General features: G+C 33.0%; 9 protein-coding genes across 13 annotated transcripts; 6 read left to right on the plus strand and 3 right to left on the minus strand.

The window, feature by feature from the left end:
* Nucleotides 1-9,521: 9,521 nt before the first annotated feature.
* Nucleotides 9,522-15,705, minus strand: LOC126777882 (WD repeat-containing protein 5). The gene is made up of 8 exons (XM_050501173.1): nt 15,349-15,705; nt 15,127-15,223; nt 14,087-14,232; nt 12,930-13,074; nt 11,585-11,687; nt 10,710-10,941; nt 10,127-10,325; nt 9,522-9,850 (listed from the first exon to the last, which is right to left on the minus strand). Exons 1-7 carry the CDS (start codon nt 15,475-15,477, stop codon nt 10,137-10,139), a joined length of 1,041 nt encoding a protein of 346 aa, XP_050357130.1. The 5' UTR covers nt 15,478-15,705; the 3' UTR covers nt 9,522-9,850; nt 10,127-10,136.
* Nucleotides 15,706-16,128: 423 nt separating this feature from the next.
* Nucleotides 16,129-21,880, plus strand: LOC126776989 (phosphoglycerate kinase). The gene is made up of 10 exons (XM_050499832.1): nt 16,129-16,303; nt 16,383-16,586; nt 16,899-17,125; nt 17,319-17,436; nt 17,759-17,897; nt 18,575-18,709; nt 19,229-19,350; nt 20,207-20,307; nt 20,626-20,724; nt 21,420-21,880. The coding sequence occupies exons 1-10, from the start codon at nt 16,242-16,244 to the stop codon at nt 21,458-21,460; spliced, it is 1,248 nt and encodes a 415-aa protein (XP_050355789.1). The 5' UTR covers nt 16,129-16,241; the 3' UTR covers nt 21,461-21,880.
* Nucleotides 21,881-23,127: 1,247 nt separating this feature from the next.
* Nucleotides 23,128-41,682, plus strand: LOC126775845 (PDZ domain-containing protein 8). The gene is made up of 15 exons (XM_050497981.1): nt 23,128-23,283; nt 26,068-26,238; nt 30,319-30,501; nt 31,004-31,196; nt 32,177-32,387; nt 32,529-32,694; nt 33,174-33,374; nt 33,926-34,123; nt 34,238-34,869; nt 35,232-35,469; nt 36,013-36,121; nt 38,884-39,012; nt 40,716-40,839; nt 41,241-41,430; nt 41,505-41,682. Exons 2-15 carry the CDS (start codon nt 26,086-26,088, stop codon nt 41,655-41,657), a joined length of 2,880 nt encoding a protein of 959 aa, XP_050353938.1. The 5' UTR covers nt 23,128-23,283; nt 26,068-26,085; the 3' UTR covers nt 41,658-41,682.
* A 3,660-nt stretch (nt 41,683-45,342) lies between these two features.
* LOC126777875 (leucine-rich repeat-containing protein 40) lies at nt 45,343-53,162 on the plus strand. Of its 2 annotated transcripts, none has more exons than XM_050501150.1 (4): nt 45,343-45,681; nt 51,311-51,454; nt 51,668-51,835; nt 52,135-53,162. In XM_050501150.1, the coding sequence occupies exons 1-4, from the start codon at nt 45,522-45,524 to the stop codon at nt 52,299-52,301; spliced, it is 639 nt and encodes a 212-aa protein (XP_050357107.1). In that variant the 5' UTR covers nt 45,343-45,521; the 3' UTR covers nt 52,302-53,162. The 2 variants fall into 2 exon arrangements, with proteins under 2 accessions (XP_050357107.1, XP_050357117.1); XM_050501160.1 differs by lacking the exon at nt 45,343-45,681 and adding an exon at nt 50,695-51,040.
* A 2,895-nt stretch (nt 53,163-56,057) lies between these two features.
* LOC126774004 (probable E3 ubiquitin-protein ligase HERC2) lies at nt 56,058-103,085 on the minus strand. 2 transcript variants are annotated; one of them, XM_050495293.1, is made up of 89 exons: nt 102,694-103,085; nt 102,432-102,606; nt 102,052-102,196; nt 101,752-101,913; nt 101,080-101,349; nt 100,834-100,989; nt 100,549-100,677; nt 100,002-100,122; nt 99,514-99,682; nt 98,961-99,171; nt 95,872-96,020; nt 95,620-95,779; nt 95,434-95,531; nt 95,199-95,354; nt 94,883-94,988; nt 94,706-94,811; nt 94,092-94,314; nt 93,588-93,732; nt 93,414-93,496; nt 92,699-92,778; nt 92,481-92,623; nt 90,981-91,177; nt 90,526-90,742; nt 90,184-90,421; nt 89,536-89,706; nt 89,086-89,319; nt 88,433-88,595; nt 88,232-88,350; nt 87,945-88,117; nt 87,237-87,823; nt 86,865-86,989; nt 86,418-86,785; nt 86,174-86,340; nt 85,947-86,086; nt 85,689-85,872; nt 85,361-85,588; nt 85,140-85,258; nt 84,765-84,963; nt 84,186-84,337; nt 83,609-83,702; nt 83,329-83,480; nt 82,908-83,049; nt 82,444-82,569; nt 82,123-82,287; nt 81,861-81,962; nt 81,667-81,768; nt 81,291-81,523; nt 81,139-81,207; nt 80,832-81,003; nt 80,455-80,550; nt 80,214-80,368; nt 79,831-80,058; nt 79,643-79,762; nt 79,456-79,557; nt 79,166-79,321; nt 78,631-78,792; nt 78,293-78,523; nt 74,854-74,983; nt 74,653-74,771; nt 74,326-74,481; nt 73,751-73,985; nt 73,171-73,310; nt 72,649-72,801; nt 72,210-72,329; nt 71,671-71,806; nt 71,360-71,512; nt 70,598-70,765; nt 69,788-69,885; nt 69,544-69,700; nt 69,156-69,361; nt 68,677-68,966; nt 68,168-68,388; nt 67,409-67,503; nt 67,077-67,183; nt 66,463-66,640; nt 65,867-65,990; nt 65,442-65,571; nt 64,954-65,060; nt 64,739-64,866; nt 64,433-64,582; nt 63,977-64,099; nt 63,547-63,757; nt 62,740-62,934; nt 61,978-62,150; nt 61,131-61,261; nt 59,400-59,563; nt 58,639-58,793; nt 58,384-58,496; nt 56,058-58,295 (listed from the first exon to the last, which is right to left on the minus strand). In XM_050495293.1, the coding sequence occupies exons 1-89, from the start codon at nt 102,928-102,930 to the stop codon at nt 58,112-58,114; spliced, it is 14,562 nt and encodes a 4,853-aa protein (XP_050351250.1). In that variant the 5' UTR covers nt 102,931-103,085; the 3' UTR covers nt 56,058-58,111. The 2 variants fall into 2 exon arrangements, with proteins under 2 accessions (XP_050351250.1, XP_050351259.1); XM_050495302.1 differs by having other exon boundaries at nt 74,860-74,983; nt 101,752-101,909; nt 102,048-102,196.
* Nucleotides 103,086-103,386: 301 nt separating this feature from the next.
* Nucleotides 103,387-110,794, plus strand: LOC126774096 (cyclic AMP-dependent transcription factor ATF-6 alpha). Of its 3 annotated transcripts, none has more exons than XM_050495420.1 (13): nt 103,387-103,535; nt 103,839-104,022; nt 104,375-104,493; nt 105,173-105,267; nt 105,344-105,401; nt 105,502-105,764; nt 105,919-106,091; nt 106,208-106,358; nt 106,793-106,890; nt 106,969-107,066; nt 107,851-108,051; nt 108,394-108,783; nt 109,004-110,794. In XM_050495420.1, exons 1-13 carry the CDS (start codon nt 103,493-103,495, stop codon nt 109,381-109,383), a joined length of 2,253 nt encoding a protein of 750 aa, XP_050351377.1. In that variant the 5' UTR covers nt 103,387-103,492; the 3' UTR covers nt 109,384-110,794. The 3 variants fall into 3 exon arrangements, with proteins under 3 accessions (XP_050351377.1, XP_050351386.1, XP_050351394.1); XM_050495429.1 differs by having other exon boundaries at nt 106,969-107,063; XM_050495437.1 differs by having other exon boundaries at nt 105,565-105,764.
* Nucleotides 110,795-111,917: 1,123 nt separating this feature from the next.
* Nucleotides 111,918-112,789, plus strand: LOC126774202 (uncharacterized). The gene has a single exon (XM_050495615.1). The coding sequence runs from the start codon at nt 112,065-112,067 to the stop codon at nt 112,695-112,697; it is 633 nt and encodes a 210-aa protein (XP_050351572.1). The 5' UTR covers nt 111,918-112,064; the 3' UTR covers nt 112,698-112,789.
* LOC126774218 (39S ribosomal protein L30, mitochondrial) lies at nt 112,772-114,344 on the minus strand. Its single transcript, XM_050495640.1, has 3 exons — nt 114,106-114,344; nt 113,407-113,533; nt 112,772-113,124 (listed from the first exon to the last, which is right to left on the minus strand). Exons 1-3 carry the CDS (start codon nt 114,216-114,218, stop codon nt 112,828-112,830), a joined length of 537 nt encoding a protein of 178 aa, XP_050351597.1. The 5' UTR covers nt 114,219-114,344; the 3' UTR covers nt 112,772-112,827.
* Nucleotides 114,345-115,119: 775 nt separating this feature from the next.
* On the plus strand, nt 115,120-118,930 carry LOC126774114 (uncharacterized). The gene is made up of 5 exons (XM_050495448.1): nt 115,120-116,817; nt 116,917-116,977; nt 117,058-117,182; nt 117,664-117,872; nt 118,347-118,930. Exons 1-5 carry the CDS (start codon nt 115,232-115,234, stop codon nt 118,436-118,438), a joined length of 2,073 nt encoding a protein of 690 aa, XP_050351405.1. The 5' UTR covers nt 115,120-115,231; the 3' UTR covers nt 118,439-118,930.
* Nucleotides 118,931-122,769: the final 3,839 nt, after the last annotated feature.

Here is a 122,769-nt window from a genome sequence, read left to right on the forward strand (position 1 = left end):
AATATTAGTTCGAAGCACGACTGCTTTTAATTATTTTGTACTAAATTTCCTATTCTATTACAAATATATTTTGAAGTTGAGCTTACTTCAATTACCAATACAAAGTAAATGTCCTGTAAATTACCCACTGCTGGGCTAATGCCTGGTCTACATATAAGGATAAAGTTAAGCGGAGCTTATTCTACCACGCTGCTCCAATGCGGGTAGGTGTACAATGTTTTTCTTCGGTTAACTCAATTGCCACGGTCTAAACGCTTTATTATACAAATTATCCCTATAGTGATATACTCCTTTAGATTATTACTCATAAAAACAACAATAAAAAAACTTCTTTTCGAAAATAGAATGAACGCTATCTTTTTCTATATATCACCTATACATATATATTACACAAAAAAAGCTTGTAAATAACAGTGTTATTTTATATCTTTATAATAGTAAATTAATATTATTAAATAAGGGTCTATTTAATTTCTTATTAAACACCATAAAATCAAAATATCAGAATTTATGGATTATATTATGAAAATTAATAAATATTCCTTTTAAAATTACGTTCTTAGTTATATGAAGCTATTAATTCTCACAGGATAACGAGGTATGTACTGAAGCCTCCATAAAGCGAAGACATAATGAACTTAATTAACCAGTTGGGTGAGGCGAAGTACTGATATAAATAAAACTGCCTTATAACAATTATGTCACCTTAATTATATAAGGAAATCTTCTGAATATCAGATCTCATGTACCGTTTTGTAACCATTTGAGATTGAATTAAATTAAAATATGTTGTAATGCTAATTAATATAATTTATATTTATATGATATTATTTTTATGATTTACATAATTATTTTATTATTTATTTTAACATAAAATAATATTATTTGTTACACACAAGTAAAAATATAAAATCTAAAAGTAGCGAAGGATCAGAAAGACCTCTGGACGGAAGCACAAATTCCTTAATCCGAAATATGTAGGTATTCGGTAGTATCCAAGTGTTGGACCATCGACAACAGAGGTTATAAATTTTTTGGCTCGGGGCCGAACCTATGTGTCAGTTTAATACGACCTTAAAAAAATCGTAACTTTTTAGTATTAATTATAAACGAAAGGGAATCATAAAATTCTAAGCGTATAATAAAGTTTTTTTAATGATTATCACATATTTTGGACAAAAAAATGGAAAAATATCGTTTATCGCCTTCGAATTAACAAAATATTATGAAATGAAATGATAATATATATAAAATAAAACTTTTTTTTTTTTTATAGAATAGGAAGGCGGACGAGCATATGGGCCACCTGATGGTAAGTGGTCACCAACGCTCTTAGACATTAGCATTGTAAGAAATGTCAACCATCGCTTACATATCCAATGCGCCACCAACCTTGGGAACTAAGATTTTATGTCCCTTGTGCCTGTAATTACACTGGCTCACTCACCCTTCAAACCGGAACACAACAATATCAAGTATTGCTGTTTTGCGGTAGAATATCTGATGCGTGGGTGGTACCTACCCAGACGAGCTTGCACAAAGCCCTACCACCAGTAAATTCTGCTAGCTTAGTTAAAAACAATTTCAACAACTTTTTTTGTATATACGTAATTCTAATGATATCATCATTTTAACGACACAAAGTCACAAACCATTATTGCAGTAAGACACTTGTGAATGGTTTGACAGACGCGCCAAAACGCCCATTTTGAAGTGACAGTCAATTCATCAAATCCATTTTAATCTTTTCCTGTTATCGACAATATTTTTTAATTCCGATAAATTGATACTTCCGCAATAAATATATTTATAGCGAAGTATAAAATTTTACCGGCAAGCGGGCCGTGCTTTACAAATCCCTGATCCATATTAGATGAAGTCCCGCCGGACAAATCTGAAGGTATTTGCGGTAAATATCTCCACTGGAAATACTATTATTGCTCGGATCATTTTGGATTTTGTTATATTGCAACGTACATGAACGTGTAAACTAAATCCTGGAAATCTAAATTCAAAATTATCACAAATCTTTTATCGAGTTGAGGATTTCGGTAATGTAATCCACCGTTAGTGTAGTGTTTCGGATAAAAATATGTCACGTATGTATCCACCGTATAGAGTAGCGTCGTGGAAAAAGCTTGAAAATATATAGTCAAAAAGGGGATGGTTAACCCAATAGTGGGACATATAGGTGCTGTTACTTTATACCATTAAACATTTGTTAGCAACATATATCAATAATTTCTTATTAAAAGGATTCCTATTAAAATATACATAGTGATCCGTCTAATAAATCACTTATATATTTTATAAATGTAATTATTTTTGGTACAAATGCATGACATCGACACGCTTCTAATTATATTTATTTACATAAACACAGTACACGATAATAATCAATATAAAATGTGGAAAGACATAAATTAGCATGTCATTTAGGAAGGAAAAGTCCGGTCGAGGTAACAAAATAATTTTGAAAGCAAATATTATCGAAGTAAAATAATATCTCCAACATATCTGTTAATAGATCTTTATACAACCCCTACTAGGTGTCACCCGCTTGGAGTAGTGTCTAATGCATCCATATATCTAATTATCGTACATCACTATCATCATTCAAACAACATAGCATCTCTATTACAGGCGGTAATCAATTGGAAACACGTCAAGCTCTCATATCATGTTTCAACCTGTTTCAGTAATAATTTCGTAATGAGCTTTCAGCGATTCGTGCAGTTGATATGAATTAATTAATCATAATACATCACAGCGTCAGATATCCTACATTAAAATTGTTTTTCTCAAAACGCTTTACTACACGCACTGATTAATTTATTCCAAGCCATTCAATTTGAGTTCAATTAATATGCCAAGTATAATATCATAACATCAACAACCAAAACAAATTACAAGCAGCAGAGTAAAAGTACCAAATTGACTTAGTCATATTTAAATGGAGTGATGAGTGAGTCTTAAACATAATTATGTCTGACTTATTTATATAACTATGACGTCATTAACACTAATTTAGTGTTTTGTGATTTTTTTTAACATCTACAAGTAAAATAAGAGCCTGTGAATGTCCCATTGGCAAACCAAAGCAGTGAGTATAAGACCAATATTCAAAGATTGATCGAGAAATCTTTTTCAATCGTATTAGAATAAATTACCTCCTTACTATTTTTAAGTATGTATTTACAAAAGAAAAGTAGTATATGTAGTATATAAGTTGTCTGGTTTCCATAGCACAAACTTTGTACAAGCTTAATTTGGGATCAGATGACCGTGTGTGAAAATGTCCCAGGATATTATTATTATTATATAATTAATGTGGATAATGTGGAGCCGTGGAGTACCGGCTTAGAATAGTAGTCCCCCAATCTCATCTCGTAGGTGTCGTAAGAGGCGACTGAGGGACGGGGAAAAGGGGGGATGGGCAGCAGCATCCCCCCCACATAAACAACTTACACCCCTACTGCGCTCGCCAACACGTCTGCCCAGTGCGGCGAGTATGGGCAAACCCTCCTTAATGGCAGATGCGCCCAAAAAAAGGCCCCCAGTTACCGGCAAGCCCGCTAGGCCCGACCAAGGTAGCGGTCGCGGTATTGGCAGGGCAGGGGGTGCTAAGAATCACCGGTTCACGGCAGGCTACCGTATAAAACGACTGAACATGGCAACGTATAATGGACGCTCGATGAGGCTGGACCATCACCTCGCCGAATTAGAAGTAGAGTTAAGTCATATAAACTGGCATATACTGGGGTTATCTGAAGTCCGAAGACAGGGGTAGGACACGATAACTCTAGAGTCCGGTAGCTTACTCTACTTCCGCGAAGGTGATAACCTCTCCCAGGGTGGTGTCGGTTTTCTAGTCAAAAAGGATCTCATTAGCAGCATTGTGGAAATCAGTAGTGTGTCGAACCGGGTAGCGTACCTTGCCCTAAAACTTTCCGACAGGTACTCCCTGAAGGTCGTTCAGGTATATGCGCCAACTTCGACATACTCTGATGATGTGGTCGAAGCGATGTACGAGGACATCGCAAAGGCCCTCAACGATACCTCGAAGGCCCACTATAATGTTGTTATGGGAAACTTTAATGCTAAAGTGGGAGTACAAGATAGCTTTGAATCGAAAGTCGGACCTTACGGCTTGGACTGCAAAAATCACAGGGGGCAAATGCTGGTAAACTTTCTCGAAGCGCAAGGGCTCTTTTTGATGAATTCTTTCTTTCAAAAGAAGCCTCAGAGGAGGTGAACCTGGCGAAGCCCCGATAACGTGACAAGGAACGAGATAGACTTTATCATTTCGAATAAAAGGCACATATTTAGAGACGTTTCAGTGATCAACAGGTTTAATACCGAAAGTGATCACCGCTTGGTTCGAGGCACTCTAAATATCGACTTCAAAGCCGAAAGATCGAGAATGATGAGGTCTACTCTCCGACCTACCATGCTCCAAGCTGCTCAAGGCTCCGAAAAGTTCCAAATGGAACTTCAAAATCAATTCACCGCGTTGGAAACCGTAAGCAGCATTGATGAGAAAACCGACACGCTGGTCAAAATACTGCAAAACACTTCCCGCAAGTGTTTTCTACCACAGAGAAGAGACAACGCACCAAAACTCTCTGCTGAGACACTCGAGTTCATGAGAAAACGACGAGAACTACCATCGTTTTTGTCAGATAAGGCCTTAAATCGAACAATAAAAACGCTGACGCGACGCGATCTCCGACGCTCCAATACCCGTGCCATCAAGGCTGCGATTGAGCAAAATCGGGGATCGAAAGTGTTCGCTCGCAAGTTTGGGAGGCCGCGTCTGACAAAACTTAAAACTGAAAATGGTGGGGTCGTTACCTCTAGGCCTGAGATTGTCGGAAAGTAGAGAGGTTTTATGGGCATTTGTTCTCTTCTAGAACGGATAAACCCGTGGGAATCAGTATTGATGATCAGCGCGTCCCTCTTATGCGCCATTACTCCGAGGAGCTCCTGGTCGTTGACCAAGGCGAGATTAGGGCGGCTCTAGAACAGCTTAAAAACAACAAAGCTCCGGGAGAGGACGGAATCACAACAGAGTTGCTTAAGGCAGGCGGGACTCCGGTCCTGAAAGAGCTAGCAAGCCTCTTTAATTCCGTTATCCAACATGGCAAGACCCCGGAAACGTGGAGCGGGAGTGAGGTGGTACTGTTTTTCAAGAAAGGTGATAAAACCCTCTTGAAAAACTACAGACCAATCTCCCTCCTGAGTCACGTATATAAGCTGTTCTCAAGAGTCGTCACGAACCGTCTCGCCAGACGACATGACGAGTTCCAGCCCCCAGAGCAAGCCGGCTTTCGATCAGGCTACAGCACCGTAGACCACGTCCATACTGTTTGGCAGATTGTGCAGAAGACCGAAGAGTACAATCAGCCGCTGTGTATGGCATTTGTGGACTACGAGAAAGCCTTCGACTCCATCGAAACCTGGGCAGTGCTCCACTCATTGCAGAGATGTCATATCGGCTGGAGATATATCGAGGTACTGAGATGACTGTACAACGCCGCTACAATGACTGTCCACATCCAAGACTGTAAGACGAAGGTGATCCAACTGCGCAGGGGGATGAGACAGCGGGATATAATATCCCCGAAACTGTTCACCAACGCGTTGGAAGACGTTTTCAAGACGCTGGATTGGACTGGGTATGGAGTCAATGTAAACGGCGAGTACATCTCACACCTTAGATTTGCCGACGATATCGTCATCATAGCAGAGTCGCTGGAACAACTCACCGAAATGCTGCGTAGCCTAGACGTGTCTTCCCGGTGTGTCGGTCTCGGTATAAACTTAGACAAGACCAAGGTCATGTTCAATAGGCATGTCGTGCCGGGACCGATATACGTCGAGGGAAAACCTCTCGAAGTTGTTAGTGAATATACCTACCTAGGACAGATAATACAAGTCGGTAGGAACAACTTCGAGAAAGAAGCCGATCGAAGAATTCGCTTGGGATGAGCAGCATTTGGCAAACTTCGTCAAGTCCTCAAGTCGTCTATACCGCAATGTTTGAAGACGAAAGTCTTCAACCAATGCGTCTTACCTACCATGACATACGTTGCCGAAACGTGGACACTAACTGCGGGACTAGTCCACAAATTCAAAGTCGCTCAGCGTGCTATGGAGCGAGCTATGCTCGGAGTATCTTTGAAGGATAAGATCAGAAATGAGATTATCTGGAAAAGAACCGGAGTCACCGACATAGCTTGCAAAATTAGCAGGCTGAAGTGGCAGTGGGCTGGTCACGTATGTCGTAGGACCGATGGCCGTTGGAGCAGACGAGTCCTAGAGTGGAGACCGCGAATTGGCAAGCGCAGCGTAGGGCGCCCTCCAGCCAGGTTGACCGACGACCTTAAGAAGGTGGCGGGCACCAACTGGATGCGGAAGGCGGAGGACAGGGAGCTTTGGCGCACCTTGGGAGAGGCCTATGTTCAGCAGTGGACAACGATTGGCTGTTGATTGATTGATTGATAATTAATTGTATCATATTAGAACTAGATGCAAATACAGAATGCAAAAATATAAAAAGAATAACATTCGGTAATAACGATATTTGTTTGTGCTTCTCGCTGATCATCTATCTATATATTTGATTATTTATCAAATTATTTGTATTTAAAAAAAAGTGTATACAACAATTTATTTTTCGAGTTCAATTAAATAAAACTAACATTAAATATTACTTTATTGTGTCCAACATTACGATTTAAATAGTTAAGCAAAGAACAATGTAGTTACTATGTTGTCAATAAATTTCTAAATAATATAATATTGTTGATGTTGTAAAGTTCTTTACAAGACAGACTTATCCCAAGATCTTATAATAATTAAGAGTCCAGCTAATATTTGATTTGGATTAAAATTATTTCTTAATGAATAATATAACGTTATATTAAAATATTTAGTTATCTACGAGAAACAGCGTCTCTTTTTGTTTCTAATCTCTTCGATCTGAAGTCATACTCAACTAAGGGGTAGGTCCCCAAGATTTGCATCGGCTTGGGACCCGGGGAATAGCTAAATCCGGGCCGGATTATACAGCCCTGAAAGTCTCGGTGCTACACGATTTACTTTTTAATTTTGTATTAATTCGTAACACTAAAGTATTATTTTAAACTAAATTTTTCATAACTTTGAAAAAAACAACAAATGTTTTTTCCTTTTAATGTTTTTATGATTCATTGTCAATATAACAACTTTATTATTATCTAAACACTTGACGATGTTATCTATGCGAGTAGACAAGATGAAGCGTTCCTTTAAAAATCCCAAGAGTTTACTGACCTAATTTTTCTCGCTTTATCTCCAGTAATAGGGCTTGTATAAAATTATTGTCGGCAAATAGCTTAATACCCATGCGAGTACCTCTTTTTCACTATGATTACTTCTTTTGCTAACCGTACTTACCTACTTTTTGTTTCTTCGTTTTAAATTCAAAGTTTAGTATATTATTATTATATTTTATTGTGAATGTAATTATTTAAAAAAGAATCTACTTTATACAGATACAACATTTATTTTCCTACCACTAGATAATACGTAGTAAGTAGTAACTAGATTTTATCTAATAAAAGTAATAATACAACATGGCTGTTTTTAAAGGATTGCATATTAGGTACATGTTAATTATAGTTGGAATTTGCTGTTTAAATTTGACAGCAATCAGTGATCATTTTTAATAGAATGTTTAAGATAGATATTTATCGCTACATAATAACCGTGTAACTATAGATACTTAAAAATGTAAATAAAACAAAACGTTTAAACTCGAACGCGATGCTTTTATAGAGAAGAATAAATATTTTGACGTACTCGTCAATTTGTATATGATATGGAGCTGCAATGCCAAAATCAAAGTATATAAATTGGCGTATTGTTAGTGAAAGAAATAGGAACGAATTCTTTTGTAACTTTAAACTTCAATTGGGATAAAAGTTATACAAAGATTTTATATGAATAGAATTAGGATTTTAGAGAAGGTTATTGTGAATATTATTACGGGACCTACCCCATATTATTATTCTTTATTTTCTATGGTACAGATATTTTTATGTTCTTAAACATTTACTTTTTATCGACTTCTCATGGTTCTTTTTCTGCTTAGTTACTAATTTCAGGAGTGTGTTAAAAGAGGATAAAGGAAAATTATCCGCTGCTTTAAATACAATGTAAATGATATAAGTATTCGCGTTATTGAAAAAGAAATTTCCAAAAAATATATATTTTTTTATATTTACAGAAGAAAATGCTTTGAAAAAAATTCACACCTGAATTAAATTTGGCTCCAACCTACCATTGGGTCCGAATTTGATTTGAGCGTAGTCTTAAAATAACAATTATAAAAAAATATATTTATGAGACTGATAACCACCCAGGATCAGAGGTACCAGGCTGTGGGAGTATACACACACAAGCACACACACACGTGCACACGCTGTGTATGCACACATAATATAAAATAAAAGAAATAAAATGGCAAAATTCTGAAATAAAAAACTATCTTAATAAAATCTGTTTTAAGCGACATTAGTATTTGATTTTAATAAAAAAGGTAAAGCGCTGCACACGCGCTTAAACACACTCGCACGCACAGAAACTAAGTTCTGACTATTTTTCAGAAAAAAATACCCGATCAAACCTATTCTGTAATTCGAGCGCCAAGATCTTTGTCGTACTGTAGTAGCGAAGTAGGCGAATGCTGAGCGTAACAGTTACACATTTGCGTCGCGATTCGCCTCACAACTAATGTATGTAATGTAAATGCGGTATATCTTGTTCCCTTCACCCGTATATTCCAAGTATTCTATTTTAGCTCACCTACAGCTCGTATTATTACTTTTTGGCTTAATTAGAAGCAGGCGAGTGCTCTGAGGAATTATTCTCTCTAATTCCTGCTTCCCCCTTCCTTCTTAAGTCAACGCGAGCTGGTTCTCGATGTCACCGCCTAACTGTGACATCAATTCCATCGCGAACAAAGAAATTTGGCAACTCCTTTCTTTGTCGCACTTCCAAAAAATGGAATTCCTTACCAGCTCACGTATTCCCCTCCTCTTACAACCCGGGTTCCTTCAAACGAGGCGTGAAGAGGCATCTTGCGGGCCGCCAAGGCGAAGGCGGCTAGTACAGAACGTTTTTCCCGTCTGTACTGGCCGTCGTCGCGTTTGGACTCTACTACCACTTACCATCAGGTGGAGTAGTCATTTGCCCTCCCGGCGATATAAAAAAAAAAAAAATATTATTGTTATTTTTTATTGCACAGTAATATTTTAAAAAGCTATATCAGATTTTGTAGTGTAGCCAGTGAGTATATGGGATAAATAGATATATTATTAACCACAATATTTATGGGATAGTTGGTTTACTTCTTTCTTTGCTCTTACTAAGTATGGTGTAAATTATAATTTATTATTTAAGATCAAGATGACATTTATTAATATTTACACATTATTTATTAAATACCTTAAACTAAGAGGTAATAAAACACAATGTAACTACTAAATTTTTAATTGCATCCAACAAGTTATTATTAAGCAAGATCCTTAATAACTCATTATAAACTAAAACATAATGGCTAAAACATTTCAATCATCTTTCATTTGCACTTTAGATACAAAAATATGTAATATCTTATGACAAATGAAAAGTCATACATTCATCTGTGTTTTGACTATGTGTATAGAAATGAAATACGCTCCAAATCTGATTGTCCGTAACTCCATAAACTAGTAAAACCTTATTCATATAAAACTATTCACAAGCCAAAGGCCAGGCTCTCAATATGAAGCCACAATTTATAAGTCGCTGTCTGTGCGTTTTCCTGAAACAAATATTAAAATTAATGTACATTTCTCATACAATAAATATTGTCAATACAACTTAATAATCAATTAAAAGTAACAAATTACAAGTAATAAGTAGTAAGTAAAAAATTACAAGTAACTTAATGTAAATAATGTTGTAATCACGAAATTGTAATTACAATAAGTAGATATAATATCTGTATAAAATTTAGTTCAGTTGATTGTAACGTCGCCGAAAATATCAACGTAATTAATTTTATTATGCCATTGCTTCAGTTTATTAAAAAACTTACCAATTAAAAATTACGTGTCGCTCTTCCAAAGCTTTATGGTTTTGTCATTTTCTAGTGCAGCAGATGCGATGATGTTCTCGGTGGGATGACACGCCGTGCACAGCACTGTGTCGGTGTGTCCCGACAGCCGCTGAACTATCTCTTTGGACTGCAAGTTCCATATGTACACCAGGTTGTCTTCTGATCCTGATACTATCCACTGTTGTAAAACAAATCATTTTTATATTTGTTTCTTTATTTCTTTAACTGTATGTAATAAATTAAATTCTTTGAAAATTATTGCTTACATAAAAAATTCGTGTTCTTGGTGGGAAATCATGACCATTTTAAGGTAAATATATATCTAATTTTTATGTAGCTGTATTGTCAATATTACCTTCTCTTTAGAGATCAGGGCTTGGTAGTATTCACTTATTGGATTACGATTATATTGTAAAATACATTAATGAAACAAATGAATCATATTCTATTTTGTTGCAATAAAACTTAAAGTTAAAAAGTTTAAAAATTAAAATACAGTTTTTCTAGAACTTAAGAAAGTAATAAAAACAAATTTATACAAAGCGTATTTTTATAAACTTACCTTTCCACCAGTAACGCTAAAGTTTGCAAAAATACAGTACTTTTCATTCTTGTGGCCAGTATATGTTTTCAAACATTTCCCTCTACTGTAATCCCAGAGCTTCAGTGTGTTATCGAGTGTCGCTGCCAAAATGTATTTACCGTTGGGTGAAAATTTAACAAAGGAAACTGGCGGATTGTCGTCGTCTATAAGAGTTTTAAGGCACTGACCGGACGCCGTATCCCAGATTCGACTGAAATTAATAACAATAAAATTGATCACTCTATACATTATATGCCATAAATTACGTTATATATTCATAAATGAGAAACTTTTAAAAGAAATATTTACATACAAAATAATACATAAATGAATTTTGATACTAGAATAGAATAGTTTTAAATAAACACAAAGCCTTATGTTAACTTCTTATATTTCTTAAATAACATATATTTCTTAATCGAACAGTTATTCCTGATGTACATACAATGTATACAATTGGTTCATTGACATTTGAATAAAAAGGGAATTATAAATAAAACATCATATGTAAGTGCGATGTAGACAGTTCTTACGCAATAGAAGTACAAAGAAATATTACGTCATATTACATGACTTTGAGTTGAGACTTATATAGACGTAATAAAACACGGCAGTAACTATTAACGTCGTAAAAATATACTTGTTTAAGTTAAGTAACATATTGATTGAATGCTAATTTTATTTATGACTGCCAATACGAAAACGATAATATAACAGTAACGAATACACAAAACATTTAAATAAGTTTAAAATTAAGTTTATTAAATTGCTATACATCCATATTACAAATAATGATATAATATATGAATCATAATATACTTTAAATGTAAGCTGTTACGGCATAAATTACTCACCATAAACCATCATAACTTGACGAGACAATAAGGCTTCCGTCTCTATTAAAATGCACCGCTGAGACTGGATCTGAATGCGCTGGTAACGTCTTTAAACATTTACCTAAAAACACATTATGCCAGGTATAGAAAAAAAAATTGTCAGTTTAAATAGAAAAGTTCAGTGTTACTCAAACGAGGTTGTTTATATATTTTTAAATTATTTTACGCCAGCATTGAAGTAATAAATTCACACATACATAATTATATGTCGTTGAGAATAATATTTACGTTAATGCTTATATGGTTTGGAATTATAGGACCAGTACTCGAATACCGAATTAATTCGCTGCCCGGAATAAAGGTGTTCCTTTCTCAAAGCAGCATGTAAATTCGTGGATCCTACACCTGATCTCTTCCTAGTCGTCCCGATTTGCCGTTCTACTCGACTATTAGAGTAAGAGTAATATAGAGGAGAGTGTAATAGTTTTGAGTAGTGTTCAATATCTCTCTTTCTTCTATAGAGGCCACCGTGGCCGACATAATGTTACAAGGATGTTTTTGATTACAACCATATTCCAATCAAAGAATAAATAGTAATAAACAAACCTTAGATTTACATATTCCATGGGATATTAAATGTAGTATTGATTCTTGGATAAAACATCTAGTTAATTTGGCTTGTAATATGGATGGAATGCTATTCCATCTTAGAAAATATTTAAAGGACATAGGGGTTGACTCCAAATTAACTTTACTGAGTCATATCTATCTGCTTGCCTCGACAATCATTTAGGCGATTAGAATTTGTATTGCGCACCACTTGTGATTTTATAAACTCGCTCAAGGTCTTATAAAACTTAAAAGTTACAAATGTAATTGAAATCCAGCTCTGCTTCTCGATTAGGTACACACTTATACAAATGTCTCTGATGATATTATCTGTATCTTTATACCACCTACTGACCTCAGCACGTAAAAATACTGCACAAACACAACAAACCACAACAAACGCCCTATATTTGTCCCTAACTGCCACAATTTTTTGCCATCCCAATTGTTGCAACTGGATCTACTTTACCTAACAGATTGTTTACGCACAGGAATGAAAAATATTTGTAAAGACAATACTTGCAGTTTGGAGAAGTACTGTGATGATGAATCTTTGTTTATACTATATGACTATATACGATATAAATTAATGAATTTTGTTTTAGTGAAAGTGAAATATTTTGTTCAATCTAATTCATTAAATAAATGAATAGGGTACATGATTTAATAGATTAATATTTTATAAAATGTTAATCAAAAAAGAAAATTAATGCAAACATCTAAAAGTTTTGAAATTTAGAAATAAATTTCTCACCTGTTCTTACATCCCATATTCTCACACTTTCATCAAAACTTCCAGAAACAATAAGATTACTCTGTGGGTTGAAATTACAACAAAACACATAATTGCTGTGTCCCTTTAATGTTTTTAAACATTTCCCAGAACTCAGTTCCCAGACCTGAAAAATTATATTAAGTTAAAATATATTTTTATTGTAATAGTTTCAATTTTTTTACACAATTTTTTTCAACAACATCAGCCAAATGAAATTATATATTTAGAAGTCCTCATTAAAACATAAAAAAATGACAATTGATGTTAAAAATTCAATCAGAAGAAAAAACATAGAGGCCAGTTATTTTAATTAACTAGCTGTGTGTGTATAATAAAAATAACTTAACTTATCAAATTTTTTAAATAACTTTTAAAAAATATTATGTAACAAATCTGTTAATAAAAATATAATATACATTATCAAAATGCCTCTCACAAATTTTTACACAGAAAATAAAGATAAAAAATCTAAAAGTAAATTTTTTTGAATAATGTTATGTACTAAATATGTGTCACATAAGCATCTCTAGTCTGAGGTTTAAGTTATCATTTGAAGTTATCACATTCTGTTTAGCATGTAAACATTCTAATCGGAGAATGGGTATAAATTATCTCTATTGGAGATAAAGAGTTCAATTACCGTGAGAAAATTTAGATCAAATGAGATAAATTAATCTATAAATAAAATTTTACTTTCAATATTTATTGATACATCTGTGGAACTTTTTGTTTAATGAATTATTTATTAGTCTATTTTTTTGTTATTATTATATATCTCCTATTAAATATTTATGTTATGTTGTTTAAAGTTTTTTAGAAAATGTCTCACAATTTGTATTATATTATACAAATAACATAAAATTATTTTCATTTTAAAATACACGATAATACAAGTATTTGCTGTATTCAAAATTAATTTAAATGTATTTAAATGTGTTATAGTGTTGTTCATATAACTAACACTATAACAGCAGTAGTTCACTATGGATGTTTGTTAAGTCACAGTCATGCTTATCAAACCATTTGCATACCACAATCTATAAAAAAAAGATGAATTACAAATGTTATACTACTTCATCATCTTGTTCATCATGTAAGAGTATAGCTAGGTAGTCAATATAGATAAGTTGTTTCACCTTTAAAGTTTTATCATCACTAGCACTGACAATCAGCCTGCTGTCTGACGACCATGCTACATCACTAATGCCCATTTTGTGTCCAGATATCGTCTTCTCAAATTTGCCATCATAAGCTCCCCACACTTTTATCAGTTTGTCAGCAGCTGTAACATAAATTATTCATATAATTATGTGAAACATATAAACATATAGATATAAATTATGTAATAATTATTGTAATTAACAATATTTTATCTTTAGTTTAATGTCTATACAATAATGTCTACTTTTAAAGCTTTTGTTCACTTAGTTCTAGTATTTGTCAAAAATATTTCAGCTTAATTACAAATCATATTCTTTAAATAATTACAAAGTAGTGATTTTTTTTTTCATAAAAATTTAAAATAACTCAGTTAAAAATAAACATAATTTTTTTTATATAAAATATTTGTACAACACTTTTCTCATATTGGCTTAGCAACAAACTTTACGAACTGGCCTATTATCACTTCACATTGTGTCAAAAAAGATGACCCAGTAAATGTGTAAGTTTACATAGAAAATAAGCAAATACCTGTTAAATATAGAAAGTGGATGAGAACAATTTAACTACTATATATAAAAACATTTAATTTGATAAAAATATATCTATAATATTATTAGTTTGTTTTAGCATGATAATAATACATATGTAATAGTAAGTAATTTCCTTATAAAAAAACTTATGTATGAACTTTCCCTGTAAATTTAGTTTAGTAATTAGAATACATTTTTATTAGTAAAAGAATGAACCTCGTTTTTTTTTTACAATTAAAAATATAAGTTAGTGGATCATATTGGAAATCGTTAGTTATGTAAATAATGTAAATTAAAACTCCAACAATTATGTCATGGATTACTTTATATTTAAGCTCTTATGGTCGAACGATAGGATCACCAAAGTGACCTTGTATTAATTCCCACCAAAATTATATGAAATCTTTAATTTTGTTCATATACTATTAAAAAAAAACAATAAATAAGCGTTTATGTGATTATGTTATCTTATTGATACTTACAGGAACTTGCCAGCCATTCGCCATTGGGACTAAATTTAACAGACGACACCGCCTTTGTATGTCCAGCTAGAGTAAATTTAAGTGTGTAATTCGGCTTCTGAAAACCATTATTAAAATTAGCGCCAAATCGCACGTGCTCAAACTAGAAGTTACATAAACATGTGCGAGCCGCCAGATTGATGCAAATCCGTTTAACATTAGGCAATGTTTCAAAATACTTACCGCTACTGAAGACTTATTTGACTGCGAGGAACTTTGTGATAGCGAATTTGGACCGGATAGATTAGTTGATGGCCCGCCGTGTGTTTGGTGTGCGGTAGGATGGCCTGGCCCGGGTCCTAGCGGCACCATGTTTCAACTTTCGACGCACTACTCTTAACTTTGTTGGTCAACCAAAACAGTCACTAATACACACTGAACAATAACTTAAATGTAACTTATGAACACAGTGACCACAAAACTTAACATTCACTAACGAAGTTTCATTTAATTCAACGTAGATTTTCAAAGAACATTCTAAATCCGAGCGTCCCAATGCGTGCATTTCGCGAAGAACGAGCAATAATACCAACATACAGTTAACTAAAAATACCTCCCGCGTTCTCCTAACTACCTCCGCCTACCAACGTTACGTCATCGAAGTTTTTTATTAGTGGACTGTCTTTGTGGTTGTCCTATATTTGGATAAGTTACATAGTCTAAATTAAATTATTTTACTGTCGAAAAAGATTTTTTTTATTTGAATAATATAATGAACACTTTCTTAATAAATAAACAACGTACTTACTGATAAAGTATATAATTATATATTTTTTTGTTTTTGGATCTGTTTGTCTTACTTTCTGACTAATATATATTTACTAATAATAATCATTATTATTGTTAAGTAAATTTACAAAATTTACAGTATGTTTCTTATTTTATCAATATCTATTACCAGATTTGCATCACGATATTAATTTCTTACTGATTAATATTTCTTATGGCAAGAAAGTTTGACCCTTTTGACATAGACAAGGTCAAATTTGTCTAAAATTTATTTTAGAAAATTATCTTTCGCGGCTTCTACATTTACACTTAATTTAAGATACATTTTATAATATAAAATAGTAAAAATGACTCTTAACAAACTAAGTATTGATGCCCTAAGTCTGGGTGGTAAAAGAGTACTGATGAGGTGCGTACTAAAATATATTTTAAATATTGTAAATAGTATAGCTAAATCACTTAAAAATCTAACTTTATTTTTATCTAAGGGTGGATTTCAATGTACCATTAAAAGAAGGAGTAATCACCAATAATCAGCGCATTGTAGCTGCTCTGGATTCCGTCAAATACGCCCTAGAAAAGGGTGCTAAATCTGTAGTTCTTATGTCACATCTCGGGCGACCTGATGGACAAGCAAACTTGAAATACACACTAAAACCCGTTGCAGAAGAACTTAAGAAGCTATTGAATAGGTTGGTATCACACTGTTACTTCAAGGTCATACAGTCAATGTTTAAATAAATATTTATAATTTTGTGTAAGAGCTCAATATTTTTTCGGACTTAATTATGTATAATTAAAATATATAAAAATAGTATTTGGCCGAATATCGAATACTAAATTACTATCTAGTATTACACAAGAAATTGGTTGCATCATTTTTATAAAATGTGAATACAGATGAAATATGGAATAATAATCGATTATTTATTACAACTTTACAAAATAGAAAAAAATATGTCTATTGGTAGGGTGAGCTTTTAATATTATGTGTTGTATTACAGAGATATAACATTCCTTCCTGATTGCGTTGGATCAGAAGTAGAAGCCGCCTGTGCTGATCCCCCTGTAGGATCAGTTATACTTCTTGAAAATCTTCGTTTCCATATTGAAGAAGAAGGAAAAGGTGTCGATGCCAGTGGAGCTAAAGTAAAAGCCGATGCTGAAAAAGTGAAGGCATTTAGAGCAAGTCTCAGAAAACTTGGTGATATCTACATAAATGATGCCTTTGGTTAGCAAATATTTAATTTATTTATACAATCAAAATGCACATTATTCAAGAAAGTTCTTATTCCACTTTTGAAAAGTCCTTCTATGTAAAGTTATATATATATATAAAATTGTTATAATATAAACTTTTAAGGGATATAATTTCTATGAATCTTTTTCTATATTTTTAAATAATATAAAAAGATGTATTTTAGGCACTGCACACAGAGCTCACAGCTCCATGATGGGAGAAGGCTTTGAGCAGAGAGCTAGTGGATTTTTACTGAAAAAGGAACTTCAATATTTTGCCAAGGCTCTCCATGAACCAGAAAGGTAATATATCATTGTTAAGAGTTTATATATTCTTATTTTTATTATGCATGACTGTTATTTATGAATAGAAAGAAACTTTTTTGTTTATCAATATCTGGAATAAAGGTAGATTTACTGACCTGTCTAAAAATTGAATGCCTATTGAATGCTCATTTGGTTCCTATGACCAATCAACATTCAGATTAAAGTAAAATTAGTTAAACTAACTGTGATTAGCATTTCAGAAAGTGGAAGTTTATTAAATAACCGAAACAGAAAAAAAAACTTTAAATGTAAAAAGTATTGCCGATACACATAACAAAATATAGATTCTTTATTGCAGGCCATTCCTTGCAATTCTCGGTGGTGCTAAAGTAGCAGATAAAATTCTACTCATTGAAAACTTGCTGGACAAAGTTAATGAGATGATCATTGGAGGAGGAATGGCTTTCACCTTCCTTAAAGAAACCAAGGGCATGGCTGTGAGTATTGACAAACCAATTGCTGATCAACTGAATATAAGAATAATTAAAAAATATTAACTTAGGTTATAATAACAGTCTTGCTATAGACATTAGAGTATATTACAATTTTTTTTGTATATTACATAAAAATGTTTTGCTTATATAATCCATTATATATAAGTTTTGCAAATTTTTTTAATAATTGAATGCTTCTTTTTGAGTAAATGGACCACCTGATATTAACTGTTCACCTATTCTTATAGACTGGCACGTCAAGCCATGTATCTCTTTACATAAGCTACACAATGTGATATAAGGTGTTATTCTTCTATGTCCCTTGTCTGTAATAGAACTGGCTCACTCACCCTAAAAACCAGTAATACAGAATATTGTTGTTTGAAGGTAGAATTATTGAGGGGTATGTGGTACTCAGATAGACCAGTACAATTTATTACTATTGGTATAATGTTTGTAACACTGTTCCAATGTATATTAGCAGATATTCAATTATGATTATTTTTCTAACTTCTATGACAATATTCTCATTAAAAAAATTAAATGATCTGGCAACTCTACTGTTTACACTATTTTTTTAATCTTAGCCATGTAGTAAAGCAACCATCATTCTGATTTCATTGATCGAGTTCAATAACAAAAAAAATATATATTTCCATTAAATGTTTAATTTATTACAGATTGGAAATTCCTTATATGATGCGGAGGGTGCCAAAATTGTAACAAAGTTGTTGGAGAAAGCAGCTAAAAACAATGTTAAGGTTCACCTGCCGGTGGACTTTGTGACTGCAGACAAATTTGGTGAAGATGCTCAGGTACTACATATAAATATGAAATTAACCTGATTTTTTGAGTAGAGAACATTAAAAGTAATACAAATAAATTATAAAATTACTTTAATAATAAACTACTTTAAATTTCATTCACAATAAGTAATCCATGCATATGATTACCATACATACAATCAACAATATATACAATCATAAGCACTGTTTACTTATTGTCACTAAAAATTGTATAAAAGTGTTGTATAATGAAATAAAATGAACTAAAACATATTAAATTGCACTGACTTTCGAAAAACAACTGCTTATTCAAATATAGCTTTGCAATGTACAAGGTGTTTTCATGAAAACTATTTTCTTACACAGTAAAAATAACATAAAAGACAAATTTAAGCTTAAGATTTGTAATCAATTAGTTAAAATTTATTTATTGTTCCAAATTAACATTTGATTGACAAATATAAGATAATAACCCTGCGACACATACATAAATTTTTTCAAACTCATCTCATATATCATGATATGAAATAATTCTTTACTTTTATTCAGGCTGGATTAGCAGATGTTGAATCTGGTATCCCCGATGGTTGGCTCGGACTTGATGTTGGACCCAAGACTCAGGCACTATTTGCTGAACCTATTGCAAGAGCTAAAGTTATCGTTTGGAACGGGTGACTTATCTATGGATTTATAATATAATATTAAGTACATTCACACTATAATTTTAAGTACATTCACACAGGCAATTTTATGCGGAGATATCTTTTTTTTTTAATAACTACTTTTAAAATAGATAGAGATTGCTATTGGGATAAAGATAAATCAGCTTGAAGATGTTTTTTTACATGTAGTTTTGTAATATATACAGTGATAAAAATCGAAATAAACCAGTTTGCTCAACTATCATATGCCTCGAATTGTCACACAAATAGTGATACAAGTGTCATTTTGTTTATTATTAAATTTGTCACAGTTATATATACTATAAAGACATTATAGTAATCATTTAAGGAAACATTTAAGTCAATAACTGTAGAGAAAAAATGTGTTTGCCTAAGACATATCAGAACAAATTATCATCGAACTTAATTATTATACATCAAATTGTATAAAGTATCTATAAAAATAAAAAGTATATGTTTATTTAATATTCTGCTGACAGTGCACTACAGCAATCGCAAAAACGTCTCCAAGCTGATTTGGCTTTAGTGTGTTGATGATGCAGACATGACGTGGGTCTGGATACATTCCCATAGCAAGTCATAAGTTTGTTTGTAGAAGTGAAAATCAAGTGATCCAAGGTTGACTAATGGAAAATATCGACAATTGCTTAGTTTTAGGCCATTAATAATGTAATAAAAAGTAATATTTTTGCTTTCTAAATTTGCACTCTTTAAATTATCTTCAAAAATTGTAATTTTATGTCGGCGATTTTTATGAGATTTTAACATTGGTTTGAGTTTTCTCATTATTTTTTGTCGTTGTGTGTCGTTGTGTGTGTATACTTAGTTTTGTCTGTCCTTATAGGCCACCCGGTGTGTTTGAGTTCGAGAAGTTCGCGGGAGGCACCAAGGCTCTCATGGACGGTGTCGTGAAGGCTACCGCTAACGGAACCGTCACTATTATTGGTAAATTGTTACATAAATATTATAATTTTAAAGGAACCTATTGAATATTATCAAAACATATATATATATCCAGATATTATTTTAATAATAAAGCATAACACATAAATAACTTAAAATAATTTAAAACTAATGTTAGGTCACATTTTTTACTATTACAACAAATTTTTAATATAATTTTTCTCAGCACTCTGTTTTGAAGTTACAATCATTTATTTCGACATTAAAAATTGAAATATTTCGATATGAAATGCCGGTCTGGCCGTGTAATTTATTTAATTGTATATTATTTATTATCTACAAAGTAATGTTAAATCCCAGGTGGTGGTGATACCGCTACCTGCTGCGCTAAGTGGGGCACAGAGGACAAAGTGTCACACGTGTCTACCGGCGGTGGAGCCTCGCTTGAACTGTTGGAAGGTAAAAATAAAGACAAAAATTGGTGTCTTATAACTTTCTCAAAGCCCTATCAGGCTCTGTCCAACCGGACCTAACTAAGACAACTAAGGACGGACTAAGCAACCGCTTATCGTGACAAAACTTTAATTTTTAAACCAACTTTTAAATATTTATTTTTATATTAACATTGATTTAGAATATAATGCTGCATGACGAATTGGTGGACATAGTTAATTATCGCGATTTAAATTATATACACACTGCTAAGCTATCCTAAGCTTCCTGCTAAGGAATCCTCTCCTTTTTGAGGAGAAGGTTTTGAGCTTATACCACGCTACTCCAATGCGGGTTGAAGATGGAATCCACGTGTTCGACTAGGTTCTTATTTACTACAAGGGGTTAAGTGTCGGAGAAAGACTTAAAAACAATTCCACTAATTGTAATTCGAATTCGAAAGCTTCACTGTTTTATGTAAATAGTTGCAATTAAGCAACACAATGACACAACGTGAATTAAGCAAAATATATTTCGTTATTAACATTTTCGTGGATTCGGTTTCTCGCTTTTAATTATATATATAAGCGAAATACCACTTATCACGAGATCTCGAGAGATTAACTTAAAATTTGTCGCAATGACTTCTTCCCCGACATAGACAATAGTTTAACAAGATTAAACTGTAATTGCTTCTTAATATTTTTTTTATTATATTTCAGGAAAAGTCCTTCCCGGTGTAGCAGCTTTATCCGACGCCTGAATATTAAGAGCAAAAGTTAACTAATTACAGTAGAAATAATAATAATAATAATATAACATCTTATTGTTTATTCGCTTATTTTAGTTCCTAGAAAATATTTTGATAATTTATAATTCAATACGGTGAATATATATTTTTAATTATTCAAATAATAAAAAAAAAAATCATCTTGACAATATTGTTTATAATTTACATTTAGTATTGCACTGAATAACTTATAATACAAAAAGAAGTGCTATCGAATATATTATATACTAGAAATTGTTATCATACATTCAATCGAATAAGTTTAAATGTTTGAAACATTTAAAACGAAATATTGTAAAATTATGTTATTTTTAATTTATATATAAAAGTGGAAAAACAATGTCATGTGAAAAGCGTATTTATTGAGTGTTAAGAATAAATATTGATACATATTTTGACGTATTTTTTATTATCACGAAATAATTTCTACCAAATTTTAAAACATCATTTTAATGTTGACGGGCCTGTTGTCGTGGTTGGTAGATACCTTTCACGCCGAAGGTTGTGGGTTCGATTCGCACCCAGGGCAGACATTTGTGTGCATGAACATGTCTGTTTGTCCTGAGTCTGGGTGTAATTATCTATATAAGTATGTATTTAGAAAAGTAAAATATTATATGTAGTGTATCAGTTGCCTGGTTTCCAAAGTACAAGTTCTGCTTAGTTGCTTAGTTTTGGATCAGATGGTGTGTGAATAATGTCCCAGGATATTATTACTATTAATGTGATGAAATGTTCGACTCTTGTCATATAATTATGTATTAATAAATCACCCAAATGTGTTTTATCAGCATACTTGCTGCGTATCACGGTTTATCCGCCTTATATATCATACATAATGGATTATATATTTACAGGACCTGACCAGAAGTGTACATAACCAATTGAATGTCATTTATATATATATAATTACAACAACAATTTGCCAGTTTTATCTCTACTACATAGGGTCGTAACTTATACAGAATATGTATAAATAATATTTCTTAATATACGGGATATACAGCGCATAATACTTTTTCGAACCGGAAAATCAAATCGAGACAGTTTTTAAGATTAGCGCGTCCCAATTTCATAATGTTAGTAAGTTTGGTTTTTTTTATTTGTATTAATATATCAAATATTCTACCGTTAATAATGTTTAAAACGAAGCTTTCGATTTGTAATTGACTGAGTCTCCCCGCCGTTGTAGTTATTGAACCTTGACTCACTACCGAACACCTCGAATGTCCCTTTGCGCCCTACCTGTTACCTACATTCGTATTGTATAACATGGCGTTTATCGATCTGACCTTCGCGCAAGCGTCCCTGTCTATCTGGCCTGTATAATATGCCAAAATCGGAAATTAAATTACCTTCATATGACATACTTATTACGCCTAATTTAATAGAAATATTCTTCTACTATTATTTTCTATTTAATATTAACCGTAAAATAAATTAAGGAATAGTAACGTTAGCCTCATTAGTAAACAAAGCATGTGCATCGCACCGATATCAGATCGTAGTGGGACCAATACCTTGCATGAACTTTGGTCCAATTGGCCAATAATGGCGCATGCTCTGTTAGTTTCTTCGTAAAATATTTTCCCAGCAAAGTGTCAGTGACGCAAAAGATCTTGCTTGCTGCCGGTTTACCGGCAGGCGGTATAATGCATTCTTTATTATTATCCAAATAGCGCGTTCTCGTTAGATACAAATTTATATAAGATAAATAAAGATATATATTTCATGTCAATTGTTGTTTAGTGCATATGAATTTAATAAAGGACTAGTTGTTTTAGGTAAATCTTAAGGTGAGTTCTGTAACAGGCACTTGTTATTTTCTTTTACCATACGCTTTGTAGAATGCACAATTTTCATTAACTTAGAAGATATTACCTCAGTTATAATAGGTAAGCTTTAATTGCCTTGACGGTATATACGGGTTACTTTATAAGGGTACGAAGTGCATACGAATGTGAACCATCATAACGGTTTTCTATGTCACTGAACCTTGAAGTAAATTAAGTATTTAATTAATTCCCTTAAAATTATTCTACTCTAAATATACAATCACATTTTTCAAGTATAGATGTAATGACATTGATTATTATTTTGTCCTTTATTCGTACAAAACAATATGTTACTCGAATATACTTCTAGATAACTATTAATAGAAATCCAGCTCAATATGATTTGTTCTAGTAATCAATTAATTTATAAACACATCTTATTAAAAATACATTTATCTGTGTTTTATTTTATTTCATCTTAAAATATTTTTATAACTAGACTAAAGCTAAGAATAATAAAATAAAATCTTACAATCTGTATCTATAACGATCTATATACGCGACGCGAAAATGGATAAAATTCCGATAAAACTCGTTCTAATTAAACTTTATTCCCCCGGGGAAGTAACAAAGAAGGAAGAAAGGAAATTATAGTTGAAACGTCGTAAATAACTCCAGCCTCAAGCCGCACGAAATCGCAATTGAAATTAGTATATCTTTAATCTTATTACATTCATTTATCGTTAATTTTCGTTCTCAGGTTAACGACTAATCCTAATCCCTAATAGTTTGGACACCATAAATTTAACACCTAAACAGTTGGTAAATAAAAAATATTTTGTACAGTTAAAATAAAAATCTTAGGTAAATTCAAAAACTTTTAATGCAGTTAAGTTTTATATTCGTAGATTGTGATTTATCGTCGTTACGAACAAGAATTAATATATCTTTGTATTTTATCGCTTCAAATGTACTAATTACATTTGTATTTTTATAATACTAAGCCTCTTGTCTCGGATATATATTAATATTCTCTATAAATATTTTAAGGACATCCCACATAAACCTTTCAAAAATAAAAGACTATTTTATAATACTTAAATATTAAGATAATTCCATAGACAATTATTACGTTTAATAATTAATGAGGCATATTCCTAACAGCATCGAATAAAATTATATAATCGAGGAATTTCCTCGAACAATATTCAAAATGTTTGATATTATGAACAAAGACCCTAAGAATTCTAACGTCATCAAAATATTGATACATATGTATGACCCGCGCATGTACCTTTTGCAAAATTAAACATAAATAAATTCGCGTTTAAAAAGTAATTTTGGTTGACCAAATGATTAAGATGTTTGTTTACTAATCGTTAAACATTACATTATGCGAAGTATCGATAATAATACTATAATGATGAAATAAAAACACGATCAATGTAATTTAGTTTTTCGTATAACTAACTTCTAGCGTTCCACTAATTGAATATGACCGTGAACACGAATAGTTTAATTATACTAAGAATAAATTATAATATACCCCTGCGATAGCAATTTAATTTTTAATAAAAAGTTTTTAAATATCATTTGAGTATTCCTTATAATAATGGGTAATATAGAATCACATAATTAGATTTTTATTTAAAACATAAAAATACAATATATTAACTTTATAAATACACGTATAGTTATTAAGTATAAACATAGGTACCTACTCAGGTATTCCAATATAAGTTATGAATAAAGGACAATATAAAATGATTAGAATAGGAAGGAATCTTTCATAATTTATTAGAAAATATGTATAGCTGCATTGAACATATTTATAAATTCCCTTATATGAGCCGAAATAAAATGTATATAGCGGCTGTTATAGGTACCTATTAATATGTTAGTAAGCTCATTTAAATCCACTAAACATAGCACCCATTTCTCAATACATATAACTTATAAATATATGATACCTAGACAGAAACATTTTAGTTTTTAATCATAGAAGCCTAAATAATGGAATGAAATGTATCTGACGTCGATTCTTTCTAGCTCATTGATTCGTAAAATACTGATCACGACACACTTGCCTCAGATCACGTTGATATGAACCTAAAACTATGTTGACTTCTTTTATCGTATATCTGTTGCTGCTTATGATATTTTTAATGTAAATATTAAAGGTGTTTTAAGAATACTGTTCCAAGAGGTTTTATAAATACTGGTACAAAAATATATCTACAAGAAAATGCACTTTTAACTCTTTCCTAGCTTGTATACCTTTTCTATTCATTTTAATTTCTTTGTTTTTATGCAAAATAATTCACACTCTGCGCTGGTGACATATTTTAGAGGTCGTTGTGCTTATTGCACTTTTTTAAAGAACAGTTCAAGATTTCGTAGTTTTCATTCTAAAATAGTTTTAAATATTTTTTATTACTTTTTGTAATTAAACAAGAAAACTTGAGAATTGTCCATATTATGCTGCACGGTCTTCTACAACTTCGTCAATTTCTAGCAGTAAATATTAACACTTAGGTATACTTAAATGAAAATTAATCATATGCCTACATTATTTTATCTGTTTATAAACAGTCCTATAATTATGATTGGGTTTAATCTTCGGGTCGCGCTAATTATGACAGTAAGGGAATAAACAAATAGTTATAAACCTGTGTTTGTGCACTCACTTGGGCTCTATAATAGTTGATTATTCTCCTTTGAGTTTGGCCGCCATGACCAAAATCGGTCAGGAGAATCCTAATCCTGTAATATACTGTTTTACTAATTAGAACAAAATGTTGGCAGCTAATCAATTTAGAAACGATGCCAGACTGGACGTGGCTGCTGATGGCGGCGCTCTTCGGAGCAGCATCCGCACTCACCGTGCCATTAGCGCTGCTGCTGTACTATATTCGCCCTTTTGAAAAGAAACCACTTGTTGAAGAGGAATTCAGTGTACCAGTTACCTTGCCTGCGGTAAGCGCACTATAACAACTTGTTTTTACTATTGGTACAAAATTAAAAAAAATAAAAGCTATCGGTTCATACACTCGTACTTCACTAGATGAAATCTTTAAGTATGTGTAAGGGTGGCGTCCGCAGCGGACTAAAGAGAATTTATTCAGTTTTTCTAATCAGTCGGAAAACAACATAATGTAGAATAAAATCTACTAGATACTGCAACGGAATTTAAAAATATAATAACGATGTAAAAAAATAATAAAAACACGAATACCATACCATAAAACTAAGTAAAAAATAAAATAAATATAGCCCGTGTCACTCGGGATGTTTTATGGATTCTAATGGTACACCATACATCCATTTTCAACGAGCACAAATGATTTAAACGTCTGTAACAGATAGTCTTTATTTTTTACACCCTTATAACGTATAACTGTGCTTAGAAAGAAGAAACTTATACCTACTGCTAATAAATCTATTTTCTTAAAAAGTAATTTAGACCAAAATCGTTTGAATTAACAGTTTCAAATGAATTAAAGCAATCAAGTCTCCATTGTTAAATCTAAAACTTAAATTCGTATTCTTCGCCAATGTCCATTTAAATAATTGACGCGAGATTGTCTATTCTCTAGAAATAGTAAAAATATTCCGGTGCTTGCACGTAAGGAAACTCTATTGGATTCTAGTTTTTATAGTCTCTAACTTTATATTCTTCCACATAAAATGAACATAAAACAGAATAATTTATTTTCCCGATCAGTACGATAACTTGCATTATAATCTAAATAGCGAGCTCCGTTAACATAGCACAGCACTTAAGTAAGTGCTGTGTTATACATACTTATTGATGTTTTTATAAGTAACATACAGCTGCAGATCTAAAGATCTTTGGTTAGAGAGTAAACATGTGCTCGCGTATATACTAGTGCACTATATTAGGCATCTCCTTCGTTAATGGCTAATCTCTGAGATTGACTGCCGTAACCGAGGACATTACATTATTGCTGATAACGATTTAAATATATATGTCAATAAACTTAATTTTGCTATATATGTTATAATTATAGACTTCTAAATTCTTTGTCCTGCTTCTTCCTTCTATTTCTGTCCTCACGATTGAAACCCATGACAAGCCAGTGAACCGCAAAAAAATGTCGCTACAAGAACTTCAAAGGATACAAAATTAGTATGTATAAAAATATCTTATAAAGAATGAATATCTGAAGCAATCACAACTCAACCATGGTTTGAAAATATGGACAAATCCTAGTGCTCAGGACTATACAATTTTATTTTTCGGATTTATAAAAAATCGCGGAAAACGACAACTTCAAAATTAGAATTTAATATTTTTATTTTACATCAACAATATGTTGCGTTAACGTGCCTATGTTATTAACGTCGACGACAAATTAGGGGACAGCAAAAGGGGCTGAAGGGCCACCTGAGTGTAGGCTGCCTCTATGTGTTTTTGATTTCCTTACAAAGAAAAAATATGTTTTATATTTATTTTCACTTACCGACTACATAGATTTGAATTTATTAAAAAAAGCAAAAATATATTAAACTTATGCTTAAAATATTAATGTTATTTTCTTTTCTAAAATATTAATTGAAATCTAAAAAACAATTTATACCTACAATTGTAAATGACCTCGCCTTGAAACATTTATGTTCATTATTTCCGACTTTATTCCCAGTTATATCGTATGTTACTTTAGTTTTATGAATTATAAAATATGATTTAGGAATAAAGTATATAATTAAAATAATTTACTATTTAACTATTACTGTAACTATAATATCTGCGGCATTCATGTAATATGTTATTTCAACTTAAAATAAAATTTAGAAAATAATGACATCATACCACATACGAATAATTGAATTTAAGCACGTCGGGTAACTGAAAGATAAAATAAAACCCACCTTTTATATTTGAATATAAAAATACATAGTTTAAATTTGTGCCAATTTTCAAATCGATTCTAAAAGGTTATAAGTTTTCTTTTATCATAAATATGTATTACGTACCTTCTATATGTAATATTCTCTTAAGAAATATAGCTAAAGTATTTTAGTTAAAACGAAAGGAAATATTTACGCATGGAGGGAAGTTTCGTTTTAAAAACTATAGTCATTTTACGTACTGTTTCATGTATTAACACTATCCAAACTGCAGTCATTGCGGAATGACTGCAGGCAATGGCGTGTCGTTTGCACCAATAAAGCTTAAATAAAGCGAGGTTAACCTTTACCAAAACTAGTCATCTGAACTGTTTTCCTTCAGATGATTTCATGAATTATTTTTTTAAATTCACTTGATAGTATGTGGCTTAAATCTTGTAAATTACTTTAAATCAGTTTTAATCAATCCCATGCAACTGAATCTTTTCACACACAGTGCTAGTGGGAAAATAACCTAGTAAGCTTAATTTTATTCGTTTTAATCCATATATAATCAATTAGAAGCTTTCTTTTGATAATATTGTATTAACTTGTTAGGTAACTTAGGTAAAGGTTCTTCGTATTAAGAACAATATCGATATTACAGCAATAACAATATAGTAAAAGATTGTTTAAGGGTCCTTAATTAAAGTAAATTAATTAAAATAAACTCGGTGATTTCTAATATCAGCCCGCTAAAAAAGCAAAATTGATAAATAACTAGTTTAATATTATGTGCTTTTCTGTAAAGACTTAAGAGCAAATACTAAAACGTTTTTCTCCTAAAAAGGTGGCAAAAATAATAAAGAAAAATATAGAAATAATATATTAATATGGGTTTTAATTAGGTATTTCATAAAATATTTATTCATACTAAGCATTTTATAGCTGAACTCGGTTTAAAAGTAGAAACAACGCTGACGGCTTACAAATGCTTGTAATATATATACCCTTTATTCGTTTATTGCTACGATAATTCGTTCCATCATGTTCCTATAAAACTCTAGGGTTATAACGTTTTTCTAACACAATTAATCAATTTGTTAGGGATTGATTTTATTAATATTAAATAATAGAGGACGTTTTAATTAAAACTATTGCCGTGACAAATAAGCTAGTCATTCCAAACAGAAATAATTTCCAATAACAAAATTTGGTTTATTAGTATGTATTTGTATCTATAAATGTCTTTCCTTTTATTTCTTTAACCTAGTCGCCTAAATCTTGGCGATATTTTTTCCTTTATACTTTTTTATTTACGTAATATAAATACCGAAAGAATATTTTCCCTTTAACACTAAAAATAGGTTTCTCTATTATTTACTAATATTTAGAATCTTCAATAAGACTTAAAGTTTAAAGCAATTCAAACAAGAACGTTTGAAACAAGAAACGTTTAAGAGACTTTTAAGAAATCTTTTGATTCGTCAAAATTACGTGTAAATGTGGTAAACATTTGACAACCCTAATAGCGCCCTTTATTTAACGCTACCCTAATTTCGTGTTAACAGAAACAAATGTTCGTTTGTTGTTTATAAAAAAGTAATTTAAGTAATTCGCTGTTATTACTTTGTGACTGATGTGTTTGTTTGCTAAATTAAAGCGAAGAAATTCTTAGTCGTTTCAAAAGAAGCAGTTAATAGACAAATATTTACTGTCTTTTATATACCATAAGAAATTACGTTTTAATAATATATAAAATGAGTAAATATGGTAAAAAGAGTAAAAATGAGTATATAAATATATATTTAAAAAATTTGTGTACAATGCCTAAATATAATAATATGTCGTTTTATTCTCATATGTATAATTAAATAAGATAAGCAATATAGGACAATTTAGGCTCCAAGAATTGTGATGTTTGAGAAATAATGTTTGCATAGGTCTTCAATTCTAATAATAATTGGTAAACATACATATACAATACAACAAAGTGCGTATATGTTTGTTTGTAAACAGATATCCCTAGCTAAAATTAGGTAGTAAATTTCCAAAACTACCTTAATTCTTCAGTGGAAGCTGTTTTTGAGTACGTCTTGTATAGATGTAATAACATACTTAAATAAGGTTCTATATAAATACATCAAAGTAAGACAATGCACTTAGCATTTCATTTCAACTATATTAACATCGTTCTTTATATAGGAAATACTTAACGAGCTAACTCGAGGCGCTGGAAGCACGCCCGAGGGGGCCCTTAACGCGATGCTGCAGTTCATCTTTCAGCAAAGTACAGCAGACACTCGTTGGTTGCGCAGGCGCATGGCTAACGAACTAGCTGAATTACTAGCGAAGACTTCTTCGGGAAAGATTTTTGAATCTCTGACGGTATTTAAGAAACATTGAAATCTCTTATTACATTTTGCTTATATACCTTTAATATAAAGTAATAAATAAATTATAAGTAAAGCCCAAAACCTATAGTTTAATGTGAACAATTTTAACTTTTAATTAAAGTTAACAGTGATCAAAAATAGGTAATTGATTTGATATTCATAGTCCGTGACCGGTTGCATTCACAAAAGAAATTATTTGACTTCTGTATGTATATTATATATTAATTTATTCTATGCGGTAGTTTTTTTTTTATATTTGCCAGATCAAAATGGGGCAGATGAAAAAGGCTGCGGGTTCTAAACCAAAGAAATACTGCTGGGTATTAGGTGCTTAATTTGTAATTTACTTTTGCTCGGCGGTAAACAAAATATCGTAAGGAAACCTAGTATAGTTTCCATTATATTCTGCTTCAAGAGTATAAAAACCCTTAAGGCATTTTCCCAGCCGTGAACACATACGGAATGTTACTTTACTTTTTAATTTATTTTGGCAGCTCCGTTCGCTGGAAGTAGGCACCGAGTTCCCCAGCATCACTAACCTTCGTCTGGTTAATGGAGATTTAGAAGAGGATGGGGCGAGACTCCACTCCCTAGATTTAAAATTCGATCTCACTTACGACGGCAGTTTCAGAATAGAAGTTGATGCTGTTATGCTGTTGGGAAAAATTGCCAATATATCCATTACTGGTATGATTATTTCATATTTAAAAAAACACCATAGTTTTACAGTTATCTTATTTGTAGTATATCATATTTTCCTCTTCGAAAATGACGAACCATTTTGTCTTGAAGGAATAAGATGATTGTCTAATTCCTATATTGCACTTTCTATTTTTGAGCCGAGATGGCCCAGTGGCGTGAACAGTGAACAGAACGCGTGAATCTTAACCGATGATCGTGGGTTCAAACCCGGGCAAGCACCACTGAATGTTCATGTGCTTAATTTGTGATTATAATTCATCTCGTGCTTTACGGTGAAGGAAAATATCGTGAGGAAACCTGCATGTATCTAATTTCATTGAAATTCTGTCACATGTGTATTCCACCAACCCCCATTGGAGCAGCGTGGTGGGATAAGCTCCAAACCTTCTCCTCAAAAAGAGGAAAGGAGGCCTTAGCCCAGAAGTGAGGCATTAACAGGCTGTTACTGTTATTGTACTAACTATAAATAATAAAGTCTTAATCATCTAACCCTTAATATTTTCATTTAAAATGTTGTTTATGTCTTTAAAGACGTATCACTTAAGAGTATCTGTTTAAGTTGTTATGTCAATAAATAAACAAACAAACTTTATAATCAATATATCAATATATCTCAAATGAATCGAACTATACAATAAGTAAACCTCCAACTTTTGTTTTCCGACATACTTATAACAAGGAAATCAATCAATACTTAAATCCAAATAAGTAATAAGTTATCTATATTGTATTCATCACAATTGCTACTTGATCTTTGCAATTCACAATATAAGGTTCCCAGGATGTGTATAGATTTAAGAGCAATTTATTCATCTAAAAAAACATGCTTACGAGATAGTTTAAAGCTAACCATATATAGATTGAAATAGCGACTATCGAACATTGGTATGGTATAAAACGGTATTTTGTCAATTCAACATACTCATAAATATGTAAAAATCTTACTGTGCCATTTCCTTTTTCAGTGGAAAGTATAAGTGGTAACGTGCGCGTAATGTTCCGGCGTACGCCTTATACGCACTGGGCGCTCGCCTTCGAGGCGCCACCTCGCTTGGAGCTGCGAGTACGAGGTCGTTTCCAAGGGAGACAACTTAAGCCGAGGCTAGCTGCATTAGTCGCTGCACACATACGACGAGCCGTGGCTCAAAGACATACATTGCCAAATTATAAAATTCGGTAAGAAATTTGACCGAAAATATAAATTAACTTAAAATTGCCAGTAAATATTATTAACAAACTACAAACAAAAGCTGATAAATACCTTTATAATTATACTAAAAAACGTTTGTGTTAAATTTACGATTTTTTTTATTCCAGGTATAAGCCCTTTTTTCCAAAATCAGAACCAGGCAGTACGGACGGAGAAGATGGGCCTACACCACATGGTCGACTGACTGTGAGACTAGTTGAAGTCACTCGCTTACACTGGTCTGGGAGTGTTGGAAGCGTACGCGCAGCTTTAGCTGTTGACTCACATGGATGGGTAACTAACTTAATACGATAAGACTTACTATGTGAAGCCTTTTTCTTTCAGATTAAAAGAAAAATTCATATAAAATCTTCTAAATAAATCCACCAAAATGAATTCATCAAGAATTATTAATTTTTTAGCTTATTTATTTTAATTTAATTGTTTTTAAATCTTTAAAAGGCACACTGCCTTCCATCAAACACCAACACCAAATTCACTAATTACCTAAATTTAAAATAGTTTATTATATAAACTATAAATCCTTACTTACTAAGCAGCTGAACGCTTAGGAAGTAAGAAAGGCTAATATGTTCTAAGTGACTAGAGACTAGAGTATTACAATCGTGATTTGATATATCCTGCCCTAATAATGCTCGTAGGTACATAGAGGAGAGGCCATTTTTATGGCCTATTTACTCGTTAGCCCGTTTGTTTACTTGTCTTTGATATGAGATTGTTGTTATAAATCAAAATAAAAATCTTTTTCGCAGGTATCACTTCGACGGGGAATATTAGTTCTAGACGTAGTACTGCCTGCGGTGTCCGGTCCACTAGGCCTTGTATGTTGCCAAGGAGTAGGAGCAGTATTAGTAGACACGGTGGTACCAATGTCGCCCGCGTACAGGGCTGATCTACGACGTGATGATGTTGTATTGGCTATTGACAATAAACCAGTAAACAATGTTGCGCAGGTACTAACCATATTTTTAATCTAAAATTATAATATATTTCCTGTCTTAAAAAAGAGAGTTGTTTTAAGTACAACAGGTTATTGAGGAGAATTACAAATACAATAGATGGGCATGCTAAGTCGCGAACTCTTCCATATTGGACCGTATACCGATACTACACGTATTGCCCTATGAACAGAGGATATTTAATTGTAAAAAATATAGTGAAAAGAACATAATAATCATTTATAATTAAAAGTAATTATTTAACTTTATACGTATAAAAATCTAAATGGATGGATCAGTTATCGTAACATCAATACTTTGTATTCTTATATTCCGATTTATAAGCTAGGTGAACCAACATACTTAAAGACACCACGGATATAGCATCTTAAAGCCGATATTTGGAGATGCTGTATTGAATGGTTTGTATTTCGTGATAAGTATGCATCACCGCCCAGAATCTTTGGCACTGTAAGAAATATTAACCATACCTTACGTCGTTAATGCACAATCGAGGCACAGCAGCTATTACAATATCCTCATATGTTCTGTTTATATCCTGACAGGTTGGCAAACTTTTGCGCAGTGTTGAACGACGTGCGGTAACTGTGCGTGTGAGAAGAGGAGGTTCTGGAGGTTCAGCGCGCAGGGAAGATGAGCCTCGTAGATTGCGCACCAACTTTTCCTTTCGACGTGTCTCAGAGGTCATGGAAGGAGTTCGTCTTCAGGGCATGCGTTCAGCTGCCTCTAAGACTAATTTAACTGTATGAATATTATTTTTATGTTGTGGAATTTATATTTTTAATTATGAGTACATATAACGCGTTTTTATACAATTGTCTTAGTTGTTATTGTTAAAAAATCTGGTTTTTTTATAGGAGACGGATTCACCATTAAAGTCACCTGAACAACAAAACGACGCCGACACGACTGTTAAACAGAAAACTGAATCTGCACGCCAAATACCTAAATCAGCAGAAGTTGGACCCGCAAACTTTGCTCTCCGAAAACGCAGATGTTCTGTTGAAAACAAATCTTCTGATAGTTCTGCTGGAAGCACACCTCCCGCTTCTGGTGCCAGCACGCCACTACGACAAGCTACCACTAACAAAACTGTGAAACACCCAGATATTCCCATAATCAAAATGGATTCATCAGAGTGCAAGGTATCAGAAAAGATAGATAGTACATTAGAAGAAGAAGTAATATTCGAAACTGGTGGGCCGAGGCAATGTGAGCATGTAGAGATATGTCAAATGTTTTGGACGAAGATCGTATCGATCAAGCCTATAATACGATTTGACGAAGAAACTGAATTTAAGCTGAATGAAAATCACAAGTACCTGAATATAAACGTTTGGGCGACGATGCCCGGCGAGAAAGATGAAGTTTTACTAGGATATCTAAACATACCCTTAGCGGCATTGCTTAGCGAGTGCCAAGATTCAACAGTTCCTCATCATATGAAGCGATATCAATTTTTACCACCAGACGTAGACATAAAGTTCAGGTAATATCATACAACTAATTCGTTAAAAATATTCATGTTTAATATTTCTTCTTGGGACGGGTAAAGTAACAACATTGGAGTATTTTAATATAAATAAATTACTTTTTACGCTCAATCTAAAGAAAAATTGATCAATTTAATAATAATTAATACATATTTGCAAATGCATATTAGACGGTTGGCTCTACAATCTATGTTAAGCATAGATTACACTTAATGGAAATAATTACTTATATTATTCATAAAAATGCCTGTAAAAATTAATATTTCGGTAAAGATCAAATTTGAAGTTATTAAATTGAAGAGGTTTTACGCAGAAAAAAAAACATGCTATAACATGACATATTATAATATATTTTAAGCAAGAGCCACAAGTTGGCTTCACACGCCGGCTTCGAACCGTGCCTATGTTTCGGAGACGCACTGGTATGGTGGGAGTGGGAGGACGCAGGACCGCGCGCTCCACGCGCCCCTACCCGCGGCCCCACGCCTCCTCGGCCCGCGCAAGCCGCACAACCCGCACACTCCGCCCGCACAGTACACGACTTTGTGCGCACACACTTTCATAGGTCCACCCAGTGCGATTTCTGCAATAAAAAGGTTCGAACTGTTAAATTAGAAGAAATCTTATATTATATAAGAGAATCGACTTATATTTTTGGAGCTGGCTGTAGCCTCAAAAATATGTCTACGACGAACTAAAATGATAGCATCAAATTTTATCATGTCTACCATTGATTAAAATGGTTTAATCAAAACGCAACGCGAATCGAATCTCAGTTTCAAATTGTTTTTAATGCCAGTTGCTGTAAGGTTTCAGCTAAGAAGACAAGAGCTACCAACCAAATCGGCTTTTGATACCGTAATGTGCTCTAAAGTTTATATGATTTTTTTAAGTAGTAGGTACTTACTTTTGTGATAATATTTTATCATCTTTGAAAATATAACACATATATTATAGTATCTATATTAAATATTTGAAAAAGCTGTGGCTGGTGGGTATATATATTAAGGACAAACAAAACACAATAAGTTAAAATCGCAATTTAGAAAAAGTAATTGCTTTTCATAAGAACACAAGCACGTTAACTTCAACTTTTCCTTATGTATAAATGTGTTTAATATGGTTATCTATTTCCCTAGATATGGCTAAAAGATGCAATGCAGTGTCGAAATTGTGGATTATGTTGTCACAAGAAATGCGTCACCAAGTGTCAAGAAACTTCTCCTTGTGTCCCGAAGCAAGACCGAGGTAGATATAGTTTAAAAAAATTGTTATAGCTTAGTTACCTAACTTACATTTCGGAGATATACGACGGATAAGATTTCCTAATACTTAATATAAATAATTTGTAGTTAGGGTACGTGAAGTACGTACGTATATATATTATGTAACATACTTATTCAAATACGTACGTATATTCGTAAAGGTTTTGTTGAACATTTCTTTGTCTATGATAAAGAAATATAGACAGGGAATGTCCTGACTGACAAAGGACATCCTGAACTATGAATATAGTTTAAACATAGATGGAATTTTCGTAGACATATTTGTTTTGTAATGTAGAGGTACACTAAGAATTGATTTTTAAAATTTGAAGGTAACGCTGCACGTCCTCAAATGAATAGAATAGCCAACTTCATTCAATCGACCCGTATCTGTTTATTGACAGACATTCGTTTTAGCACACCAAGACAAATAGACATAGTCATATGCGCTTTTCTGATTATATGAACGTATCGTGTTGAAAACACTCTCATATATTATTAGTTAATTTAATAAATAATTGATGCATATATACATATTATTTATTCAAAAAAAAACACAAAAGTGCATCCCCAGAAAAACACTAAACAAAATGAACGACATAACGAAATTAACATATCATTTGCTATATTTAAAAATATCATAATGTAAATAATGAAATTAAATTATTGCTTTAATAAATACACGATGAAATTTTTATAAAAATGATTTTCAGGCAGAAGATTAATGATCAACCTGTCAACAGACTGTTCCACAATCGTCACTTAGTAATTACTTTCAAAATATGCTTTAAACGGCAGAAAAGTCTACTTTTGTGCCGTTACATATTAAACAAAGATATTTTTAATTTTTAAATAAAAACAACAAGCTATTTCATTGGTAAAAACCTATGGGTAAAAAGAAGTAATTAAAGTGTCAACATAAAAATGTCCTGCTTTATTATCCTAATACAGGCGACTAGTTCCGTGTGCCATTACATATTTTTGGTAATGTTATAAAGATAAAAATATAATTATCATGATTTTTACTCGTGTCACACTTGTGAATCTATGACACTCGGTTAAGAATGTATTTTAATAGTAACTTATATATAAACAACATTAAATAACAACCCTTTATATAGGTTACAAAATTGGCGATAACATGCGCAAAGAATTTACTTGCCCTATAATTTTAGTAGTAAATCTAAGAATGTTTTTTTTAATACAATTGAAAATGGTTAAGAAATTTCTATGACTACATTTTCTATATCACTATTTTTTTTATTTAACTCAGGCAAGTGTACTTGAACTTTTAAATAATTCCTGTAAACAAAAACAAAATTAATTTAACGACATGAGAATAAAGAATAGGTACTTCTTGGCCTTATTACGTTTTTAAATACCACAGTTGACATTTCGCCAAAAGTATCAAACGAGAAGAAAGACGCAAAAATGCGGCCAATGACCTTATCCTTTCTTTCTTTTATATATTACGTTTCAAAATGTACACACATTTTAAGTAAACAACAGAATAAAATATATTTTACGTAATTACTAATAAACGTATTTTTAACCTTTCGATTATTCTCGCATATAATATGTTCTTAATATCATTATATCAATTACACATTTTTATATTTGGGGTAAAAATATGTATTATTTATTTTAATAACAAAGTAGAAACATGTTGATATGCTATAAAATTCATTAATGTTAGATTAAGAAAATATTTTGTGTAATAGACTTTGTAAGAGCTATTACATGAAGTTTAATAATTGCATTTCGATGTGTCACGCATAAAATAAAAGTTAAGACGATTGCGTGAATATTACGTGCGAGATGCTAGCAACGCGGATGCGATGTTTCCTTATGTGCCACTATTCCGAATTGTAGCATTACTCATGTTAAAATAAAATCGGTGCAACAAACACTAATTACAAGCCAATTATCGCCAAATTAAAATGGAATAAATTCCATTTTAATAGAATTTACAAACGAATTTAAAATTGTAAAAACTCTAAATTTTCATATAAATATTTTTTTAATTACACAACGCTTATGAGTTTCCCATTAGAAGATTGGTGTACCTATCCCACACAATGATTGCATTATAATATTTACCTATTTATATTAAAAAAAAGGGAATCAAAATAAAATCCGGGAAAACAAAATACAATATTATTGTACCCACCGAACTGGTGGTAGAGCTTTGTGCAAGCTCGTCTGGGTAGGCTGGTACCCACTCATCAGATGTTCTACCGCAAAACAGCAGTACTTGGTATTGTTGTGTTCCGGTTTAAAGGGTGAGTGAGTCTGTGTTATGACAGGCACAAGGGACATAACATCCTAGTTCCCAACTTGGTAGCGCATTGCTGATGTAAGCGATGGTTAACATTTCTTACAATGCCAATGTCTATGAGCGTTGGTGACCACTTACCATTAGGTGGCCCAAATGCTCGTCTGCCTTCCTATCCTTTAAAAAAATCCTAGCGTATAACTAGTGTTTTTATTTATAGTTGTAAATGCGAGGTTATTCCGACGTTTCTTTGTTGATACTTCGTCTTGTGTTTGCCTACTTGCTGAATGTAAATTGCAATGTATCTTAAAAGAATAAAAGTATGTTATATATACTATGGAGTACATAATATCCAAGGACACCTTGTTTTATTATTGAATAGAAATAACCTGAATAGCCCATCATCAAAGTCCTTTTATTGAATAAGAATGTATGCGGTATTTAAAATGTAATTAAGAGTATTTTTTCAGATCAAAATGCAGGTGGAAATTGTCCACCACCAGAGTTGATTATGACTGAACCAGATATCGTTATAGATCCTGATTCCGACGAAGACGATAAATCCGAAATAAAGGACTCTTTGGATGTCCAAGAAGAAGGTAACAACTGGTGTAATATTTTCATGTAGACGGTAATTAGATGAGGCGCTCTTTGCTCTTTCTGAATCGTAATACGTAATACACTTCCAGAACACAAACATTTTGTAAATGAAATTAATCGATTTTAATGTTGAAATATAAATTATTGAATTAGAGTTTAAAATAACTTAGATAGTTACGCTAATGCTAAATGTTTTATAGATGTGCTTTCATTCTTCATTAAAGTAATTTGATAATTTGAATAATCAATAATATCGAAAAATATTCCCAAAGACTTGAATGTTTCTGAATAATCTTATCAGGAAACATTTGATTTTAAATATAATTTCTCTTTATACAGACGAGCTTCTTGAATGCTGACGAAAACATTATTAACTCACCCGGATTCTTCTGACACGTTCCAACACAAATATGTTCAGGTTTTTCTCACTGTCAGTGTTTGCCCCAGATCTTTGTGATTTTACAAAAGTTCTGAGAAACATTAGTTTGTGTTAAATGCCTTTTAACGAATAATTTATCCCTTTAATCATCATGCTAGATAGATGCCTTAATAGTTCACCGTTTAGTAATATATTAGTCCCAATCAGAATGTTACGGTTTATGGCTTAATGTAAATGGTAAATGTTTTTATTTTTGCATTAATCTTTATTTTAATTTTTGTCGTCTAATAATTTGTGGTTTCTTGAGTTAAGCATATTCATAATTATATTTTAAAAATTATCTTAAAGGCTGAAAAGTAAATGGAAACACAAATTATACACCTATTTATATCATATTTAGCAAATTGAGATCAAAGGAAACAGCATGTCTATAGAATTAGACGCTTATCGCTGAACGGGAAACTAGGAATGATTATTTGCTGCGAACGAAATATAAATAATAGATTTTTTCGTGCCTTTATAATATTATTAGGAAATAAAGCGAAATAACTACGAAATAATATTACCCGTAGTTGCTTGATTTATCGAGCGCATCCAATTAAAAATCCCTCTCTAGCGAACCATTCTAGACACCTTCAAGTGCGACCATTTTACTCAACATTGTATTTTGTGCAATCAGAAGTTTTTCCAAATTTTTAACAAATTAAGAAATTTTAGTATTACAATCATAGAATGTACGGTCTGGTTTAATTTATTTTCAAGGATAATGACTCACGTTGAGTAATTGAAAGACAATGCAACATAGTTCTTGTGTGTTATCTACAATCTTGCTTAAGTTACTAAGATCCCTGATGAGCTAACCAATTAATCATAACTTCACGTGAAAATGGTTTTTAAATGTAGTCTGCATATGATTTATAATGCAATGAGATGTTTTTCAATGATTAGACTGGGGAATGAGTATACATTTCCTACGTCTACGATATATCAATTCAAAATTGTGTTTATAAAATTATTTAACATAATAAAAAAAAGAAATTCAGTATTTTTGTTAATTGGTCAAACAATATGAACACAATTATATTAAATTGCTAATCGTCTGACACAAGGAAAAGAAATGTATTATTTTCAATTTAATTACGCATTGAAATAAAGGAAATGTGCGTAATTGCCTAAAACATAAATTGTCGTGCTCTTGACAACCCGTACGAAAATAAAATATTACGAAATGTATAAAATATAAAAGTTATAGTTTGTGTCATTTTAGAAAAAAGTACCAATATTTTTCAAAGTTTTTATCATCTTATTTTGTATTTATAAAAGGCGGGGGTGCAATGAGTGCGTTGATGGCGGGATTACGACGCGCTGGCTCTGCGCACTCCCTGTCTGCCCCCAAGAGCAACGCGTCCTCCCGGTCCTTGCCACCCTCACCCAGCCATACTCCTAGGTACAAAATGATTTTTTTATATATATATATATCTGCCAGGATGGCAAATGACTCTACTCCTGCTTACCTGACGGTAAGTGGTAGTAGAGTCCAAACGCAACATCGGCCATTTTCCAAGTACATTTTCTATTCTTTTTACCTTTAGGTACCAATTTAATATTGAATAATTGTGCCGTTTTAATGTCTGTCTGTCTTTTTTTTAAGTTGTTACAACTCATTGTAACGTGACCTTGTAAAATGTTGTCATCCTTAATTATTTGTTCTTTTTGAAAGGCTCGACTTATTTGACGTTAGTCTAACAATAACCAAAGGTTTATGATTAATATAAAAAACCTATTAGTAAAACCGATTCGTTGATAGATTTTTATCGCATAAAAATATAAATATATACGGTCAACTAGGAAACAATCACTAGAATCGATCAATCCGTTCGGCGGATGCGGCGCAACTTGGCTAGCTCAAGGCGGCGTCGCAGCAATGCTGCAACCAGCGCTCCGCAGTGCGCTGCCGCCCGATGCGCTACTCGCCGCTGCACGCGACTCTGCGCCCGACCTCGCCGGCAAGCTCACCCCTACACAGATCCATGAAATGGTACAAACATACCCTAGGAGTTTTACAAGTCCTTATAATTTTTTTCCTAAACAAACCGTAATTCATAATGGCAGCTTCAAGCGGTTCGCGAGGAGTTATCGTCAGTGGACGCGGGCGGCGATGAGGGCGCCGAGGGGCGCGCGTGCGCATTGACTGCACTCATGCTGCACTGCTGCGCCGCAGCACAGCTCGCGCAGCAACGTGCCGCCGACGGCCTCAACACTTGATACCATTAAATGTATTGTTCATTATGATTTGTGACTTTTATTGTATTTTTAACGATTTCTTCTATTAATTGCTAAATTGTTTTTGATTATCCCTTATAATATCCTTTAAAGTCTTTAGACATAGACTGGTGTATAAGCTATCGTCACCATACCGAATATATTTAAAGTTTATAACGACTGTTTTCACGCCAATTGTTTTCGCCGCCGTCACTCATACATAATCGTCGTAGAGAATTATTAAAAAAATTCCAAAAATCAGTGTTGCACGAGTTTAATCCTGCCCTTGATTCTACATGTTCTATATCCATTGAAATATTTCCGCTGAATATATAAAAGTTTTATTATTTTGTTCCTACTAAACAACAAAACAAATTTACAACGTAAAACTTTAAAAACATTTTATATTTTTCACGATAAAAACAAACTAATATTTAGTTTAGTTAATTTAGGCAGAGCTAATAATCCCATCTGGATATTATTCGAAAACAAAGAAAATTCGTAGATTTATATTCGATTAATTTACGTATTACTAATTTAATATCTGTTACAAGCGCATACAAGCTATTTTCCTGTATCACTGTTACAGAGCAAAGACCCTCGCGCATATTGAACTGCGTCGAATGTCCGTTTAGAGTGAGAATTGGCTCATTTCCAGTTTTTCCTGAAATAGCACAAAGGATCGACCTCAACATTTTGCGATGAAAAAACTTCTGCGAAATGTCAGCGGTCGTTTATGGCGGAAAATTTGGTGCGTCACCCTCATAAGTGTATAGCTATAATACACGCTGACTCTCACAACGTGCGTAGTCATAGTTACTACTGGCATGTGACGAATCTTGTTATAGATACTAATAATGTACCTATATGATAAAATAAGAATAAAATATACAGAGTCGACTCTTCACAATGTTTATCAACATTTAAATAATAAGTTTTTTTTTATTTCCAATGTATTAACACAGATAACATAATTTTATTTAAAATCAAATATTTCTATTATATATAATATAAATCACATATTGGTATCATTACACTTTATAATTACTTTTTATAATTGAGAACTATAATATTAATTTCGATGGATTAATTTTACAAATGTAGAGATCAGTGCAATAAAAAACATTTTGAAATGTACCATTTCAATCAAAAGGTCTATATTTCATTCCGTATAATTTAGCGTAATTTGTAATATCTGACATTCCAAGTATAAATTATCTAATGCGGAAATTTCAACATGAAGTATTCCTCTTCGCTCTGCTTTTTGCAGTGGCGAAACAATTTCGCCGCGATGTACATATTTATGTTCTTGATAAATAAACACTCGTCTCGAACTAGGTCGTAAGAGGAGGAAGCTACTTTCATAAATACGAGGTTACAAGTTCTGAAAACTTTACATTTTAATGTTACAATATATTAGTATATTTAACAGAAGTGATTTGCATTTATTTTAATTCAATGGATAACACTTTACACATAGCTATAAACTAACTTCTAGACCATAGACACTGCAAACATCGATTAATAAATACCACTATTATGGAAAAGATAATAAAAACACATCTTGCAACCCGGTAGAAACGTATAAATCAACAAGAATGTTGTATTCTATGAAATCTTAAATAAAAATTATATCTTAGTACCTAACCATAAAATTACAAGAATGCTTTAGATATAAAATGCTTAGCAATTATAAGTATATTGTAATGTTATTATTTGTAACTCTTGTGGTAATACTGAATATAAGCCTAATTAAATGTTACAATAAAAATATTAATTATTATCAAGCCAGTTTCAATAAGACTAAATGCATAGGTATTAGTTTGTAGGTCAATTTTATGGTACAAAAATAACAAATAGCGTTTCCTTGTTTACTTTCACGAAAAATAAATAGAATCAGATTTTAATCGAAGCACGGGACTCGGGTATACAGTTTTGGCATCGATTCAAGGTTGCCAAAGTTAAAATTTTGCGTCTCTGTTTGGCCAAGACATGAAAACAGTGCGTTGAACGGACGCCGGTACGACGTCAGACTTCGAACTGACGCAAATAAATAAGTTTAGATGTTAAATATGTCTAAAACAAAAGGAATACGTTTTATATATAAAGATTAAATGTATGTATTGTTTTAATAATTTGACGAGCCGGTTGGCGTGGTTGGTGGATTGCCTTGCCTTTCACGCCGAAGTTTGTGGGTTCGATTCCCACCCAGGACAGACATTTGTGTGCATGAACATGTCTGATTGTCCTGAGTCTGGGTGTAATTATCTATATAAGTATGTATTTACAAAAGAAAAGTAGTATATGTTTATATCAGTTGTCTGGTTTCCATAGCACAAGCTTTGTACAAGCTTAATTTGGGATCAGATGGCCGTGTGTGAAAAATGTCCCAGGATATTATTATTATTATATTTAACCTAGCATTTTAATCGTAACGCATGGAAATATGTTAAATTACTTCAAGTCAATATTTTTAGGAAAGCGGTCAATAGAATGGACCATAGAATGGACACGAATGGTCAAGGACCTCGATCAGAAGATACTAAACTATTAGCTCCTAGTGATAAAATTGATCTTTCATCATTCCTTTATAAATACCAAACCTAAGTACTGTATACGGATAGGGTTCTTTAATCACATTCTATGACACTTAATAAATCAAGGTCTTTAGTAATTAATTAATTACGTTTGTTTTCATATTGCTTTTGTAAGTTATTATGTTAATATGACAATTTATTTATTAGAGGTATATTTACCTACTTTTATAATATAGTGAATCATATATAAAGTGAAATTACAGCAATCAAGTTCTGCAATTATTGAGTTACAACAATGTTCGCTATGCACATGCACAGAGAACTAGGCTGGAAACTTTTATTCGAACGAGCCCGTATTCTTTCACATTGAACTCATGACGATTGCATACAATCGACAATTACGTTAATACAAAGGCCATTTTATTACTGAGGTTTTGAGATCACAATACAATCATGAACGTGACAAACAAAGGAAACTATAAATAATAACTACATATTTCGATAATATACTAGCTTATATATACTAGCCCCCAAATTTTACCTGATTATTTAAATATTAACGTTTAAGCGACATAAGCCCAAGCTTCATGAAATGATTACTTACGATGACATCGATGATTTGAAATTTACTTTCACCGTCATTACGACCACTAGGTTATTAAAATAAAAAGCAGGAAAACCACACTATCCTTTACGCTTTCATTGTTATGAAAAACTATCTAATAAATAATATAATAATAAGTAGTAACGATTCTTTACCTGTATGACAAATACTTTATTGTAATATTATTAATGCTTACGATACCTTCTACAATCAAGATAAAAGAGAAAATTAAGTAGTAATGTTTAATTTATAAATATCTGTAATTAATCGCTAGAAGTTTTATGTATCGTTACAAAGTTGTTTTGAGGATAAACGTAGGATTAAGGATTTATTTGACATTTACGCAGAAAAGGAAGAACAGTCTCCTTTGTTTATAGGGTCCGATTATTTATAAATCCCTTCTCCCATACATTTTCCACGTGCTTCCGCGAGGAAAGCGAACTTGCGTCAACTGCGCAAACAGTGGAAGGGAGATAGGCATTTGTTGTTGTTGCTATCTAGCTCACGCGCCACACTTCTTTGTTTTTGCGACGATATAAAGGCTGGACGAACGCTTCGCTCGAATTTACAAGTGTTGCCGTTCACCCAGGCGCTTTTGCGTTTCGGAGCGGTGTATAAAGAAAATATAAATACATGTTATTTCTCCCACTTGGATCTCGTCAGGCGTTTGTGACATTTTATCAGTGATCACTGAAACTGAGGAGTGCAGTGTTTTCAAGTGCAGTGATGAGGCCCCCTACAGACTACGATGGTACGACGTTGCCCGCGGAGGCGGAAGAGGGAGACCCGAGAGCACCAGCGATGATGATATGCGCGCGATTAGCTGGACGAGCTATCATCAGAGTTGTAGGCAGATGTGAGGATGCGCAAGAGAATAGTCAATTAGGTCAGTAATTCTTTGTTTGCTTACATTGTTTTGATTTTTCTGCCTTATAACCACCAAAAACTATATTATTATATAATTTTTTTCCAACCATTAATATATAATTTTTATCTAGCCTACTATAAAAAAAATACAAAAGTCATAATTAAGTAAATGATTTCGGATAAACTACAAATATATATATATATATATATATATATATTTAGTCTTACTAATTGTTATTTCTTTTATATAAAATTTATTTAAAATAAATAGTTGATTTTCCTTTTTTAATTATCTTCAACCTAACTATAAGAAATAACTCTACATTTAATTTAATGTTTTATAGAGGTATTCTTTGTTCCATTAGTATAATTAAACATACATACATATATTATATGTACTAGTATAACTACTGACATAGAGAACATATATAATCGATAATACACTCAGTTAATACTTTAAAAAAACTGTATATGACGTAGTTTGTAAAAATAAAATAAAAGACAATAACAAAAAAAAACAATAAATCGACACAAAAACATCTATTGATAAGGTTCATTAAACCATCCCAAAAACACAATTTACGATTTGCCTAATCGCTTTGTTCACCTACTTGCCTACTTGCATACGTATAAGAATATTATCTTATCTTGGCAACTACGTTGTATAAAACTCAGAATCAAATCATATACCACTAGAAAGAAACTCACCGTTATTGAACTAGGTTACGTATTGTGGGTCGAATCATTAAGCAATATCTTGTCAATGAACTGATCGTGAACGACCTTGACCCACTATCTATTATCAAACTCAGTCTAGTATACTAATCTACTAAAGATTATTAATTACATTTTTAAAATAAGAACCTGTGATTAAATCTTTCGAATATATAGTACCTCTATTTTTTAAATACAGTCAGTCATATGAGCTCTAAACCTCCGCGGAAACGAGAAATAGCTTTAGCACATTAACAGGATGTTACTACTAAACTAAACTTACTATGTTGAATAAGCTAAGATTACTTTGTTACAATAAAATGTAGTTTTTATTTTAGTTGCTTTGTTAAGATGGAGTCATCTTTTTAGACGATTTAAAAATTATCACAATCAAGATAATTTTAATAAAATTTTCTTTGCTGCGAATCCACTAATTAACCATCATTTTTATTTATCGTCATGTTAACTCGTGCTCAGTGTAGGCTTCAATGTAGAGTTGAAGATAAATGACTAGATAAATAATGAAAAACTGCTTAAAAAAAGGTTATCTGCGGTAGACATTCTAGCCTGTTTAATATATGTGAAAAAACTCATAGGAATCTTAGATGGAAGACAAATATAGCAAAATTGTTTCATGATAAAACGTCACGATTTGTTTCAATGAAACAGTCTCGATTATGTACTACAGATTTTTAAGTTTAACTAATTTAGTAAGACTTAGAAATATTGGTAACTTCCTTTTTTAGTAATATTAAAAAGGATAAAAACCTTTTAGACTTGTAAAATTAGATTACGTCCAACATAAGACCCACAAACGCAACTTATACTCTCTTTATTGAATACAAATATATTGAATATTTCAAATTTAACATTTTATTACGTGTTGTAACATTGTTACATTATTTCTTAAAATTTAGTAACATTTTTTTAATTATAACTCAACACAAAATCCGTATAACCATGCAAGTCATTAATTGTGATGTAATCAGTTTGTTTGGATCAAAATTAAAATTTTGACCCAGATTCTAGTTAAACATAACGTCTTTTATGTAAATATAATGCAAAAATACTGCCATATTTATTATTTTCTAAGTGATCTTTTAGGCTTACTTATATACATATTTACTATAAATAAAAATGATAACATAGTTATTGAAAGAATCCCTATTACCGTAATAATTAACTTATTTAATAAAGATAATTTTATTGTTAAGAATTCATTATACCTACTTAGGTTATATTATTTATGGAGAAAGAATAGACTAGTTTAAATGATTAGATACCATATTAATTCCATCGACAATTTTTAATTATTATGGTGCGGACGAAACCAACAGATTTCGTAGTAAAATAGCAAATTCAGGTCATATATTTATTTGTATCACTTTAGTAAATTGTGATAAAACTCCCCCATGAATAAACATTAGACAATGTACCGTATTTTGCGTCATAATAACTCTTAACTATATTAGTGATCGCGTAACGGCTTTCCACGAGCGGCACTTTTTATCGGATGTTTAATACGTTAAAAAACCACGAGAAAACCATGTTGAAATTGAATGAATTGGACTTTCGATTTTACATAATATTTAAGTCAAACATAAATCAATGTCATTATATAAAAATTATATATTTCATATAACACACAAAATGAATATGACCAAATTACAAATACAATTCTTTGTTTATAGGTTATATCATCATCGTCAATTAAAAAAGAATATGATGTTAGCTTAATGTTTCTCTTTAACCTACATTTCATAAAACAAATATGGCGCAAACATTTTGTAACTTTCGAGGTCGACATGACGATCTTTTTAATGTTAGCAAGTATTTCAGTCATAATTAATAATTACTTATTTTACTGTTTAAATTATAAAATTTTCTTTTATCAAATATGACTCACAATGTTTTATTATCGTATAGTAGTTATAAATTTTGTTAAAATACATAATTACTACATTAGACATTAGAGCCATACTCCGAGTTATTAGGTTAATTCCTAAAAAATACAGATATTCCTTCAGCATTGTTAAAAAAAGATATAGTTCAAAGTTAATAATACAGAAGTTTTCAGCCAACCGTAAACTTTCCTTATTTATTATATATGACATGACGTGGTGATGAAAAAAAAAATTAAATAAAAATGAAACCAAATTATTTGGCAGCTTTCGTAGACGTTCATAATCTCTATTATTAGTGTATAGAGAGTCTAGTGCGCAATAGGGCGTAAGTATGCGTGCGTTCCTTGACAGCCACGCGACCCGCCGGTCGCGAAGGTTTGCTTGCGTGTGCCTAATCACAAACCGTGGTATTCATCCTTGACTTCAGTGTGTTTTGTTTTTGATTAAAATAACAATCATATTAAAAATAACTCGTTACCTTAAAAAAATAAATTGATTGATTCAGTTATTACGTTTTAGGAACATCTTAAATCTAAGATAGCCTTATAGCATTACAGGAAATTCTTGTTAGATGATTATTGAAACGATTCAAAATGTCGCAATCCTACAACTAATTGTTATATCGAAATGGATTTACACGCTCACCTAGATTCATTAAATGTAATCTAAGCGAATAGTGTTTTTTTAGTTTTTCCTCATTCTATACAACATCCATATCAACTCCCGGAAGACAAAGCGAATGAGCACAATGAATGTTCTAACATGCGGAAGGCGCGCGTCACATGGATTTATTGCGTGTTCCATACGAATATGTCTTAGCACTTGTCTACAGTCTACACATACATACATGTGAATTGATCGATTTAGAACATCCTCGGACGAGTACACGATAACTTATAAACACGAACTCTAGCAAAGAACGTGTTGGCCTTAGTTAAACAATTTTTGCCATATATAGCCGAACTGGCAACTTGAGGTCTCTGCTCGTTAAATATACTTCCGTGTTGGATAATCGTGTATGGTATGATTCAATGAAACATAAAAAGTCTTTTCACAATTTTTATAGGCCAATAATAAGATACGGAAACGACGATACGATACGATTCCATATTTAAAATCCTACATAGTTATTAAAGTAGAAGAAGATTTGAAGGTATTAAAAAACTCATAAGAGGTAAATGACAAATATAATAAACAGTAACCTTTTAAATATTTTTATTGTTATTTACACTTTCTGGGTAATTAATACCCATAACAATTACTTAACTACTGTTTTTAGTGTTATTTTTTGCCTTAAAATAATATTCATACATGTCTTAACACATTAACCAGACATTGATTAAACATATTGTTCAATAATAATTATATCGAAATATACAGTTGTATATTATATATAGTCATAGTTTCATTCAAGTAGCAAACCCAACCCCTTTTGGGTATATAAAAACATTAAATAAAATAACATACTACCGATTCAGTTTGCTGATTTTACTGAGAAGACCCAGAAAAAACCGTGAAATACTTTATAATTATGGGTAAATTCATTATCTATATTGTTATCCCGAGTAATATGTCGAAATAAATAATACTATAAAGATACCCAAAATCGGCTCGTAGAAAAGTTAGACATCGGACTGGTTCAATACCAGTCCGATGTCTAACTTCTATTTCTAAACGCATATCCTGTGAAGCTGATTCTTCCTGTAAGGTTGATTAAAGAACATTTCAAATCTAAAGAAAATTACTAAAATCACTGCTTTATATTGAGTACGCATTTAGGTATAAAAATATTTTTTATTATATTAAGGTTGTATAATTGATAATGCATGAATTATGTCATATTTAGTCTTTTCCCTGTCAAGCTTAAAAAGTAATGAAAAATTATGTACTTTAAAATAGACCAATGGCCAAAAATGTGTCCCTGTGGAACCCATGTCACACAGTATAGCAAATGTAATAAAAAAGTAGATGAGCGAGACAAGTGACACACAGAATCAATTATCTTAATTAAATTATTTATAATAATTATATATAATATTAAATAAAAGGTAATCTGTAATCGTGATTCATGATTACACGTTTTAACCGTAATTTTTAATAATTGATCTGATTAAATTTTGCTCAATTCTGAAACATACAATACCAAAATAAAAAAAAAGAAATAGCCTTAGCTGTATAATTTCGATCTTATAAAGTTAGTATTGCATTTTTACAATTTTCTGAACCGTATTACGTTGTAATTGTAATTTTTGAAGTATTATATGGTATTCGTTATTACTTGTCAATTTCACATGTCAATCGTCAAAATAAAAAATAGTTATAAAAAAAACTATATGTGATAACTATATTATGTAAATATATTGTGAATATAAATAGCAATTAAATATCTCAGAAATAGTATATAACGTGTGTTGCAAATAATATTTCAGTATCAAAAGTACTCCTATAAAAACATACAATTAAAACATTAAATACTCGAGGTTTAGACAAGAAGGTAAAACACAAGTAACATTCGCATTTCGTAAACACTTATAAATAGAATTTCGAGACTACAAGCTCGTATCGTAAGAGTAAAGCGTTAAAAATACTCATTCGCTCGTTCCTTTTTGAATATATCTGATATTAGAATATTTAATAGGTCAAGTATCAGCAAAAAGCCATATTTTCAGTGTTCTTAATTAATATAATCATAAACAATGGCACTAGCTGTCACAAGAGTGATTTTGAGATGTGAAAATGCACAAGAAACACAGGAATTAGGTAACCTCATTTCTAAATTAATAGCAATAAGCCAAATATAAATCTACAAATACTGCTTAAAATATATTATTATTTAACAAAATAAATTTATTTAGTTATAAAGGCTTAATAAAAGTGTTTATCGTATAAGTAAAATTATCGGTACTCATTTAATGATGATGAAACTGAATTGACATACTTATGATGCCTTTTTACTCATATGATTACAAATAACAAAAAATAATGTGCACAAACTTATTTAAACTGAATCCTTTTTTTTAATTGTTACAGATCTGTCAGAATGTCAGCTAATGCAAGTACCTGATGCAGTATACCACCTCATGCGACACACGGAGCTCAAGAGCTGCGATCTCAGTGGGAATGTTATTACAAAGATTCCACCAAAGTTTACTGTTAAATTTAGTTTAATCACAGGTAAGATGATATTAAATTTATAGACATTATTTTAATAATAATTTGTGATATTAATTGCTCCTAATTCATATTTGGTATATTTTTATTGTATACACAATGTTTATATGTGAGCCACTAGATTATATGAGTTTTACCAACTTTTTAAACAAAAAATGTTTTACAGCAAATTTATTAGAAAGAAAGATATTTAATAATTTTTTTTATATTTTTCAGATCTAAACCTATCAAATAATCAAATAGCCAAACTACCGGATGAACTCTGCACATTGGCGTGTCTGCAGCGTCTGGACATCTCACACAACACATTTGTGGCTCTACCAACAATTGCCTGCCAGTGCCCAAGTCTACACACATTATTAGCACACCATAATCAAATCATAGGTGCCTAAATTTATTTATCTTTTTATTATATGAAGGTAAATTTTAAAGATATTTGTTTAGTTCATCACTGAAAAAATATGTTAATCTTATAAAAATCACATCATAGCTTATTGCATTTATTATTATAACTGCATTTATTTGTAACTTTTTCAATTAAATATTTATTAAAACTTGTTTCTCTTAGGTGAATGATAGTTTTTATTGTATTGAACTTTTTTTTTAATTTGTATTAGTTATGGCTAAAAAAGGTATTTTCTATATTTTTAACTTATTTACAATATTTTTTTTTACAATTACAGAAGTGGATGTGGACAGATTAGCAAGATCTCGAGCCCTTGAATATGTAGACCTAAGTGACAATCCTATTCCACCCCGGACATATGAGGAATTGAAGCAGTTGAGCCGACCTTCGATATCTATTTCAGAAAGAGAAAAAGAAGACTGGGAAGAAGATCTCATTATGTAAAAATTTTACTTCCTGTGTACAAGACTTACATTCATCTTAATAGATAGGCGAAGTGTAGGGACTGGTGCAATAAGGCATCAACGAGATGGGTATGATAACCTGGTCCTAACTCAACTGTGATTTAGCCTTGCGCTAAGAGAACTTTATTAAGTTTCTTAAGCATGTAGTTAAATAAGTGTAACAAAATGATGTTTAAATGATTTTCTATTTAGGATAGATTAAAAAATATAAATGTCACACTATATGCTCAAGAATTTTGTACTCAGTAAAACTATAATAAGAGAGACGACATAGACATGTATGTACATCATATTTACGATTATTCATATTTTTATATAATTTTTTTTATTAAAAATTGTGATTATTTTATATTTTGATATTAAAATAACTTTTAATAAATGTAATTAGATCAACTTTGAGTTGATCTCTTTCTTTTTATTGAATGCTAGTCGTTTATAATAATTAGATAAGTATTAATGATTTGTATTATTCTAACAATTTACTATTATATATGTTAGAGAATTTACAATATGAAAAAATTTAATCTTACTTTATTTTTAAAATAATGCATTGGTACTTAAAACCAGAGTATTGTGCTAAAATTTATTTAAAATAAAAAAAAAATGGTTGTTAAACTACCTAGCCGCAAATAGTGCTAGTTTTTGTATTTTTCAGTTACTTTTAGATATAAATTTACTTTTTCACTTATATACACTTTCAATTTTTATAAGCATTCATTAAAAATAGTGAAAAATGTATTGTTTAATGCCTTGATTATTTTTAAATTGTGGATTATTGTATTACAACAGTCCATTACACTGTTATGCACTTTACAAAAGCAATAAAAGCTTCTAATATTTTTTTTTGGTGTTTTAATGATTTCCATATTTATCGGTGGCAGGTTTGTTTAGTATTTTAATATTTTCAATAAAACTTATTAGCCTTATCAAATAGTAATACAAATAGTATTTAAAAAAAACTTTCGGTTTAGGGACATTATTCGAGATTATAATATATAAATTAGCCAATTTCATTATATATGTCACTAAAGGATCTGTATAACTCTAAATGGCTTTGTTTGATACTGCATAACAATGTACAGTAAAGTTGGGAGTTTGATTGATACCAACGCTTAAATGTCGTGAATACCCGATTCCTAAAAAAATTCTCGATAGAAAAAGATGATTGTTTTTTGATATAATAAACTTTTATGAATTATCGTACCTTAATTTGTATACAGATAGTTAGTTTTCAAAAAGTGTGCTTAATAGAGCCTATGGCACTACGTAAATTGGTACAAGAAGCCCTGCGAAGGTACAAAAGGTCGCGCGAATACGGAGTAGAAAGACGATTATTTTACGATTACTATAAAATATTTTTATATAAAAAGTTCGAATATTATCCAAAAAAAACTTAAATTTGGAAAAAATATTCTGTCAGTGTCATATATTATGATAACTCAATCGATATTTAATAGGTATTCACCTATTGTATAGATTTATCTCAATAACGTATTATAATATAATAATAATGGCAGGACCAGAAGATGACCCAAATTTAAAAGGCTTTACACGATATTTTAATAGTCAGACTAATAGGGGAAGAGCAAATGTAAGCAAATCAATTATATAGTTTTTGATCCACTAGCCTAGTTGACTGCGCTTAGTTTGTATAGCACCTTAACAATTCAGATTTTATGTTTTTATTATTTATTGTAAATATATAATAAGTAAATTAAGTTTTGTTATTGTATACATTGCAACGACACCTTTATTAAAGATGCTATAATGCGTTTACACATACAGTAATTAAGTTAAAAAATATATTTTTTGTTAGGTATTTACTTAGGCGCTTAGCTTTTTATCTGTTGCAGTCATTACTATAAGTTTACCGAATATCGACAGTTTGCCAGATCAAGTTCATAAATCTTACTATAACTATTAGCTATGATTTTAATATCGTCACTAGTCTGTAATCATTCTACACAAAACAATGAAATCTTCATTGGCCGAATTCGAATCGGTTGTAGCTTTACATTAATTTAATGTAGTTTATAAAATTAAGATTCAAAGGTTCTAGAAACTACTACCTGAATAAAATGTATTTGAATATTATTCATTCATTTGAATTAACTATTAATAAAAATGAAGAAAAATTATTTTAAATTATGATTATGAGTATCTTAATATCTGTTTTCGTTGCAAATTGTAATCAAGGGTCTGATGTCTTTAAATATATTTATTAATGATTTTTAAATTAATTATACTGAATTAATACCTTGTCTTTTTTAAATACTTATAATTTTTTTGCAGGTTTCAAAAGTAACAATGGGCAGTGTAGCATTATATTATATTTATCATAAATTTTACAAGACTAAAAAGAAGCCAAAACTTGATTAATATATATTTTACATATTAGTATTTTTTAAATTGAAATTCTTATATGTAAAAACGATTATTGGATATAAAAGATTTAGTGAAAGCAAAAAACTAAATATAAAATTACATCAGAATTAAAATAATGCTTAAAACGAAACGTATTTTCATTTTTCTGACAATCAGCCGATAGCCCGCTACGACTTGGTTTTCTTTGGAGGTTGTAATTACGTAAGGAAAGAATTTCACAGACAGGTACATTTTTATAATTTCAGACGTGCTTAATTTATTATTAGTATAACCCGAAAATTGCGGTTGTTACCTTAATAGTGTATAATTGTGTTGTTATAATTCTAGAATGGCTGGAGATTCCGTTGATGAATCCCAATTCAAGGGCTTTTCAAAATATTTTAACAGTATGACAAATCGCGGCAGGGCTAATGTAAGTAATAATATTAATATTAAAGGATATTGGGCTTTTATTATTCTTTATATTTCGTGATGTCTCTATTAGATTTTTTTTTATTAGTCCTATTAGATTTTTCCAATAAATTATTAATTCAATTTATCCTATAATACTATGTAACATAGCAGTTTCCTGTCACTTGCCCTGATAAATCAAGTTGGAGAAAATCATTGTTTATGAATTGTCAAATATTTTGTTTCAAAATTACCTGTTAATAAAAAGTTGGTATTGTATTTGAAATTCACATATCGAATTTGGGGTTGAGAAGGGTTGTTTTATATAGGGGTTGGTTGCCCCTTTCAAACGACACCCCCTCGCCCCGCGTAAAAGTGTAGTTTTTTTATATGAGTTAAAAGTTACGAACGGAACATTATTTTGCATTTACAAGTGCATGGTTAAAGTCCTAGAACAACTTATAAAATAAAATAATTGTATTCTATGATTCATTAGAGTACCCCAAATGGAGTTTTGGATTTAACTTAGTAGAAATAAAAAATATATAATTAGTTATTATTAACAAGGAATTATTATAAAACAACAATAAATTTTTATTAAATAAAATAATCATATTCTAGGACTTTAAAAATGTACATAAAAACACAAAATATTATTCTGGTAACTTCAAACTCATAAAAAATAATGCATCTCTGCGGGGTGTCGTTTGAAAGGGGCAACCAACCCTTATAGCAAACAACCCTTATCATGCCCAAATTTGAGATGCGATTTTCAAATGCCAATCCAAAAAGTTTCCAAAAGCAAAAGAACTTCAATGTAGTTGTAATATGTAAGCTAATTCATTGCACTGTGACTTAATAAATGTTTTCTTTTTCAGACGGCAAAGGCTACATATGCCTTCTTTGGTGTAGTTATATTATATTTCACACTCAAGCCAAAATCAAAAGCAAAGTAAAAATAAATTACACTTTGGTTTCCTGTTTAATTTAAGTTAAGCTTTGGTTCCATCAGAAGAATTTTTAATAATTTAGTGCAAGTAATAAATCATGTAAAATGTAATAGTTTTTTATTTTATTTATTTATTAGGCTTAGTCAAATAAAAGTGCTTCTTTCATAAATAATACTTTTATTTAAATTAATAGGTATAGATAATAAAGTAGCATAAAACATAATATTTGCAGATCCTCTACTGTAAGTCTTAATGAGGCTTGATTGTACAATGTTTTTTTATGAACATAATCATTTGAGTCATTTTTTTATATTATTAATAAACTACAGTTGTGATTTGTATAATGATTTGTGCTTACTGAGAATTTGATGTAAAAATTATGATGCTAAATGGAAGCTCTAGCACCAACCTATTTGGATACTCAAAACACTATAGTTACACAAAGGAAATATCAAATATGTGTTTAAAACAAGTCATTAATATTGTTGAAAAGCATATTTTAAGCTGATAATACTGCAAGTAATAAAAAATATTAATAATATGATTAAAAATATCAAGCCCATTTCTAACCATGACTAGCTTAGTTTGCTCTACAAAATGCACCATCCTTAATAATTCCTAACTATCAATACTCCCATACAGTCTCTCATCTTCGAATATTATCAATTGTTAAACCATTAACCATTAAAAATAAACTTGTTGGTTGTTAACTATTTAAAATAAACTTGTCGTTGTTTTGTTTGATATTTCTTCAACAATCAATTTTCCATCATCACATTATCAAAAGCTCTGACATATAAAATTCCTTAATGAATACATTAATTTATAAAGAGGTTTTGGGAAAAAACCTATATAATTTATCATTCAGCTTTCCATGTGTCACCAAACACAATTGAAAAGACTAATTTTTCATAACTTTTATAAAAAAAAGCTAAAAGAGATGTAGAGGAAAAAATTTTTGTGATTAGAAAATGCATACTTATAAAATTATATATTTGATAACAGGTTTATTAAAATAGATTCCACTATTTATTTATAATTAAAACAAGACAGGATAAAAATATAAAGCTTAATGAGATTGTAATTTTAGGATAGAAGGGAAAGATCAGACATTACTTTGTCTTTGTTGATACTAATTAAATAAGAAAGCGTATACTAGAATCATAAGGCTACTTCAGTGTCACTCAACTCAAACATCAATTTTCTTATATTTTATGGATGGAATGCTTATATAAGAAAAAGCATGATTACTCGTCTAACTTTTACACATTTGTCATATACTCCCAAGAACATTACAAAATGAGACATCACCATTTAACATTTCATTGTGTGTAAGCAAAGTCTACATAATGTTTTATTAATGGTAAATACTAGTAATGTACATGTACAGTTCATCATAAAAATAATTGGTAAAAATCAATAATATGACTAATATTTGTCATTTACTGCATCATATTCTTAAATCTATTATAAATATCATTTTTTTTAATGAGTATTTAAAACTTTTTTGATACAATAGTAATATTTTTAACAAAGAAAAGTTTTAAATAAGCTTAAAAAAGCACAAGCCATTCTATATGTGTATAAATTTCAAATATACTTAAGTGCAAAGTATCATTACTACCATAATGCTAAATTGATCTTTATAATAAGGGAAATTAGTTAAAATGTTGCAGTATATTAAATCGTTTGAACAGTTTTCTATATTTAGATCTAAGAATTATTTTGTTAAAAATTTTGACGTTTTCTTAAAATATATTCGTTCAAATATTTTCCAGTCAACTTACAAAAAGACTGCCAACAAATATTTTCGCTGGCAGCCTCTGAGCGTCAAATTGTTCGTTATTTTATTACGTTTAAGTTTTTTCCATTGGATTAGGTCTTGTTTGTTGAAACGGTCGCGTCACGTAACTTTGCCACTCTGAAACCAGGCGTTTGGTAAAGCAGCGCAGGTCGTTTAAAAATGTCGAAAATAAAAATTTTGTATAAATACTACGATTATTAAAATAATTAATTATTTTAAGAAAAGCAAAGTTACGTGACGTTGTGTTCGTTACGTAAGTGGCTAGAGCCACATGGGCGCACTGGTGAGCGTGTAGATCATGAGGGGGCGCGCGGCGGCGGGGGCGGGGACGGGCGCGCCGTCGCCCTCGGAGTCGGACTCCTCGGACGACACGCGCTCGGCCGCGCTCAGCGCCACGCGCGCGTACTCGTCCGTGTCGATACTCTTGCAGAAGTGGATGGCGTACCTTCGAGGGAATTCAGTTCATAGTTATATTGAGTAATCCTCATATATTATATAAATGTACGAATATTTTGCGTATTATTATATTATACCTGAGTTTTTCTCGTAGTACAGCTTTGCAGGAATATCTCGGCATTTTGAGTAGGAAGAAACATGTGTAACTTTCTGGTAAGAAATGATCTGGAGGTTGGTACTTGTCGAGTACCTGTTTGAAAATAGAAAATAAAAGTTATTAGGAGAAAGTTACAGGAATATAGTTATAAGAACTAAGTTATTATGGTTAGAGGAGCATTTATGGTGTAAGGAATAGAATTGAATTAGAATTAAAAGCTGTCAGCGAATGAGACCTGCAACACGAAGTCCCTCTGTCGCGGGTCCTGCGGCGCACGCGGCAGCCTCGTGCGTCCCCACACGAAACGCAGGAAGAGCGCGCGCTCGCCACCCGACAGCTCCTCCATCACTTCCCAGAACCACTGCACGAGTGGTGCGTTCGGTTCTACGCCTGAATTTAAAATGTATAAAGTTGTAGTATATTTTGAAATAGGGTTTTATTTCAAATAAAATACATAGAAAACTGCCTTTTTTTCGCAATATGAAAGTAACTGAAAAAAATTTATCCCTTGTAGTTTCCATATAAATATCTATCTACATTTAACATAACAACCTTATTAGACCGTGCCATTAAGGAGAAGATTAATAAATCAGCCGCCAATAGGGCGAAAAAGCTCGCAAACTCGAATCACCTAGGTATGCCAGTTTTAAATTGTTTCTTTTGTTAATTTTTATTATTAATATTTCATAATAATGAAAGCAAAATTAAGTGGAGTTATAAAGAAGAGAAAATGTGAATTAGTATATATTTTATTACGAAACTTCTTTTATTTACTTTAAATTTTACAGGCCCAAATTTTCTTTTTACTTATTAAATATAACATGATGTTAAATTAAATAGTAAATTTATCTATTATGTATAATATTAATGTATTTAATACATATATATTTTTTTTACATATTTAACTCATACCTTTATAACGATATCAGCAAAATTTTGAGAATATTTGTGTTTAAAATATTATATTTGTGTTATCCCAAAATGACAAACGTTTACCTTTATAAGTAGCAGAGGCCCGTAAAGCGTGAACTGGAATGTCGGGAGAGCCGCACACTAAAGTCTCTAGCTCTGAAGCGTTGAACAACGCGAGCAGGGGCGCGGGAACCACACGTGACATTCCGTCTCTCACTGCTCGTACTTGCTCGTCGAACTCATGAAGCCTATGAAAATAATTTAAAAAATTACATTTAAAGGAAAATGTCTATAACGTCTTCGTCGTCGCTCATTAAAGAGGAGTTAAGCATTTATTTTATAATAAAGTCATTTAAAATAATAAATCCACAACGACAATTTTCCACATGTATGCACAGAAGTCTTCTCTCCAAGCTACCGGCATATGGTCTGCCTGCTCAGCTATGCACCTGGATTGCCAGCTTCCTACACAAGCGTAGCCTTCGTGTTTTAGTAGATGGTTGCGCTTCACAATTCTATGTAGTGAATGCTGGGGTCCTCCAGGGATCTGTGCTATCTCCCACACTCTTTCTTTTGCATATCAATGATATGCTCTCCCTTGGGAACATACATTGCTATGCAGATGATAGTACAGTGCATGGTGGATACCACGGACGCGCAGTGGCTGGGCGGGCGGAAACTGAGGAGAGGCGGGAGAATCTTGTCATTGAACTCGATAGGACGTTAGAGCTCATCGCCAAATGGGGCTCTGATAATCTTGTTGAGTTTAATGCCAAGAAAACACAGGTATGCGCTCTCACGGCGAAAAAGTCAACATTTTCCCCTCTTCCCTCCCTCTGTGGTACTCCGCTGTTGATGCAAAGCAAAATCGCCATGCTGGGGATGGACGTTCGCTGCGACCTTAGTCCAAGGGATTACATCGAGGCTGTTATAAAAACAGCTTCACGGAAACTCGGAGTTCTGAACAAGGTGCGGCGCTTTTTCACGCCACAACAACTGTGCCTGCTGTACAAAACACAGGTACGGTCTTGCGTGGAATATTGCTCGCACCTTTGGGATGGCTCCGCTAAGTACCTACTTGAGGCCTTGGACCGGTTGCAGCGACGTGCCGTACGCATTATTGGCGACGTAAAGGTCACAAACACCCTTGAACCTTTACAATTGCGTCGTGAGATAGCAGCACTGAGCGCTTTCTATCGACTGTATCACGGCGAGTGCTCTGAGGAATTATTCTCTCTAATTCCTGCTTCCCCCTTCCTTCTTAAGTCCACGCGAGCTGGTTCTCGATGTCACCGCCTAACTGTGACATCAATTCCATCGCGAACAAAGAAATTTGGCAACTCCTTTCTTTGTCGCACTTCCAAAAAATGGAATTCCTTACCAGCTCACGTGTTCCCCTCCTCTTACAACCCGGGTTCCTTCAAACGAGGCGTGAAGAGGCATCTTGCGGGCCGGCAAGGCGAAGGCGGCTAGTGCAGAACGTTTTTCCCGTCTGTACTGGCCGTCGTCGCGTTTGGACTCTACTACCACTTACCATCAGGTGGAGTAGAGTCATTTGCCCTCCCGGCGAATATAAAAAAAAAAAAAAAAACATGTCTCAATTACTACTATTAAAGGGAGAGGTCTTACAACAATGTGTTTTGAGTATTAACGATGTAAAAAAAGGGGACACGAAAATATTATTTAGAAAAAGTAGTAGTAGTAACTACTCTTACATTAATAGCGATTGAATTGATTTGAATTCACAAATCTCAGATGTTATCACCATTTTGTATAAAACCTTTTTTAAATATAAGTTGAAAATATATGTATAACCTGTAATGAAGTGCTAATTGAACGTATTCGTCCTTATTATCAGGCGTCACCCTCTTGTGTCGCGTGGACAGCGGCACCTCGTGTCCAGCCGCCGACGGTATTGAAAAGGGAAGTTCGAGGTTTTGAAGTTCCTAAATAGAAGTGCGAACAAAAATGTTAAATTAATATTGCAAAATTGTCATAGCTTTACAAATAAATTTTACTTGTTAAAATTTTATTAGAATATTTTCGTAATCTGACCAGAAAAACAACAAAACATGCTGAGAATTTCTGTACAGGAAAACACAAAAACATTTTGGTGGCCCGAGCCAAGTGCTGAATGAAAACGTGCAAGTAGGCACAAAGGCACTTTTGTATCTTCAAGTGACAGTAGAATGTAAGGATTAATGTAGAGGGCACGGCAGTCGCGCCGACACCACGTCGCGAGACCATGTAGACTACGTCACCTCATTACTACAGCACTACACCCGCTTGATTTTACAATATAACTGTCCAGTTTTAGCAATACATCCCTAACCAGTATCCACAAATATCAAACGTTTCGCACGATGAAAATGTCACGGTGCGTTGTCGGTTCGACTGCTGGCTAGAGCAATGAGACAGTTTTGTTGTGTTGTACAACCTGTGTACCTCTAAACTAAACTTATTTAACAGACTAAAAATACCTCTTTATTTACACTCCTCAAGAATATGTAATTTTTTTTTAGATTTAAAGTTTGCGTACAACTTTGGCAACTTGGCAATTGGCTAATTGGCGACATGTATCAGACTTAAATAGAATATGACCGAGTGTAATAATAGTAAGTCATTGAATTAATTTTTTTAAAATAAACGTAACAAAGCTAACCTTATTGTTCGGCGTCATATCTCGTATACACAATAATGCCGGTAGGAAGTCCTTGTCCACCTCAGCCAAGTCCTGAGGTCGGAGCGGTTGTCCCGCCAACTGTCGCCACACTCCTTCCGCCAGTGAAAGCGATAGTGGCGAGCCAGTTCTGATCGCGATCCCCATTAACACTCCTAACAATGTAATTTAAATAATTAAAAATATCTATATTGAATCACCCTAAAATAAGTATTAAAAAAAACGAAATGTTCTAGGCAAAATTTTCGCCTTTGATTCTTAGGAACGTAGCAGTAATTACTCGCGGAACTAGACAGTCACCTAATATTGCGGTTGTCGATTTCGTTTGTAGAAAAATGTTTGGAAATAAAATTTGTAATTGATTTTTTATTTTATTTTATAGAATAGGAAGGCGGACGAGCATGTGGGCCACCTGATGGTAAGTGGTCACCAAACGCCCTTAGACATTGGCATTGTAAGAAATGTTAACCATCGCTTACATCACCAATGCGCTACCAACCTTGGGAACTAAGATGTTATGTCCCTTGTGCCTGTAATTACACTGGCTCACTGGCTATTAAATTGATTCATTAAGACGAAAGCGAATTTTAATATCACTTCAACAATAATAATTATTATTATTGTCTAATGATCTGTGTTTACAAGACGAACACAAAACTTGATTTGTGGTCTTCATGTTTTGCTTGAATGTTTTGTCGATTATAATTTAACTTTATATCTTAAATATAAGACTAGTTATGTTACCTAAAAATCGGAAGCAGTTTAGATGGAGCGGCGTGTTCGCTGTTGGGTTGAGGAGGAAGGCGTCTCTGGATGCGCCGGCGTCTCCGCGACCGTTGGGGGTCGCCATCAGCAGCGGCAGAGATCCATTCTGGAGCTCGTCGCACATCTCCGCGATAGACTCGCTGTAGCCGCCACCGCAGTCGTCTACGCTCTCACCTGCATTAACGAATAAAATCATAAATAATAATAATGTCTTCCAGATCGATTTCGGCCACCGATTTGGCCGAGGTTAGTTCGCAGGAGATATTATAGTGCACAAGTGTGTTCGCAGACACAGGTGCACTCTCTCTTCCCTAGCTCTCATAATCCGATGGTACGGCAATCCGACAAGACCGGAAAGAGTTTAGGCGCAGGGCCAACGGCTTTGCGTGCTTTCCGAGACACCTGCGTGTACACACTTACAACATCTAGACTACGGGCTGCTACTGAGAATCTTCTGACAGAAAAACCCAATAACTTTTTATTGGCCCAACCTGGGAATTGAACCCTAGACCTCCGGGTCTGCGGCCTTACATCAAGCCACTAGACCAACGAGGCAGTCGAAAAAATTATAAATATATATGTAAAATAGAACCAATGGTTCCTACAATTATTTTTAAAATTATAATTTAGTCAGTAAACAACTAAATATTTCGAAAAAGTAGTCAGCGCCCGCTTTAATTATCTTAGATCGAGCAGATCACAGATGACCAAATGAATTGATCTCGAACTATTCATTAGATTAATACAACAATGGTGCGTAGTATCCCGGCGGGGTCGGGCACTCACCCACAAACTTGACCTTCCAGACGCGGTGCGGCAGGGCCAGCGCGTCCTGCGTGAGCACGGGCAGGCGCGCCACCATCTGGCCGAACACGGAGCGCATGCCGGCCGGGCCCGCCAGCCCGCCGCCGCCGCGCCGCGCGCGCCGCGCCGCCCCGCGCGACAGCTCCACCACGGGCCCGTGCTGCCGCTCGCGCACCATCGTCGCCATTATCGCCTGACCATATATAACAAAGGATGAGCATTGCATTTGACATAGCGATGTGGAAGCACCTTAAAATAGTAATCGAGTGATATTGTCATTTTATATACAGATTATTATATGTATATATTTTTAATAATTTAGTGAGAGTTGCATGTTGCAAGTTTTTATTATGTCTTACCGCTCTTATAATTTTCGTTAAATGCACTAAGCTAAGTTAAGATACCGACTTACCTTTCTAAAAGCCGCCTCTTTCACGCTATAAAACAGTAAGCTCCTCAATTGATCCATAGGTTCGTCTAAGACGAGCAACGGGAGATTCGGACAAACCAATTCAGAAAATTGGTGTAGAAGCACCTGAAACGAGGATGATGTATTTTAAGTATAAAGTCAGGTTTAATCAAATATATACAATATTTGACAAATATAACAAAAAGCTAATGTCGAAGGTAGCATATACTTCGTTTTTAAAACCATTTTTACTATCGTATAATATACAACTATTCGTAAATAAGTTAACGGTACCGCAGTTGTATAGCGGAGCTGATAAGCAGCAGTAGTTAGAAATACACTAGTAATTTAAATTAAAAGAACGTATAAACGTTCTTTAAATTATATAAATAATACGTTGTGTTAAGACTTGTTGCTGTAATCCTCATATTAAATAAGATGAGCGCGTAGTATACCGACCAGCCGGTTGCAAATGAGATGCGCGGAGAGGTCGCGCAGCAGGTGGCACTCGAGCGGCGCGGCGGGCGGCGGGCGCGGCGCGGGCGGCGCCTCCACGCACAGCGCCACCGTGTGCGCGCTGCCGCACGCCACGCGCGTCACGCGCTTGCCCTGCCGCCGACCAACAAGCAGTAAGCTCGAGCTCTAAACTCTCCTCGTTGTTAATTTACCGATAAACGAACTTTTACACGAATTAACATTGCACTATAAAAATATTACAGCAATTTAAAAATATATATATAAATAATAGGTACAAAAATGTTTCACCTGTAATGCCATAAGTAACCTCGGCCTCTGTGCTGCTAGTGTTGTCCCGTCACCCAACTGGCCTTCATCATTATCACCCCACGTGTACACCTCGCCGGTATCCGTACAGGCCACACAGTGTAGACTGCCTTATAATTAAGATTTTTATTGATAACGACTAAATATGAATTTAATCTACGATATTTTCTTATGTAATGTAATTCTATAACATTTACCTGTTGCGATGGAGACTATCATCTTTCCCTGCATGCCCGTGACCCGCATCGGACGACGCACATGTTCGTAGCTACCGTGACCGAGTCTATGGTAATCGCCTTTACCCCTGCAAAGTATTTTAATTAAAATATAGTCGGTTTTAACAAAACTAAAATAACTAATTGCATAGAATTCCACATTATGTAAATAAATATTGCAGCATGATATTGCAATGGCAATGTCGTGCCGTAATATATAGGCATTGATTATGGAAATACTAGTTTTACGTAGTAAATATAATTTATATTCAGCCATTAGTTTTAATGCTGGAATCTTCGAAAAGTTCCATATTTAATTAGTCAATTTTTTCTGTCTTTACAATAGCGCCAATTGGCCAATGAAATTCGATTTATACTTTCCTTCGATAAAACGGTTTCTTTACATTGTTTGCATTTTCTATTTTGTATATCAGTCGTAAATAATTAGTGTTAATTATATGACAGCTTACCAAGTATAAACACTGCCGCATTGGCACAATGCAACCGAGAACTGAGAACCGCATTCCACTTTAATAACGCGTAGACCTTTCAAACAATCAATTCTCATCGGTAATTTGCAGCCTTCTGACCCTCCGCGTCCTAAAAATAATAATATGAATAATGAAAAAGAAAACAGTTATTTTATATCGGTATAATAATTTTATATATATGGGTCTGATTATGTGATTCCCGAATTTTGACAATTTTCCACGTTTCAAGGTCGCTAGAGTCCATTGCTAAAGTTTTTAAGAGGATGTATGTGTACGCGTTCGGAATTTTTTTTTTCATCGCGATTATCTCGAGAACAAAAAATTATATCGAAATGGGACCAATTGTCTCAACATTGTCCTATCAATTTTTTTTTAATTTTATTTTCATAATGCAAATGTTGTACCTAATTTTCCATAATCGCCGTCGCCCCAAGACCATACATTGTCATCGTCCGTGATGCAAAGGGTCTGGGCGTCGCCCGATCCGCAAGCAATATCTATGACTTTGTACGAAGAAAGCGCCTCAACCTACACGACAATAATATTTATCACCATTAACATTGTTGCATACTTTTTAACACAAAATATTGAAAATAATGAAGTAGCATTCGTTAGTATTAAATTGTTAAAAAAAAGTAACCAGAAGGGGGTTTATTTAGGTGAATTAATATTATTAATTCGCTCATAAGCACGTAGGTATCGTTAAATTCAACTAACAAAAAAAAGTTAAGCGCTTCCATCACCATATAGTACTTCGATAAGCTCGTATGGTGGCATGACAACACCTAACCTTAAAACTATTTGCAAGAAAGGTTGAACAACAGTAAAAGTCATCTTTTTCTGGAAGGTCATGTAAAACACAGTACCAAGTATCAAGATTCCAAGTATACCATATGTATAATATAGATATACCATATGTTATTTATGTATATAAATGTATAATAAGTTTGTTTTAATTGAAGAGACAATCAGAGGTAGACGTAGTAATGAGATCAGTGACCAGTTTGGGCACGAGCTGGTCCTCGGAGTCGCCGTGGCCCAGGCGGCCGTAGCGGCCCTTGCCCCACGTGTAGACGCGGCCGCGCGCCGTGAGGCAGGCGGAGTGCGCGCCGCCGCACGCGATGGCCACCACCTCCAGCCCCGACAGCGCCGTTATCAACTTGGGCCGGTCGTAGCTCCTGTTGGTGTCGACGAATCGGAAATCGAATTACCGATACACGATTGCTTGGGTTATATTTAACATACGTTATAACTTATATGACCTTTTTATCGTTAGAAAACCACCTTGTCCACTACTTTTCTAAAGATTTAGTAGAACGCTATTGATTAATTTATATATATATATATATTATAATTCTGCATCAAAAGATTTTTGGTTTAACTTTCGTTAACTTTTCTTCACAGTATTGGCATTCGACAGACAAACAAGCAAAAAAAATCGTAATCTCAGGATTCGCATGAAAAAAAACCCTTAATTGTTAGATCGACAATACCAAAACCGTAAACTTCCATTTTGATTTTAATACAGACAAATTTATTAATCGCCATTTGTAAAAAACTTCTTGCATTTACATATTTTTCTAACGGTGTCATTTTGTTATATATTTTACTTACACTCTGTTACCGTGACCAAGTTTGCCGTCCTCCCCTTCGCCCCAGCTATACACTTCACCATCAGCAGATAAAGCTAAGCAGTGTTTACCGCCAGAATTGCATGCTACCTACAATTGAAATAATATAATTGTACAAAAGTTTTAAGCCTTGCTGGTCTGGGAAACACGTGATACTAAAGAAATTTTATGTTTTTGTTTTCTGAAACATTACAATACATGAACAATAACTTGTAGTGGAACATCACGGAGGAGTAAACTCCAAATAGTTCTCCTTAAAGAGATTTGCCCAATATGGGTAATGTTACGTTTATTTTTATGATATAATTTCGGTACCTTTGTAATGGTCACGTGCTGTATTGACGCTAATAAAGTGGGTTGGGAGACAGAATCGATTCCGCCTATACCTAAGCGGCCTCCAGCTCCATAACCTAAAATAATATAACAATCGTTACCAACAAAAGTTTTAGAGGCATTCCTGTCTTAGGAAACTCTTATTATTAATTAATGGAATACAGAATTTACATGCGTAAAAAGTATTTACTTTATTCAATTTGTTTAATAAGCAAATTTGGTGTAAAATGTAGCAATGCGATAAGACATTATGTTATGTAAAATGACATGGAAATACATTAAATATATTTTTCTTATCAATACTGGTGGTAGGTCTTTGTGCAAGCTCGTCTGGGTAGGTACCATCCACTCATCGGATATTTTACCGCAAAACAGCAATACTTGGTGTTGTTGTGTTTCGGTTTAAAGGGTGAGTGAGCCAGTGTAATTACAGGCTCAAGGGACATAACATCTTAGTTCCCAAGGTTGGTGGCACATTGGCGATGTAAGCAATGGCTAACATTTCTAACAATGCCAATGTCTATGGATTTGGTGACCACTTACCATCAGGTGGCCAATATGCTCGTCCGCCTACCTACACTTTAAAAAAAATCTCCTTTAAGAAATTTTCCATAATATAACCGACTCATATGCTTTTTTTATTAGAATGATTTACTAAACATCCGGACACACACGTCTCAAGTCTCATATCTATATGAATAGCAAGGTTATAGTGGCCACGGTGAGGCAGGCGACCCTCACCACTGGCGTAGACCTTCCCGTCGGGCGTGACGGCGAAGAGCGTCTGCTCGCCGCCCACGAGCTGCAGCGGGTTGAGCGCGGCGAGCCCGTGGCACGGCGTGGGCGTGCGCACCTTGGCGCCCTCCACGCCGCCCAGCTGCCCGCGGTGGTTGTGTCCCCAGCCGTACACCACGCACCCGAGCGAGCCGCAGTTCCACCAGCCCGTCCAGTCCTCGGGACGCCTTTCAATAAATATTCCTTTCTTATTTCTGACATGAAAAATTTATTGAAAGATGCTGTAAATGAATTGTAACCACCGTGTACATCGCATTCGTTGGATATAAAGGTCACTTTTGTTTATACACGTTCTTCTTTTGAGCATATAACTGACAAGCGAACACTGTGACTCTTCAATAAATGTAAAACATTGTTCCTTCGTAAAGGAGGTCAGGTCAAAAATATCAGGTTTGTAAATATTTCGTGTCATTTGATAGGGTGCAATTATATTTTACTAATTATTTAGTACTCACTTATTCACCCAATGTAGCAACTGCTCGTCGTGCTGCCTTGTAAATTTGGTATTATCTTCCCAAGGATTCTGTATATCCGACGAGACCTCGTCTGCGTTGTAAACGCCAAGATCGATGAGCCTCTTGCGCACATCGGATAGGAAGGGCGTCGGTAGCGGCGTACGGCGTATGAGCGCGTCTGCGGTGCGCATGCACAGGCAGTAACGCTTAAACCAAGCCCAGCGCCCTGAGTCCGGACCGCTGCACACACGGGAGTCTACGCGGAGTGCGCAGGCTAACCATGCGAGCTCCTGTATCGGAAAATAAAAAGACATTATAATGTAATTAGGATAAAACTACACAATATTAAATAAAAAAACTGGATAAATTAATAAAAGTAGTATTTTTAAAGCTTGCTTTGCGATCTATCTATTATCTACAAGTTAATGAGACACTAAGGGATACGACATGTTGGTACAAACACATAATGAACGTAATACCTTGAGATAGTGCGTATGCAGCAAATGCGTGCCAGTTCGCAGCGCTGGCTCCTCGTGGTCGTACTGCGCGTGCAGCAGCTGCGGCAGCGCTTGCAGCGCAGTCGGTGGAGCCACGCCCTCGCCCGCACTGGCGCCCAAGCCGCCCCCCGCGGCGCCGCACACCACGCCGCGGAGACGACGCACGCACCATACGCGACCGCGCCACGCTATAATGGACATATTTAAGTTAAGTATAAACATATCACAAAAATATTTCTTGATTAATCAAGAGGTAAAAGAAAAAGTCATGACTATAATATATTTACAAAAAGTCTTTAAAAGTTTAGCATTTATAAAAACGTATTTTAATCGAACATTATTAGGTGAATATTTAACGAAAATCACTTACAAAGCGTCGGCATTTGCGCACAAATAGCGAGAGCTTGTGCTAATCGAGGTGCCAGCTGGTGATCGTTGGATATCGCTTTCAGTAATGGCCCATCTAGCAACCTCCACGCTAATTCCACAGACGGACACGACAACACGTATCTATCTGTACCGCTTTCCTACATTAAACAAAATTATAAATGCATATTATATACATTTTATCAAGTGGATTTGTAGATAAAATACTATATAATAAATACACTTACCACTTGGCAGTGTGACGGTAGAATGGGATGAGCTGTAAACCGCCATCCCCAACCGTTCACGGAACTATCACTTGTGAACCTCCAGCGTAATTCGTCGCCTTAAAAATTGTAAATATAATATTCCTTATCTGTACCAGAAATTGTAATAGTTCAATTTGCAAAGTTCTTTGTAGACCATGCTATAAAATATTATTTAAAAAGAAACTAAATTTCGTATTTCAAAAGGTTAATGTAAGTATATTAACCTCACTCATATCTGCAATATTTTCGGTTAACATTTAAATTTTATGTACTAGCGCAATCGGTTGCGTCAGAGTTGAAATATTGTATTTTTGACACATTGTGTTCTTAGAGTAGCTAAAACAACAACATATACACACACACACACATATGTATATATATATATATATATATACATATGTGTGTGTATATATATATATAGCTATGAGATCGATTTAATACGATCTTTAGAAAGTTTAACAGAATTTGTTTTGTCATTAACCTATTACTTATGTATGTATAAAATCAAAGTATACTAATTTCGAGCTTTATTATCATCTGTGTACAGAATGTTTATATGCAAGGTCAAGGACTAGATATATATATATATATATTATTGTTATTTTTTCTTAGACTGAATTAGCTTTGTTGTAAAGTCGATGAGATATGAATTTTAATTTTTATATAAGATTGTAATATTTTTTTTACGGTAATTGTTATTTACAGCTTTAAAGATGTATAAAGAGTAAAGTATATTTAAATTTAAACCAAAAACTTATATCTTTTGTATTCATATATACATATATTTACCATGAACAACAATTTCCTGTGACCAATCAGCAGGTTCTCTGCCAGACCGTGTCGCTAGGACCCTTCCAGCGCTATCCGATATCGTTAACGGATCATTTCTTCTTTCGGTGGAACAGCCTTGTTCGAACGATACTCGAAGGGACGCAGCTCCCGGGATCTTTACTACGCCTGTCAATTAAGGGTAGGTTTTGTTTAATTAATATTTTAACCAATAAATCAAGTAGTGTCAAACGTAAAATTTTAAATAATACATATATATTTTTCATATTTGTAAAGGAAGTGTGAAGTTAAGAGACGATTATTATTCTACCGCTAAACAGCAATACATAATATTGTTACGTTTCGGTTTGAAGGGTGACTGAGCAAGTGTAAGTACAGGCACGAGGGACGCAACTTCGTTCCCAAGGTTGGTAGCGCATTGGCGATGTAAAGAGTGGTTAATATTTCTTACATCGCCAATGTATATGGGGGGTGGTGACCACTCAACTTTAGGTCATTTACCAATATTTACCAGTGCGCCTACAAATACAAAAAAAAACAAACTTTAGGCAATCGGCTATACATCTGTTTGGCTTAAATTCAGTAATGTGCTAATTAAAATTAAAAGTAACGAGTTGAAATTATATTTTTAATTTTATATTATTTTTATAATGCTGACGTCTAGCGTTAACAATTTATCATGACAATCATTAGCATTTTTGCTTTACTATTTAAACACACAACTTAAATCATTTTCCTCTAAAGTGGTTTAACTCAAGTTACCAGATATATCCGTGTCATCAGCGTATGGATGCGGACTGTCCACGGTGACGGGGTGGGGGGGCGCGCGAGTCCCTCCGGCGGCCGCCTCCTCTAACTCGCACACGCACACTTCTACAACCATATCAGCTACCGCCGGCTTACTCGCACAAAGAGCTGCAGAGATAGCCATATAATTTATTTTTGAAAATTCGACCTAGATGAACGAATTTGTGTGAAACATTGAACAAAGTTAATTTTCTATTTTAGTACATTTTTTTAAATATATTTAGTCATATTAAAAAATATGTGTACATTATTTGTTTTTATCTTACCCATCAGAACGTCTGTGATAACTCTAACAGCATTATTAGAATCAGGAACGCGGCCTGCTGCAGCAAGTTTTAAAAGGTCAACAAGTGCTCTTGCGTCGGATTCACCCAACTGAGACGTGAAATCATCCAGTGCCAACTGTAAAAATGTCAAGTAAGATATATTAAAAAGGTAAAATAATGTAATGAAAATTACATTAATATTAAATAAGTTTAATTTTTATTACAATTCCTAATAATTTAACGTGAAAAACATAACATATCTTGAAAATCCTGTTTAAAAAAAGTCATTTTTATAAGAATTAATAATGTAATAATTTGTGTGTGTGTTGTTAATATATCCTAGAAAAACATATATGAATTAGCATGTTTTAGACTTTTCTTTCAACTCTTATTCCCATTGATTAACTTGTAACAATAAAGCTCGTCAATGACAACCAAAAATAGAAAAAAAATATCGGTTCACAAATTAAGGGCAAAAATGTACTGAACCGTTTTGTCTTTGGATATTTATTTATGATGATGAGATGATCGAGAATTACCTTCGGCGCCTCAGCTTGCTGTACAGTCATAGTCGCAGCAGCCACAGACACCGCGCTGGAGGACATTACAGCAGAGTGACGGGATGATATTGATCCGCTGAGGGGACTGCTAGCACCACTCTGTGTTATAATTATTGTTTATAAAACAATAAATTTTTTATATGTCGACAAGAAAGTATTTTTTGGTTCTTTATGCACCTTCAAAGAAATTCTATATTAAGAACTAAAAAATATTTTTTATATAATGTCATGAATTACTTTACTAAATAGTTTTTGAGTGGTTATTGTCTGAACATTGGAACACCGCATTAATATTTTATAAACTAAAAACAAAAAATCATGTATCTAAAAAAAAGTGCGCATAGATACAAGCGACACATCGGCCTTCCTTTTTTGAAATCGGTTAAATAGATCTTAATTATCGCCTACTATACGGTACCGGTAAAGTAGCTCTATCGGCCGGCGCCTCCCCTCCGCCGGTGCGCGCGTCCGCCTCCACGTCGTCGTCCTCGGAGTCCAGCCCGACCACCACCGGCGGCGCAGTCGAGCACGCCTCGTGGGCTCGAAGAGCTTCTACGAGAAGACATCGCGCCTAAACAAAAATTATTTCGATTAAATAACGTAAGAATGAAGATAATAGTTTACCGAAACCACATTTTTATTATACAATTATTTAATGTAATTTATTGTAAATTTAAAAAGTTCAAGAAATTTACTAATCAAACACCATTAGAAGCTTCGTATATTTTGAACATAAATAACGACATTTTTTTTAGAAATAATTTATGATTACAATACATCTACTGAAAATTATTATATATATCAAGATTCCGATAAAGTCAGTAATTCATAATCATATAAATACATATACTTTATACCATAAATTCTGCTATTACAGCGTTAATCAAAACCAAGAGATAAAGACTACAAGATACCTGTAGAAATAATATTTTCATTTTACCTGTGTGATGTGTAGAGCCAACAGTATTAGAGACAGCGCGTGTTGCACGGCCACCGGCGGCTCCAGCGACAGTGCAGCCGCCGCCAGGGAGGGGCGCTGGCCTTGGGGCTCCTCTACTACTATTTCGTCTGAGTAGAGACCTAAACGGTACGGATGATTTAAAGATTTAAAATTCTGTAACACTTTATTAACACGCTAAGCCATTGAATTAGAACTTAAACGAGCAAATAAAAATATGGGTAGTCCAGAAATATATTCATAGGGTTATAGTGTGTACGTGTACCAAAAAAAAATTATGGTTAGTTTCTTTTAAACTCCATGACGATAATTCCTGATAGTTTTAAAATATTAACTTCATCAATTATGATCGTATCGTATCCGATTATTTAAAAATATAATAATAATATTGAAAATGTATTATATTGAAAAAAAAATTTCATATCCTTACTTAGTACTTTAAATTTTAAATGAGTTTAAAATTTTCCTCGTGAATTTTGTTATAAGATGGATGGATTGGATGTAAAATATAAGTATTTAAATATAATGAGCCCTACCTATAATAAATTAAAATGTTAGTTACCCAGGCTATGCGCACCCAGCGGGTCTTTGAGCGTGGGGAATGGCAGCGGGGCGACGTGCGGCGCGGGCACGTCGGGCTGCAGCGCGGCGGGGCGCAGCGCCCAGGCGGCCGAGTGCGACGAGCCGGCGGCGGCGCGCTGCACGCCCTCCACGCCCGCCACGGGCGCCGGCCGCCGGTTCACGCACGTCGTGCCGTTGCCTTGCTGCCCGTGATCGTTGTCCCCCCACGCCCACACCTACGATCAAGAGAGATAAAGTAATCAGTTTACACTTCCGTTTTTTTTTCGGATATTATTTACTTTCGATCAATGAAATTAAAGATTAGAAGATTTGACTGTATATACTATGCAAATAGCTTAAATTTAATGTTAGCTGTTAAACCGTTTAAGTTACTCTTTGTTTTAGAATTAATGAAATCAATCATTTTTATATTATCATAATAATCATATTATAATTTCAATTGCATTTATTCATTATCCGGGTGATAAAGAATTATAAATCCACACTATTTTATTGCGTATAAATATATTATTTACATTAAAATCGATTTACGCGTTTTTAAAATCGTAAAGTCACCTGATTGTCACTGGTAACGGCGAGACAGTGCAAGGCTCCCACCGCGACATGTATAACGCGGCGGTCACGCAGCGCTTCTACGATAGTCGGACGACGCACGTGCGAGTCACAACCGTGACCTAGTCGGAAATAATCACCTTTGCCCCATGTCCAGACCTAGAAAAATGATTATAAATGTATGAGTAAATAGAATTATTAAGATCATTTATATAGATAGTATATACGTAACAAAAACAATTGCACTATCAAAATTACAGCAAAATCTATTCATTTATTTAATTTATTGCTATTTTCATGTTATTTATAAATTGTTTACTGGTTATTTACCTCTCCATCTCTGGTCAACGCTAAACTAAACTGAGCACCGCATTCAACTTGTACCACACCGAGTGTATTCAATCTCTCAATGTTCATTGGAACTGCACAACCGTCCGATCCTCCTCGTCCTAAAATATAATTAAATAATTATTAAAAAATTTACAATTTTTAGTTATTTAAAAGTGATTAATTAATGTTCTAGAAAAGTACCTTTACCTAATTTACCAAAGTCACCGTCACCCCAAGAAAATACTTTCCCGCAAGCAGTAAGGGCCAATGTTTGGGCATCGCGGGATCCACACGCCACCTGAATTACTCGGAAGCTGGCTAAAGCTTCAATCTATGCAAAAATAAATATATTTTTTTAATAATATTTTACTTTAGTTAGAATTCAATTAAGAATAATGTTTAAAATTAGAAGTAAGAGTGCAAACTCAATAAAGTTATCAAATATATAAATGTATCATATCTAAAAAACTTTTGGTTCAACATATAACCTCATCCATTAATTAACCCTTCGTATGCCGCATCACACACCATGAGAAATGCTGTATCTGCCGCCGTTTTATCGGATGAAAGAGAAAGAACATACCTAAGAAAGAGATAGATTTTTTTCTCTCTTTCATAGGTCGCACGCTATAATTTGGAATAGCCGGGCGTGAACTTTATTTTGACAATATTATCGAAAGTTATTGTATACTTTTTTTAGCTCTCATATCCAGTTTCTTTTTTAATATTTGTTGAATAAAAGTCTCAGTGTTTTACTCATTTATTGATTGTTTTTAGTTTTTTACAACACAATTTTAATAACGTTGATTGTATTAGATTTAACACAAAGTGAAAATATCATAGAACCATAGAATAATCTAGATTTTACGAATAGGGTTAATGACGTAAAAAAAATATTGTATGGGATTATGTTATCGCAGACTGAAAGATTTTTCACGATTATTCTCGGCTATGAACGTATAATTGGTAAAAAACATTTTATATATATAAAACAATTCTCCGTTAAACCCTTGTATTTAAATCTTGCATTGGCTGCATTGAACATATACTATGTCTGCCCAATTTGGCAGGAAACTTCCTTAAAGCTGAAATAGTATTTTTTATTTAATATATAAACGCAAAACATTGGCAAGAATAAGGTAACATCATCGTATAAGGTACTTGTATATAGAGCAGCCTTGTCAAAAATTGTCCTCAAACCTATGATAATGTTCTTAATTAAGAGCAAAGTTGCTAATCTTTAACTTTATTTTGCAGAAGGTGAATCCAGTTCATGGTGAAAAATAAAATATTGTATGTATAACTACATTACTGAGACTTTTTCAATTTAGTGGTGGTAGGGCTTTGTGCAAGCTCGTCTGGGTAGGTAACACCCACTCATCAGATATTCTACCGCAAAACAGCAATACTTGATATTGTTGTGTTCCGGTTTGAAGGGTGAGTGAGCTAGTGTAATTACAGGCACAAGGGACATAACATCTTAGTTCCCAAGGTTGGTGGCGCATTGGCTATGCAAGCGATGGCTGACATTTCTTACAATGCCAATGTCTAAGGGCGTTTGGTGACCACTTACCATCAGGTGGCCCAAATGCTCGTCCAAATTCCTATTCTATAAAAAAAAATTATAACTTAAAGGGTCTATCAATGATTATAAACATTAAATGAATATTTTTATCGATAAAAAAACACGAAGTGACCCATGATATTTATTAAATGCTTTAGTTTATTGAGACCAAAGCTGGAGGATTGATTGAATTTACTCATAATCTAGGGTTGACATTAGAGTATTTTTGTTACATATATTATAAAGAAAGGTTTTGGCGCTTTACATTGTCTTTTCTTATTCCAATATTCATCATTGCGACGGCGTTTTCCTAATTAAAATTTATACTGTTGCGCTACTGTAACTTCATAGCAATCCTGAAGACGAGATTCGAGAGGAATCCCTTAAACCAAATTCATTGGTATGAGGATTTTTTTTTTTCCATTATGCTTTTATCTACTAAAGGAATTGGGTAAATAAGTTTTCTTTTTCCATAAAATATTAAAAATCTATTCATATAAGGTTTTCTCAGTCCGATATGGTCCACGGATCGTCTACGCCTTTTCATCATTTATATCACCGCTTTCTCCCCGTAAAATCCTATGAAGGTCTGGTTCGAATATATTAATGATACTATATTACTGTTACGAGAGAATATTACGAGACGGTTGTAAAATAATGAGATTATTTGATATTTCTGTTACGTTGCTCTCATATCGTCATTTTATTAATTAGGAAACATTATATAAAAATATTTTCTTATTGCTGACATAAAAATAGTGTTACAAAAAATATATAAATTATAGGCAAACTTAACATTCAATTAAATTTTTTTTTCTATTTTTAGAATTTATTAACTAAAACATTAATTCAAGTGAATATGTATATGTAAGAGGTATTTTTTTTAATTCATAAAAAGTTTACTTTAAAAGGTGTTATAAATTATAACTAATATGAATAAGATTATTATATCCACAAATTCAAGTACCTACTATCAATACTTACAATAGAGTCTCTTGGACGAATCTACTCTGATTTCGTTGTTAGTATAAAAAAAAACTTAAGCCTTAGGCTGTCGATTTCAGATCTTTGCACGTCGACCTGATCAATGTTTTGTATGATATGCAACATTTCTCTAGGTGATTCCGGAAAAGGCAAAATATTATCCTAGATTGATCCGTTTCAATTCCATCTAAACAATAAATCTTTGTTTCGTAATTAACAACACCATTTTACCTATATTTATCTTATATTAGTAGTGAAATTAAAATGTATTTAATGTGTAAATAAAAAATATGACTGTTAATTTAAAATAACAAAATCTGTTAAAAATGAAAAGTATATTTAAATTTCGCTAAAGTGTGTCTATGAAATTTTTTATGTATTTTATTTATTTTCTTGTATATGAAGTATTGAAAATGAGTTCATAAATAGTAAGAGCCGAACTCAACCTGACACTGACACCTCTCTTATTGATACAAAAAATGTTTTTAAAATGATTGATGAATACCTACGTATGAAATTAATTTAATATGATAACTGTATTTACATAATTAAAATATAAATGATGAATATTATAATTGAATGATACGTTTAAAAAAATAATATTATTATGTTTATTTAGGGTAAACTAAAATCTTTGCGGAAGAAGTACAAAAAGCTATTTTATATTTAGAATATACAATTATATTCAACGCTTACCCGAGAACCTTTGTTAACATGAATAAAATCACTTTACTGTTGTTAATTATATTCGAAAAACATTTTGCATTTTACGAAATTTTCACAAATATGGCCGCGAGCATTCGAAAAAATGATGTTGGCGCGCGAATTTGCGACATGAATTTCGTCGGCGCTGATTGGTCGAAATGATAATCTAATAAAAGAGAGAGAGGGAGACAAATATATATTAATTACTATGGATAAAAAAGAACTAGGTATATGTTTCTCTAGTGTAGTGTAAAACAAAAAAATTTGAACTATGAGATAACGTTCGAGCGCATATCTACGCTCCGGCATACGAAAGATTAACCACTAAAATGTATACGATATTTACAACTATTAATTATATTATGATAGGGTTTTTTTTTAACTTACCATTTTTGGTAACAATTGTGTAGTGTCATCTCCGTGTCCCAATCTTCCATACTCCCCTAGACCCCAAGTATATAAGTGCCCGCGCGCGGTCACGCACGCACTATGAGCGGACCCGCATGCGATACCCACCACCCTCTCGCCCGCTAGTGACTCTATGAGGCGAGGTGCTTCAAGTGTGATCCGGTTTCCGTGACCCAATTTACCATCTTCCCCTTCTCCCCAAGAATAAACCTACAAAAATTAAAAGTGGGTTTTGAATCTTTGAAACGCAAGCAAATAATTTTCAGAAGATTCCCTTACAGTTTTCACGAGTTACTAATGAATATAAATAAATTTACCTTTCCATCGGCCGTGAGTGCTAAAGCATGTTTCCCACCAGAGTGCACGGCGACGCGACGCACCAGGACGTGGGAAAGGTAAGGATTAGCTCTTGGCGTCGACACATTGTTACTGTGTCCGAGACCAAGGCGGCCATTTGTACCTTCACCACATACGTAGAGCTAAAACATTGAATTCATCGGACGTAAGACAAACTAGCATGGGTCTCTTTGTGATTAAACTTTTATTATAAGATAATATATACACTTTTGGTTGTTAAATCGTTTAATGAACTTAGAAAATTATTTATGACAAACAGACATAAATAAAAATAACCATTGTTTTGATCTTGGAAACGAATATCCAAAGTAAATTTGAAAAAGGCAGATGTTTTGAAAGCACAGATAGATACTTAAATTTTATTTGTATGGAGAGAACATTTGTAATAATATAAATGTTAAAAATTTAAATCTGTGTCTTTCGTACACGTTAAATGCGGTACGTTTATAAAAAATAGGTGGTCGATTAAAATATTTGTATAAATATTGAAGGTACCTTGCCATCATGTGATACAATAAATAGTGTCTTTGAACCGCCGGCAATATGAAGTGGTCGCAACGCACTTAAAACTGGAGAGAAAACTGGAACTTTTACTTTAGATCCTTTTACTCCGCCGAGTTGATCTTTATCGTTTAAACCCCACACGTACACCTGCATGGAATAAATACGACGTTAACAATTTAAATCGTTTTTTTTTTTAAGTTTTACTTATATTTCTAAACTAAGAGTGTACTCAACGTATGTACATTTAAGACTTTAGGGATGCTCATTTGTTGTGTTTTTACCTTAGGGCAGTCGTTTGGAAGCGCTGGAAGGTTGTTATCAGAAGTAACCGCAGTCGCGGGGTTATCTTTTTCCATCCAATCTTCAGCTACGAAATTCATACTCTAAAAAAATTATATTCGATCAGCTTCAACAAGTATTACTTTCGTTAAATAAGTAAACGACGACGTTAAATAAATAACGACTTACCGCTAATATCTCTGTATACATTGGGTTCGGGCGGAATCCTGTTATGTACAGACCGTGTACTCGACAATCAGCGTTCACATTACGATTTTGTTTTATTCCGATTTCTATACACGGATGATACTGTAAGAAATTACGATAATTAAAATTTATATGAAACATATGTAACAGTAAATAAAAAAAGAACATACCACTTTACAATCCGAAAGTAGCTGTATCTGCGCAAGGTGCGTCGGCGGGCGGTCCCTCGAGGGCGGTGCGGGGGTGTACGGCACGGCAGCGAGCGGCGCCAGGGCGGAGTCCTCGAAGCTGGCCCCCACGCGCACGGACAGCGCGGCCGGCCCGTGGGTGCCGCTCGCCACGCCCAGCCCGAGCCGACGGATGCGTATACCGCAGCGCATTTCGACACGGATCCAATGCTGAAATAGGAAATCGTCACAAACATAATAATAACACGCTTACTTTAAAAAAATATTAAACATATTACTGTTAAAAGAGACAATCGAAAAGGTTTATCTATAATAATAATATCAATAACGTAATGTTAACGATGTTCTTTTGCAACAGATTATACCTGGCCGGTGCCACTGGAGCTCTGCCAGTACGTGTGCGGCTGCGAGTCCAGCAGCCGGCGCGCGCCGGCGCCGGGCCGGCACGACGACACGCGCACGGCGCGCACGGCGCCGCGCCAGCCCACCGCGCAGCCGCCCGCCGTCTCGCCCCACTCCGCTGGCAGGTTATAGCGCACGTTAAGCTTGCTGTTATGTATAATCGGACGAACATTGGCGTCGAGTCGATGTTAGACTGACACGTACACTGATCGGTCACTAGTTCCATTTCGCTGACTTGTCCAGTCCAGCCGGGCTGCTGGGGGAAGTCGACTGTCAAATCTCGACCGTTGCTCGATATCGCTGCAAATTTAGTGTAATGTAAGTGTGTTACTGTTTTTTTTCATATTAACAAAATAGAATTACATATAGTTTTTTTTTTAAAACGTTTACATTTCTGACTTTTTTTGTTACCGCGGAACACAAATTGAGAAGTAAATACTCATCACTGGTTTATCCTGACGTGAACCCACATTCTTGGATTACACGTTGTTCCACCGGCCTTTCTCGGCCCTATTGTATGTTGCGTGTATATTTAATTGTATTTATCTAAAAGCACTTTCAAATTTTGGATCGACAAATACCAGTGACGGTCCCGACGCTGGTGTGGTCGATGCAGCCCCACTTGTAGCGCGGCTGCGTGACGGCGGCGCGCACGCGCACGCGGTCACCGGGCGCGAAGGGCGGCGCGCCCGACACCACCTCGGCGTGCAGCGCGCGTATGCCCGCCACGCGACTCAGCCCGCGCCACTCCACCTTGCGACGAGCAGAGAGTTCACTCTATTAATACTTGAATATAAAATCCTACCAAACCAAGTTAATATAAATAATTTAAATTATACAAAACGACTACTTATAATGCAACAAATTATTAAGTGCAGAAACACATACATGCAAAAAAACATTTTGTTTGATATCACGTTCAACTTTCTGAACTTGTCCAACGTCTCCCAATGCAATCTACAATTAAAAAAATAAAAACAATTAAATTATATTGTGAAAAATTAGAAGATCAAGCTCAAGAAGTTCAAATATACCCTTACATTGTCATAAGCCTTGCAGCATCTTACAGTCATACCAGGTGTTATAATATCAGATAAATACTGAGCGTATTCGTCTTCTGACGCAAAGCAACTTCGCCAGCGGTACGGTATCTGTTTCTTCTCCTGCTTCGATGTTGTGGGTTTAATCTCGAATACCGTATCATCCATCCCTTGTAGTGGCAACTCTAATAAATATGCCACCAGGGATTCCACTGACGGTATACTCGTGCCACCTTAAAAAATATATGAGATTTCGTTTGTTCTGTTAAAAGTGCTTATATATTTTAAATATAAAAAATATATTTATATATAAATAATTATAATTAAAAAGGCCTCAATTTAAGTACACATAACACATCTTTTTATAAAAACATACCTAAGGACTGTATAGCTGCATATATAGCGTGTCTAGAAAATCCCATTTCTATCACTTGTTGAACTTGAGCTGAGTTTGCCCAAGTGTTGAGATCTTTTCGAGCTGTATGAATATTTAAAAGTAAGATATGAGAGGTTTCATTATTATATCAAAACTAGATGTCTTGGACATGATAACGAAACGTTGTTACTTACAAAGTGACGCTGTACTTGTTGAAGGTCCCATTGACACTTGCATAACGTTACTCTTATCTATGATAGGTATTTCTGGTGGAGAGTCGTAATCTTTATCATCTCCTGTCATTACCAAATCCCAAAATTAAAAATAAATAGATACAAGTCAAGTTAATATAAATCGTAAGGAGTGTTATATATAAATATCTTGAAGTCATATTAAGGGTCATAATTAAGTGCCGTAATTACTATTTTTATTGTGTAGAATATATTTTTAGTTTACCTGCAACATGGGCCGCTAACTGCTGGACGATTGTCAACGCAGCAGCCGCGAGGTCCTTTGGAGAATGAGTCGCAGCCAGAGGACTTGGTCGAGTAGCGAGTGCGAGTAAACGTCTAAGTAACGTGCCTTCTGTTCCTATCACGTTTGAACCTCTATCTAACGATCCTGCAATCATTAACAACAAATTGTTTAAGGTACTTTTTTTTCATCAAGAAGAAATAAATTTATATGAAACACTACAAATGATAAAATTACCAAAATAAAAAGTTTGCTACGAATATATTATTTGTTTTTATATTATATACTATGTATAACATTAACCTCCGTTATCTGGCGGTTGCATTAAAACTTTGCGTAGACGAGTCCTTGTTGTTAGCAGCCCTCTTACAGCACATAACGTCAGTAACTCCATCTGTTGACGTCTAAGACCATAGACATCTATTTCAGCTAAAAAAAATATATTTATAAAATATTAGTTAACTAATTTGGCTAAAAAAAAATTATTTTTATTTTTATTTATATATTTATTTTTAAATTTAATATTGAAAAAGCCTTATCTTGCGATTTTATTGTGTGGTGTTCACATTTTCAGTTTTCCGTATTAAATGTTTCAGTATAATACACATAAAACCTGAGTTAATACAAAAGGTATTTTTTATAACTAAATTTAATTGTGGACAATAATATTACTATACCAAAAAAATACCACATTATTTATGTTCCTGAATTTTACCTTCCTCTTTTTAACGATTATACTATAATAAAATAATTATAAGAATGAATACCAGGCAAATGATGTGGATGCATTGGCGAAGCTTGCGGGCCCGCTCCGAGCAAGGCTGCGCACACGCGTAGTGCGCTCTCACCGCCACCGAGCGGTTGAGCTAGACGCTCACATTCCACGCTTTGGATGCTGTTCAGATCACACTATAAAAATAATTTTAGATAAAGACATTTTACATTATGAAAAAAATATATTGCATTAGCTACCAATATAAAATAATCCTATCCGTAATTATATTTTAAAATATAATAGTAACGGTATGATTTCAAGGTAATTTATGATGCTAGCTTTAGAAGTAAGTTTAAAATAAGTTATAAAAGCTTAAGTTACGTGCAGTCACTTTCATCGTGTCATCATATGTAAGTTATTCTTAACAATATTCATTCATATTTCGTGCTTATAAATCATGATAACAGGCAGACCTTGGTGGTAGTATTATCATCGTGGGTCAAAGTAATCTTCGCTCGACGCGACAGCTGAGTGACTACGGCGTTTCGCGCCGGAGAACCCGCACATACTCGCTGGCCCAGTCTAATTCGCCATTCCATACCGCCTATGACTCCTAGACATCCGGCTGAAAACGTATTGTATATGCATATTAAATTATAATACAAATAGACTTTTTACTAATTTACTAAAAACAATGTCATAATGTGCGAAAACATTTTTTAGAAGACTATATTACTTTTAATGCGCACTTACCTATTAAACAATTATTTAGAGATGGTTGTGATGGTTTAATAGTTTGTGTTAAATCTTGACTGGTATGTGGCCACCAATGCCAATCATTTGTAATCTGTAAGAAAAGCATGGATACTTATTAGGAAACCGTATTCAGAAATAAATCATCACATAGTATTAAATACCCCTATAATTAAATTATTTAATATAACAAATAAATAGTTTTAAAATAAAAGAGAAACACATACAATACATGTATTGTCTCAAACGTGCACATACGTATGTGCACAATTAATAAAAACGAAAGTACGCGCACTCGTACCACGCAGCAGCAACTACATAGTTATTCTATCTTGTTTAAATTAAATTATTATTACTTACTCAATTTTATAAATAGCATTTTGTATAATATTTAATACAAAGAGTATTGAAGAAACGTATACTATAGATTACATAATATACTCCGTACACTTATTTCGTTTAGATTCGAAGAGTAAGTGAACATTTTACTTTCGCATTAATATTTTTTAGAGTGGTGGTGGGGATTTATTTTACCGTCAGCCTTCTTATAAATAATAATAATGTAACATGTCTTTACCATCTGTGCCGCTAGTTGTAATTTTTCAAGCAAGAGCGCTGTGATTGGTCCGTTCCACTGCGGCGCGGAGTGCAACTGTCTGACGAGGTTGATGATGGCGGCACAAGTTGCTCCCGTATAGCTCGCCGTGGCCGGGGCACGCCATCTATTATCTAAACGTATTTAAATTTTTAGTAGTGTCTAGAATGTAATGATTCACAATATTAACTTAAAAGCAACAAACATTTCGGTTTGAGAAACATTATTTGCTCATTGTAACAGTCATTAACATGAGAATTTGTAGCTATAATAAAAATAGAACAATTGTTCAACAAAACATTTGGCAATGTCAAAAAGTTATATTGCCAAAGAGTAATCAAGCTAAAGTAACCATAAAAGTTAGACTTATAATTTTAAATGTTTGTATTTTTTATTTATTTCGAAAAATTATTATAGTTTTACATTTACATAGATGATTAAAAAATATTTAAAACTGGTTAATATAATATTATCAATATCATTAATATGAAAGTTTCGATGTTGAAGTCAACACTTAACGAATTCAACATGTTGCCTTAAAATGTACTGTTCAATACATACCCACTTCCTCTTCGTCATTAGACGCCGGAGAGCCGATTGTCAAAGCATGTGCGCTAGCTCTCAAGGCTGGATCAGCTGCGTGGGTTTCAAGCCACAATCTTCCGGCTAATGCTATAAGTTGCGCGGTCACAGTACGACGCCACTCTGCGGGACCGGTATGCTCGGTCAATACTCGACGTAAAAGCCACATTGCCTGAATCTGAAAATAAGTATGAAATATTCAATTTAACAGTTTTTTAATGACCCCTCGTATGAGATAAAATAATATGAACTTAATACACCGTGGACTTCACTCGCGGTATTTTTTATTGCTGAGCATGGAAGGAGTTGTCGAATGAAATTAGAAATATTAATAACGAAAAAATGAAACCAAACCTGTAAGTATACGAGATCCTGTGAAATAGGTCTATCCGTAGAAGAGATGATGCTATAACAGAGCTCGAACCATGAATCTGTACACAGCGAAGTCCGTATTTCAGGGCTCTGGGCACTCGCTGTAACATTAAAGAAGTAGTTCTCAGGTAAAGAAAATAAAAAAATCTAAATATCAATCAAAGGTGTTCATATTTGAATGTAAAATGTGTGTAACAAAATACCTCTCAAGAGCGCAAGTGCCGTATGTGTGTGCGCGGCGAAGGCCGTGGGCGGCGGGTAGACGTGCGCGTGCGCGAGCGCCAGCAGCCTGCGCTGCAGCGCCGCCACGTTGCGCCGCGCGGCCGCGCCCGGCGCCGGCGCGCGCCCCGCTCCCGCGCACAGCGCGCGCACCGCGCTCGTGCACGACGAGCGAACCTCGCTCACTGGCCACCACTCCACGGTGGGCTCCACTGATGTGGTGACAAAATTGAAACAGTAACGAAAGCCTATACATTTATAATTATAAAATAGTGGCATATAACGCGGAAAATAGTGTAAATTAACTGGTACCATTTCCTTGCACGGTTTCATCGACGGATGGCGGGGGTGACGGAGTGCGCGCCAGCTTGAGATCGTACTTGCCCTCCTTGCCCATGCGGTACGAGTTAGTTCCTCCTGCGTCCCACGCGACGCGCACCCAGCCGTCTTCTCCGAGTTCCCCAATAACACGACCCTCACCCCCAGGTACTCCGTCCTAATAAAATTCAAATGAATAATATTTTACTTTGTATTAGAAAGCTCCTGATTAACGTTGGGTAGAATTTTCACCTGGTCTCCCCATTTCCAGTCTTTTCCGCGAACTACTCGAACACCTATTTTCATAAGAGAAGCGAGTTCTGGGCCCGATAACGATGCTCCTCTGGCTCTAGCCCCAAGTCTTTCATCCTCATAGATGATTAAACAATCCGCTTAATACAAAAATAATATTATATAATTTTTGAATTGTATATTTAAAATTATTACAATATTATATCTCCAAAATATTTCATACTTACATTTGGATTTAAGACCGTTACAAATAAGAGAAGAATGTTGAGAGGTATCTCCTCCAATCTGTTTAAGAAGAGTCAAACAAGAACTCAAAGCCCCACCATTAATTAGTTGTTCTAATTCTGGCCCCTGACATCCTTCAATGAGCAATGACAGAAGTGCTATTAAAAACCTAAAACGAAAAAAATAAATATAGAACGTGTTAAGATAATATAAATTTTCTTATCAAAAATATTTTCGGTCACATACCTAGCTCTTGAGGGTCTATTCAACAATGCATGGGCTCCATAGTTTGCGCTCATTTTTAATGGCAACGGTTGACTTTGTTCACCCTCTAAGACTCTCGCTTTAAGCTCAATAAGGATGTAATCCATTAACTTAGACCTTTCTAACAGTACCATATATTTCATGTAAGGTATCACAGACTCGATGCCTTCCAGAGGCATTGTTAACGGTATCGAAGGTTTTATTGGAACATTCGGTACGGAATCTGCAATTGACGCTCCCAATAAACCAGAAAGTGCAGCATATTTTATACTTTCGGACATAGTTTGAGTTGAATGAAGAATGTTATTAATAACAGAATAACCAGTTTTTCTTATATCTGCTCTTTGAACCTGAAATAAGTAAATTGTGAATATGTAATCATTAGTCTTTGTATATTCTGTTGCTTTAGTATAAAAATATTGTTGTTACCTGACAATACAAAGCTCGTCTTAAAATATCAATATCACACGGTGCTTCAGTCATAACAAAGTCGATTATTGCAGCGGTTAAGTTTTGTTGTTCTGGCGTTACTTGTTCTAACATCCAATATAAATCTAAGAATATAAGAAACCATTTGTTAATTCGAAACACTCCATACATTAAGAAGAAGATATATAATATATATCTTCTGGGTGCCGTATCTATCTTTCACAAGATAATAATACTAAATCGGGATTTAGTCATAATATAAATGAAATAAGCAGATCGTATCAAGTAATTCAAAATGACATAATTATAAGAATAATAATTTACTTACTGTGATATATTAATATGTACATATGTATTTTTAATAATCTTTACCTTTCTCCTCACAAGCAAGTTTAGCTACCCAAGCATTTACAAATTTATTTCTCTCCGAATTATCATCATCTTTTTCTTCATCAGCAACTAGTAGTTCATTCTTTAAATCGTCGGCTAACAGCAATACTTGTTTCTCGCTTTCTAGCGACTCTTTAAGGACTGAATTGTCTGTCATTTCATTTATTGAACTTAGCGAAATTTCATTTGTAGGAGTCTTATCGTCGTCTTTGTCTAGCACGTCATCTCTCTCTGTTACCTTTAGATCACTACGACCTTCATGTCTCATATCATCATAATTACATGCATTTTTTAGGTCTTTTTCGAGAGGTTTATCTTTAATTTTCAACTTAGTTTTGGTCTGCATATTATAAGTATCTTTTGAAGCGAGATCGCCTACACACTCTAAATTAACGTTAGCTTTAGGTGGTTCAATAATAATTGTTTGTATTTCTTCAGGTTTACAACTTTGACTTCCAATCGTAGATTTAATAAGCAGTGCATCTCCTTGCAATAGACTGCCTGTAGCTTTAAGCATACTTTTGCTTAAGCTATTTTGTCTATTCCTTAAATCCTTTGTTGTTTCAAAACTAGCGGACAAGATATAATATTAGTTGATTTGTTTTCAAAAACTAAACATCATATTTCTTCTATAATTAATATACATACTGTTCTAAAAAAAGTGACTATTTATTTCACTTTGTAACTTACCACTTATTAAAATTAGGCGACTTCGCCATTCGCATAACCTTCTGGAATATTCTCTTTGCGGTTGGCGCACGTCGTGAAGGTGGTCGCAACTGTAATGCCGTCACTGCTGGCGAAATCGCAGCGCGAACTTCGTGCAAAAGAAACCTAGCCCTTTCTAAGGGCGCTGCACATACCTAATTATATTTTATATAAATCATGAAATTGAAAATTATGGCAACATTAAGGATGTAGCCTAAAAGTACTTGTTCACAGAATTGTATTGATTTTTGCAAAGCATACAATCATACCTCTTTGTAACCTCTCGACAGCTGTTGTCGAGTCCGCATAAGAGTCCATTTGCTTTGTTGCACAGCCTTCACGATCTCGGACATCGCAGGAGACAGTTTAACTTCGCCTTTTTCCATCTCTGTAATACAAAATAATTCCGTCTTTAGTTTATTTTTTCTTGATTATTTAGTTGACTTACAGAATGTCCTATGGCTGTTTACCAGTAGTTGCAGTAGCCAATGCGTGCTCTTTTAATCCTGCGTGGTACAAAAGAGCCGCCAGTAGCGCTCGTCTTAACTCTTCAAGAGGATGTTCTGGGGGAAAGTGCGGAGCACAACCTTCGCGGCGTTCACATGCCCACCATAAATGTAGAGCTAAGGGATCCTGAATGTTTATTCATGGTAATTAGTTAAATTTATATTAATAACCTAATTGCAATATTTTATAGAAATATATATATATATAGAAAGCCGAGATGGCCCAGTGGTAAGAACGCGTGAATCTTAACCGATGATCGTGGGTTCAAACCCGGGCAAGCACCACTGAATTTTCATGTGCTTAATTTGTGATTATAATTTATCTCGTGCTTTACGGTGAAGGAAAACATCGTGAGGAAACCTGCATGTGTCCAATTTCACTGAAATTCTGCCACATGTGTATTCCACCAACCCGCATTGGAGCAGCGTGGTGGAATAAGCTCCAAACCTTCTCCTCAAAATGAGGAGAGGAGGTCTTTAGCCCAGCAGTGGGACATTCACAGGCTGTTTCGGTTTCGGTTCGGAATATTTTATATATTATCATATAATAAAATTGTAGGTATTTTTTGTAAAAATTCATTGCCAAAAGATTTTTTCCTTTAACCATAGTAACTTACGTGTAATTTAGGTTCCGCTAAAGCAAACAACAATGAATCGGCCCGAGCTGTCGACATCGTGACGTTCACCTTCGGCACTCGTGTGACGCGCGTTAGTGGGGGATGTAAAGCGTTAGACAGGTGACTCGTGTAAGAAACGTGGGGCGTTTCGCTTGCAGGGCTGTTGCCGCCCGTCGAAGAACCACTACGAGCCTCTGCCTTCTCTTCCTCAAAAGGGTTTGCAGGTTGTGACGTCTGAAATGTAAATATTATTGTGCTACGGTTTTAAAGTGCCTTGTGTTTTATTTGTTTTGTTTAAGAATATATTTATGCGGCCCGTTAAATCAAAGACGTACTTAAAACACATGGTTGGCACATAAGAAATGAATAAAGTATCTTTACGATGTATGCAGCCTGTTTATTATTATGAAGTTTAAAATAGAGTTCGTTACATTTTAAGGGTAAACTTACCATGAGACCGCCTCTAAGGAAAACAGCAGAAACGTATGGCGCTGCTTCTTTCTCAGCTTGCTGAATGGGTAAAGATCGCGCTAAACGCAGCCCGCATTGCGATAAGCCAAGAGCCAAGTGGAACGCGCACGAAGACAGTATATGATGTGCGCGAAGGCTCGACGTACTTTCCTATGTAATGAAACTCAATATAGAGTTGGCTACTATTGATAAGAAACTATAAAATAACAATTAATACATTAAATATTTAAGTCGATATATTTATAGTAAATTAAAAACTTTATCAATTGGGTATTTGAATCAAATATATTTTTCATTTCAATATGGATGGATAGTCCAGTACATAGAACACGTCAATCTGGAACGATATTCTGCTACATTCACATCATGGTGGAAAAAATTTCCGTACCTTCTCCTTAAAATGAAAGAAGACGTTTACTCAGCAGTAAAACATTTCCGATCGATGACTTTATCACAAAAATGTTTATAAAGGAAAGGAAACAATTTAAATACATAAAATAACACATATCGCGTGATTAATATTTATATCCATAACAATATATATTTTATTTAAAATGAGAGAAACAATCAAATTACATAAGTCATAATAACAATCAGATAAGTAACGATGCAGTCGGTCGCACTCACATTGCACTTGTGGCTGTAGACCTGGCTGGCGTACATCCCCACGCACTTGTCGGTGAGGCGCGCCAGGTAGGCGGCGTGCGGCTCCACGCTGAGCGCGGCCGTGGCGTCGGCGCCGCGCAGCGTGCGCACGAGCTCCACCGTGCTCGCACTCTCGCACTCGAAGTTCTCCACGTCGAACACGTGGCCGGATATAACTATCCAAGATCCGCCCTCTTTTGTGTGGTTTTGTAGATCACACCTTTTTATAAAGTTTTAACATTTCAATATTACACGGTTGTATTCTGCAATAGCGTTTTCGTTCGAATATCACGTTTCCATATATAACATTTACTCGATACTTACTTCCGAATAATACTGCTATTTAACTTGTGTCTCCTCGAGACTAGACCGGGCCATCCTAACAAATCTGAGTCCAACTTTGCCGCGGAGGGCAACGTACGGGCCGCTTCGTCACAGGCGCGTACAATCTTCACAAGCGATGCAGTACAATCGGTGAGCGCGATAGCGGATCGAGCTGCACACGCGACAACCCACACGGCTAATTCACTCATCACACGACCTAGTTGGAACATTTAAAAATTCAAATGAAGTACTTTGCGTTCGCGTTTTGCGTGGTATTGAACTAGCGAAATTAACTTATTAAATTAAAAAATAAATTATTTAAATAAAAAACAATATTCTAAAACAAAGTATTTAGAAAAAATATCACGGCAAATATATCATAAAATACTGCAGCTGTTATTTGAAAACTATTTATCCATTATAACTTAGAATACTCAGTAATACCCCAAACTAACCAACAATATCGGCACCAATTAGATCGCACAATGCAGTAAGCTGCGTGTTGTCCGCTTTATGAACAGCGCGTGTGAAGTAACTAAGTATGGATTGTACGTGTTCCGACAAGAGTGTGGTGTACTGCATAAGGAGGGACCGCACTCCGCCGCGACTGCTGCGACCTCCTCTAGACCACATCGCTTCACTGAACAGCAACCTAAAAATATAGGACAAAGTTAGGAATGTTGAACGTATGCTTTAAATCTTTTAATATTATAATTACTATATTTTACAAAAAATATCCAACATATAAACATACTAATGTCCTTCAGACCGTTTTAGGCCACGGCGGTCGATCTCAAGAGAGATTAGCCAACTGTGCATGCGATATTATAGTGCACAAGTATATGCGCAAACACAGGTACACTCTCTATTGCCTAGCTCTCATATTCTGATGGGACGGCAATCCGACAAGACCGGAAAGAGTTCAGGCGCAGGACCAACTACTTTACGTGTTTTCCGAGGCACGGGAGTGTCTAATTGGCCCGACCTAGGAATTGGATCCAGGACTGGGTCAGCGGCCAGCCACTAGACCAACGAGGCAGTTAAAAGTAATAAACATATTAATATAGCTCTAAAATCATATCCATTTCCATACCAAAAAAGATTGGCATAAATCCGAAAAATTTGACAACCAAACCTTTTTTATAATATTAGTATGACGTTGGAATTGCATGGATAATTTAAACATTGCCAATAAGGACAATAAAACGAAACATTATCGATGTACGACAAATTATTGAATGAATGACCTATCAGAAGACTACTACTAAGTGAACCACAAGCGTTCAGTACATCCCTGATGATGGAACCGTAGTCGTATTTACACATATATCGTTAGTGATAAACAATGTACCTTGGTGGTAGTGAATTTTTTTTTTTTTTTTAAAAGTCTAGTGTCTTATTTCGGACCAGCTAAAAGGTAATAATTAAGTAATAATAATTATTATTATAATAAGACACAGTTGTATAATATATAATATTTTTATATATAATGTAATGTTAATATACAATATAATGTATTTTATTCTCCGATATAATCTTAATACCAAAGTAATTAATTTCTTAGTTCCTCCATTCTTTTAAAAAAAACCGCTATTATGACAGTTGTCTCCTGCTGCTAGTATGATAGTCTGTCTGCTAATATGGAAGACCATAATTGGTAATGGCTTTGTGCAAAAGATATTCTACTGCCAATCACTAATACTTAGTATTATGTGAAGAGTGTAATTACAGGCACAAGGGAAGTAGCATCGGTTCCCAAGGTTTGTGGCGGATTGGTAATTTAAGGATTGGCTGATATTTCTTAAAGTGGCAACGTTTATGGTGACCACTTACCATTAGGTGGCACATTCGCCAGTCCGCCTATTTCATAAAAAAATATTGTTAAATTGGAACTGTCAATGATATCAATATTTTGATGCAAACATTTCTCTCATATACATAATGTACACACACACCTTTGGAATCTTATCAGAAGATCACAGCTCGGACTAACGGTATCGTGTCCTTTAAGATCGTCGGTCTTACTTGTATCGCCGTTCATTATAGAATTTATGTGCATTTGAGTTTGACAACTCGTATTGCGAATCAAATGCTTCACCTAAAAATAACGGCATATTAAAAATTGATTCAAGTTAACTATTTAAACACATACAAAGAATTAAAAGATACCTACTAGATGCATTAAAGGAACCGAAGCACCATTTTCGCAGACATTGGAATTATTGCTTATTTGGTATTCATCGGCATAAGTTGCTGGAAAAAGACCATTATTAAAAAATGATAATGACAGTAAGAATAAATGGATTAAGTTATATAAATGTAGATATATGAATTAGCACGCTGAAGTGGGCTGGTCATGTCTCCAGGCGCATTGATGGCCGATGGAGCCGACAAGTGTTAGTGTGGAGCCCACGCTTAGGCAAATTACTGGTGGTAGGGCTTTGTGCAAGCTCGTCTGGGTAGGTACCACCCACTCATCAGATATTCTACCGCAAAACAGCAATACTTGATATTGTTGTGTTCCGGTTTGAAGGGTGAGTGAGCCAGTGTAATTACAGGCACAAGGGACATAAAATCTTAGTTCCCAAGGTTGGTGGCGCATTGGATATGTAAGCGATGGTTGACATTTCTTACAATGCCAATGTCTAAGAGCGTTGGTGACCACTTACCATCAGGTGGCCCATATGCTCGTCCGCCTTCCTATTCTATAAAAAAAAAAAAAAAAACGTACTGTAGGAGGACCTGCGGCAAGGGACCGACGATTTTAAAAAGGTGGCAGGTACGGGATGGATGCGGGCTGCCCAAGATCGGGATAGTTGGCGTTCTATGGGAGAGGCTTTCGTTCAGCAGTGGACGGCAATGAGCTGATGTATATATAAATGTAATACCTTGAACATTTTCGCTATCATCAGACATCGTAGTTGTTGGCGGACCGCGTTGCCCCGTCACTATATCGATTTGATCATATTCACTAAAAAGTATTAATTCCAATTAAATTAGGACTGCAATGAAATAATAATATCGAATAAATAAACATCGAATCATAATATTAAAACACATACTCATCCAATTGTAAATGGTTATAAGAGTCGGACGAGTGCGTTTGGAGAGCGTTTCGGAGTGCATCACGTAGACCGCCCCCTCCCAATAGCGACCAAACGAGCAATTCCGTCATAAATCTTGCACCCGTGCTCGCCGGTGCTGATCCTATTTTAACGAAAATATAGAAATTTGAACTAATGATTTGTGCAAACACTTAATAAGTAAATAAAGACCACAATTAGCGTTCCAAGACAATTATATTCTTCCGCTAAACAACGCTACTCAGTATCGCTGTGTTCACTGGGTTTGTTGGGTGAGTGAGCCACACACACGAGGGACATTACTTCTTAGTTCCCAAGGTTGGTGGCGCATTCGTGTTGAAAGGAATGGTTAATATTTGTAACAGCATCAGTGCCTAAAGTCAAAGCGATACGATAGTTGTAAATTATAAATAATTTAAAAAAGAACATTTGAACTTTTAAATGCAAATCAGGGTGTCTACATACAGTAACCCACACACTTACCTTGCGGTAGTAATGCTATTAAATGCTGAGCTCGTATCTGTGGCGTGGGCAGTAAGATAGGCCAGGCGGCGGCCAAGGCCCTCCTGGCGGCCGCCGCAGCGGACAGCCCCGCCCTGCCCTCCACGAGCGACACTAACGCGGAGTGTACTCCACTGCACCACGATCGACTTTCAGAATCTGCTTCAGCGATATCATTCCCTCGCGCACATTGCCAAGCATGTACCTAACATTAGACAATAACATTATTTGTAAAATACATATTACGATACGATCAACAATTAATTTTTCATTTTTATATTAGAGATTTTTAATGTATAAACTACATGTGCTAAACGTAATTCTATAGTTTGAAGAAAGTTCTGTAATTATTTATTTAGTAACTCAATACATATGATTCTGATCAATTTCAACCACTGCAGCTATTCCTAAATAAGAATACGCAGGATATTTTATACTACTGTAAATGCCACAAACACAAGTACATTTTCTCATCATTATTTTCTTACATAACTGAAAAAAGTTCATTTAAATCTAGGACATCGGGTTTTGCAATCTTATAAGGTAGCGACTAGATGAACGAGGCAGTAACACATGTTTGTGATAACAGAACATACTTGTAACCTGAGGAGATTCAAACAGGAGATTGCTAAACATTCATTATCGTTAATGTTAGCACTGCCGCTTTGTTCGACAACTATTCTTAAAAGTCTTTCTAAAAATCTGAAACAAGAAAAATCCATCATGTATTAAGTTCTAACTATTTTGATGCAAATTATTTCGGAACTACTTACTTAAAAGTATTCTCGGATAAATCAATAACAAAAGGCAGAGATGATGGCAGGTCTCTAGGATTTTCTTGGCTCCAAGCAAATATTTGAGTCGGTCCGCTTGCCACACCTATAATCACAATAAAAATTCAAACCATACTCGAATCTATATATTTTAGCTAAGTACTTTGGCAATTATTCCACCCTTTTTTATTCCCTTTCAATTAACACATGTCACGGAATTTATACCGTCTCATTTCTCTATATCATTTTGTGTACAGGTTCATGACGGCTTTGACGTGACGTTTAATATGCAATCATTTAATAATTATGCTATTACCATTCGCTTTAAATGATGGATTAAACACTTGTAAAGGTTGTGGAACTGGATTCGATATCTTTGCACGCTCTTGCGTTCCCCACGCATAGAGTGTCCCCTCTGATGAGAGAGCGATACCGTGCGATACGCCGAGCGATAGATCGACTATTTTTATTCCTGAAATTACATTATAATAATGTAATGTAATCATATTCAATAGAAAATTTGTAATGGTAAAAAAATATTACGTGTGTACCTTGAAGCGCTTCGACTAGTTTTGGTATTTTAATCGATTCCACATTTCCATGTCCTAATCGATAACCATCGCCCTTACCCCACGTGTAGACTTGACCTCTAAAACGTTATACATATATCTAATAAATTATTAGAAAAAATTTAAAATAAATATGCATGACTAAAGGAACATTGAAATTAAACTTGCCCGTCAGTTAGAGCAGCGTGCCAATGCTCGCCCGTAAAAACGCGGGTCACTCGGAACGTAGACAGCGCTGATAATGCTCGGGGAGTCCCCGCCTCACTGTCGCCGAATACTTGGACCGCCCCCTCCCAAGTACAACATAGAGTTTGACCCTCACCCCAACCTGTAAACAAAACAAAACGATATTATTGAGATGGGTTTATGAGAAACTGACAAGCGAAATTGTCTACATAGTAAGATATATTAAGTACGTACCAAGTGCAACGTCAATGATCCTTTCAATGTTATGGGCGTTAAATGAAACAGGTTGCGGTGTTAGGCAGTTCTCGATAGTACCGTGACCGAGACGACCCTGAGCGCCGCGACCCCACGTGTACAGGGCGCCGCGAGATGTGATTACCGCACTGTGACAAATTTATCATTTATAATTTAAGAGAGTCGCTCCGATTATAAATAAAAAATGTGATATTGTTTCTGACGATAATGTTACAATACTCTTGTAGTTGCATTAAAATATGTTTTTACGTAATCATTATACAAATATATTACTAGATAATATATTGTAAAAGCTTTAGTGTTTCTCCTGTTTTCTATAAAATTAAACAAATAAATAGTTCCTTACTCAAGAGGGGGAGCCAGGAGAGCCTTAGCAGAGGGCAACCTAGTTTGGGCTCCTGTCTCCCATATACAGGGTTACAGGGTAATATGTCACGATCCTTTTAAAGGGTAATAGTTCAGGACAATAGCTATCAAATGACCCCCAAAATGCTTATGCAAAAGTGTATCGTTTTCGAGTTATTAATTTTTTAATATTTTTTTTATTTAAAGGATGTTTAAGTTTCTAAAATTCAATGAAAAAAGAAATGAGATAAAAGGAAATTAGAAAAAATGACGGTAAATTCAAAGGAATTGATAATAGTATTCCACAAACAGCTTTGGTTTATCTCTCCTTTTTTACCTATTACCCCTATTAAAAATAATCTTTAACTACTTTGCATTGAGGTCCTTTTGTCTTTGATCCAGATTTAATTTCTTAACAATAGCATTTCTTAGAATTTCCTACCTGGTCTCTTTGTTATCTAATTTTCTCCTGAGTTTATGATTGTTACTGTACTTTTTATGTACCGATGGATAGCTAAGGAAACGCAGATGTTTTTAAAATGATCCGCACGATAAGAGCCATAGTGATTTTTACAAAAAAATTGCGAGTAGCTTAAAGAATCAAAATTAAAAATCGAAAAGTTGTACAGTTTTGGATCTGTAATTTAAAAATGCTTGAAGATTGTTTTTGTTTTATAACTGGTTATTATTAACTAGGATGTACCCTAGCAAGAAATACAAAAAAAAAAATAGGGAAAATACATTGATTTTTTTTTTATTGAATTTTAGAATCTTAAACATCCTTTAAATAAAAAAAATATTAAAAAATTAATAACTCGAAAACGATACACTTTTGCGTAAGCATTTTGGGGGTCATTTGATAGCTATTGTCCTGAACTATAACCCTTTAAAAGGATCGTGACATATTACCCTGTAACCCTGTATAACTGTATTTATATATATTATAAAAAAGTGTAAACATTATTGTCTGTGGGAGAGAATAAATAAATTTATTATTATTATATTAAAAATATATGTATATACATGTGTGTTAATATATATATATATATATATATATATATATATATATATATATATATATATATATATATATATATGTATATATATACATAATTTAAACATAGCATTTCCTAGCAAGTAACAGAAATAAAAAAGTATATTTTACTTTACGTTATTCCCTTATTGCTCCAAAGCAATCTATCGAATGTTTTTTTATCGACATTCAAGCAAATCGCGATGATCAGACCTGTGACTAATCAAATATGATAGTTCTGATAGTTTTTCCATTATTTTATTTATTGTTTAATTTTTTCTTAAAATTTTGTTTATTATGATAAGCAATTCAATAATTAAGGAAGGCCGGCAGATATATCAAAATCCAATAAAACACTTTTATAAATTTTTGTAATATTTCAGTATTTGAGTATCTTTTTCACTATGTGATTTGAATTTGTTCAGTTATTGAGTTTGTGTACATTCTAGTTGCTGTTACTTACTATTCACTCGCGGTTTCCCTCGTGTACATTATTATACGATTTTTTTAAGAATAATAGCCAACCCCATTTTAAGAAATTTACTAATATTAGGAATTTTAGTAATTTACCCCACCAATTAAACATAAAGGTATGCTGGGAATCGTGACAATAGCCCAGGTTTCTAACCTGGGACTTGTGTGCGACTCGTAAAGCTAGTAGCGTTACATAGCGCTGCTGGCCTATGTTATTGTTTTGATTGAGTTTGCTTATATTAATTTATTTAAACCAGATAAAAAATATATAGATCTATTATACATGATCTACAATAGTCGCATTATACAGTCGCGCTACCGTTTGGCGTGGTTTGGCGCTCAAAAATTCGGCACAGTTCCTACTTCTAGAAGCGCTCGCGCAGTACTGAATTCGAACACCCGACGCATTGCATTGGAGCATTTTATAAATTGTTACAATGTTTTTTTTAAGTCTTTTAATTACATATTTTTTTAAATAATTAAAAAAAAATTCTTTGTAAAGTAACGTTAATTTCACAACTTTTTCGTTTTTAGTAGTTTTTTGCTTTTGAATGTGATTTTTTTTATAGTTGTCATACAAATATCGAAATTTTCAGGCCGCTATGGACTAAATCACTATTTAAACATTGGTCAGCTCTGTAGTTCAGTCTACAAACTAAAGTCTATAAACTCAATAAAGTGCACTCGCGCATTTTACATAAAACTTGCTTTCGAATTTTGACTGAGCTAAACCCAAATAAGGAAATTTAGGCCGCTATGATCTATACTAATAACTGTTCTTCATTTTTTTAATAAGTTAAAAATTTTAAAATCTTTTAATTTCTCAGAATACGAACACCTAAGTTGATTGTTTGAATACTGGTGGTAGGGCTTTGTGCAAGCCCGTCTGGGTAGGTACCACCCACTCATCAGATATTCTACCGCAAAACAGCAATACTTGATATTGTTGTGTTCCGGTTTGAAGGGTGAGTGAGCCAGTGTAATTACAGGCACAAGGGACATAAAATCTTAGTTCCCAAGGTTGGTGGCGCATTGGCTATAAGCGATGGTTGACATTTCTTACAATGCCAATGTCTAAGGGCGTTTGGTGACCACTTACCATCAGGTGGCCCATATGCTCGTCCGCCTTCCTATTCTATAAAAAAAAAAAAAAAATCGAATGAAAAAAATATGGTTGAAATGTAATAGCGCTCTTAACGACGGTAGTCCTGCTCACCTGCAGGCGGGCCCGGCGGCGACGCGCACGACGTCGTGGTGCGAGAGGTGGTGCAGCGGCTGCGGCGCGTCGCGCGCGGCCGTGTCGCCGTGGCCGAGCCGCCCGTCCTCGCCTGCGCCCCACGACCACGCGCCGCCGCACGACGAGCGGCACAGGTAGTGGCGCCCAGCCGGGTGGCACGACATTTGTGTTATGATCTTGTTCTCCAGACCTGTCGTTGTTGACGGACATGTAGAGATTTATAAATATTTTAATGAAAAAGTATTATTTCAAGAATCGCCCGATTATTTTTTAGTGACGTCTCATAATTACATAGTAAGCACACGATATTACTTTTTGCTGCTTGTCTGCCATAAAGGTGACATTAAAAGTTTACAAAGTTAATAAGTTATAATAATAAGCTTTTATGGTATCAATTGTGTTTTCAATGCGTGGACTGGATAGTTTCAATATACACATAAATACTATATACATTTATGCATCATTTGTTTTAAAGATTTTTCATGAAATCCTATATAAATAGGATAGATCGTAATAATAAAATATAAGTTACCTGGAACAAGATGCGGCGTCATAGTATCGTAAGGCAAAGTGTAAACAGCACCATCGTGAGTCAATAGAAGAGCTAATTTTTCAGCGCACGCGATTTGTTGTATTCTCAAACTTCCTAATTGCAACAGGCTGGATCCCACTGAGACTACTTCTTGTGCCGATTCTGTACACTATTAATATTAATAACTTTAATACAATATTTATTTAAAAAAAAAAAATATTCGGGTTTAATTATAAATGCAGTATATCACCAATTAACCTAAACAAGGAGAACCGCAACAACTTCCTTGCTACTGTATAACCAAGTTTACTGCGGTCATTTGATTCTACCTTTAAAGGTCCTGATATGGAACTATGTAAATCGGAGCTAGTTTTCGGTATTCTGTACCGGCCATTGCAATAAAGTTAAATAAGAGCTGTAGCTTATAGAAAATATTAACTTTGTGAACAATAAATATATATTTATTGTTGTTGTAAGTATATACTTACAGTCACAAATCCCTTTAAAGGAGGCAGTAAAGGAGCACCGAGTCTGTCTAGATGGCAAAGCAATGCAATACCTGCTTTTCTGACACTCATCAATCCATCACCACTTGGAATATTCAATTCCCTAAAAAACAAAAATTAATTACTTTCAATTCAAAACTCACTGATATATATATATATATATATATATATATATATATACCGTAACAGCCTGTGAATGTCCCACTGCTGGGCTAAAGGCCTCCTATCCTCTTTTTGAGGAGAAGGTTTGGAGCTTATTCCACCACGCTGCTCCAATGCGGGTTGGTGGAATACACATGTGGCAGAATTTCAGTGAAATTAGACACATGCAGGTTTCCTCACGATGTTTTCCTTCACCGTAAAGCACGAGATGAATTATAATCACAAATTAAGCACATGAAAATTCAGTAGTGCTTGCCCGGGTTTGAACCCACAATCATCGGTTAAGATTCACATGTTCTTACCACTGGGCCATCTCGGCTCGTATATATATATATAACTAAGTTTAATGTAATGTATAAGCACTTACTTCAGATATACTTCTGTGGGATTGCTTTCAGTATTTGGTTCAGAATTAATAATTGGATTTGGTGCTGCTACTTTAGCCATACGTCTCAAAAATGGACCTAATGGTGCTGTGCATTCTTCTAAAACAATCCTAGAATGACGAAATAAAAATTAGGAATTAGACATTTATTCCATTTTTGAATCCATGCTAGTTTAAAATAGTTTATATAATCAATTATAGACCATTATCTGGAAAATATTATTTTTGAAAATAAATATTTTATTTAAAATAAATATTGGTTAAAACCTGTTGTCGGGCTGTCTCTTTTGTTTAGGTGGTAGTGTTACAAGTACGTCGGCAGCTTTTAGAAGCGCAGGTAGTTCGGCTCGACGAGCACAAAGCTCTACCCATACGCACAACGATGTGCGCCAATCCCCTTGGGGCACATTACAACCTACTTCTCTGAAATTATAAAATTAAATAAAAAGATTAAATTTATTAGTTAATATTCGTAATTGTATTTTTCATGATATACGAAAATAACACTCATACCCAGCTACAACTTGGTGTAAGAATTTCGCTGCGCTATCTACAACCTCCGCCCATATCTTTTGCGAACGAGGTGCTTGTTGTGCAATAGAATTCATTTGTCCACTTCCAGCATACAACGCGGCATCCGGCAAAGCTCGCACTGCATCTAATGCGTCGCGCAGGAGCGCTGAGCAAACGTCAGCGTCTTCCCCACAGCGCCAAGCGCGACGCACGAGAGATAGAGCAAGACGTAAGGCGGCACGAGCGCCTACTCGGGCTAGACCAAATGCACTAAGAAACATAACACATAGTATATATTATATTGTTAAATTAAAACTGAATAAAGCTAAGGTTGCACATATATAAAATAGAGTTAGTATGTGTGCTAGTAGAGATTTCATTTACATACCTCCAATTAAAAAGTGATTTTGGAACATGAACTCACTATGAAATATGAAGAAAAGCTACAATTGCAAATATTTATAAATAATTACTTTAAATAGTTACACAAAGTATCTATATCTCTTCCTGTCAACAATATTAATACAATAAATAGAAGATGACAAAGCGTTTGTGTAAAAATACAACCACCATATAACATTAATATTAGAGATAACAAATCTAAATTTTTAGCATAATATTGACTTACTGTCAATATTTTTTATGAGTGCTGACAATTTTTAACAATATTACCTTTCTGAATCATCAGTCGGCTCTTCACTGTCTTCTTGAGCATCAGATTCAACTGGTTTATTCAAAGCACTTACAACATTGCTAAGTGCTCTATTACTAACACCATGAGCAGGCTTTTTCTCAAGTTTTACTTTTCTAACATCTTTTTGGTAATTTTGCTCTCTACAAAAATAAGATTATTTGTTGGTGATTATGACTTACTGCAATTTTATAATAAATAAAATAATAATATTCAGTAGGTAGATACATATTTTTTTATATTATTAAGTTAATATTAATTATTATATAAGTTTTACTTGCCTTATCACAGCTACTAGATGCCTGTGACAAAGAACAATCAATCGCCGTATTTGAGATATAAATGGACAGCTCACAGCAGTATTGATAGATCTTACTCTCTGCTCCCATACAAGTGCTTGCATTAAACTTTTAAGACATTCTGGTCCTTTTATGAAAAATATAACAGTATATTGTAATCTGATCGAAACAACTTTGTGATTCTATTATATTTTACATAATTACTTAGAAAAAGAAAGAGAAATATATTTAATTTATTTTAAAATTTCTTAGTGAAATAAATAATTAATGAATTAAATATTATTTAAAAGTAGCCCTAACTTTACTATCATTATTTATATTATTTTATATACAACATATATCAATTAAAATATTTTGGTCACCTGGGTCTAGTTTCCATTTGATATCATCTATAACTTGGACAGAAGGTGATGGTGCAACTATTTTAGATTGAATGGATGCCCGTAGTTCTTCCTCAGCAGAAAGAGCGGTACAAGGTATGCATGCACAACCCGAATGAGGACCACATAGACCATCGCAACAAGTACATGTCAAGATCTATAAGAAGTGCTTTGTTACGAAAAAGTCAAGTGTAAATAAAAAACTGTAGAATGTAGAAAAATACAGAGCAAAATTTGGACTTACTCTAAGGCCACAGTAATATTTTCCATTATCGCCAAGTTTAGCCGTGATTCCAGCACCATTGACCAGTCCATTTCTAGCATCGAAATGTATTTCTCTATCTTGTAACAAGCTATTAAACATAGTACACAGAGCCTCAGGATCATGAAGAGCCTCTTGTAAGTCAGGATTTAGCCATTTAGAATCTAAATGTTGTTGTGGACGAAATATAAAGTCGTCCTGTTCTTCGGGGACAGACATTTTCGCAACCGGTCAGTTTAATAGTGATAAAAGCATGACCGTATTAAATATATTTTTAAAACCTTGAAATCATACTCGAGCTTTTAGGAACCTGTAAATATTACATTGTCGCACTTCTAAGAATGAATATTTTTGAGAAATTAGGCTTGATTGATTCAATCAATCGAACTACGAAACAATCCGTCTTGTGTCAATTTTGTCAAAACCGAAACCAGCTACGTTCCATTACTATTTACAAACGCACTTTGGAAGTTTTCTAAAAGTTAAAAAGAATGATTTATTTTATAATAATTCATAATAGCAGTGTTTTTAAATTAAACTAGTTTATTCATTTGATTAAACCAATTAAGTATCATTTCTTTTTAATTTATGGTAATGAGTTTATGATGCCAGGTCAGCCTTGCCAAGTGAAATAAATTTTTTTAAAATCACTTATCGCAATAATGATCACACTTCACAGATTATTAAAAAACATAAATAAACCTGCGTGTTGATGAGGCGTATTTTGATAAATAGTAAATTAAATTTTAATGGTTAACTACTCCGTTCTTCAAATACCTCCATGGATACGGACATTCTGGTTGAGAATAAGGAGGGTTTGTACGGTAGGTACAATATTACTATCGTTTACATTAGATCCGGCTGATTACGAAAACAAAGTGCAATGTGCATGTTTACGAATATATCGCGAAACAATAGATGTTACTGACCTTCCTGTTTCACAATTTTGAAGCAAGACTTAAATTATAATCTGATATCCTTGTAAAAACTTTCTGTTTTAGTTCAATAAGTTTCTCATCATTCTTTTTTTATTGCAACCTACAAGGCCACTAATAGCTTTTTTGTTATAAACAATGTTATTATTACATTTTATCAATGTTTTGAATATGTATTGTCTTATTTTTTAGATTTCTTGGATCAGTTAACTAAAGAGTACAGTGAATTATCATGGTTGGAAGTTAATGATGCTTCTCCTAGTGAAATTTTAGCTGATGCTGGGCTCGTACCTGCTATATCCCCTGTTCTAAGTATTAAATCCTCGCCAAATGAAAGTAGCAACTCAGATTCAGGCAGTGAAGATGATACCAAAAAGTAAGAAATACTCTAAAGGAGTGCATATAAAAAGTTACATATTTTTAAGTAAAGCTAATAAAAGTAAATATTGGTCTATATATCTTAAAAAAATCATTAATGAATCTGTAACTAAAAATAACATTACGTTATTCTCATATTATATTATCTCATAAAAAATTTGAATGATTTTCGTACTTTCCTGAAATACAAGTTTTAATCTGATAAATAAGAGTGGATAAAGACTGCTAGATAGATCATGTGAATCTTAATCCAAAATTGACACAATATGTATCATACGAAAAAGAAATAAAACTTACTGATTATATTTTATCTGTTAAAGATTTGCTTAAAATAAATTTTAATATTTCAGTGGATCCTGTTCTTCGTCTGCCAGACAGTCATCTCAGTCACCCCTTGATTGTTCTTTCTACAATGAGCCTACTAATCAGTTAAAGCCAGAAGACGTTGATTTATTTCTTCAAAAATCAGGTCAAATATTTATTATAATAAATAGATATTTATATCATTAATTGTGAAAAAGATTAAACTTTATTATTTTTATTAGTATAACATACTAATTAATCATTGTTTACAAATAAAGATTCTGATAATTACTTAGGCCGTATGCCTTTGGTTAGGTTTAACGGTGTGAGAGCCTCACACATGTCCCTGTATTACCCGGGTAGATCATCTTGAATTTTCGGATCTGGGTTTTGAAACATTAGGTCCATGGTCATCTGATACAAAAAATTTTATAAAAGATCTTTCTAAGTAACTGGTCCACACTTCTGGTGACCCAAGAGCTGGCGCTTATTTAGCCCTAAGGTTGAGTCTAGCGGTGCAGAGAGGCAATAGTGCCAGCATCTTGGATACAATGCCACAGGACAATCTTTTAGATGGTGTGTTTTTGCTATCAATTTGTAATGTGTATTTTGTTTTTTTTTTATTTTAATTTTGTATATAAAAAAAAATGTCTGTACATAGTTTATTATTGAATGTAAAAATATAATAAAGAAAGATAATATTTAACTTCTTTCTTCATTTGATCTTCAAATTTAAAAACCTTTGAGGAGGAGATTATACTATATTTATATATTATATTTATTGATTATAATACTCATATAGTTATCATTTTTAAATCTTATTTAAAATGTAATTCTTTTTATAGTTCCAACTGGAACAAATGTCGGAGACACATCAAATAATTATAGAATTTTGGAAAAAACTAGTCCTGTTATGGCAATTGAAAATGGTATGATAAAGGTAAGATGATAAAAAAGTGCATTTCATTTTTAACAAACTTTGGCTTCTATGACCAGTAAAGCATTAGATTTTTCAGGTTGTTAAAAAAGAAAGTGATCAGAATGAAATCAATAAAATATTTAATAATCAAAAAGGTAAATATATCATATTATTTATTAGTAAAATAAATAATTGACATTACTTAATTTTTAATAATCCCTCCTGCTATTTAAATATATATGTTTTTTCTTTAAGTTACAAGTGTATATCGCCATAATTCCATATATAAAGTAGTAAATGAAAACTCAAACAATATAGTTAAGAAAGAAGATAGTCAAATTCATCTCATAGCTGAAAGGAAGACTCCAAGTATATTAAGAAATGCAACTTGTATGCCAACAAAACCAACAAGTATTGTGATACCGGCAGAGAGTACAAAGGATGGTAGAATTTCCATTACGCCACTCACTCAAAACAAGCCAATACAAGTTACAAGTAATAATGGTTACCATGTTAAGGTATGTATGTAGTATGACTGAAGCTAATTGTATAACCATATTAAATAAAATTATCTAGTAACCAGTACTAAAAGTATATCAAGTCATTGTTTGTACTGCATAGTTTGATATGATATAAAACCCATTGTTTATATCTTTTTATATGTTATTTCAGACACCTTCACCTACAAAAAATATTGTCATAAATCCCAATCCAGAAATACATCAAACTGCTTTCATAAACCAAAGTATAAAAGAAGAACCAAAGAGTCCTGTCATAGACATATCTCAGTTTAGTGAAGCTGAAATACGTGCTTTGAAAAAGCAACAGAGAATGATAAAGAATCGGTTAGTTTGTTAATTTTTGTTTTTTTTTTTTACAATATTTACAAGAGAATGTTTTTGTTGTACATTACTTACTTTCAATCACCATATCTAGCACTTTTTTAATTAATCATAAACAGGGAATCGGCATGTCAGTCCCGGCAAAAGAAGAAAGAATATGTAACAGCATTAGAACAGCAGTTGTTAGAAGCGCATCAAGAGATTGCGCGTCTCCGATTAGAAAATAGATTATTAAGGGACCAATTAGAGTCAAATGGACGAAGTCGAAAGGTTTGTTATTTTTAATATCATTATATATTACATTTCTTTTCCTTTTGAGGACAATCAACCTTCTGATAATCATTGTGATAGTGAGTAGACATAGAGATAACTTTTAGTATTATAGAAAAAGTTAAATGAGCCCAACAGTGTGATGTGCCTTCAGGTATGTTTTGTTCTTTTAAGAAATATTTTTTATTTGCGCTGGCTCACTCACCCTTAAAACTGGTACATAACTATAAATAATTATATAAGTGGTTAAGTGGGTGGTACTTACCCAGACGGGCTTGCATATAGCCAACTTTTATTACACCAAATATATTTTCTTTATACTAATTTTTATAATCGTTTCAAATTAAATTCAATTTGTCCGACGGTGATGGCTGTTCAGATATAAATTATACTGATTTTCTATGTATAAATAATCATAATGCATGTGCTTTCAGATACCTCGGCTAGATTCTTCAATACTGATACCCAAAAAGAATATTGCTGTTATTTTCGCCATGGTATTTATGGTTTCTTTAAATTGGAATATTCTAGGGTAAGTTCCAATTGAAAAAAATTAAAACAATTTTTGTCTGAGTTTTTAACATCACTACGAATCGTTGTATAATTTCAGTTGGAATACGAAATCATTTTCTGGACCAACCTCTACTCACGTAAACACGCGTCATCTTTTGTGGGCGGAAAACAACAAAGATGTTCTGGTTCAAAGTGGTAATTTTTATTTTTATTTAGTCTTAAAATTGCTAACCAAATTATCTTGGTAATGATGTTAAGTGTAAGTAAGTGGGTAGTACCACATAAAATATTTAAACTTATTTGCCCAAACTGAAAGATTTGGTATCCATTTTACAATTGATCTCCACCTGAACGATTTTAGGCACTACCGCTTTTCCCAACGGAGATTCAAACCAATGGCGCAGCAATTCTACCAGATAAAGAGAGTTCAGGCGCAAAACCCCACACAGTTCATTGTTCATATATAAATATATATATTTTTGACTCTTTCTCTGACTGGTATAAGCTATGTATCACTATAGGAGGACAGTACCCCGGGGTACCCTCCCTAGAGAATGGAGTGGAATGAATGGCCGTCAGAGTGTTACGGTAGCATGCGCTAGCGATCCCGTGGCGCTCGTCGTTAAGACGGAAAGAGTACCGCTTGTTTTTAGTGGGTATTATGTTCGGGGCGCACTCGGCGCCTTTCCCGTAGGTGAAACGCGTAATGCGTTTTTCCAGCGTTAAAATTAAAGGCTATATATAACTACATATTATAAAACAAAGAACTAGTCGTATTTGATGCCTATCTAAATACTATAAATGATTTTCAATAATGGAGAGTGATTCATGAGGTAGATTTATTTGTATAATTCGTTAATGGTAAGAGCTAAATTAAAACCTCGATAGGTATAATTTTAGGTTGGGTAAATTGATTGAAAGGTCGATGGGAAAATATAATTTGATTTGTACTTAACTCATTTGTTTCTTAAAATGGTAGATTATGATCAATTTGCTAATCGCAATGCTGATGGAATAGACTGTCAGAACACAACATTAAATGACTTTGAAAACATAAATCAAACTGAAAGTATAAGGATAGTCGGAGAACTGAAGCGTTGGATTGGTGGTGGAAAGACATTGAATTGGACAAACACACACAAAAGGCATAAAGTTTATTTGGATGAAAAACAAATGCCAGGTATGTTTACTTTTCAAATATTTAATACTGGTTTTTGCCCGCGTGTTTAAGGTAAGTGCTAAGCATGAAAAGTAGCATCTGTCCTTCCTTGGGGATCAAGCTTGCATCATACAAAATTTCTTTTAAATCGATTAAGTTGTTTGGCCGTGAAATTGTAACAGACACACGGCCAGATAGAGTTACTTTTGTATTTAAAATATTAGTACTTCGCATTTATAATATTTATGATACTTTTATTTTATATCGTAAATTAAATATTCAAAAGTAAAATAGGAGATTAATACTATTCTTTTTTAAATTTTACTATATTTGTGTAAAGTACGATAAGATTTGATATTTCAGATGGACTATTGGAAACTTATAGACTTTTCAATAAACTAAACCTTGAAAGTAATCTTATTGATCTACCTCAACAAAAAAATGTAAAAAACATTCGAGATAAATCACGAAGGCGGTTACGACGGAATGCACCAACTGAAAAAGATATATTTCCTGATAGTGATATGTATTATGAGAGACTCTATCACAAACCTCTAAGGAAATCTGCTAATGGGTTCAACATGGACGACTTTGGTGAATGGAATGCATTACTTCAAGCTCTTCATAGGAGGGATGATACGTTCTATGTGGTAGGCGTTGGAAAAGGACAACACTTGCTGCTTCCAGCTGTAACACATAATGTAACGAGACCACCAAAAATGGCACTTATTTTACCAGCTCGATCCGGCAATGGTTAGTAACTAAGCTGAATAATTAATAATTAGTTATCTTTTCAGAAACATATCTGTTATAAGTAAAATACTGTTTCTAAAAGTGATATAAAAAAATGTAATCAACTGAAACCAAAGATTATTCAGTCAATTTTAAAACACAAAAAATGATGAGAATAATGTATACCAAAATTATATTTAAATAATACTGCTTAATATGATAATAACATTTTTTCTTTCAGATTCAATAATAAATGACCATGTAACACTAATGCAAATCGACTGTTCTGTTGTCAATACAACTCTAGTAAAACTAAAATCAGACACATTGCCCGAAAGCTTGAGAAAGACGAATGTTGATGGAAAACCAATACATGTTAGTATGAGCTCAGACAATAGGAGGTTAAAAAAACTTAAAGTTGATGCTAGTCCAACTGAAATTGTTTTTAACTCGAGCAATAATTTGTCCAATAATTTTAAGAAAAATATTAACGTAGGTAGTGATAATGAGATTAATAAAAATGATTTGTTTACACAGTACCTGCTTCATAAATCAAGTGACGGTACTAAAAATAATTTAAATAATAAACTACGAAAGAAACCTTCTAATAGTTCACTCTAATTCACAAAACACTTGAAGTATAATTTATGATATTTTGGTAAAAATATATTTTAATTGTGCTAAACTATGTTGAACATATTCTTTAAAGTATTTTTAAATGGCTGATTAAAGTCAGGTATCCAATGATATCCAATAGGCAAATAATAAGCAATGAGGATTTAGCTTAGTAAATTTTACACGTTATTTCGAAAACAGGCGATATGTATTTTAGTCTTCTTAAATTAGTTTAGAGATTGTTTACAACAGAGTTGGCAACAAAAATCCTTAAAATTAAATTAAATCACTAGATATTCACAACTACATCTTTACCTTAAATTTTCCTTATTATGTGCAAGGAACAAGTTTAAGATATATATACGAGATGTGATATAATAGAAGTATAAAATATTATGCACATTAATAAATTTTAATTTATTGAAATTATAAAAAAAAAAATATTATCTTTGTTTTTTCTTTTTCAAAAATTTTATTTCAATGTAATGTAATGGTGATTTATATGTTACGTGAACATTAACATTTCTTAAAGTTAACAAAAAGCAGAATGCTCTCTGGTATAATTAGAAAGTAATAAAAATATATACTTCTAACAATCTTCAGTATTTTACCAGGGTCTATTTTATAATACTTATACAATTAACATATTCGTAAATTTATAAATAAAATATAATATTTAAGTTTTATATAATAAGGTTAATTATAAGAAAGTCATAATATGTTGTATCACGGGGGTTGTGCAACTACCTGTTTCACTCATTACTACTTTCTGATTTATGTATAAATATATTGAAAATATTTAGTTTTAATATTGATGTTTACGATTTCTGGGTTAAAAATAGTCTGATCATTTTATTATCAATGGAAAACAATTAAAAGTGACGAGCCGGTTGGCGTGGTTGGTAGATACTTGCCTTTGACGCCGAAGGTTGTGGGTTCGATTCCCACACAGGACAGACATTTGTGCGCATGAACATGTCTGTTTGTCCTGAGTCTTGATGTAATTATCTATATAAGTATTTATTTACAAAAGAAAAGTAGTATATGTAGTATATCAGTTGTCTGATTTTAATAGTACAAGCTCTGCTTAATTTGGGATCAGATGGCCGTGTGTGAATAATGTCGCAGGATATTATTTTTTATTTTTAAAATAAAATGTGTTAAAGAGCCTCTTGCTAAAAGTCATCAAAGGAAACAATATTTAAAGTTAATTATAATAATAGTTTATAAATCGATAATTTAAGTAGCTATGCCATAAGGCTGTGTTATTGTTTTGTTTCTGTTAATTCATTGTATAAAATAATTTTGTGGTAAAAATGTGACCAAAATTATTTTATAAATATTTTATGTTAATCAGTAATGTTTTTGTTTCAAATTATTATGTAATTTTACTAATATAAAATAAAGATTTTCCAAGGATTAGTAAAATTATTTTAAGTATTGTTTTATTTAATTGTACTAAAGTTAAACAAGATCGAGTCCTCGAATTCTGTGTACTTGATTAATGAAACATCAAATATTTTTAGGTCGGGGCTAGACCGACTCGTAGTTCGTGACATCAAATATGCTCTCTTATGCCGTTATGCTTCCTTATCAATTTTAATGATTAACGTCTACCAGACGTCTCGTGACAGTCACATTTTTTTTATAGTTTGTTTACGGAGAATTACTAAGGAAATCAAATGCAAATGCAAGTGTTTGGACGTAGGAACGTAGGGTTCGTGCACGCAGTGACCAGATGTCAGTCTCATTGTATCATCATTGTATTTTTTTTAATAATCTCTATCCAAAGACGTTTATACAATTTCCGTAACCAGAGCGCAAGTAAAAAATATATAGCATCGAATAATTTTAAAATCGATTCTTGTTTCGCGATTTTAGTAACCCTGCGGTATTTTGTACATTATTATTGTATTTAAATAGTTTTAAACCGTATTGGAATCTATTACTACAAGAAAATCCTTGTTCAAAACAGTAAATTAGTTATTAACATAATTATTTTGTTGTCATGTTGAAATACCTAAGACTACGGAAATCTACTATCGTTCAGTTATCTACTAGACACTATAAATAAGAGTCAGATTACATTAAAAAACGCTAGATCTCGAAAGAGCTAAAATAGCAATACTGGGTCTGAATGGACTGATTATTATTAATTATCTAGCATTGAATCAGATTAGATTACATATAATCATCAATCATCATAAACGATTACATATAATCATCAATCACGATTACTGTATTACGAAAGTAGCCAAAAAAGTAGTCAGTTAGTGAGTCAATAAAAAGTAAAAGTAGATCAAAGTTAATCTGTAATCGTGATTGATGATTACACGTAATCGTAATCTGATTACATTTTGCCCAAGTCCTCAAAAGGTAAATTGCCACTATGTTAATTTCGAAGCCGTCACAATGCAATGCTGCATCCGTTCCATTTTTCGGTAGATTATCAAAGATTGGGACTGCGAATAATTATAATATACTCTGTAAAAATTCGTTCAACTGACATGTCTTGTTGACTTTTTGGTTTGACAGATTTATACAACCTCAAAATAATATTACTTGAAACTAAAATAAAACATTTGATAGTATTCAATAGATTTTAATGAATTATCTAATTTATGTAAACTAAGAAAAAATTAAAAAACAATTTAGTAAGATCAAAATTACATATTAACTGCAAGAATATGAACTGTTTGCGGTTGCTTAGACCGAATAGTTATAGACCTTTGTATAAAATTACTTCTGTAAAATATATATCACAGCATCCGTTAAGATATTTGGATAAGCAAGAAAAATGGCAAGAGAAAGATGGCCTGTCCAAAAACTGGGAGTTAATTTATAAAGCTCCAATGGGAGATGCTCTTAACTATGCAGTAACATATTTAACGACATCCACAGCTATTATAGCTGCTAGTTCTCTTTATTATGCTGCATTTGTATTTGATGTGACTTCAATGAACGAACCAGTACTTCTAGGTGAAAGCTTGGTCATCGCAAATAATGCATCTGAATGTTTGATCTACCTTGGAGCATTTGTTTTATTGCATATAGCAGTCAAGGTGTTAATCTCTAAGTTTGTAGTTCGTATGTACCAAAAGGGAGATGAATACACAGCTATTTTTAGAGGACACTGGTTTAATTCTATAGTGAAACACAAATTTCACTTAGAAGAATTTAAGAAGTTGAATCCAACATTTGTTGTGTCTTGGGGTCATGCAAGATTTGGACTTGGAAAGAAACATGGAATAATAATTGATAGATATTTTAAAACACCAGAATATTTTAATTATTTATTGTATAAGAAAAAAAGAGAATAACTTTAACACATATTTATGATTTGTATAGATTAATAATATTAAATAAATAATTATTAAAAAATAAAACAACATAGTTTACATTTAAATTTTTAATTACTAATTATAACTACAATTATAATCTTAAGGTTTGTTAAAATCCTCCACTGAAAGCATTATTCCATTTATACCTTGAATCTCTTTTTATTGTTGTCGAGTCCATTTTCTTTGGGTCATTTTCAAAGTTTTCTAAAGCTTCAATTTTTGTTTGTTCCGGTTGTAAAGTTTTTGTAACTATACATTGACCATTTTCTTTAAGAATTGTGTGCTTAATATCCTCTTCTGTAGGTTCTCCATAAGGGAAGGTTATTGGGGTAACCTTAACCAGATGTTTGATAGACCATAACTTAGCATTCATTTCAGGTATATTTTTTACAATTGCAACTTGATTCTAAAATCAGTAAAAAATATTAAGAATCAGCTGAACATATACAATTGTATACAATAAATATAATCAAACTCAAACATTACATATAAAGTAAATGATAAAATATAATTTATAATAATTAATTAAAAAAATCCTGCGAAAGAATAATTTCAATGTAAATAAATATAGGTAATTTATATTAGGAAATAAAAGGGTTCTATATGCAAAAAATATGTAGTAAATATGTATGTACTTGGTACAAAATAACTCAGTAAAACAGTTAATAGATATTGACATATAACTTACAATTCTTTCAAGTTTGAGTTCACTCAAAACTTTTTTTTCCCACCATGGGTGATGCTTACTAGTTTTAATTTGTTCCACTCTAAACAATTTTGAGGGAGTATACTCAGGATCTTTATGATTTGGGTCTCTAGAAAAGTAACAATTCATTTTAAAAACAAAATATATAGCTATAGCCTATTCTAATCAAAGGGCTTAAGACAAACTTTTGACATCAATTGATGTGGTATCATTGTTCGAGATCTTGAATAATCTTTGGTATTCATTAGGGATTCATGAAAAAATTGTATTTTAAATGATGTCAGAACTTTGAATGGGAAATTAAAGTGGACATAGGTAATTAATGGAAGTGTGGTATTATAAATTAATATATATATTAATCAAGAACTAACTGTAGTGCTTGATATAGCACAGCTGGTAGTAAATTGCATTGAATATATAAATCTAAAGTTTGTTTATCTTTATTATTTCTTAAATTGGAATGAGCTATACTTACTATACTTACTACTATACATACTTCTTGTGTTTTTAGATTATAAAATATTTATTATGCTAAACTTCACTGTGTCTGTATAATGTATTCAAATAAAATTATGTAGTTTTATTTGAATACACTAACATCATATACATTTTTGCGTTATTTATTATTTTATTTACAGTAAACAATCTATCTGATTATATTATTTTAACCTACTAACTTACCTTGGATAATATGTTATTCCTCCTGGGTATCGGATTCCTCCTGGATGCTTATAACCTCTACAACGAACTAACAATGTTAAAGGGGTTTTTGATTTCAGTAGTTGTTTGTTCATATTGAAGGATAGCGGATATTTAATAATATGTATTTATACAATTGTACTAAAATTAATATATTTATTTAAAATGAGTAAGTGCATTCAAATAAAATTAAAAATTATACTTGTCAGTTGTCACTTTGATATTTGTCATCAATGACAATTGATAATGACATATCTAGTATAAAATTTTAATTATTGTTTGTTTTTAATACGTGACATTGGCAGAATATTTTGTGTTCAAATAGCGTAGTTGCACGCCAGAAAAGAGGATTTTTTTTTAATACTATTTATATGTTGTGTTCAATTAATTATTTCATTTAATTATAATATTGTTCTAGATATCTACTGTAATATTACATAGTCTCTACTGATCATTATTAAACGCTTCAAATTTTGAAACCGAATGATCTCATTCTTTTTAAACGAACACTACAATTAACTATAAATAAAATATTTTGGCAATAAATAGCTTATAGCTAACAGTTTGGCAAGACATTCCTTTTTTGGATAATAAAATTTTCTCATATATATTTTTTAATTAAAATTAAATATTTTTTACTACGAGATGGCCCAGTGGTAAGAACGTGTAAATCGCGTGAATTTCATCGAAATTCTGCCACATGTATATTCCACCAACCGGCATTGGAGCAGCGTGGTGGAATAAGCTCCAAACCTTCGACCCCAAAAAGGGAGAGGAGGTCTTAGCCCAGCAGTGGGACATTAACAGGTTACTTTACTTACTGATTTTTTACTACAAAAATACAACAGATATTTTTTAAAGTTAAGCCAACACTGTTTACAGTAAAATAATCGAAATGTTTATTATATTTTATACACGATGTATATAAAGTCAACCGCCATCTCTATTATTTAAATTCAAATGTAAACTGACAATTTGAATTTTGACAAGTTATTAGTGACTTCACGTCGGAGTTTCGGTACCTTTATATTAATTTTACTTAGTTTTGTTTATTTATGTTGTATGATTATTTGGTGTCGTGTATATAAGTTCATGAAAGTGTAACTTCATGAAGAAGGTACGTTTTGAATCTCCAGTTAAAACGCTAAGAATCAACGCTATGAATTCAGATTTTCACACAGAATGCCATTCTCCTCGGCCCTTTATTATGAAGCAAGTACAGTCTGCACCTTTAGTGGCTCCAATGAACAATTTAGGAAACCGACCAATGCCCTTCACAAATGATCCTATACAAAGGTTTGAATGTGGGAATTCGATACCATATCCATTAGTAAATAAAACCTACTTAACACATACATCAAATTCAGAGAACCACTGCTGTTCGCCTTCTAATGAATTGGACTTAAGCATGCTTGACTGTACTTACAATAAGCCGAGACATATACTCCCGAAGAAAAATATTGTGAATTCGTACGAAATCAACACATTAAAAAGCAATTTTAAAATAAATCCCATGGTGGAAAATAAATCAACACGAACATTGACTTCCATGGAAAATAATATTGCTACTAGTCCACCAAATGTTTTAAGCAAAAAAGACGATTTCTTCTTACGAAGAGATAATTTGAATGATATTAAAAAAATACAAAGTGAATTTAATAATTTACATTTAGATAAAGAAAATAACCCATTAATAAAGAAAAACGAAATAATGACATTAGGAATTCCTATTTCAAAAAAGATGGATACTACATTTACTCCAAAATCCACAAACTCAACAAATGAAATCAATCATTTCTGTAAATGTTATCATTGTGTTCACATTTTAAATACACAAGATAATATTAATCAAATCATGAATGATGAGCTCAAACATCAACATATTGCTGAGAACCATTATAAAGTCTGTCATTGTAGTGCACCTTCATTTAAAAGGTATCCAGATTGTCAATGTAAAAACTATCTACCAATGAACCATACTTACTTTGCGCCTTCTTGTACCTGCAATAAGACACCAGAGTTGCCCCAGAATGGAGTTTCTAAAAAAAATTGGACTATAGAAAACTTTGAACAAAGTAATAAACCTGTATGCTTAGATATTGAAAAACAGGATAAAATTATTAAAGAGAAAAGAGAACCTACTGTCGCTGATTTATTTAAAATAATAAAATTGCAAAATGAGCAATTACAGCTACTACAAGAAAAAGTAGATAAATTTATATCTGCCAATAAAACATATGAACCCCAAAAGATCTCACAGCCCTTACAAAATTTTGTCACTGAGCATGTAGAAGTTAAATCTATTGGAACAGAGGAAAAGATATCAATAGGAGTTATGACTAGTTTTGAAATGTATAGAACTTCAACTATAATTAACAAAGAAATAGTCAAGCAAAATGAGGCACAGATTCAATGTAATAGATCCCAAATTAGTATAAAGGAGGTTGTAACAAAGGCACATCCAGAGAATTTAAATTTTCTTGACGGCATAGCTCCTGTTTCAAATCAGACAGATCCTAATATAAATGGGAATACTCATCAAGAAATAATTGATCTTACAAAAAATACTGAGACGGGATATGTAGATAAAACATTCAATGACATGAGTTTGTTTAATGTGCAAGTTGACAATCCAATCACTCCACTAATGTCTCCAGAACAAAGCTTATATTTGGATGTTAGAGATTACAGCGAGTAAGTTCTAAAATTTAATTATTATAAAGAAAATCAAATCATGCTTTAAGATTGGATATAGAGGTAAATGAAAACATACTATGTGTATTTTTTTTTTAGTTCTAATACTAGCAGCGATGACCAGTCTAATGTAGGATGGACATACTATAACAAAGTAATGGTAGGTTCTTAATATATGGTTAATATATTTATATTATTTGGTAATATATTTATTATAATATATTTTCTACACTTTTGCAGACTCATGTTAATGGCATGTTACAAGAATCTGATATGCCCTCTTCAGCGAGTGCTTTGTACAGGAATAACAAACAAAAATGTTTACAGATGCAAATAGACAAAACTAATGTTAGTGTAGCCAAAAGGTAACACTTTGTTTAATTTTATTTTGTTTGTATCTCTTTGAGATTATGGCGTAAAGTATATAATCTAATTTTACTTAAAATATCTATAATTAAGTGAACCATTGTATTTCATTATATTTAATGGCCCTACAAAAATAACTCGGAATATGTGCCATGTGTATGATACACAAATAAAAAAATTAAATCAATATAATTAATTAATGAAAGTGGAAATGTTTATATGTCCTCAACTGTTAATTTTAATTGTTTCTCAATGCTTAACAACTGATTTTCTTAATTTACAATTTTGGCTTGGCATTATGTTTTTGTAGAAATCATAATTGCATCCAAAATCTTACTAAAAATAAAATAACAACCATGTTTGTGTTTCAATTTATTAAACAATAATGTAGTGAGTAACTTATATGCAGTTTTTTTTTAAAATGGATTACAATGTAACTGATAAATATATAACTATATTGATGGTACCCATCATTTTCAGAGTAACATTTGGTGATGATCCACTCGGTTTTCCAATGCCGCAACAACAATTAGATACTCCAACTGACACTAGCTTGAAAATGAACCAGCTTGCAGCAAAGTATTTAAAGAAAGGTCCACAGATATCGAAAAGTCCTTCTCCTAAGCCTGGTGCTGTGGATATGTCTCTAGCAACAAGGAACTACATGGAAAAGCATAAACTTTTACAAGGTAAAATATTCAAAGGGTTTTTTAATAAGAATTGCGCAAAAAAAGCACTTTTCAAATAGGTGCTTATCTAAAAACTTTATTATTCCATTTGCTTTAAACTGCATTTCATATATATCTGTCTGTTTTAAGAATACCAAATATATAAATAAAAAATTGCAAAGGCATGCAAAAGTTAGTTACATACTAATATTTTCAAAAATACATAAAAATCGGTCAACATCACAGTCTCAATTCTCATATGATGAGGTCAGAGCTTTAGAAAGCTTGTCTGAACATCACTTTGCTACTATGTTGCATATATATGTGTGTGGACGGTGGACCGCTAAATATATTGCCCAGCATAAGAAGTGCCGACTTTGAATATAAGATATTCATTTTCATTAAGGTATTAATTTTGAATGGACATATGTTTATATGCAAGACTATACAGTTCTTACTTGACTTTATTAATGTATTATAATTTCTTTTTTATAGGCAATAATAAATATCAAAATGGACAGCTACAAATGGAGATACCAAAATTCCTAGACATAACAGCTTTGAAGCAACAACCAAAATTTTTATAATTTTTGTTTAGTACTTTAAATGTACTACTTTAATTTGTTAATAAAATTTCGTCTTATATGTGGAATATTTGTAACACAAGTACCAAACGATGTAATTATTGATGGAACTTTTTTATGCTCTATGTATTAAAATAATGTTATGTACAACCGTAACAGGCTGTGAATGTCCCACTGCTGGGCTAAAGGCCTCCTCTCCTCTTTTTGAGGAGAAGGTTTGGAGCTTATTCCACCACGCTGCTCCAATGCGGGTTGGTAGAATTCACATGTGGCAGAACTTCAGTGAAATTAGACACATGCAGGTTTCCTCACGATGTTTTCCTTCACCGTAAAGCACGAGATGAATTATAATCACAAATTAAGCACATGAAAATTCAGTGGTGCTTGCCCGGGTTTGAACCCACGATCATCGCTTAAGATTCACGCGTTCTTACCACAGGGCCATCTCGGCTTTTTTATGTACAAATGAATTATATATTGTAAAACAGACGTGTAAATAAAACATTTGTTTATCGAACAGACATTTATTTAAACTTTACAGGCAATAACAGACTATTAATAATCCCTTAATATATTTGGTAACATATTAGTATATATATTTTTAGAACAGTTGATGTGATAATGATATTTCTGTGATAGTAAATAATTAATTAACAATCTATTTTCTAATAAATTATTACCCTATAACATGGGCGCATCTACCGCCGTATCAACCGTATCAAAGACGGGGTCCCCGTAGCTACAGAAAACATTAAACTATTGTACACATTTGAAATATTAATTTGAATAGCTAGTTTATCTCGTTGACGGTCAAGACGCTAAAATCGCGTGTCTGGGAGTTTGCATATTGGCTTTTGTCGTAAATATGTTAATTTTAATATAAATATGTCATTTAATACTCCATTATAAATTGGTTCAGAGCTTCATACGTAATAGAAATAAAACAATATAAAAAAAAGAGAAAAAGGAAATAAAAAACAGAAAACAAATTATATCCATGAATCACGAACGAACGCCGCTGCAATTAGAAAGAACGGCCCCTACTAAATTTTGATGCAGGGCCCATCAAGGGCAAGCTACGCCCCTGCCCTATAATATAAAATTATCTTTATATATTATTAATAAATAAAAATGTATTTTCTATAACATTTCAGGCTTAATACAATAGAAGGAAGAAATATTAATGGAAATTTCCCAATAAATAACAAACTATAGTTTAATTTGTATTCAATTAAGTATATACGGAATATTTGTAATACAAATACCACGATAATTGTTATGTAATTATTGATGAAACTTTTTTATGCTATATGTGTTCGAATAATATTATTCATAAATGAATTATATAGTGTAAAAAAGACGTGTAAATAAAACATTTATTTATTGAACAGACATTTATTTAAACTTTACAGGAAATAACAGATAAATCCCTTAATACATTTGGTAACATATTAGTATATATATTTTCAGAACAGTTGATGTAATTATGATATTTCTGCGAGAGTAAATAATTAATTTATAATCTATTTTCTAATAAATATATTATACTAATGTTCAACCATATTTAGTCAAAAATATTCTAAATTTTTACTTAACTTATTGGTGTTAAAATCATTAGGTATATTATGTATTTTTAGGACTTAGCTTTGTTGTACACTCACGAAATGTACACCCACGAATATTTAATTATTAATTATCTGTGTGCATTTCTATACTTAATTTATGTATATTTACATTTTTATTTGTTTGAGCGTTGCGTTAGTTAACATTTGATTTTTAATATTTTATAAATATTGAAAGATATCGTCCCCTAGTTTCCAAATGTTTTTAAATTTAAATTATATTACTACATTTAGGGGGTAATGATTTATTAAAAAATTTCGCATTCGCCTAAATACACACTCGATAAATTTCTAATAATATTGACTATACATCGATAATTCAAATATGACAAGATTTTAAATACAAATCAATCTCAAATCTAATTCAAATTCTTGAGAAGATAAGATTATGTATTACGTAATGTTTAAACAAAATGTAGATTCGCCTCTTATTGAACTTGTAGGCCTTTGCCTATTGTAATATAATATATATTTTTGCAACAGTATTAGTAACATCGGTTTTGCAAAAATAATAGAGTTTCCAATATTTTCAATTACTGGAAATAATCTGTGGTACTCTTAATTACGTATTAGCCTTTAAATTATAAGTAACGAAATAATCAAGTGTCTTCGTTATCGGCATGGCTTGTCACAAAAAAAATTGGATTCTACTTTCATCCCGAAACTAACCCATACGGTAATTTCAATGATAAAATCAATCTCTTGCCGAAACTTTTCTTGGTAAAACTAATGCCAATTACAACATAATTAATAGAACAAGAACAATAAGTTCGAAATAAAAAAAAATCTTATTTTAAAATTTTTGCGTGTACCTTCAGCAAATTAAATGCAACCTTACCCCAAACATACCCTATAATATAAAATTATCTTTATATATTATTAATCATATTACAATAGAAAGTCCAAATATTAATGAAAATTTCCCAATAAATAACATACCATAGTTTAAGTTTGATTTCAGTTAAGTTACATTCATATAAATAACAATAGTGATTTCTTTTCTGAAAATTAATCGTTTTTAAAATTAAATGACTCTTTCCGTCTGTTTTTATTTTAAATATTTTATTGTTTATGGTGGGCCGATGTTTTTATTCTATTAATACACTTTTTTTCACTTAGTAGCTATCAGATTTGGTTCCTTCATTGGTTAATTTATTTTTTCAACAACATCTAAAACATTGATTTTTTCTAAAACATCTAACACACAATATAAGTTTTGTCTATTATTACACAGTTACATGTAATTACTTAAACTATACCATTTATTTTATATACAGTTAATTTGCATCACTTAAATAATATTTCAATTCTCTTGCATCGCATGTTAGTTTAACATTAAATCTAAAATGATAACAATAACCATAAATTAAAAATAAAAGAATGATTTTATCATTAGATCTAAGAAATCTATTTTACATCACTTTATGTCTTGCATGGTTTTCACGTGTTTGACTAGATTAATTAATTCTAAAGTATATAAATATATATACTAACTATTAATCTTAAGATTTAAGGTTGTCGTCGTTTCTACATATAATATTATTATTAAATGCTTGTAATGATTATACACAAACACTAGAATGATTTGTAAAATAGATTAACTATAAATAAAGCTAAGCGACAAAGAATAATACATATCCAATTAAATATTTACAGCACGACATGGTGCTTAGAAAAAAAAATGTTACAAATATATTTGCCATTTGCTTATATTTATTAACAGGAGGAGACAAAAATCATATTCAAGGGTATTAGCTGCTAATAATTTAATAAATATAGTATCTGCAATCACATCTAGATTTGATCTATTTTATGTGGGAAGGTTGTCAGCCTAATTGTATGTAATTTGTAAATTATATCAAAGTTCTTATTTATTCATTTTAGAGCTATAATATATCCAAGTACTACTTCAATATTTTTATTAAGTGCATGTTTTTGCAATTGAACAATTGCTTTTGACATATCGGTACCACATTAGGCGCCATATAATAAAAACAAATCATAAATACAGTATGCACCTACTATAAATGACATAATCTATAAAAAAGTAATAACAATTTTTTTTAAAGAGACTATGAAATTGTCTAAGCATTACTCGCTATAGTTATATTTTATACCAATTTTCTATTTCATTTTTAAATGAAGCGATGTCCTTTGTATTCAAAATATTTATCATATACTATTTGCATATGTTTTATATTAGATTCGATGACATATATTTAGTATTTATAAAATATTTTTTCATAGTATTTTCTTTATACTTAAATCCTTAAAGTAAACAAATGTATTTAAAATATAATATTAATTTTTCATAAAATATTTAATAAATTTTCAGTATTTATCAACATTTAATAAAATAAATACAGTTTCTCTTGTCTATATAAATATTTTCGCTCTAATTATTTAAAAACGAAGTCTATATAATCGTACTGCGTCTCCATGGTAAATAGGAGTTTTTAGTTAATTTTGACTCTGAAACAATTTTCTTAGGATGAGCTTGTTTCTATTTAACTTTTAATTGGTAAAAATTTTATAATTTATTTACACATTATCTAAATAACTTAACCCGTAGATACGACACGTTATAGCTGTAAAAATTATAGGCTTTCTGATTTGTGTTTTATCGTACTATTTTAAAATAAGTATGCAGTGAAAAAAGGTTTTATTAGGATTTTTTATAGTAGTAACAAAAAGAAGTAAAATGTAAACATC

The sequence above is a fragment of the Nymphalis io genome, chromosome 2 (genome assembly GCF_905147045.1).
Source record: "Nymphalis io chromosome 2, ilAglIoxx1.1, whole genome shotgun sequence".
NCBI lineage: Eukaryota > Metazoa > Arthropoda > Insecta > Lepidoptera > Nymphalidae > Nymphalis > Nymphalis io.

What these genes read in the sequence shown, in the direction of transcription:
- LOC126774096 (XM_050495420.1), top strand. Translation starts at nt 103,493, where the DNA reads ATGGATACGGACATTCTGGTTGAGAATAAGGAGGGTTTGTACG. An exon ending in AGTGAAGATGATACCAAAAA is followed by an intron (nt 104,023 to 104,374) that starts GTAAGAAATACT and finishes TTAATATTTCAG; the next exon opens with TGGATCCTGTTCTTCGTCTG. An exon ending in CAGAGAATGATAAAGAATCG is followed by an intron (nt 106,092 to 106,207) that starts GTTAGTTTGTTA and finishes AATCATAAACAG; the next exon opens with GGAATCGGCATGTCAGTCCC.
- LOC126777882 (XM_050501173.1), bottom strand. Translation starts at nt 15,477, where the DNA reads ATGGTGCCGCTAGGACCCGGGCCAGGCCATCCTACCGCACACCAAACA. An exon ending in CAAATAAGTCTTCAGTAGCG is followed by an intron (nt 15,224 to 15,348) that starts GTAAGTATTTTG and finishes AATGGTTTTCAG; the next exon opens with AAGCCGAATTACACACTTAA. An exon ending in AATATGGGATGTAAGAACAG is followed by an intron (nt 11,688 to 12,929) that starts GTGAGAAATTTA and finishes ATGTGTTTTTAG; the next exon opens with GTAAATGTTTAAAGACGTTA.
- LOC126774004 (XM_050495293.1), bottom strand. Translation starts at nt 102,930, where the DNA reads ATGTCTGTCCCCGAAGAACAGGACGACTTTATATTTCGTCCACAACAA. An exon ending in CATCTAGTAGCTGTGATAAG is followed by an intron (nt 101,914 to 102,051) that starts GCAAGTAAAACT and finishes TTATTTTTGTAG; the next exon opens with AGAGCAAAATTACCAAAAAG. An exon ending in CACTCACGGCCGATGGAAAG is followed by an intron (nt 78,524 to 78,630) that starts GTAAATTTATTT and finishes TAATTTTTGTAG; the next exon opens with GTTTATTCTTGGGGAGAAGG.
- LOC126776989 (XM_050499832.1), top strand. Translation starts at nt 16,242, where the DNA reads ATGACTCTTAACAAACTAAGTATTGATGCCCTAAGTCTGGGTGGTAAA. An exon ending in GGTAAAAGAGTACTGATGAG is followed by an intron (nt 16,304 to 16,382) that starts GTGCGTACTAAA and finishes TTTTTATCTAAG; the next exon opens with GGTGGATTTCAATGTACCAT. An exon ending in AAAGTTATCGTTTGGAACGG is followed by an intron (nt 19,351 to 20,206) that starts GTGACTTATCTA and finishes CTGTCCTTATAG; the next exon opens with GCCACCCGGTGTGTTTGAGT.
- LOC126774202 (XM_050495615.1), top strand. Translation starts at nt 112,065, where the DNA reads ATGAACTGTTTGCGGTTGCTTAGACCGAATAGTTATAGACCTTTGTAT.
- LOC126777875 (XM_050501150.1), top strand. Translation starts at nt 45,522, where the DNA reads ATGAGGCCCCCTACAGACTACGATGGTACGACGTTGCCCGCGGAGGCG. An exon ending in TAAATTTAGTTTAATCACAG is followed by an intron (nt 51,455 to 51,667) that starts GTAAGATGATAT and finishes TATATTTTTCAG; the next exon opens with ATCTAAACCTATCAAATAAT. An exon ending in ACACCATAATCAAATCATAG is followed by an intron (nt 51,836 to 52,134) that starts GTGCCTAAATTT and finishes TTACAATTACAG; the next exon opens with AAGTGGATGTGGACAGATTA.
- LOC126775845 (XM_050497981.1), top strand. Translation starts at nt 26,086, where the DNA reads ATGCCAGACTGGACGTGGCTGCTGATGGCGGCGCTCTTCGGAGCAGCA. An exon ending in TTGCCAAATTATAAAATTCG is followed by an intron (nt 32,388 to 32,528) that starts GTAAGAAATTTG and finishes TTTTTATTCCAG; the next exon opens with GTATAAGCCCTTTTTTCCAA. An exon ending in CTGTTGACTCACATGGATGG is followed by an intron (nt 32,695 to 33,173) that starts GTAACTAACTTA and finishes TCTTTTTCGCAG; the next exon opens with GTATCACTTCGACGGGGAAT.
- LOC126774218 (XM_050495640.1), bottom strand. Translation starts at nt 114,218, where the DNA reads ATGAACAAACAACTACTGAAATCAAAAACCCCTTTAACATTGTTAGTT. An exon ending in GGAATAACATATTATCCAAG is followed by an intron (nt 113,534 to 114,105) that starts GTAAGTTAGTAG and finishes TTACTTTTCTAG; the next exon opens with AGACCCAAATCATAAAGATC. An exon ending in AACTCAAACTTGAAAGAATT is followed by an intron (nt 113,125 to 113,406) that starts GTAAGTTATATG and finishes TACTGATTTTAG; the next exon opens with AATCAAGTTGCAATTGTAAA.
- LOC126774114 (XM_050495448.1), top strand. Translation starts at nt 115,232, where the DNA reads ATGAAGAAGGTACGTTTTGAATCTCCAGTTAAAACGCTAAGAATCAAC. An exon ending in GATGTTAGAGATTACAGCGA is followed by an intron (nt 116,818 to 116,916) that starts GTAAGTTCTAAA and finishes TTTTTTTTTTAG; the next exon opens with TTCTAATACTAGCAGCGATG. An exon ending in AATGTTAGTGTAGCCAAAAG is followed by an intron (nt 117,183 to 117,663) that starts GTAACACTTTGT and finishes CATCATTTTCAG; the next exon opens with AGTAACATTTGGTGATGATC.